This window comes from Cryptomeria japonica, chromosome 6 (assembly GCF_030272615.1).
Source record: "Cryptomeria japonica chromosome 6, Sugi_1.0, whole genome shotgun sequence".
NCBI lineage: Eukaryota > Viridiplantae > Streptophyta > Pinopsida > Cupressales > Cupressaceae > Cryptomeria > Cryptomeria japonica.
In genome coordinates, this window is record NC_081410.1 from 172548971 (window position 1) to 172693149 (window position 144179).

General features: G+C 36.5%; 1 long non-coding RNA gene across 2 annotated transcripts; it reads right to left on the reverse strand.

Moving 5' to 3' along the window:
• Positions 1 to 54646: 54646 nt before the first annotated feature.
• LOC131071804 (uncharacterized) lies at positions 54647 to 100356 on the reverse strand. Of its 2 annotated transcripts, none has more exons than XR_009112596.2 (3): positions 99703 to 100356; positions 93847 to 94007; positions 54647 to 56309 (listed from the first exon to the last, which is right to left on the reverse strand). It is a non-coding gene; the product is annotated as an uncharacterized LOC131071804 (long non-coding RNA). The 2 variants fall into 2 exon arrangements; XR_009112595.2 differs by lacking the exon at positions 54647 to 56309 and having other exon boundaries at positions 92337 to 94007; positions 99703 to 99797; positions 99943 to 100350.
• Between the last annotated feature and the right edge of the window lie 43823 nt (positions 100357 to 144179).

A 144179-nucleotide genomic window follows, 5' to 3' on the forward strand; every position in this document is an offset into this window, starting at 1 on the left:
TTATTATTGTAGTAGTGAAGTTGTGGGTGCCATCCCCACCGCAGTTTTTCTCTCTAACCAAGAGTTTCTGCATGACCAAAATATATGTGTTATGGAGTGAATCATGTATGATTGTTATCTGTTTGTTTTACCTTTATTTTATGTTACTGCACTATTTTGTTTATGCATAACAGTAAGGTTATTATTGAAGAAAAGTTTTGGAGTACAGATTCACCCCTCCCCTCTCAGTACATTAGCTTTCCATATTGGGCCTAACAATTCATATATTAGTTATCTACATTTAGTATAGTTTAGACCTTTTATGATTTATATTCATTAGATCCATACTCACCCACCCTTAGAGTGTCATTCATTAACATATCATCTATCATGGATTCTTGGTTATTTGTTATGATATTATCTTTAGACATATATCAAACATTATAAGGTGTTCTCATATTTATTTATTTCTATACAATTGATACTTGATGACTGTCACCCCCCACTATGAGGCCTAGAGGACTTAAACAATAATAGCAAAGCAAATGCGGTTTTTTTTTTAAAGACTACATTACACATGGAAGAAGATACAGTCAACAAGATAAATAATGATACACCATTAACAATTAGCAAATGGCCCCATAACGATGTAACTCAAGGTTAGACATCATCCAAAAAGACCAACAAGGAACTGCTATACATGATATTGCATCGTTATTTACATAAGTACATGATACAAATAATATTGCTTGAGAATATACATATGAATATCAAATACATCACAATGGATCCATAAAGATACAATCTTTGAGAGTCCCAAGATGGGATGAATACATGAATCTGGTACAAAAGTCTTCAATCTTCTTACGAGCCTTCTTGAACATGATGCAAAATGAGCCAAAACCCAATGGGTGCGAATAGCACTCCACCCAACCATGTGGTACCATAAGGTCCACCACCCATGCTAGGAGGTATCAGCCATACCCACAAGGCGAAAGCAACACATACAAGGGTAACAACATGACTCACAAGAGAATCCACAAAGCTATACTCACAAGAGGATCAACAAGACTTAACGTACATGGGGCTCACAAGTGAAACATCACAAGGGACTCAAAAGTAAAACACCAACCTCCAAAGGCCCAAAGTAATTCATAGAAGGATACAAAACATAAGTAAACCAACCACTTCCAAAATCTCAAAGCAATACATGGAAGGACAAAAAGATGCAAGTTACCACTAGGTAGTGATAGGGAAGAGTTTCATCACTAGGTTGTCATGAGTTACCCTAGTAGGTCTTCACTAGGTCCCGACCCCCATCCTGTGTTATCTTGGTGACCTCTCCCGACCCCCGACCCCATACAATCACTAGTGGACCACTCCAACCTTTCGAAGGGGCGAGATTGGTGGACGCTATTCCAGGCCTTCTCTACTTACCCCAAACCTATACGAGTGTTTGTGGACAAGAGAGACAACAATATTATCTTTATTAATGTGAACTAACTACCCACCCAAGTTCATTAATTAGGTTTTCACTTGATTACATAACTCTTATTGAGTTACCCTAGCGACCACTTCGGGTCCCGAGCCCCAATGAAAGCCACTCCCCTTGACTTGCACCTAGAAATCAAAATAAATCTCAAGGTCTGACACCCAAAACACAAGGTGATAAGGTTCCAACCATAGCAAGGCATAGCCCACTTGCTAGAAAGTGATAACAATCAAGATGGTACAAAGCAACAAGGAACAAAACAGCCCATACAGGACACCAATCTCATTAAATTCAAAGACAAAGAGAAAATGAACAAAAGGAACTCTAGCTCTGTCCTAGCCTCTGGAAGCTAAAAGAATTTAAATAAAATGGCCATGAATTCCACAATAATATACAAGAGTCAAGAACTAACAAGGTCTCATAATTCTGCTTCTGCTATTGTTCTTCTGTCACAACCTCTTGTTGTTGATGTTCTGCAGCCACCTACGGCCCTCTTCCAGCGTTCTATTGTCACCAGTATTGTTGACCTTGCGGGGGCCCTTTTGACAGATCTTAGCATTGCCTGGTATGTGGTTGCTCGCAGGAAAAAGGGGAAATCTTCTCCCATGCCCCATACCCCCCCTCATGGGGGTTTGGGTAGCTCGTCCCCCCCTTGAGTGGGGTTTGTTCCTCGGTTGGCTAGGTTCCTATGTTTGTTCCTTTCCGCCTTTGGGTTGTGGTTCTCTTCCAACATCATCTCTCTTGATGTTGCTTTTTGTTAAGGGTCAGTGCCCTAGTTAACACTGTTTTTTTAATAAAAAACAAGGTCTCATAATGTAAAGCATCAAGAAGTCCAATCTTAACATAATACTAACTAGACCAAATTAATTTTTGTGTGACTCGCTAATTCAATTAACATTAACCTCTAATAACCCAAATTTAAAACATATGACACATTTTATTCCTATTCATTTGCACATTCTAAGCTAACATCTCAATATCCAATCATCTACAATGACATATTGCATTAATGTCATTCTACAATCATGATTTGATCAATTATACTAAAGAAGGGATCCAGAGCTCAAAGATATATATATACCATTACATTAAAGCATAAAAAATTCTGAATTTGAATACATAATCAGTAAACCTTTGATATTACCTTTCATATTAATTATAACCATTCTACAATCATGATTTGATCAATTACACTAAAGAAGGGATCCATAGCTCAAAGATATATATATGTGTGTGTGTGTGTGTGTGTGTGTGTGTGTGTGTGTATTTATATATATGTACATTTATACATTTATATACATATACATATATGTACATATATATATGCATATACATATACATATACATATATGTATATGTATATATATCTCTATATGTATATATGTATATATATCTTTATATGTATATATGTATGTATATGTATGTATGTATGCATATGTATGTATATATGTACATATGTATATATGTATGTATGTATGTATGTATGTATACATATACATATATATACATATACATACATATGCATACATACATGCATATATACATGTATATATATGTACATATATGTACATGTATGTATATGTATATATATGTACATATATACATATATACATATATATATATATACACATGTACATATATGTACATATATACATATATACATACATGTACATATATGTACATACATACATACATATATATATATACACACATATATATGTATATATATATATACACACACACATATATATATTAATTACCTATATTAATAAAAAAGTGAATTCGATTATTTTTTATTGATTGCCAAAAGACCCACGGCTATGGGTGAACCCCATAGTTGTTGGCTTCCCACGGCCGTGGGTGATCCCCAATAGTCATGGGCTACCCATAGTTGTGGGTATGGCTCCCCACAATCGTGGGAAGACCCATGGTTGTGGGTCAACCCACCCACAGTCGTGGGTGGCCTCCCCACACCCAACAAAACCCAAGGAAACAAAAATATAAGGCATAAATAATACGATTCCTATAGAATAAAAGGATATTAAAATATACATTACATTTTTTTTACATATATATGTAGTGTATATATATATATATATTAAAAGGAAACTAAATAAAAAATCAACAGGCAGATTTTTTAGGGAACTTTCTTAGATATGGATAACAGAATCCTTTTTTTTTCATACTTTTCAAATAAATTCGATCTATCCCCAAATATAAAAACCTATTTAAAATTTATTAACAAAACCCTCGATGAAGTATTTTCTTGATAAAAATATTTGATCCGGAACAAATCCAAAATCCAATAATCCCAAACCCCATTATCACACAAATCCAATACATTTTCTAGTTTCAATAAAAGAACAATCAAACTAATTTGATTCAAATTAAGGCATAATTTTAACATGCACAGAAGGAAAAAGATCAGAACCCTACCTTATTCGCTATCAGGAAAAACTGCACAGAGGAGGATGTAGAAGTTTCCCAAGAGATTCACAGCAGGGCACACAAATCTTGAAGCTTCAATGAAATCTATCAAGCTCCTTCGCTACTTTCTTCTTCAACCGATATTTCCCTGAATTTCATCGAAACTCCCAAACCAAGAAAAATATTTGCAGAAAAACTTCTTTCAAAAAATGTAACTCCCATCATGCAAGATTCTTTTTCCTTTATTTATTATTAATTAGCTCATTTTGAAACTCCCACACAAGAAATTTGAATTAAATTAATTAAATATTAATTTGCCTTTTTGAAGCAGTCACCGGTGAGGAGGGACCTCAAAGAGATCAATATGGACCGGTTAGCAAGAGTAAACACAACAGAAACACAAAGATATGGTGGAGGCAATGCATAACAGAATGATTTAATGCATGAAATTCGATTACATCCAACCGGTAACAACCAGGTTACAACATACCAGCTCACAGGCCTAGTAGAATAGGTCACAACCGGGACCTTGAATCTTGTAATATATCTTCTACGCACAATATAGCTACAAGATTATCTCCCTCATCGCATTCTAATGTGTAATTATAGTTATATATATATCGATCCAAAGGATCCAGTCGCCCCAAAAAGGGGTCAAAACCCGAAGAACAAGACCTAACGTGCAAAATAAACAAGGTCCGCCTCCGCCAAGAGATTCCTCCAGAAAATCCAAAGGATGAAATGTAAATCATGGGAAAAGGTTGGCCACACGCCAATGAACATTAGAATCAACACCCAAGGCTCCGCAAGCTTCGGAATGGGTTCCAATAGATCACTAGAATAGGTCTCAGGCAACTGGTAACAAAGGAACAACTAGTAACAAGAAACTGTCATGGAAACTGGTAGCGATATCTTGCCGGAAAATGATCCAAATGCGATGCAGTCTAGAAGCAAGAAAGATGATCAATTCTTCAAGTAGAATCCAACTTCACAGGATCTAGTGGGCCAAAACCGGGACACGTAGAAAGGAAAACTGAAACTGCAAACAGAAAACAAACAGAAAGGAAAATGTTTTTGGTTAATGCAAGATAGTTGTGAACCGGGGATGCTCCTACATCAAACATACGGGGTTATTGAAAAAGTGAGCCTATCACTTTTTCAGGGTCAAAGGGAAACCAAGGTGCTCTACCTTTGCCTAAGAAATCCAAGATGAATCTTCAATTGGTATGTCCTTCCACTTCACAAGATATTCCTTATACTCACTGCTCCGGGTACTATGCCCAATCCTACTGTCCAAAATCTCTTCAATCTGATCCAGTTCCTTCCAGGGTTACTGTTTCTCCAAGTCTACAAAACTATTCTCACTGAATTTTGGTTCATGGTACTCATGAAGATCTGCAATGTTGAATATAGGTGAAATACTTAGACTATCCGGTAACTCCACTTCATATACATTTCCAGAACTGAACTTCCTCAAAATCCTGCAAGGTCCAAACTTCTTCATCTGCAACTTGTTATAAGTTCCAACTGGGAATCTCTTTTTTCTCAAATATACCATCACTTCATCGCCAACTTTGAATTCCTTATGTCTCCTCTTCTCATCTACCTTTTCCTTATACTTGTTGTTCGTGTCTTTCAAATGTTGCTTAACTTAAATATGCAATGTTGCCATGTGATCTGCAAAGTCTTTTGCTTCTGAACTTCTTTGGTCTTCACTGCTAATGTCTCTCAATTTTGATATCCCTCTAGGATACACTCCAGTAACAATCTCAAAAGGTGTTCTTTTTGTACTTCTATTCATTGAATTGTTGTAGGCAAACTCTGCTTGTGCAAGAATCAAATCTCAACTTCCGGTTTTATCTCCCACTAAACATCTCAACAAGTTTCCCAAACTCCGGTTAACAACTAATGTTTGTCCATCAATCTGTAGATGAAAGTAGAACTGAACTTCATATCTATCTTCATCTTCTTCCAAAGTGTTCTCCAAAAATATCCAACAAACTTAGTGTCTCTATCTGAAACTATGCTCTTAGGTAATCCATGCAATCTCACCACTTATTTGAAAAATAGGTTTGCTACATGCAATGCATCTAATGTCTTCTTACAAGGTATGAAATGAGCCATCTTCAAAAATCTATCCACTACCACAAATATAGAATCATTCCCTCTCGGTGTCTTAGGCAATCCAAGTACAAAATCCATGTGTATATCCTCCCAAGCTCTTACCAGCTGTCAAAGGTTTATACAATCCCACATTCTGACTACTGCCTTTTGCAACTTGACAAACTCTACAACTTTGCACATATCTCTTAACATCCTTATAAATATGGGGCCAAAAGTACTGCTCACTCACCAATGCTACTGTTTTGTCAATGCCAAAATGTCCAGCTAAACCTCCACTGTGTTTCTCCTTAATTAGATTTTCTCTCATAGAACTCTTAGGTATGCACAATTGAACTCCTCTGAATAACATCCCATCTTGAATGAAGTAATCCACTCATTTTCTTATGTCTACCATAACCGGTTCTCTACATGCTTTCCAAGGTTCTAAAAAATTTGGGTCATCATCATACAAGGTCTTCAAATCTGCAAATCCTAATACTGTCACTCTCATCTCTGTCAGCAAATTCCTTCTCCTACTCGATGCATCAACAACTTTGTTATATTTCCCACTTCTATGCTTCAACACAAAGGTGTAACTCTGCAAGAATTATACCCATCTCATATATCTCTGATTCAACTTACTCTTACTATTTAAATACTGTAAAGCTTGATGATCTGTATACAACACAAACTCCTTAGGCAACAAGTATTGTCTCCACTTCTTCAAGGCTTGAACTATGGCATCAAACTCTTGATCATACACTGAATATCTCCTTTGAGCATCATTCAATTTCTCACTAAAATAGGCTATTTCTCTTCCTTCTTGACTTGGGACTGCTCCTATTGTTGTTCCACTTGCATCACAATCCACTTGAAATACATTATTGAATTCGGTAAAGCTAACACAGGCTGCTTAGTCACTTTCTTCTTCAACAGTTCAAAATATTTGTTTTCTCTGGTGGTCCACTTGAATTTCATCTGATCTCCTCGCATGGTCTCAGTCATAGGGTTACAAACTGAACTGAAATTTTTGATAAACTTCCGGTAAAAACTAGTCAATCCATGAAATGCTCTTACCTCTCCAATGCTTTCCGATGTAGGCCATTCAACTATTGCTTTCACTTTCTCTGGGTCCATCTTCAAACCATCCTCAGATATCACAAATCCCAAATAGACTAACTCATCCTTCATGAAAGTACACTTCTTGATATTGATCAGCAACTTCTCTTCTCTCAATCTTTGCAAAACTTGTCTTAACTACAACAAATGCTCCTCTTTTGTCTTATTGAAAATCAGAATGTCATCCAAATACACAAAAAAACTTACCCAAGAATTTCTTCAATACCTCATTCATCAGCCTCATGAAAGTACTCGGTGCATTAGTCAATCCAAAAGGCATCACCAACCATTCATCCAGTCTTTCATTTGTCTTAAATGTTGTCTTCCATTCATCACCTTCTCTGATCCTGATCTGATGGTATCCACTCTTCAAATCTATCTTTGTAAATTATTTTGCTCCACTCAAACAGTTCATTATGTCATCCATCCTAGGCAAAGGAAATCGGTATTTCACTATGATCTTGTTTATTGCTCTTGAATCGGTACACATTCTCCACTCTAAATTCTTCTTAGGTGCTAATATTGTTGGTACTGCACAAGGGCTCAGACTCTTCCTAACCAAACCTTTCTTCAACAGCTCCTGCACTTGTCTATTCAGTTCCTCATTTTCTATCGATGTCAACCAGTGTGTAGCTTTGTTAGGCAAACTAGCTTCGGGAACCAAGTCAATGCAATGAATAATACTTCTAACAAGTGGAAATACATCAGGTACATTATTTGAAATGATGTCCCCATATTCTATCAGCAAATCTCTTATTTGTTTTGGGTGTTCTCCTTCCGGTTCCGGTCTCTCAATCTTCTTAGGAATTAAGGAAAAGCACACATTCTCATGTCTTAGTCCATCCAGAAATTTCCTTCCATCTACTAAACAGATTCTAGCATTCGTACAGACTTCATTCTTCAAAGGTTCGTCCAAAGGCAACAAGGTTTGCTTCATCCCATTGGCCACAATAGTGTACATATTCTTCCTCCCATAATGTACTGCCTATCTATCAAACTGCCAAGGTCTACCCAACAAAAGATGACAAATATCCATAGGCATAATATCACACAAGACTTCATCATGATAATTCCCAATTTTCAATTTCACCAAACATTGCTCACTTACTAACAACTTATGTTCATCCTAAATCCATGCTATCTGATAAGACTTAGGGTGTTTCAATCTCTCCAATTTCAATTTATTCACCATCTCTTCTAAAACAAGATTATTTGAACTACCACTATCAATAAAAACTTTACAACACTTACCGGATACCTTACATTTGGTCTTGAACAAAATCTTCCTCTACAAGGGCTCTTCATCTCCTTCGATATGACACAAAACTCTCCTCATCACCAACAGTTCTCCATCTTCCAGCTAATTGTCTAATCGGGTAATTTATGTCTTCTTACACTCGAATGCATGATATCCTTCTACTCCACACTTAAAGATGGTTCCTCTAAATGTCATCTTGTCTTGTCTTCCAAAGTTCTCATTCTGGTAACCATTCAATTCTCTCCTCCTATAGAAATTTCTATCATCCTTTCGGTATGAATTACCTTATTTTCTCACTTCCTTGTCCCTGCTCTTATCTGTATTGGTTCCTCTTCCTCCGGTATATCCTCTTCCTCCTTTAACTCTTCCTCTGGTAAATCTCCACCTCTACCTCTTTGTCTCTACTCATGTATTTTGTTTAAATTCTCTTCTTCCTTTAGGGCATACTGGTAAGCCTCTTCAACACTCCTCTATTTGATCATGCTCAATTCATCTTATATAGACATCCACAGTCCATTCAAATATCTTGCAACTTGTTCAACTTCATCATCATGTCTGGATCTGATATTCAACTTGTAAAATGCTTTAGTGTACTCCTTCACACTAGATTCCTTTTGTCTCAAATTTTACAACTTTCGAAACAGATCCACTTGATAATTCATCAGCACAAACTTTCATTTCAACTTAGCAATCATTTGATCCCATGTCTCAATCTTCTCTTTACCTCTTCTTTGTCTATCAACTTGCAAATGCTCCCACCAAAGAGATGCATCACCTTTCAACCGGGTACAATCATATTTCACCTTCCTCTCTTCTACAGTGTTTTCAAAATCAAAATACTTCTCCATCTCCAAGATCTAATCCATCAATTCATCTGAATCTAACTTCCCATCATATTTTAGTGGGGTAAAATGAGGTTTAGTATTTGACCTACTCAAAACCCTCAAAAACCTTTCTTCATTTGGATCAACCGCCGGTAGGTTTGCTTGTTCTGTTGAGTCTTCTTCTCCTTCATCTTCACTTACATCTTCAATATGTCAGCCTCTTCTCTAGGTTGTCTTTGTGGCTTCTAACTGGGCAACTATTCCTCGCAACATATCCATCACAATAGGGTCTGCATTACCACGCGCTCCACCATTCCTAGCTCCTCTTTGCAACATCATTCATGCTAGTCCTCTGTAGCTGCAGGTCAGATCCACAATCTGCCACCCTTCAACAAAATTTTAGCACACGCAACTTCCAGAATGAAACTTTGCTCTGATACCAATTGAAGCAGTCACCGGTGAGGAGGGACCTCAAAGAGATCAATCTGGACCAGTTAGCAAGAGTAAACACAATGAAAACACAAAGATATGATGGAGGCAATGCAAAACATATTGATTTATTGCATGAAATTTAATTACATCCAACCGGTAACAACCGAGTTACAACATACCGACTCACAGGCCTAGTAGAATAGGTCACAACCGGGACCTTGAATCTTATAATCTATCTTCTACACACAGTCTAGCTACCTGATTCTCTCCCTCGTCACATTTTAATGCGTAATTATATATATATCCAAAGGATCCAGTCGGCCCAAAAAGGGATCAAAACCCGAAGAACAAGACCTAACGTGCAAAATAAACAAGGTTGGCCTCCGCCAAGAGATTCCTCCAGAAAATCCGAAGGCTGAAATATAGATCGCGGGAAAAGGTCAGCCACACACCAAGGAACATCGGAATAAATGCCCAAGGCTCTACAAGCTTGAGAATGGGTTATGGTAGATCACCATAATAGGTCTCAGGCAACCGATAACAAATGAACAACCGGTAACAGGAAACTGTCCTGAAAACTAGTAGCGATATCTTGTCAAAAAATGATCCAAATGCAATGCGGTCTGGAAGCAAGAAAGATGATCAAGTCTTCAAGTAGAATCCAACTCCATAGGATTTGGTGAGCCAAAACTAGGACACACAGAAAGGAAAACTGAAACTGCAAACAGAAAGGAAAATGTTTTTGGTTGACGCAAGATTGTTGTGAGCCAGGGATGCTCCTGCATCACTTTTTGAATTAATTTCCAAAATCATAATAGAATACAAATAATTAATTTCCCCTTAAAATAATTATTGATTATTTATAACTAGATTTTTACCAATAGCACAATTAAATTACAAGACAAATATTTAATGCTTTATTTAAATGATTCCTCCCAAAACATAACTAATTTGAATATGTTTTCCCCCACATTTAAATTAGTAGGACGATGCAACAATTTTTAATTTATAAATTAATTTAATCATCATAAATTCTCAAAACTCAATTAAATAATATGCTAACGCCTATCTAGAAATCAATATTAAATAAACTCATGACCCAAACACTCGAGCAATACGCAGCGAACCAACACAACACAAGGGCTAATAGGGTTACCAATTGACGAGACAGGACGACCAACACAACAAGGTTACCTGACACGGGTCTCGTTCCATGTGAACGATGGTACAACAGGGTCTAACTAATAACTCCATGCTTTTCCGCGTTACCATTAGGTCATAGAGCACACTCAGACCTGAAGATTCAGGGGGACTCAATTCTCGGTACCTGCAGCTGCATCACAAAGAAAAATGCACATATATACATCCAACATGAACATGCACATTGGTGGAGGAGACTCATGAAATTATGTGTCCCTCCAAAGTGGGTGACAAAAGATCATCCCATCGCACCCCATACAGACTCGAACCCATACAAAAAAATGAACACAAGATATATATATATATATATATATATATATATATATATATATAAGTAAATTTTAAATATGAAAAAAATGGAGCACAGAGAGGAGCAGGTTCGAAAGGAAGGGCATGTGCACGAGGAAGGGCAGTTGCGCGAGGAAGGACTGGTGCATGAGGCCAGATGGGTGACCAGTTTCAATCCGGAATACAGATATAAGGGTAAATCCCATGGCGACACAGACAGACCAAAAGATGCAAAATGGAAAGTGTTTGATGTGGATTGGGAGGAGAATGTTATCTCCGAACATGATGAGAATTGGGAAGACATATACCCTCAAGACCGTTACTTCGGATCGAAATCCAAAAGTAATCTCAAAAACCCTAAATAGTGCGTAGTGGATTTATCTAAGGAAGTAGCTGATGATAGATCTATCTTCAAAAACCATGCAATCATTGGGAGAGTTGTTGGCCCTAAATTTCCTAGAAAATCAATCAGATCTTGGGCGGATGAGCATTGGGGTAAGAATGTCATAATTAAATTCTTGCCAAAAAGTTTCTTTGTTGCAGAGGCAGAGGAGAAAGATAGGATACTCTATTCTCAAAACTGGTTCTTGGATAGCCATCCATTATATTTATAGCCTTGGTCTTCAAATTTCGATCCTTCTCAGTTGGTGATATATGATAAACCCTTATGGGTCCGTTTATTTTGTCTCCCCTCAGAATATTGGAGAAACCCTTGTTTAGAGTGTATTGGTAGAACTTTGGGCACTCTTCTAGAAATTGATGAAGCAATCATTGACACAGATCTATACACTTATGCCAGATTAAAAATTGCGGTGGTAAAAGAAATTCCTCCTATTTCCATCATAATAAATGAGGGGAGTTGGGTTCAACAGGTGGAGATTGAAAAAGACATTTCATCATGTTCCAAATGTGGTAGTAGGCGACATCCTGTCGAGAGGTGCGGTATGTTTGTCAAGAAAGCGTTCAAGAAGCCACCCAAAAAATTTGGTTAAGTTTGGAACCAAAAGCCTCCTGCGAATACAGAAAAACTTCTACTGATGGGTCCGAATTCTACCAATACTAATCTGCTACCAAAGGACTTACCCCAAGATAACAGTACTTCATCAGAAGTCCCCATTCTCAACAACATTCCTTATACAGGATTGTTATCCCCTCCCCCTCCGCCCAATCAGGATGCTACCAAGGAGGATAGGCTCTCTACAGAAGGGTCTGAATCCTCTTGGCCAGATGATGAAACAGAAAATTTGGATGATTTGGATACTCTGGATCCCAGATGCATTAGTCAATCTTCTAACACACTCTTGGGTAGAGCCAAAGGTTCTAAGGGACGCAGAAGCTACAAAGGTATCAGAGAACAAAGAGCCCACGAAAAGAGAATTGTTAGTGTTATAGATTATCTTAAAGTATCCAAGGGAGGAAAGACCTCCCTTGGAGAAAGATGAGAATTTCCTCTTGGAATGTCAGGGGCTTAGCTGCCCCTAACAAAAGACGCTTGGTCAAAAGGACCATGACCAAGATTGTGTCTAATATTTTTTTGCTGCAAGAAACTAAGCTAAATCTAGAGAAAGCTCTGGAATTTAAAAAAAATTGCTATTACTGGGATGGTATGTTTCAGGAGGCATGAGGCTCGGCAGGGGGACTTGGGATAATGTGGAACCCGTCACACATCGAGGTATGTATTATTGCTTCCCATGAGTTTTGGATGACGTGTTCTATTAGATGTAAAAAGTCAAATCTGTGCTTCCCAATGTTCAACATCTATGGACCAACCAAAACATAAGACAAGCGTAAGGTGTGGTGTGAGGTGTCAGAACTGGTTCTTAGATTGGATTTTGGGAAAGTTGTCATGGCAGGGGATTTCAATGCAATTCTTTGTGTAGAGGATAAAAGGGGTGGTTTAAGGAAGCCTTCTAAGGTGGTGGAAGATTTTAGGGATTTTGTTACCAATTGTAAAGTGGTTGATATCATCCCCAAGAATGGGTCCTTTACTTGGAATAACAGAAGGAGAGATTTTGTGAATATTGTTGAAAGATTGGACAGGTTCTTTGTAGGGGAATGGTGGTTGTTAAGTCACCATTCCATCTATTCTTCTATCGAACCCCAAAGTGGGTCGGATCATTATCCTATATCACTAAACATAGGGCAAGACACTAAGCAACATAAGAATTATCTCAAATTTCTTAGTATGTGGTGGCTGGACCCGGTACTTCTCAGTCATATTAAAAGCTGGTGGATTGAAAGTAATGTTTTCTCTGGTTCCCCTAGTTTTAAATTCACCAAAAGGTTACAATTTGTCAAAAGGAGATTAAAGGAATGGAACCGAACCTCCTTCAAAAACATCTTTGCAAAAAAAGCTAGGATTGAAGAAGAATTAGAAGCAGTCAACTCATTAGTAATGGCCCGTGGAATGACAAATGTGGAATTCGAAGCTAAAAAATTCCTTAAGAATCAGTATTTTGAGATTCTGCGGAGAGAAGAATTGTAATGGAGGGACAAGGCGAGGGAGGATTGGGTAGATGAGGGTGATATGAACACCAAATTTTTCCATGCCTCTGTAAAGGCATAAAAATGCGCCAACAGAATCTATTCGATCCAAGACATGAATAACTCCTGGGTCCATACTCCTAAAGAAATAGAACAAGTAGCTCTGGATTACTTCATGAGGCTATTGGGAGACGGTAGGGCGGTTGAGTCCACCTCTTTCCCAACTTTAGACGACATTATTCACCTGATTTTATCTGATGAGGATGGAAAGATGTTGATGGCCCCTTTTACCTTAGATGAGGTTAAATCAGCCACCTTTGTGTTACACCCGAACAAGGCGCCTGGTCCAGATGGTTTAAACGTTGAGTTCTTTCAAAGATGTTGGAACTTTAAGGGGGTTGATATATGGAGGGTGGTTGAAGACTTCAGGAAGGGTGGAAAATTTGTCAACGAGATAAATCATACCCTAATATGCCTTATTCCAAAAAAAGTGGAGTGCACTACTATGAAGGATTTTCGACTGATATCTCTATGCAACACACTGTACAAGATCATATCCAAAGCTATGGCAAAGAGACTTAAAGCTTTGCTCCCAAAGCTGATTTCGGAACGTCAAAATGGTTTTACCCCAAGAAGGGAGATAGCCGACAATATTATCCTAGTTTCAGAAGTCATTCACACCATGCATAAAGAAAAGATGGGAGGAATGGCAGTTAAGTTGGACGTGGAAAAAGCATATGACCGAGTGGTATGGAAGTTCCTTCTATGTGTACTTGAAAATTTTGGTTTTTCCCCCCAATGGATCGCTTGCATTAAGTTCTGTATCTCTTCGGTCAACTTCTCTTTGTTGGTTAATGGGAGTGTTTGTGGTTTTTTTCCTGCCACTAACGGCCTGAGACAAGGCGGCCCCCTCTCCCCTTCAATTTTCATCATTATGACAAAAGTTTTAGGAAGATTAATTTAGAAAAAACACTCGCAAGGGATATGGAAAGGCGTCTGTATCCATGAACAACTAAGTGCCATCACACATTCTCAATTTGCAGACGACACGGTGGTTTTTGGGGATGCTTCTATGGTGGAAGCTAGATGCATACTGGAAACTTTGAGCCAATATTTGGAACTTTCGGGCCAAGTAATGAACAGGGATAAGTCACAAGTTTTTTTCTTTAACACCTGCAGACAAATGCAGACAAGAATCTCGGGTATCCTAGGGATCAAAATAGAGGAACTTCCTATGAAATATTTGGGCATTAAAATTGACAAGGGATGTCGTAAAACTCACATGTGGGAGGATGTGAAACAATCTTCTGTGGCCAAATCATCACAATGGAAGAATAGATGGTTATCACAGGCTGGGCATCTCACAATGATCCGATCAGTTATGTCAGCTATTCCAATCTATAGCATGTCATGCTTTAGAATGCCATAGGTGATCGAGAAGAACTTAGATAACATGTTGAGAAAATTTGTGTGGGAAGGGGCTAAAGATGCTAGCAGAATTCCCCTCATCAATTGGGAAACGATGTGTTATAATAAAGAATTGGGGGGGTGGATTAAGGAAAATGGATCTCCAAAACATTGCCCTTGGTGCAAAACTCTCCTGGAAGATGTATCGGGAACCCCAAAAACTCTGGTGCAAAATCTTTCAAAAGAAGTATCTTGACACAGATCATTCAGATAGAATCCTTACAGTGGCAAATGCAGACAGAGGCTCTGCCTCTTGGAATTTTCTATGGGATTGTAGATCTGTGATAACTGACCACATCTCTTGGCATATTGGGTGAGGAAACAGAGCAAAATTCTAGGAGGATTCATGGGAGGGAGAACCAGCGTTAAACGAATTATTTGTGGATCAGGATTGGATCAATGTAATAAAAGACAGGTATGATTCTTATGTTGAGGACTATTTTGACACTGACCCCTCTAATAGTAATATCAGAAATTGGAAACAGGTGGACATTAGATGTCACATACTTTGCGATCAGCTAAGATCCATACTTAACAGAATAAATATTCCTATGTCCAATGAAGATGATAGTATCTTCTGGTGTGGTTCGAAGTCAGGTGAATATTGCGTGAAATTGGGCTATAAGGTCCAAAGGGCAATAGGCCCGTACACTGATTGGCCATCTAAACTATGTTGGCACAATAGACTTCTCCCCAAAGTTGGTGCTTTTCTATGGATTGCTCTTCATAATAGAATCCTCACAGGGGAAAGGCTCAAAATGATAGGTATTCCTGGCCCAAGCATATGTGTCTTATGTATGAATGCGGGAGAGTCTGTTGATCATCTACTTTATACTTGCCCAATGGCAGAGGCCTGTTGGAACTGGTTTTTAGAGAAAATAAACTACACTACCATTAGGAATTTAAAACTGGAGGATTTCCTTGCCTCATGTCCTTCGAATAGATCTTCTATGTGGAGTGACATTTGGACTACAGGCCCGTCAATGATAGCTTGGCATTTATGGAAGGAAAGGAATAGGAGAATTTTTAAAGATAAATGCCTTCCAGTGGACAGACTCATTGGTTGTATCAAAGTGTCCATAGAAGAAACGATCAACAGGAAGTAGAGAAAGTAGATCCAGCACTATAATGAATGGGATAGAAGTATGGAGAAAAATTGGCTCCTGGTCACCCCTACTCAGTTGCCAAAGCTATCGGTCAAGAAAGGTAATAGAAAACATATAAGATGGAAGGCACCCCCCGTGGGATGGCTGAAGTTGAATTTTGATGGTGCATGTCGTGGTAATCTCGGGGTTTCTAGCTTTGGGGTTGTTATTCGTAACAATAAAGTTAAGTTATTATTGGGCAGTTATGGGGCCTTGGGGGTGGCCACCAATAATGAAGCAGAAATTCGGGCCCTCTTGGAAGGCCTTAAACTATGCGTTACCAATAAAATGACCAAGATAGTCATTGAAGGGGACTCCTTAGTTATTATTCAAGGAATTATCAAAAGGGGATTCCAGAGTAGGAACCTAAACAAATGGGTCCCGTGCATATCTCGACTTCTTAATGATATTGACCATTATGAAATTACTCACACATATAAAGAGGGCAATCGGGTGGCGGACTGTGTTGCCAGATTGGGCATTGACATCCCTCATGGTACTGTCACTTTTGATATACACTCAATCTCATAACCAATTTGGGATCTAATCAAAGCAGATCACTCTCAGTAATGTTTCTCTGACGGTTTCAGTTTTGGCGGTAGGATAGGACACTATTGGTATTCGGGGTCTGTTTTAAATCATTGCACCCTAAGGGCAGCGGGAGATACAGCCAAGTGGTCTGAAAACACAGTAGATCTGTAAACAGCTCTAACACTTTCCGATCTCTTGGTCTCTTGATAGATTCTACAATCCTCATTGAGGGGAGTGCGGTCTGGAGGAAGCTTCTAGATTGGGATGTTTACTACTTTTTAAGTGGTCGCTCTTTGTATGCTTCCATATCCGAATTGTCTTTTCTAAGTAGGAACTGTGGAAATATGGCCTTCTTTGGAAGCATCTCGTGTGTTAACTATGAGGAGGACCTAAGGGGGCAGCTGCAGAATTTGTTTTTCACAGTGGATGTAGCCTATGACGCCATGGAGGGATTGATAGGTGTGGCCCTCAATCATCAAAGGCACTGGTGCGACTCAAAGGTCCTTGAAGCCACGCTAATCCCGGTAGTGGATGTACTAGAGTCAAGTGAAATAATGGTTGGGCTTCTCGGCGGTTTTGTTAAACCTTTGTTGGTGGACGCAGTGGTTAACTGTATTCTAAGTTTACCATCTAATCAAAGACTAAGCATCATAAAAGTTTATTTCTAGATGGAAAACTACCTGCCGTCGGACAGCTCGGAAGAGTGATCGTCGAAGGGGGATGGGGAGGAGTCAGACAACGACAGGCACAACCGTGCTATGGAAAAATATCCAGCGAAGATGGAAGAGCGAGAAAAAATGAGAATCTTCAGTGAGAATGCATGGGAGGTGTTTCGCTGCGTAGTTTTGAATGGAAACTTGGAACCCTTCAGGAGAGTTACCCGTTCAGAAGAGTGGTGGTTGTCTGACCAATCGACCAGCAATGTCATCCATGTTGGCGAATGCGCTTCTGTTATTCTACAAGCCCTGCATGGCAATTAGTAGTAGATAGGCTTACAAGGGATGGAATATGCCATTTTTAACTCGGCATTTTATGTAATCTTTTTAAATATAAATATAGGGCGCTATCCCCATATTTGGTAGCACTTACCCAAAATATATATATATAGAAAGTCGATAAGGCAGTCCAAGGTTAGTACTAAATCATATAATCTAGTATCTAAACATCCATAGAGGTAGAATGCATAATTAACATCATATCCTAGAATCATGATAAAAATCATTACATTAGAGAGTATCACCAAGTCATACAAACCATAGAAGAATTCAACCAGAGTCAAGCTAGGTTAAACAGGGTCTGATTGAGGGAGGGGCATTACAATGACAAACATATTTCTTCCATATTGATGATATCTCCTATTCTTTGAATGATTTATTTTTATGCATATCTACCCTATCCTTTTTCATGGATTTTGACACTAGCTTTTTTTCTACATCAAGATATTTTGATATATTTGTGTATATGATTCATGATGACTTGCTTTGTGTAATGCCCTACCATCAACCCATAGGATATTATCTAGGTAAACATTTTAAAAAAAACACAATACTTACACAAAACATAACCCAACGCAACAATGTTGCATTACAAAGTAATTAGAAATCAAGTGTTAAGTAATGCACTATGACACACTCTCACAAGTGCAAGTCATTATTATTGTCTTAAATAAGGTGACTCAAGAAAAATAATTACAACAATAACCACATATACCAACCCTCAATATGAATATAAACCTAAAATATGCCTCTAACAAAAAGATTAGAATCCTAAAAGATCGATATAGCAACATTGAGATTTCCAAGCCCCCCAACACAAGGAATGATAAAGGGTTGAATTTGTGTGAGGGCACACTTCCTAAAGAAATTTTTACATAAATTTTCAATGGAGAATATTATCAATGAGCTAAGAATATAGGAAGAATCACATGAGCAATGGAAACATCTTTCATATGCAATGTTTCCCCAAAAAATTCCTAGAATAACTCACTATCTAACAAACAGAGGGACAAAACCATGTCAAAGGAATACAGTGTAGTAGGACAATGGAAAACATGTAGGACACTAGAACCTAGGAAGGAAACTAACAAACCACTCCAAAGGTATCTTGAAATGATTATAGAGTCCTAATTTTGTAATGGGATTCTAGTTTGACACCAAAGTCCCAAAAATGTGTTATAATCTAGTGGTAAAGTGCTATTTCCACACTATAGCACTAGCCAAAGAGAAAATAGAAGCCTATTTCTTCATCTCCAAACCAAGTATGACACATAAACCCCAGGATAACATCACAACATAAAACAAACTCAAAAATAATGAAACAATAGGGAGACTAGGGTAAACACTAACAACTAATCGTGAATCCACAAGGAAATGAAGGAGACAACTCCCAAGGGTTGGGGAGCCAATAATGTATCTCAAAACATGACTAAATACATGATGTATGAAGATGAAGGTTTCTAAAACCTCTCATTCACACAAATTTCACAAGGAGAACCAAAAACAATACCTCAATGAGGTGGGATTCTCACCCCTAACCACACTTAGAGACACAATGGGAGCAAAAGATTTGATACTATCAAAATTACATCTTTTCTAAGTATTGTATTCATTTTTAAATCAGAATCAAAGTTGTATCTATTTAATTTTATCCAACATCATAATAATTGTCAAAATCATATTATAAAATGATATGCATGTTTGACATGATGGTAAGACATGGAACAAAAATATAAGCATCAATTCTACTTATATATTTGGTTTACAATCCCTCCAATTTGGATGTTCCAAAAGCTTACTATAATAGATACGAATACTCAAATGTCTTACAATATAAATTTTACAAAATAGTAGCCAAAAATCAAATCTTGAAACATGAAGCATTTTCCATCATTAACATGATCTCAAAACTCGTCTATGGTTTCATGCCACCCAATGATGTGATTCCCTTAGGTCCACCCCAGTATGCTAGTAGATTGTCATTAGGACCACAAGTACACACACACCAAACATGGGAGTAAGGCTTTACACATGTCAACCATGGTGCATACAAATGAGTATGAACAACATACAAGAATCACTCAACCAAACACACAAGATGGATATGAAGAGGTATTCACATCAACTACATAATCTAGTGGTAACAAGGATGAGGTATGTAATATCCCAAATCAAATTTTATCAAATCATTATATTTTTCTACTCATTTTCATATTTTTGATGAGCTAAGGTATGCTAAAAGAAAATAGTATGTTTAATATTTATCTTGGTTCTATTTTAATTCAAATTTTAAGATTTTGGGTAAAATAAATATTAAATAATAATTTAAAAAAAAACTAATAAGGAATTGAGATTCTTGTGGGGGTCATTTTATGCCATGGAGCTATTTTAGATTTGAATTTGGAGTAGTTATGATAGGCCATTTTGAGATGTCCTATGTGTTGGCATATGTTGGATTTGGTTAAGTGTTGTCATTGATGTCAACACTCTATCCCCGATGGATATGGTTCTGCTATCCCGGTTAGACTTGGTGTTTATCTTGGTTTTGGCTTCGATTCTGATCTGGTATGATCAGATCCTTGGGTGCGATTTCGGATGCTTATTCATGATGATTATATGCTTGCCATATTCTATTGGTTCATGTTTTGGTGCTTCGGTAACTATCGCTTATGTTTTTGGTTGATATTTCTTGGTACCGATTAGCGATATTTGATGTTTTGATCAGATGATTTTGGTTCGGCTTATGGAATCGGTTTTTATCATGTTGAAGGTGCTTCTTGATCATGTCTTGAGTGTTTGGTGACTTTGCATTGGTTGGTGTGCTGTTATGGTGGTCCTATTTGGATCCGGTTAGACTTTCTGTGTTATTGCACTGAGGGTTTCTATCGGTTGGTGAAACGTGTTGGATTTTGGTCTTAATAGAATTTCCGATGGATATAATTGTTTGGATATTTGAATTAGGTCCATGCTATGTAATGTAAATCATAATATTGGTTTGGTGGTACCGTGTGATGTAATTTTTGTAATTATGAGTTTTTGGGTTTAGGGTTTAGCCGACCATATCATAAGGTTGATGATATGTATTTATAGGTGACTTATTCATGTAATATGTTATATGTGGGATCGATGGTTATGTCTGCATTATCAGAGGAAGGTTTATGTGCAAACAAGTGATAAATCATTCCACATATAGTTTTTGGTGTTGCAGGGTAGACATATGTGCTTAATCGGAATTGTATCAAGTATTAGGAGATGCTACTTTCACAGTTCCCTCTTTCCGGATTGTAGTCTGATGCTTTTGTAATTCAATGGGGCTTCTCTTTTGTGATGAGCAGTGAGCTCTAGGTTGTTGGCCCAATTGCAAGTGCAATCCCCATTGTAATTATTTCACATATAGGTGCAGAAGTATTATCTAATTGTGGGTAGGGTTTCCTACCATGGTTTTTCCCTTTAACGGGTTTTCCACGTCAAAACTATTGGTGTTGTGTGTAGTGTGCTTTCATGTTTTATCTTTCATTGTGTTGGTTTTTTTGTGCTCCGGTTTTAAGGTTTTTATATGCAATAGTTCTAATTTCTGATTGTAAACTGATTCACCCCCCTCTCAGTTTACTCTCGGTATCAAATCTTTCTAACACTATGTACATGCAACACTTGGCTTCAAAACAAGGTGAGAGTTTCTACACAAATTTAATTTATTATTTTCATCCCAAATGAAGGTGTGGATATTCTCAAATACCAAAGATGATGAAGTTTCTATATACTATTTTTGGAGACATTTGTTGGATCTTTTTACCAATTTATCTCTTTTTATCATATTGTATTAATTCTTAATTTCAAAATTATCTTCTATGGATAAAAACTCATGGAGGATTATAGATTATGGATGAAAAACATTAGTATGAAAATAACTCTTCACATGTTCTTCTATAATTGAAATTTTTAAATATATTAATAAAGTAGATATATAATATAACATGTGATTTCTACAAAGTAAATAGGGAACTATGTTATTTTTCCCTTTTATATAATCAATGTCAAATTCATATGCTTGGAGTTTATTAACCCATTTTTTTTGTGCAGAAATAAAGTTTTACTTACCAAGGAATTATTTAAAACTATAGTGATCAAATTTGGTAACAAATTTCTCACATACTACGTATTGTCAAAATTTATCCAAAGCGTGCATGATGGCCAACATTTCTTTGTCATGAATTAGAAGTTTTTTTTCACAATACTTAAGCTTTATACCCTCAAATGATACGAGATGACCTCTTTGAGAAAGAATAGCTCTAACTTTTATTCTTGAAGCATCACACTCTACAACAAATGGAACAGTGAAATTCAGAATTACGAGTAAAGGACTAGAGCTCGTTATCTTCTTCAACTTCTCAAAAGTTGCTTGTGCCTCTTTAGTCCATTCAAATGCTCCTTTCTTGGTCAAATTTGTTAAAAGTGTAGCAATATGTGAAAATACCTTAACAAACCTTTGTAATAGCTACAAAGACCAAAGAAACCTCTTAGCAGAGTCAATTTTTTAGGTAGTGACCAATCGAGAATAACTTGGATCTTTTGTTGGTCTATTTTAAAACCCTTAAAACTTATCACATTCCCTAAATATAAGATCCCAATTAATCCAAACACACATTTAGAAATTTTAGCAAAGAAGATTAGTTGTTCCAAAATTTCCATCATTATGTCTAGATGCTTCAAGTGTTCTACCATGTTTCATTGTAGATAAGAATATCATCAAAGAAAAGAAAAACAAACTTCCTCAAATTCTTACCAAAAATATGGTTCATACTGTTGGCATATGATGAACCAGTATGATAATATGATAATAATATATGTTGTCATTGATGTCAATAAGTACAAGTCAACCAGTATGAAGATTGGAATAAGTTGCTATTGATGATCAAGTTGGAGAACCGGTATGAAGAGATATAGTGAACTGGTGTTAGGGTTTCACTAAGTGTGACTACCGGTTGGTAGTCTCAGCTCTAGGGTTTCTAGTTTGGCAATCTAGCTTGTGTGATGCAACCGGTGATATTCTATGATGAGTTAGCTAAGAAATAAGAATGAGATCGAGATGCCACATCAATTTTGTGCACATGAAGGATTTCCTTGAGGATCTTGCATATGAAGATAGACTACATTTAATGTCTACCTCTGGAATGAACATTCTTCTTAGCGGTATGAGAAGAAAGCGTGATGGGTTACTGATTTCTATGTGTGGTGAAGAATGGACGATGCAGAATGACTTGTGATCAGTTTGAGATTGTTTCATTATATGTAATGTGTTTGGACGGTCAAGATTGAACCACTTGTAATAGTAAACCTAAATACTTAGGGTTTAGGGTTTATGTTACCGACCTAATTGTTGTCTATAAGATCGATAATGTTTGTTATTGTAAGTGTTGGCAAAATTTGTGTGTGTATCCGAGTGACGAGATACTTGCCAGACCAGTGAGTGAAAACTGTAGAGTGTGATTGCAGAGTAGAGGAACTGAAAAGGATCTGCCTTAGCATGTAGTGTTGTTGTCATATCAGAGCTTTATCTGTTGTCTTCTAACCATTTCAACAGTAGGAAAACCCCTTGACCGGGCATCTTTAACAGGCTTATTGTAAAACCTCTAACCAAGTGACTCAAGTTCATTGAGTTCTTTAAATCCTCTAGCAAGGTAACCTTTAACAGGGTTTTAACCTTTAACAAGGTATATAACCATCCCTTAACCGGGTGATCTTTAACAGGATCGGTTCCTAGCAGAACCTTATTGTAAAGTCTTTAACCGGACTAGGCTCCTAATAGAGCAAGCTTCAAAAGAGTTCAAAACAAGCTTGTGGGTATTCATCCCCACCGTGGTTTTTCCCATTTGGGTTTCCACGTAAAAAATCTGTGTGTCATGAGTTGTGCATTTTTCATGTGATGATTAAGTATTCTTTGTTTAAGTGACTATGCATGCAGAGCTAATGGTTATGGTATTACTGATACAACACTTGCACATATGTATGGGTGAAGTAGTTATCAAGTATTGAATGATATTTGAAGCATTCAGTTTTACAGGTTTAAGTTGTCTGAAGTCTTACTGTGTTTAACCAATATTGTCATGGTTAAGTTCAATAATGAAGACAACCGGTTAAGCATTATTTTAATATGATAAGTTGTCGAAGAAGTTTTTGTATGTACTGATTCACTCCCCCCCTCTCTCAGTACCAGTTAGGGTATTTATTGTTCATCATTATTCATCACATACTATAGAGTGGGAAAAGTGAATTACTATGAAGGATAATTATTCCTTTGAGTTCTTAGATGCCTACCCTCCATTCAAATAAATCAAGAGGCAACTATACCCTTCAAGTTTATCTTATTAAGTAGTAAACTGTGGTTTTTAAGTGTGTACAAAGTTTAATTAAATTTGCATTGCTTCAAGAACGAGAAGGTCAGACCATGGAGGTCTCCCAAACAACCTAGGTGATTCTCTATCTAGGACATTTGCATGGGGAATACAGTATAAAGCACAAGCATCTCATATGGACAAAGAACAAGGATTGTCCCAAAAAATAGAAAAAATATTTATACAACATCCTAAGTCCAAAAAATATTGAGATGTGGTTGTATAAAAAGTTTAATAAATTATGATAAACAAAATAAAGATATGTTGAACTGGATTTGATTATGAAATGAAAGAAGAGGACATAAATCACCAAGAACATGAGACGAACTTGGACATAAACCTCTAGGACAACTCCTCAAGCAAGGGAAGCCAAATAGGTTGGAAATGCAACAAAGAAGCAACAATGGTCTCCAAAGCCACAATGAAAATATTTATTTAATGAAATGAAACTCCAAGATATTTTTGTGCAAGAAAATGAATGAAGAAATGAAAAAGAAAATGGTGTGTAGATCAAAAAACCAAGTATGGTGTTAAGAATGCTATTTTTAGTATGAGAATGCAATAATGTCGGGAATCAAGTTGAAGGTTGAATGTTGGAGGCAAAATAGAGGATTAAAAGTGCCAAATAACAAGGTCAAGTGGATTCTTGACAATGTTGTAGGTTGCCAAAGGTATTACACTACTGAAACATGGGAAGTACAACATCTCAATGACTAGTATGACTATTGATTTTTGCGGGATGTTAGCACATCATGCAAACATATTTGTATGACATATTCATCCAATTGAAAATCAAACTAATGGTTGGGAAATTGGGCATGCATGGAAGGCTAGGAATGTTTTGGATTAGGAATAAAGGTGAATGAGCATAACTTTCTTAAATTAAACTAAAAGGGAAGGTGTATGTATGTGAAATTACATACGATGCAATTTACGACATTACACATACATGATTAGAATGTGGCTAGAGCATTTGTAAGTCCAAATGGCATAACTAGGAAATCAAAGTGCCTATAGTGATAATGGAAAACAATCTTCTATATGTATCCTTCTCTCATCGATATTTGATGATACCCTAATCTCGAATCGATTTTTTAAAAAAAATTAGCACCATGCAACTTGTCAATAAACTCTTCTATCCTAGGCATTGGGTATCTATTCTTGATTATTGTCTTATTCAATGCCCTATAATTCATGCATATATGCATACTACCATCCTTATTCTTTACTAGCACTACAAAAGATGCAAAAGGGGTAGAACTTGGTCAAATGTATCCCATATCTAAAAATTCTCTAATATCATTCTCAATATCCTCTTTGAACATCCTACAATGGTAGTATAAAGTGGTCATAATTGCCTTTGACCCTAGTTCCAACACTATGATGTGATGAAACCCTCTATCTAGTGGTAATTTTGGAGGCATATCATTAAAGACCACATTATGATTATCAAAATTTATTTTTCTATTAACATCAATAACAACATTCTTACCCTTGGAAGGTTCCTTAAAAATCACTAAACAAGTAGTAGCCCAAGCAGCTAGCCTCTTCCAAAAAGCATTTACATTCTTCTAGTTGTGACAACTTGAGGAGCTCCATTTGCTGCTTCAAAACTACCTCTTTTCCATCGTATTTGAACTTGAGGTTCATTTATTAGTAATTTATGGGATATTCTCCTAAGGAACGTAGCCACTACACACATAAAAACATGTTATGATCACCCAAAACAATAACATATAAAATTATCATTAACCTTATCATCTGCAAAAATGATGTCTAACTTTTGAATCCTCTTGCTATATGGAAGATTGTAACCATCGGCTATAGTGACATTAAAGCCTTCAAAAATCTTTTATTTTTATCCTCCTTGTCTTTACCAAGCCATCATCTATGACATTGTGGGTAGCACTACTATCAATTAACATAGTGACTCTTTTTCTAGCAAACTTTCTCTAAACTCCAAATGGATGGTATCTATGTCCTCCAAAAAATGAAGTAAGAGTATAACCATTATCTACCTCTTTTTCTTCCTCTTCATGGAGAGGATATTTATTGTCATGTTTTTTTTTTGGAATCATTTGAATATAATTCCTTATCAATGTAACCTCTATATATTATATTTTCTCTTTGCTAAGGCATATATGTATAGGATTCCATGGCTCCTTGCAAGCAAACAAAGTTACTTCGTCCTAATCTCATTCTTGGTCCCAAAATCAATATTCATAAAATCAATTGGAGGTTCTTATTTTGATGTAGGAGAAATCGATGGCTTCTTTTGAAAGCCTCTCCTTTTTTCTTACTCTAAAATCTATACTTGGTAGAGGATTTTTGTTCGCGTACAATACTCTTAAAATCAAAGGACTTCCTGATAATTTCTTGTAGCATAAATGGATTAAATACCTTCACAAGTCCTATGAGATGCTCTAAAAACCCCTTCTATGAAAGCACAATAAAAAAAATTGTAAGACATATTAGCTAAAAATCAGGAACATGTTATTTTCCAATCCCTTTTTGTTTGAGCCAATCCAACTCTCTGAAATTATCTTCAAAGTATTCTCTATCAAATCTTCCAATCAAACTATTGTAAAACTAATCATAAGATCTAATTTAGTTATGGTTTTGAGTAATCAAACCATGATACCACCAATTATGTATGATGCCCATCAAATGAAGTGTGGCAAAATTAATGGCTTCTTCTGTTGGTATTGGTTTGAGAGCTAAATGTGTGTCTAACTTTTGCAGCCAAGATCAAGTCATGCTCTTATCAGTCACATCAAAAAAGGTGAGTGATAATTTTTCAAATAATACAAGTCTTTAAGCTTAGATTGAATTTTTTTCATGATGTGTCGCTACTTTATTCGTCTTCATTTCTATGAAGTCCTTTAATTATAAGATGTCCTAAATTTATGGTTCAAGAGTTTCACACTCAAGATAGGCATTGGAGATTTCTTGTTGGTGTGAAGTTTCTCCTTTCAAAGTATTTTCCATCCTTTGTATAAACTTTGGCTTCAAGGGTCTATTATCAAACAGAGCTCTTGAGTTCTATGTAGACACGTCTTTTTCTTTTCCTTTCCCATTTATGACCTTTTTTTATGTATTAGCTCTTTCATTGGTATTGCTACTGTTGGTATTGCCCTTCAAACATTGAATTGGTTGGTTAATTGAATAACCAAGGTGATATTTTCCTTCAGCCACATCCTTCATTTACTTCGAAAAAAAAAAGTAAATTCCCTCTCTCAATCTTACATTATATCACCTTGTTGCAACTTCTTTAATTCTCTTTTTTGACATCTCAGTTCCCTATCACTTAGAAATAATAATCATTTGAAAAACCTATAGACAGGAAAAAACCACTACTCTGATACCATTTTAATGACCTGGCTAAGATCTACAAAATAAAATTCAGATCAAAAAATGTAGCTCAACAACATCCATAAATTTCATTGAAAACTACAACATTGATTTGCATTACCCAAAAAACCCAAAACATTCATAAATTCAAAAATAATATTTGAAACTATTCATCACATGAAATGAGGCTATTAAGAAAGTGTTAAAAACAAAAACAACAACCAAAAACACAAAAACAAAAATGAAAAAGGAAAAATAAATCTAAAACTAAAATTAACTATCGACTCAAATTGGGTGAATTTTTCATAGAAGAATCTCACAATGCATACCTGATTTTCGCTCAAAATTAATATAGTAGCACTACATATATATTACTAATAAAATATGCTATAAAAAATCATAAAAACTACACAAACACAACAAATATACCTACAACAAAACTAGAATATAATCTGCAAAGATCAAGCCTACAACAATCACTACTCAAACTCTAGCTAAACTACACTTTTTGTCAATGCTTCAATGCACTTTCAAAGTGATAATGACTATAAGACTCGCAATGATTTTTTCCTATTACCCACATAAATCATGGGTTTTCTTGATGGGGTGGATAAATATGACAACTATGTAGTTGTAGATGTGCTAATATTGTACAAAAATAGAGTCTACATTATCCTTGAGTCAAAGACAGGGAAGAATAGTTTGGGAGCATATCATGATGCTCCATTGGTCAAGAAACTAATATTTTTATATTTTAGTTAATTTTTTATGAGCTAAGGTATGTTAAAAGGAAAAAAAATATTTAATATTTATCTTGATTCTATTTTTATTTTAATTCTTAGATTTTATGAAAAATAAATATTGAATATTAATTAAAAAATCTTAAATATTAATTGAGATTCTTATGGGGCCATTTTGAAGTATGGAGCTATTTTAGATTGAAATTTATGGTGGTTATGCTAGGCTATTTTGAGTTGTGCGACAAACAAGCAACACTTGGCTTTCGAACAAGGAAAGAGTTTCTATGGAAATATAAATTTTATTTTCCCTTCCAAATGAATGAGTTGGTTTTCTTGGACACCCAAGATGGTGTTTATATATATTCTTTGGGTCTTCTTTTAAGATTGGATAAACACTTGGTTCTACAATTATGTTTTATGGATGAAAACTCATGGGATAATATAGCTTGTGGTTGAAACCCCATGAGATATAAGGGTCATAGTATGACATGCCGATTATTTTTATGGTAAACAACACTCCAGGAGTGTATTGGGGCATCAAAGGAAAGTGTGATTTAGCTAGATTTTGAGCAGTGATTGTTGTAGGCTTGATCTTTGCATATTATCTTCCAATTTTTGTGTAGGTGTATTTTCTTTGTTGTGTGGAGGTTTTATGATATTTGAGAGCAACTTTTATCCATAATATTATTGTATTGTTACTTTATTAATTTTGAGTTCAAATCAGGTATTGCATTGTGAGACTCTTCTATAAAAAAACACCTGATTTGAATAGATAACTCATTTTGGTTTCAGATTTCTCTTCAATATTTGTTTAGTTTTTTTGGCTTTCTTAATAGCTTAATTTAATATAATAATTTTTTTCAAATATTTTTTTAAGTTATGAAGGTTTTGGGGTTTTCTAGTTTCTTTGTAGTGCAATGTTGTAATTTTCAATTTTTTATTGATGTTGTTGAGCTATATTTCTAGATTTGAATTTTATTTCATAAATATAAGTTGGATCATTACAAGGTCTTAGAGATGACATAAGGAGTAAAATCATAATAGACTAGGGTACGAGCTAAACAAGATTGGATTCACCTCAAGTAGTTAAGGTGAGTGTACTCGGTCAACAAGATCTAGCAATTTCCCAAGCACAATAGGTCCATTGCACTCACGTTGAGTCTTTACAAGCACTCCCAAGTATGGTGTGATATTAACATCTTGCTTAATTTTTATTACCCAATCAATGTTAAATTATCATTTGACTAAGCAACTCGCTACATGTGGAAGAGCACAATAAAAGGTTAATGTAACAAGTGTCAATGGAGGAGGTAAAGCTAGTTGTCTTTGGTTTACGGGTGGACAAATCTCCAGGGCCAGATGGGTTCCCAACTCTCTTTTTTCAAAAGTTTTGGGACATCTTGGCAGAGGATATTTTAGGGGTTGAGGAATCAAGGAAGGGAGGCTTTGTTTTAAAAGACTTCAACAATACTTCCATAGCCTTGATTCCAAAGAAGGCAGAGGTAAATTCCTTTGATGACTTCCACCTAATATCCCTTTGTAACACCATCTATAAAATCATTTCTAAAGTCATGGCAAACAGACTAAAACCAGTTTTGGATTTAGTCATATCAAGCGAGCAAAGTGGATTTGCTCCAGGCAGATCTATCTATGAAGGAATAATCCTTGCCCATGAAGTTGTTCATTCCATTTGGACAGCAAAGACTGAAAAGATGATGATTAAGGTGGATATTAGGAAAGCCTGTGATGAGGTGAATAGGGATTTTCTCATGAAAGTCCTTTGGAGTTTTGGTTTTAGCAAGGAGTGGATAGCATGGGTGAAAAGTTGTATCAGCTCCCCAAGATTTTCAGTCATAATAAATGGGAGCCCCCAAGGTTTTTTCGAATCAAAGAAAGGCATAAGGCAAGGTGATCCTCTCTCTCCGTTTTTGTTCATCATCATGGCAGAAGTGCTTGGGCGTTTTATTGCTAAGAAATAGGATGAAGGGGTTTGGAAAGGTGTTCAAATTGCAGCAGGAGTGAACCCAATAACACATTTGCAATTTGTAGATGACACCTTTCTAGCTGGAGATGCTTCCGCAAGGGAAGCTAGGGTAATGAAAGAGACCCTGGATATATATGAAAAAGCTTCAGGTCAAAAAGTAAATTGGAATAAATCTGAAATATTTTTCTTCAATACTAAACCTTGTAAGCAGAGGGAAGTTTGCAGAATCCTGGGCATGAAAGTGGGCTCTCTCCCAAGTAAATATTTAGGAATCCCTTTCTTTGGAGGAGCAAACAAATCGGATTTGTGGAAGAATCTAATTGATAGATGTATTAATAAAATGGATGGGTGGAAAAGCATATGGCTTTCTTCAGCTGGCAGAATTTTAATGTTGAAGAATGTAGTATCAGCTATTCCTATTTACTCTATGATGTGTTTAAAAATCCCAAAAAAGGTTATTAATTCAATTCAACAAAAGATGAAAAAAATCTTTTGGAATGGGGCAAATGATCAGGAAAAAATCCCATTATTGGCATGGGATAAAATATGTCAGGCTAAGATTAGAGGGGGTGCTGGATTGAGAGACTAGCATAAAATGAACACTGCCTTAGGGGCTAAATTGGTGTGAAACATTTACACTAATCCAAATCAGATGTGGGTTAAAGTGTTAAGAGCAAAATATTTAGATTCTCTAGAAGATCACAGAGTTTTCACAATTCGCAACCCCCCTAAAGGGTCTGCTATTTGGAATTTCATAATGGATTGTTGTAGGGTGGTCACAGACCATCTAACATAGTAGATTGGAAAAGGGACAAATGCTAAGTTTTGGGGGGATTCATGGGCAGGTTTCTCTACAATAAGAGATTTAGGAGACTTCTCAAAGACAAAGGATCATTTGGTGCAACTTTGGGGAGACAAAGTAAAGGACAACTTGAGGTGCATTGAGGGTGAAATAGGAAAGGAATGGGTTTGGAAGGACCTTTTGAGAACAGGCCTATCGGCTCAATTGTAGCAAAGGCTCAGGGATGTTCTGGAGCAGAGGAAGATCTTTCTCACAGGCATAGAGGACAAAGTGATTTGGTGTGGAGCTAGGGATGGGAAATATTCAGTAAAATTGGGCTACCAATTTTTGGAAGGAAGGGAGGAGAACCACTCAACAGTATGGGAGCAAAGAGTGCCTCCCGAAAGCCGGTGCCTTTGCATGGTTAGTTGTCAAAGGTAGAATCCTAACAGGGGAAAGAAGAAAGAGGATTGGTTTTGTGGGCCCAACCAAGTGTGTGATGTGCAATCATTCGGAGGAGTCGGTAGATCATTTGCTCCTGAACTGTGAGGTTGCACAGAGGTGTTGGTCTGATCTTCAAGGGAATTTAAATTGGCAGAGTCCTCTTCAATGCTCCCTAAAAGAGGTTTTTGAAAGTTGGTCGAGGCAACCTAGTAAGTCAACCCTCTCATGTGTCTGGAAAGTTAGCCCCTCAATAGTAATATGGGAGATCTGGAAAGAACGTAATAGAAGAATTTTTCAAGATAAGACTGAGGATGGGAGGAGGTTACTGTTAAGAATCAACAGAGCTATTGAAGAGGTAGTAGGCTCAGTGGCATCCCAAGCTTTCTCACTATCCACTCCCTTCACCTTAATGGATAGGAATATACAAAAAGCTTGGTCGGGAATTAAAATTAGAAATGGATATGTGGCAAACAATAAGGGGCACAGTAAAAAAATACTGGAAGCTCAATGGAAGCCTCCAGAGAAGGGTTGGTTTCAAGTAAATTTTGATGGGGCAGCCCAATTTTCAGAAGCTTAGCAGGAGCAGGTTTTGCAATGTGGGATGACAATGGAGATCTAATCAGATGTGGAGCCAAAAGACTTAGGAAGAGCACAAACAATGAGGCTGAAGTGCAAGTTGCCCTTCTTGCGATTGGATTAGCAAGAAGGGAAGGTGTTTAAAATCTCCACTTTGAAGGTGACTCCCTAATTATAATCCAGGCAATAATGAACGAGGAGATAAAAGTATGGCATCTTCAAGGCTTCATTTCAATAATTATAGAGGAGTTAAAATATTTTGAAATTTTCAAAATTAGTCATATTTGAAGAGAAGGCAATCAGATTGCTGACAGACTATCCAATGGGCTCTGTCATTTGATTTAGAAGGCGAAGTTAAAGTGGAAGACTTCCAAGGGATCACATTGTTGGGAGATGTGACAGTGCAATGAGTGGATGTTAGGTGTGGGATGAGTGATGTCAGGAGGGTGATGTCACCTTTTAGCAATTTTAGCGCGGCTCCCCTTCTGGGAAAGATGATTTGAAATCTCGCACAGGTCTGGAAATGATGACCCGTTAAAATTTGGCAACAAAGATTGGATATGGTGGCTTTTCTGGGATGATCAAATTTTCATGATGTCCTTCTCATTGGAAAAATTTAAATGTTGTCATTAAGATAAGTGAGCAAGTGGGGATTGAAGGCGGGTGTAAGGAAACCCCGAGGTTGTAAGAGGTGCGTTGACATGATTAGCAGGATGACATGTCACACCAACAACCAAGACCTGTGCAAGGTCTATAAAGCTGAGGGTGGTTTTGTTAATTGGGATAGTGTGTGAGGCATAGATATCGAAAAATCTCTAGGAAAATAGGAGGAGATTTTTCAAAAGTTAGGAAGCTCACATCTCAAAATCATGGAGGCAAACTTCACAGTAACCACTAAAAAGCAGCAGAAGGGATTCAAAGGAGTTGTGAGCAGAGATAGAATGTCGGGGCTGCTAAGATTCAAGGATGCAAAGATGATCAACACGGTGATGGAGGTTGTGGGACCTTTTTTCATGGAGAATGTCTCAAGATGGAAGGTTAACCTGGACATCATTTCAATGGTAATAGCTTGGGGTTTGGAAACTGGTGAAAACACAGACACGGTTAAATGGGCAATTACATCCATTTTTGAAGATGCAATGCTCAAAGGGTTGGACTCCATTCTGGAATGGGCAGTGCTTAGGGTTGGCTTTGATTACTCTGAGGGATTTGTAGAAGCTAAGGATGCTAATGAATTCGGCATTGTGTCTTTCGTCTGATGGATAGGGAAAGCTGACAAGGAGGCATATGTTTTGGAAAGGGTGGGAGCTTGGGAGAAGCTTAAGCGGATTATTCTGAAGCACGAGTAGGAAGAAAATGAGCTGACACGAGCATGGATGGAGGCTCATCCTAAAGGCAAGCGCTCAGGGGTGAGGAAACGAAGAGGTTTTACGGCAAAATCCACAAACGGTGCTGGAGAAGCTTCGTTTTAGACTGGGAGGAAGGTTATTGTATAAAATTAAGCCATGGCTAGTGTAAAAAGATAGTAACAGTTGGTCCTTTACTGTTCTTAGTTTAATAGGCGGATTATAGATGTTTCTTTCTTTGCAAATTCTAGTAGGGTTTGGGTGGTTTTTTTTTTTGATGTAGATGTCATGGGAGTGCATCCCACCCTTTGGGAAGTCGTGAGAGCTGGACAATATGGAAGGGGTTTTTTTGTTTAGATATTTTTTGGATGTCAAGGTTATGGTGAATATGGGTTTTGTATGTAAGAAAAAGACTATATTTGGGCATATATGCAGTTTGGAAGCCTGAATTTTGCTAATGTAATCTCTATATATTATAATGCAATAAAAACAATTATTATCGACAAAAAAAAAAAGAAACTCGCTACATGTCATGTCCTTGTACTAGTTTGGATCTTCGTAGTCATTGAGAGCCACCCCAATACTACTCCTTATACCAACATCCTAGGTTCCTCACTACTCTCAACACAATTTTGAGCATATCATGAAAAATAATGCACGAAAATGGCATAAGCTATTAAACATGATTTTAAAATATTTGCATTAAAAATTCATTGAGACATGAATTTCTCCATTTCAATTCATTCAAGTTTGATTCTAAAATTTAAATTTTTCTAATTTATTTTTGACATGAAAACCATAGAATTTCCTCAAAAATCCATTTATGAAAGCTTGATTTTATTTTTTTAAATAAAAGATACCCTTTTGGTTCTAGTGTGTACAAAAACCATCGTATGAAATTAAATTCAAATTTTGAGGATTTTGATAAAAAATTCCATAATAAAGGCACAAAATTGACCCTTCCATTTTTAAAAAAAAGATTAAATTTACTTATTTTCTTTAAATTTGATCTAGAAAGGGAAGCTACAAGCTATCTTAATGGTAAGGATTGTATTCAAACTTAAAAAAAATCAAGAAACAAATAAAACGAAGAGAAATACCTTAATTTCTAATTTCAAACAATTCTTGAGTTCTTCACTTTCAAACAATTTAATAAAGCAAAAAAACTCACACAATGAAATATCTCCTATTCCTTCCTCTCTAAGGTGATTCCCAAGATCGTGTGATCCAAGGCAAGTGACATCCACCATGTTTCCAATTTCAAAAGGAGAGCATTTGAGATCCATTTTTCCTTTCAAAATGCAAGAATGAATTAATAGAGTAAGTTCTTTTATATTTATAGCTCTTTCCAATCCAAATAATGCAACTAATGATAAATTACAAAAGTGTAGGTTACTTCCTTGCTTGCAATTTTAAAATGAAGCTTATTAAATTATTCAATGAAATATTTCCTAATTTATAAAAAGTATTTCAACTTGATAATATGCAATAATCACTTCATCCAAACATTTTTATCAGTGAAAGGGAATTAAATTATTAAAATTATAATAACACAATTATGAGTAACTCACAACTTGAACAAATCCATAAATCACTCCCAATTCAAATTCAAGTTTACGCAGAGTCACAATGACACATCTCATAATTTGTATAATAGGGGAACAATGATGAAAAAATACCAATGTAATATCTCCTAAAAATAACCACCAATAGGGAATCCATTAAGACCTACATATTGTACCTGCACTCAAGGCATAGATTAGGCATACCTACTCTTGATATATAGCAGATGAATCACAAAACGATCACCTAATGGGGTACATTATTGTACAACGTGTAAATTAGAGTATCCAATAATCATGACATCATAAAGAGTGTATTCACAACATTTAAAACTATACACATATCCATGTATATATAAACAAAGATGAATCCAAGGAAATCTAATGTTAAGTCTAATCAAATAATATCACAATAATCTCAAAATATGGACCATAATATAGATGGAAATACTAAATAACATGCAATGAACATGTTGAAACAATATAATAACATATATTGGTCAACAAGTCTAAGTCCAAAATTATGATTGTCCAAGTGCAAAATACTAGAGGCATGTTGGTTAACAGATTAGTCACTTCAGTTTTATACTCTTTTGCCCATGTCAATGACAATCTGACCAATAGTTGAGTCACTTGCAACGGTATTTTCAAATGCTCTCTGCTTATTTTACAAGGTGTAGCTACCTTCGAATAATATGCAATGAATAAAAACACAGGGTATGCTTTTCCCCTGAAAGCAGAAAAGGAAAACTAACACCTACCCATAACTATGAAAGTAGATGCGGAAGATTGATTTTAGAATTAAGTGAATGTAGACAAACAACACAAAGTTTACTTATCCCACACTCACAAATGATATTCAAGGAAAGAAACAACAATAGACCCTTTTTGATAGATGATTTAATCTAAAATCAAAGCTTCAGAATTAAATACATACATAGTTCGATATAACAGAATGACACTGAAAGTAATTACAAAGAAGCACAGTTTGTTGTAATTTAAAAAAACATTAATAAATTCAAAGACTCATAAACATTCTCTTTATTCCTTCAATGTCAAAATGTGAGTTCAAAGACTCAACCCCCTGTACAATAAAATTGTGCAGAAAAACTATGTTGCCTTCTCTTCCTCCCTCAATAATTCTATTAATTACATATTTAAAGACTCTCCAATCAGCGTTTTCGGTTTCTGTAACCGCTTTTTTTTAAAGAATGAAATAGCCCTTTCATATTCCCCTGAAATTGCTGCTCTCAAATGATTTAAAACATCTTCAAATGTTTTAAATTATTGTACATAAATTATAGAGAAATTGAGAATTATTTTTAATTTCTCCTACAGCTACTTTAGAGTAAATTCACTGTGGGTTAACCAAGCATCCTGGGGCCATAAAAGTTTATGAGAGGTTATGATAATTAAAATAAAACATGGATTTTTAACCATTTTTTAACAACTCACAAATTTGAGGTACTTCCTTTGTAAACTGACCTTGCCAACCATATCGCTCTATAGAAAAAATATTGAAATAACATATCATATGAGCTTGTATGGCCATAAAATTAAAACTAGGGGCATTTGAGACCAAAATATTAGGTGGGTTGCTTTCAGATTTAACAAATTTACAACTTTTTTTGGATGCATTTTTTTAACTTGTGAATCAGTGATGTCGAGAAGTCGGTAATTTTCACAAGTTTAGAACCAATGTCAGGAAGTCGACCATTTTCCTAAGTTTAGAACCAATGTCAGCAAGTCGGCCATTTTCCTAATTTTAGAAGTTAAAAATTTGACAAAGGCTAACTATGAACTAGGACTTTAAATTTGGCCAAGTTCAAAAATGGACCAACAAGGCATTACAATCCCCCACTAGGAATAGGCTTACATGTAGAATCTTGCAAAACTATTGGGATGTATAATTCTCAACTATGTTGCATCCTCCCAAGTCACTAAATTCTCATCAAATGGGTCTAACTAGGCCCTTACCTAATCTAGTTGTTGTCCTCGAAGTTCCATGTTTCAATGTTGTAGGATGTGTATGACATCCAAAGAAAGTTTCTTAACTTGCATGACTTGCAAAGCACCCTAATCAAATACATGTGTCACATATAGAATATAATAACAAAGAATGAAAACACACAACACATCATGGATGCATGAAAGACCATGTAGCAAGGCAAGACGATGCGTGATAGGACCATCCTCTCAAGGATCTCAAAATGTCCAACAAAATGTGATGTAATCTCAAACAATTCCCATAATAGATTGGTTTCTTACATGATAACACTTTCAAAAACACAGTCACCCATTGAGAAATGTCCTTCCAATCTCTTCATAATGTCCTACTTCTAATGATCACAAGTTGTCAACAACTTCTCCCTAATCTAAACGATCATCCGCTCCATATCTTAGAGTATCTCATGACCTTAAATAACATGGTCCTCCAATCTGGCCCAACTCAACAAGGTCTAACAAGTTTGATCATAAAATGCTTGAAATAATGTCATGTCAAGAGAAGTTTGGTGCACATCATTATTGGAAAGCTCCATAAGATACAAATGTTCACCCCATATGAACTATTGGTCTATAACATACATGCAAACCTTGTCCTCAAGCACATAGTTCCCTCTCTCTATTTAGCTACTTATCTTAGGATGACCTAGGTGAAACTAAAATTAATTTGGGCACCCAGGGAATACTATAATGATTTCCACAACAAGGATGTGAACATTGAATCATGATAAAAATAATCTTAAATGGTACTCTTGCAAGTGTACAAAATCCTGCATAAACACACATGCCATATATTCTCTAGAGTAATTAAATAGTAGCATTAATTGTAACCATATTTGAACATATCCTAATCCTGATCATAAACGAACCCTAATTCTAACCCTAAGTCTATTTAAAGCTTAATCTTAAGCCTAACCATAACTGAATTATAAAAAATAGTGTAGCCTTAACTAAAAATTGGCCCTAAGTCAAATCAAAGTTAAACTCTAACCCTAACTATAATTAAAGCTTAACCCGAAACCTAATTGAATCTTAACCCCAACCCTAATGGCAACTCTAATTGTTACCATGGATAAATAATTAATTTTTTTAGTTTAAAAAGATGAGGATTTAAAAACAAGCTTCTCTTTTTGCAATGTTATCATATCAAATGGATGTATGATTTTTCATTTCATTTTAGTTTCATCATTGATAGTGTAAATCATGAATAGGAGTCATGAATAGGGAGGATGGTTCAAAATGGAAAACACCTAAAGCGCTATCCATCTTCATAAACTAATAATTATGATGAATTCATATTGTATTGGTACAATAATTCACATAACAAAATTAATTATTTTTTAAATCTATAGAATACATTTCATTAATTATGAGTATTACTAATCAATACTAACAACTTTGAAGTCATGTCTACTAAAGATTAAATTAACACATTATCATAACTACCAAAGCGTGGTCAATTACCCTATTATAAATAACTACCCGACTTTGAAACATAAAATAAACATATAATAACAACTACTAAAACATGTTCAACTACCCTACCACATGCAAGTGTCAACCCCAATCATTTCCTTCCTTGACAGAACTCAATTGAAATGCAACTTCAAAGCTGAAAGGATAATGCTCATTTTTTCATTTAAAATTGTTTTCTAATAAATCTAAATAAACATAAATTCATATATAGACTATTAATGTATGCAAATTATAACATCCAATATATTTCTTGTCCCCTCTACTGAAAATGGATTGTTGTCTCTTACCCCGCCGGTTTCACCGTGTGTTGACACAACTTATGCCTCACCTGCTAGTTGCGGTTATGTGTCTACGATGGTATCTCTTTCCCCGTCGGTAGCTTCACAGGGTTTTGGCACAACTTATGTTGTTGGTTGTGATCATGTGCCTACGATGGGTGTTGTTCCCTCTTCTGACACTCTTTTTTCCAGTCTGGAAAGATTAGTGTTGGGCCCTTCAGATTGGGAAGTTGTAGTAGCTAAAGTTGAAGATGGTTGGATTCCTGTTAAAGGGAAGAATTCAAATTCGTCCAAGCCTTCTTTTGATTTGACTCTTCGTTCCCACAAGGCCAATTGCAAATCTTGAGGGCCCTAGTAGTTGGTTGTTTGGGCTGGTTTTACTGGCCCTTTCTTTGTTTGTGTTGTGTGTTGTCTTTTGGGGCAGTCCCTGTTTCTTTGGTTGTTCTATCTAGTTGGGCTTTCAATGCTTTATCTATTTTATCATTTGTTGTAAAGGGTTTCGAGGCCCCTTCAAAACCTACTTTTCACTTAATCTAAAATATATTTATATCAACCACCCATATATTTATGCTACACAAAAGTTACAACCTACACAATTAAAACAAAACAAAAAAACCAAGATTGATGTCACATTAAATAACAAGATTCATTAGAAATAACAACACTAGAAATTTTTTATGTTGTTTGTATGCGGTTGATAGTTTTTTACTATGTGAAGGGTTAGCACCCTAGTTAACGTTGCTTTACTAATCAAAAACAATAAATTGATTATGCCAGTCATGTGGTGAAGAACTAGAACTTACCTTTTGATGTCTCTATTCCTATCAAGAAAGTGAAGAAGTCTAGAGAGATATTATATGGTGTCCTCCTCCTATAGGTTGGATCAAGATCAACTTTGATGGGGCAACCAAGAGTAATTTGGGGCCAGTTGATAGTGGGAGAGTGTTGAGAGATTTTAATGGCAGGGCTGATTTGAGTGGTGACACTCCCTTTGGGTATCCAAACTAACCACCAAGCTCAAGCTGCGACAACCTATCACAGCTTGAAATTGGCTTTTTTCTCAAGGTTTTAGCAAAATTTGGTTGGAAGGGAACTCTTTAAACATAATAAATTGCCTCCAACATGGTAATACCCCTAGTTGGTTCATTGAATCCTATATCAAGGACTCCTTGGCTATCCTGAATTCCTTAGAGACTTTTTATATCTCTCATATTTATATGGAGGGTAATGGCATTGTTGATGTATTCGCCAATGTGGGGGTCCCTAGTAACTCAACTCACTTTTCATATAATGATGAGTCCTTACCCTTATAACATTAAATGCATCATGAATATTGATGACCATCAAGGTGGCATTAGAAAAATCAACTAAAGTTATGATAGGTTGTGTACACTTCACACGGATTATGCATGTCATTTGGGCTTTTTTCATGGTTTTCATTAATGGGATTGTATTAATCCTCTCATTTTCTTGGTTTTCTCTCAAATAGTTTCTATGGGTGGTGACGGGAGCATAATTGAGCCCCTCTCTTGTGAGAGAATTGAAAGGAAAAGAAGGATTTGCAAGATCTTGAATGGCGAGGGTGTCACCCCTTGGATGACCAAGATTTTTGTGAAAGAGTGGAAAGATCACACTTTGGTGGTTGATGGTAAGTTGTTGGTTGTCACGAAAGGGCTCATAGCTAATAGCACAGATTTATCCAACAATGGTAGGAGGATTTTTAAAGACAAAAAACCCATTGACAAAGCCATGAAATTTTTCATCAATTGTAAGGAAATAAGCAAGCTTGTTAAATTTTCTTCTAGGTGGATATTACAAAACTTCTATTAAATTGATTTGGGCTAAAGTAGTTGAGGTTCCAATGCCTTATTTTACTTTGGATCGTCATTTTACTATTGTCTATGGCATTCACTTTATCTTATTCATTTTCACCACAAACATTATGTGTCCTTTCCTTTTTATCGGCTTGCCTCCCCTTCAATTTGGGCTAAAAGAGCACATACAGAATGCTAAGTTTTTTGTTTTGCATGAGGGTCTTATTTTGTTGATCATGAAACATTTTAAAACCCTTCCTTCCCCTTCTAAGAAACCTACTAGTGGCCGCAAAAAAAATGTGTTGAAATATCATCTGACTTAGAAACAAAGGTTGAGGGTCTGAGGATGATGAGGATTAGAGAGTTTAGGAGGGAGTTGATACCTTTTCCAATTCCCTTCTAAGGATGACCAAGGCAATAGGGTCAAGTCTGCTAAGAAAAGAAATAGAGCCTATATCTCTTGGTCTAATGGGTCACAAATAAAGGAAGAAGAGTCCACAAATAATTTGTTTGTTTTGGCTTAGAAAGGTAAAAATAAGAAACCATGGGTTGATAAGGATATAACTCTCTCTCTCTAAATGGAAGGAGAACATTGATTTGACTACTAATGACAATCATGATATTGCTTTCTCTCTAAATGGAAGGGAGAGGTTGATATGGCTACTAATGATAATCCTAACATTTTACCAGAGAAAGTTAGAGGAGACTTGCGTCTTTCTCTCTAAGACCTCAAAGAGTAGGGAGGATATTTATAATGTGCTTGGCCTTGCAAAGGATAGTGTGGTGGGTCAGTTTCAACTTACCAAAATGTTTCACATGGAGATTAATCAAATTAACATTAAGCTGATATCTTTGCAAAATACGTTAGTTTCCAATAATGAGGGTATTATTGAAAATGGGTTTGGTGTGAATGGATATTTTTAGTTTACCTTAGATGATATGAAGTGAGAGGTGAGTTTGATGAAGAGTGCTTTCAAGAATGGAATTCAAGGAATGAAGAGTGATTTTGAGGGTAGAATTTAGGGCATGGAGGAGAAACTACAAGTAGTGAACCAAAAATTGAAAAGAATTATTAAGCCAGCAAATGCACTATCCAAAATAGTGTTGAAGGCATTCATATACTTTCTAAAAATCTTAAGGAACTTAGAAATGACCAAATTTTGGATGTGGCCAATGCAAGGGAGATGATTTGTTCCATTCAATAGGGTCTGAATGCTAGGACTTGGGGCAAGAAGAAATCCGTTGAGGCTAAGAAGAAGGATTTCCATAAGCTAGTTGACCTTCATAAAATTTATTACCAGTAAGAGATGGAGATTGTTGGTGCGCTAAAGTTGTTGAAGTAGTTCTTGTGGTGTTCATTGTTTTTTTAGTATTGTACACTGGGTGCTTGTCTGAATTTGTTCCAGGTCTGTTGTTGTGTGAACTCCAACCAATTAGAATATCAAGCTGCCAATAATAGTAAAAGACGGGCCAACAATGCAAATGAACGCCTCTTAGATAACCAAAAATGTCAGTTGATGGAAAATGACTGTCACAGTCAAAATCTTTAGCAAATAAAAGCTCAAACTAGAAACTCCCTCGATGCCAATAAAATTAAGTGGAGAAATTCCACAGGACCGGGTAACATAAAATCCGTAATAAACCTTCTACGTCCCTGAAAAGGGCCAGATTTGACTACAGGAAAATAATGTGTTGCAAAGAAATATAATTGATGCTTTGTATGCAAATGAAATGGCACTCACAAAGCAAATGAATTAGCTTGCAAACAAACAATGATCTCAAAAATTGATGAACATTCTCAAATATGGAAGGAGTCGCCAAATGGGGACTCTAATATCATAGAGGAAATATCAATTTCTCAAGACCTACAAACAGCTATAAACCTTCACAATAGTGAATATGATATTTCACCAATAGATGAATGATAATGAGATTGAGATTAAAATGCATTGTACATAAGCCTACTTATATAGGCAAAGGCTAGGATGCGAGCACCAATGAAGTGTGAGGGTGGGTATAACCACCTGCTAACTAATGGCACAAAATACTAAATGCAAGTAACTAATAAAATATAATAAAGTTTACCTAACACCTAAGGAATGATAATTTGCCTTAGTAAACTTGAGTTATAAGTACATATAATCTACTCCAACAATTTTCAATTACAATTTTTCTTCTTTTGGGGCTATTGTTGTGTAGTCTTGTTTATCTTCTAAGAAGCTTACTGTAGAGGGGTTTTGGGTTCCTTCAAAACCTATTTTACCTATAATAAAAACCAACATTAAAAAGATAACCTTAAAGTTCATATTACAGGGACTTCATATTTTGAAAAATTTAAGCATTTCACTTCAAAATACTATAAATATTCTTTCCTCGTATCACCTGCATCTTTAGATTTCTTGTAAGCTAACAATGCATAGCTTTGAGTCCTCCCTCCCTTGAGGCAATTTTAAATTCTACGTATGGTGCTTCGAGTCCCTCTGCCCCTGTCAGTCCTGTTGTAAATCTTGGTGGCTTATCATCTGGCGTGGGAAGTTTGCATGCTTCCTCCCCTCTAGGTGTGGCTACGAATCTTGATTTGTCCCGACCTTGTGCCTCTAGTGAGGCTCTGTCTGCTGGGCAGAGGCGATTGGATTCGAAAGCATGTTTTCAGCAAGGGTTAAAGAGACAGAAGTTTGACATAGGGTTTATTCTCATCTCTAATGCTATCACTATTAAGCTGAAAGCGGAGACGGAAGTGGAAATAGATTACAATGTTTATATTTTTTCTACTCATGGTGTTATCTGTCGATTTAGAGGTTTTTGGCCAAGCCTCCCTCAATTGTATGTCTGGATCTCATAACATTGGGAGCCATTCATATCTATCCTATGTCTAAAGGGTTTTTCATAGCTAAGTTTGAAATTGGTAAGGAAAGAGACATTATTTTATGTGATCATTATTTTAGCTAGGAGGATAAATTCATGTTGATGATTAAACCTTGGCATGAAGATTTTAATCCCTCTTCTGAATCTTTTAACAAGATACGGATTTGGGTTTGGCTGCCTAATCTTCCCCTTCATCTTTGGGCTAATCCTCTTTTGGAGGAAGTGGGTGATGCCCTCGGTGATTTTTTGATGGTGGATGACGAATCTTCTAATAATCTTCACTCTGCTTTTGCTCGTATTCTGGTTGATATGGATGTCTCAAAAGGGTTGCCTGCTGAGATTGTGCTCAAATCTTCTAAGGGTTGTCGGGTTCAATCTTTGGACTATGAGGGTTACCTTTTTCGGTGTAGAAGATGTTTTAAAATAGGTCATGCGGCTGCACAATGCGGATTAGAGAAAAATACTTTTGCGGCTTCGTGGTGGAAAGGGGCTTCTGAAGTGCACTATACGATTGAGAAAAAATCTGAGCAACCTAGGAGTTTTTCTCAAGTGGTTGCTTTGGATTCATAGGGTGTTGCAGCATCTCCTCTGATGAATGTTGACGCGACATCTTTGGATATTTTAAATGGAGGGAATGTTGATGCAAACAAGGTTGTACATGATGTTTCCCCAAAAGTGAGTGGGATTGTCCCCTAGGTTGCTTTGTCTTGTGATAATGTTCCTACTATCAATCTTGGAGAATCTTTTGATGTTGGAAGGAAAGCTTTTGATTCCTTTGATAGGGTGTTTACTCTTTCTTTTGGTTCTCCTTCTCTGCTTGATGGTGGACTTTCGCTGGCTTGGCATGACAAGGTAGTTTAGGTGGAGAAGGGTTGGATTACCCTCTTTTGATATGACTCTTCGTTAAGGGAAAGAATGCTAAGCCTTCAAAACCCTCTTTTGATATGACTCTTCGTTCCCACAAGAGTAGTGCAGAGTATAAATCTTAATGGTTTTTGGTTGGGGGAGCCTTGGCTAGATTTTCTAGTCTTTCTCTAGAGTTTTGGTTCAAGTTGTGGGAGCCTTCTGTTAAAACCCATGTCTTTATTTTAGAGAACTCTTTCCCTAGTTCGCTTGGTCTTTGCCCCATCTGTATTACATTGTACTTGTCTTCTATGGGGTTGTTTTGTTGTAGTGATCAGTTTGGGCTTAATATCTTGTTACGTCTAAACGGATCTTCTTTTATAAAAGGTTTCGGGTACCTTCAAAACCTATTTCTGCTTTAATTCAAAACTATACATAGCTCAACTTGCTTACCATCCCTTCTTCATCATTAACTACCTCTTAGTTACTCAATTTCTTCAAATTTCTACATGTTTTCTCATGAAAGCTTGAGTTCATTGCAAAGTGAATGAAAGTTTGTTTTCTTACACCATTGAATGTAGATTTATGAAAATTTTACAACAAAAAAAGCTAATACATTTCAATACCAAATTGAACTCTAGTTGACAAAATGGAATGTTGTGATTTTTAAAGACCTTTAATTAAAATAGAATAAAAACTTTAATTATAATATAACTTTATAATTCATAATATTATCATTTTATTTTATAATATATATCATTAAGAAAACTATTAATTTATTTTTTAAAAGAAAAAAAAATGTTTTATTTGCTTTTAAAAATTGTCATAAATGTTTTTTTAATATAAATTTAGAAACCTACCTCTACACTAGAAACATAAAGTGGATATACATAAAATCCATTTTTAGGAAAGGTGTCATTGTCCATTAAATGACAATTTATTATTTGATATTTTAAACAAAAATAAATAAATAAAACAATATAACATAGTTTTTTTAATATTGATAAAATAATATGACATAGTTTTTTGTTTTTTTTTGTTTTTTGTAAAGTGGGTAAAAACTTTATTAATAATCAGACACTAGAATTACAAAGAAAACCAGGGCCCCAAGGCCCCAGAAAAGAAACACAAGCCCAACCCAAAATCAGCCAGTTTCATACACATCCATGTCCTCAGCAAGAATCTTCTACAAGTCTTGAAATTAATCTGAGGAAAGATGCTCTCAACCTTCCACTTTCCAATCACTACCGTGTTCCGAGGCCCACTTAGCCAAACAATCTGCTACTCTATTCCACTCACGAGTGATGTGGATGAAAGACACCTACTCCATAGCCAAGCTAATATGAAAAATATGACGAACAATCTCTACCAACTGCTAATGAAACCCACTCACCTTCTACTCTATCAACAAGTTCCCAACAATTTGTGAATTTGATTCACAGATAACCTTCCTTTGACCCAACTCCCAAGCACGGTCCAAGGCATAGAGAATTGTAAAACCCTCCATAAAATTAGTAGAATGTCACCCTTTATGAACCGAAAATAAGAAAACCACCTCCCCCATACGATTCCTACCAACATCACCAACCCCAGCAAGACCTGGGTTACCCCTAGATGAGCCATCAGTATTAATCTTGATAAACTCATCCTGAGGAGGCATCCATCTTCCCATCCTTTGAACCTTCTTCAAAGTACGTCTACCTCTCCTAACACAAGCTGAGGCAAGAGACATCTCTTGCAACCCCAACCTACTCACAATATCTGCCTCATCTCTATTCAGAGGAAAATGCACCTCACATTTAGCTTACACCGTCTCCCGGATCATAACAATGATTTTGTTCCACACTTACTGAACCACCAGTCTGACCTCATGAAAGATCCTCTTGTTCCTCTCGATTCAGATCTGCCACGATATGAAAATTGGCCCAATGTACCAGACAGTCTGGAGGAAGGAGGAGATGATAGGAGGTCTACCCAAACTACTCCAAAACTCTACCAAGGAATCCGCGTGAACACAAGGATGCTTTTACACCCCCCACCAATAGTACCAAATAAGCATAGAGAAGGTGCATCTAAAGAACAAGTGTGAGGAGTCTTCCTCCCCATTACCACACAAGGCACAAATGGAAAGCCCCAAAAATCCTTGCTTGTGAATATTGTCCCGGGTTAGGCATCTATTCAAAGCCTAAGTCCAAGCGAAGCAGTTACACTTTGGCCAAGAAAGATTATTCCACACTTGTTTCCACCAAGGTACCTCTCTTCCCTCAACTCTTCGGTTCAACAGTTCCCGATATCCACTAGCTACAGTAAAGACGCCTTTAGGATTCGGAAACCAAACAAGTCCATCCCTACCCTTGAGAGAATTACAGTGTCTATTTGCCAGAATGTCATGCAACTCCGCACACTCTTCCTCCATCCCAACAACCGGCCACTCATTAGGAGCCTCCCACTGATCCATCTCTAGTCGCCCATACCTATACATAGCCTTGAAGTCACTCACCCTAGACCACCCTACCTCCAAAGACCTCTGGCAAAGATTCCCAAGGTTGGGAAACTGGTCCAGGATGGGGGGTAACCATCCCAAGAGTCGTTCCAAAATAGGACTTCTTCCCCCCTCCTGCAAATCCAAAAGAGACCTTCCTTAATAAGAGAAGCCTCCTTCTTAAGAGTACTCCAAATCATTGAGCCTTTACCCTCCAGCAGAGATCTTGAAATTTCCTCCATCGGGATCCTATGCATATATTTGTAGGCCAAAATCCTAGCTGAGCCACGATCCTGCTCAGCACACCACCTCGAGTACAATTTAACCGCCAGAGCCTCCATAGACTGCCTTAAACCAAGCCCCCTCAACTACTTTGGGCTACACAGCAAATCCCAATTGACAAGACTCCATTTGGAGGAGGAGAGGCTACATGTCCATAAGAATTGCCTAGCCAGAGAGTCCAACCCCTTCAAGAACCACTTAGGAGCCACTTGAAGCATACAACGATAAATCGGAAGATCCTGAACCACCGACTGAATCAGTTGAACCCTCCCAGCAAAGGATAACCATCTATTAGTCCAGTGATCAACCTTCGTGTGAAACTTATCCAAGATACCCTGCCAAGTTTCCCTAGGAGGGTTACCAGGTGAAATAGGAATACCCAAATAAGTCAAGAGAAAAGAGCCAACTTGGAATCTCAAGATAAGAGCAATCCTCCTTTGAATAGAACCAGGAGTGTTCAAAAAGAGGATAGAAGATTTATTCTCATTAATCATCCGGCCCGAAGCTGCAAGATAAATATCCAAAACCTTTCTCAGATTAGTGGCCTCTCTGATCTGAGCAAGTCCCGTCAGGGTCGTGTCATCAACAAACTGCAAGTGAGACTGCGGCTGCAAGTCATTACCCCAACTCCATCCCTGAATAAGTCCTCGACCCACATTATACTTAATCAACCTCCCCAAACCCTCAACCAAAAGAATGAATAGGTAAGGGGATAGGGGGTCCCCCTGGCAAAGACCCCTAGAAGCACCAAATAGCTCAGTGTGATCTCCATTGATTAGCACCGAGAAAGATGTATATGTAACACAACTCATAACTCATTGGATCCATTCATCAGTAAAGTCAAACGCCCTGAGAATCTTCTGGAGGAAGGACCAACGAACTCTATCATAAGCCTTAGCCATATCCAGCTTATTAAACATAGCTTTTTCCTTAGAAATTGCCATAGAGTGAATAGTCTTTGTAGCAATGACCACCCCATCTAGGATTTGGCGCCCTTCCACAAACCCACTCTGCTCCTCCGAGATAACATCCCCCTGACACTTTTTTCAACCTATCCGCTATCAGCTTAGAGATGATCTTGTAAATCACATTGCAGAAAGAGATAGGTCGGAATTGACCTAATCGGTCAGCCCCATCACATTTTGGGATGAGTGCAATGAAAGTCGCATTCAAGGCCCGAAGCATCTGCTTATTCCTCTGGGACTCCTGAACTACTTCCCATAAATCCAGTTTGATAATATGCCATAAATCTTGAAAGAATTCAACCGGGAACCCATCCGGTCCAAGAGCCTTTCCCTTTCTCATGTGAAACACAATCCTCTCTAGTTCTTCCATTAAAATGGGACCCATAAGCTGCTCATTCATCTCCCTAGTAACTGGAGAAGGGATGCAATCAAGAACTTGATTCTCCTCCATCGAATCCCCCTGAGAATCCTCCCTGAAGAGGGATCAGAAATAAAGTAAAGACTCCCTATAAATCTCATGCAGGGATAAAAGTTGCTCCCCTATATCATTAACCAGAACCGGTATGGCATTTCCATGTCTTCTTTCTTTCACTGAGTTGAAGAAGAAGGCAGTGTTCTTATCCCCCTCTTGAAGCCAATCAATACGAGCTCTTTGTTTCCAGTAAATTTCCTCCCTAAGCTCTCATTCCTCAAGAGGCTTGACAGCCCTATCTTCCTCCCTAAGCAAGGCTTCAGAAAAACGATGCTCTCTGATGTCGCTAGTGATGCCATTCAACACTATCTGAGCAGCTTTCTTAGCATCAAAAATATTCCCGAAACCCTGACGGTTCCACTGTTTAAGCTTAAGCTTAACAAATTGTAGCCGCTTGGCAAAAGTGTACATAGCAGTGCCAAAGGCTGGCCTCCCTTTCCTCCACCACTCCGCTACAAGAGTCTGCAAAGAAGGATCCCGAAGCCACATAAGTTGGAATTTGAATGAAGGAGAGCGAGCGACCCGAGCAGAAGAAGAAACCAACTTGATGAGTCAGTGATCAGACCCTCTCCAGTCGAGAATCTCCGAGCTTGTGGACCACTCCCCACCAATCCAAAAACTAGAAACCAGAAAATGATCCAGCCTTTCCACAATCCAATACTCCCCTACTCTCCTATTGTTCCAGGTGAACAAACCATTACCAGGCTTAATGTCAACAAGATGCAACAAAGCTATGTTATCCCGAAAAAGGAAAGACAAAGGTTCTAACCGCATAACACCCCCCTTCTTCTCACTCAACTCAAGGATGGCATTGAAATCGCCCGCCTTAACCCAAGGATGAAAAGGGACCAACTTTCGCATACAAGAGATATGGGACCATAATTTCTGCTTACCCTGAAGATCAGTGGGGGCATAGATGTTAGTAACCAAGATATATTCCCCAATCTCAAGACTAGAGACTACCCCGGATAACGAAGATCTAGAGGCCGCCCACCAAATAGGGCGAATCCTTAGAGGGTTCCAAAGATAGGCCACCCCTCCTGAGGAGCCCACAGCCCCAATACACTAACACTGGCATCTCCTCCAAAGCTTTGGCACCAAATCCATCATACTTTCCACATAAAGTTTTATCTCCTGCAAAAAAAGGATATCAGGAGAATGGCTCCTTATCAACTCCCGAACAACTTTTTGTCTAAGGTCATTGTTCAAGCCCCTCACATTCCATGATAAAACAATCATTTAGGGGGATTGGAAAAGTGAGAATCCAAAGTCTTTACTGACCCTGACTCAACCAAATTCTCCCCCATCAATTTGATCTTCTCCAAGTCCTTTTTTCTGCCAACCTTTAAATTCTTCTATGATGATCCTTTCTTAATGTCTTTCTGGTGGAGACCCAAATGTGAGCCCATCTTGTTACTTTTGGCCCCAGCAGATTCCAGTTTTTGAGCTGAAGCAGAGACCTCCCCCCCAGCCAACTCCACTGCAACACTAGGAATGGTCCCCAACTGAGCCACAACTGGCTTATCCATCTCCATTTCTTGGCTCCCAGCAATTTGCAAAGCCTGGGTCGAGTCCCAATTTACACTATCATTGACCAACCCTGATGCACCCTGATCCAAAGGAGTCAGCCCAAGGTTCACCTCCTGTTGGGTGAGGTCATCCAGGGCTTCAAACCTATTAAAGGTATCCTCCTCTTGTCTCTCTTGTAGGGGCCTCTTTTGTCCCCGATTCCTATTCTTTCTCTTAACTAGGAAAAAACCATCAAAACCCACAACTTCCCTAGTCATGGTGGCTTTTCCTTTATCAGCCCCATCTATGTTACGGGTCGGCTATTGAGATAGGCACACCATCAGTTTGTACCTAGGACACTTGCACTGCAAGTGACCGTACTCATTACACAGTCGACACCGAAAAGGTAAAGTCTCATAATCCAGCTGTTGAACCCAGGAATAAGAACCCGCACACATATCTATAGCATCTGGCAGAGGCTTACCAAGATTAATTTCAACACAGATACGAGCGAAGGTCATAACCCTTCTCCCCAGGGTTTGCGATGAGGCTCCAACTGACCTCCCAAGCATTGAAGCGAGCCTCCATAGCACATCCTCCCGACAACATTCCACCGGAAGATGCGATAAACAGACCCACACTGGGACCCTATTCGGGAGTTCCTCTGAAGGGTTGAACCCTGCATGCCAAGGTTTGATGAACAACCCCACCTAGTTGTAAAAATAGGGCCCTTCTTCAAAAACCCTACTCCAATCCTCCATGCAATTGAAGGTAACCATGAAGTAGTTGTTTGTCACTAGCATAATCTCCATCTCCCCTTCCGGAGCCCAAGACCTCTAAGCCCGGTTCTCCAAAAAATGCAGAGAAACCCTCATCCCCAAAAACTTGTAGTATAACGAATGTTTAGAAAAGTAATCGACATCTTCCGCTCTCATCTCCAGAGGAATACTCAACATTGGTCTCTCACTACACTTCTCCAAACAACCATTAATCTTCGAGATCCGAGAACCTCCGGCACTTCCAGCCCTGAATTTCGAGGCAAAAAGGTTATTATCAAAGGTCTTTACATTTTGGGGTGGAGATTTCAAACCCACCGCAGCCCGGAAATCCATATCATGAGGCGCCTTCGAGGCCTCTCCACCAGATCTAGCCATCGCACCACTCGGAGAGCCCACCTCCTGAAAGGAACTGGCCAAGGACGCCACACCCCCTTGCAACCACTCACCCTCTCCCCACCATGCGGCACGAACCCCCCACTGCCCTTCCCCATGGACAGGTTGCAGCTTCGCAGGAACCCTAAGCCCCTGCCGGGAGCAGTCACCTCTCCACCTTCACTCTCGCAACCCTAAAGCAAACCCCTCCCGCAGCAACACCCCCGACCGCAAGTGTCGCCAGCGCGTCGCCACACCAGCATGCAGGCTCCTCCTACGAGCTAGGGTTGCGATGCCCTAGCCCACGGTCGACTCCCTCCACGCGCAACGCCATCCAAAATTCAATCATAAGGTCCTTTTCGTTAACATAGTTTTTTTAATATTGATAAATATTTATAACTTAACAAATAAAAATTTAATTTAAAATAAATAGATGACAAATTATTTATGTATCGAATGTATACAAGTGTCAATTTAAATTGCATAGAGTTTTTATTAATGGAGATTAATTATGCAAGTGTAATACGCCTCTTGACTTAATAAAAGAATATAATAATTATAGGAATATATTTTTTAAATATTTAAATTAATAAGATAAATAAGATGTTAAAATATAATAAATGAAAAGAAACTAATTAGTATATAAAATAAAATTTTAATTGATAATATAATTTATTAATTATAAATATTGAATTATCTAAAAATGAGTATTGAAGATAAAGTTATTATGTTATTAATTGGGTATTTTTCCTTTTTACTTTTTTATTTAAAATTAATCAATATAAATGATTGTTAATTACGCTGAGAGGCGTATTACACTCACATAATGGATGCACACATATGTGTTAATAAAAACTAAAACCATTTAATTTGACGTGCATATGAGTGTCATGTAATTAAACAAAATAACTAAAATTAAATTAAATAACTTAAACTTAATACAGTCAATTCAATTAAAAAATTAAATTAAATTAAATAACTAAAAATAAAAATAAAAACTATAACATAATAAAATTTAATAATTGTTTAAAAATTAAAAAAAAATTAAATACAATAACTTAAGTTAAATTAAATTAAATAAAGTAAGTTAAATTAAATTAAAAAATTAAACATAATAAAAGAATTGTATAAAAAATTAAAAAAATCAAATAAAACAACTTAAATTAAATTAAATTAATTTAAATTAAATAACTAAAATTAAATTAAATTAAATAGTTTTCTTTAGAAAAAGAAGAAAATAAAGTTTCTTTACACATCACTTAAATTAATAAACTAAATTAAACAATTTAAATAAATTTAAATTAAGTAATTTAAATATAGTAAAATTTAAACTAATTAAAATTTAAATACTATATATCGAGAAAAAAAAAAATTAAATACTATATAAGAAATAAAAAATAAAATAAAACAACTTAAATTAAATTAAATTTTAATTAAATAAAATAACTTAAATTAAATTAAATAGTTTTACCATAGCAAAATTTAAGTTGATTAAATTTTAAGAATTGTATTAGAGTTAAATAATCAAATAAAACAACTTAACTTAAAAAAAATCAATTAAATTAAATAACTAAAGAAAAATTAAATTAGCCATCAACGTGATCTACAATCACCCATCTAATGCAACTCTAATGGGGATCAATTCAACTATAAAAAGAAATGTTGAAAATATACAAAACCAAAATGGAATGCTTGAAGCTAATTTCAAAAGATTTCAACTACAATTTTGACATCAATTAGATAGCTTTACATTGTTAGACATTTGTTATATTTGTCAAGAATGTTATATAGGAATCAAAGTATCTCACACCGCTCAAAATCTTGTATGCACTAGATCTCGACAAGAGAGATATTCATAGATTTTCAGCTTCAAATAATATCTAGATCGCGAGCCACAACCAGAGAAGCTAGCAAATCTCTCAAGTAGAAATGTTGATTGCATGTGTCAGCCCAATACTACAAGTTACACATGCAATTGGTGGTCAATATAGATACAAAGGACAAACAATAAGTTTCCCACATAAATGTTGAACATGTTTCACAAATTTTGCCACATATAATAGATCATTTACCAATCATTATTGTCCAAAGAAGAGATCAACATGATACCAATTATAACTTTACAGTCAATAGGGATCTTGTGTATAAAGCACTTAAATACAAAGTAGAGCATGACAAGTTTTACTCTAATTTTAGAATTGATGAAAATGCTTTCAACAATCTATCAACAAATTGTGATGAAAATATTTTCAGCAAATTGAAGACAATGCACAAACCATTTGATTCTGATGCAAATGAAATCATATTTGTAGGTCCAATGATAGAAACAGATGAAAGTAATATAATTTAGCACACAACATCAATGACTTTTGAAACCTCTCACTATTCACAGAGAGATGGAATTGATCCATGCATGGGTTAATAATTCTAATGCAAATCCAATAGCATTGATTGATTGGCCAAGAATTAGCGCATCTCCTATCAATGAGTATGTCACAAATTACTTGATATGGAATTCCCAACATTGTTTCCTGATGGACAATGTAACAGGTTAGAACCTCGAATGAGGCTAATGCATTTGCATGAATTTGTGAAGCATCTATTGAGGTATAAGGATCATTGTTTTGGCCAACATCCAAAATTCATATAATTTATGATGAATATGATAATGAGACATCGTGCACAGAATTCATCTGCGGTATTTGTGAAAAGAAGTTTTCAAGACATGTCAATCACGATTAATGAGTTGTGTTAGCATATGGAAAACATGCCACACTCTCATCTAGCTGATAGACTAATGCGATTTGGAAACAAACTTAGGGGTACAAGGTAATACTGGACTCAATGTCATGCAAAACTGACATACATGCTTCATCAAATCATCTCTCCTACAATGGTTTTTACATTGAGTGTTGCAGACATGTATTGGCCTGATTTACATGCATTCATCCCAAGAACACCACCAAGTACTCCATGAGAAGTTCAAATTTGTTGAAGACAAAATGTTAATAAACTATCCTCATATTGTTGCACACTACATACATTTAAGACATACAATATTAAGAAAAGAAATTTTAGAAAAAGGAATGAATGTTAAAGAACACTAGACTAGATATGAATGACAACATAAGGGGTCATTGCTTGTGCATGGATTCATTTGGATGTGTAACGCCCCGCCAGGAAACCTCAAAGAGATAAAACTAAAACACTAGATAAGAGTGCAAATAATTTATTTTTAAAAACTTTAATAAGTTTAATGATACATTGAGTTAGCATTAAGTTAGATTACACAACGGAAAACTTTACTTAACACCTAAAGGATTTCCCAACTTGGTTTACTAGGTTTACCACTAACATTACTAAACAATAATTAATCCAATTAAGTTGTTGAAACTTAATAACATAATTACACTTAATCAATGGTTAATTTGTCCAATAGTCTTAATTATAGAAAATATGCTTAAGTTCATTCATTAAGAATCTAACCTTTACATTACATCTAATATTCAAATGAAACATATGCATTACATTAAATTTCCATACATATATTGTTTGCATCATAAAATAATAAATATATTGCATTTTACTAAATCACTAAGTTACAAAATCAGATAATGTTACATTACAATTTACATCTTGCCATGAAAGCATAAATATCAAATTAATAACAACTAACCATGAAAGGTCCAAAATATAGAAAGAATGATCCATAACAAATGGGATCCAAATGGATAAAAAAATGCTCAAATCCAAACGTAACTGAAACACTTGTGAAGCCAACTCCCACAAGAAGGGACGAACACCAGTTTGGTCGCAGCCCCCAATCGAAAGTCACTCTCCCTTGTGACACTTAACCAAAAATCAAACGAACTCCCAAAACCAAGGTATACATAAAATAGTACACGGAGTTCAAAACAATAGAAAACCACTTGGCCAAATCAACCCTCACATAAGATTAACTAACTGACAAATCCTTGACAAGAAACAACCACAGCTATGAAGCCAACCACATGACAATATCTGATACATTCGATAAAGGACTTGTAGTTTTGAAAATAAATGTGAATACTGTAACACGCACCTTCACTTATCTAAATTGACAATAATTTTCCATTTCATTTAAAATATCAGTCGACTAAGGTTCTCTTATTCACCGATAATTCAAATTACATCATATAGTTAAAATCACCATCTCACTACAAATTAAAAACCAAATCTCATTTATATAATTATACATATTTGTTATACATATAAAAATATAAATTACCTTATTTATTTATTAATCTATTATTAATATTTTTCCCAAAATAAACTAATCAATTTCATTTTTTCCAAATTTCTAAACAATATATTTTTTAATCCACTAATTAAAAAAGTGGCATGGTTGTGGGGACCATGTTGTGGTCTCCCCACAGCACAAGGTTGTGGAAGGCCATGACATGGCCTCCACCACCATGGCTCCCTTCCCATGGCTTGGGGAAGCCACGGCTCCCCAACCATGGGTCGTGGGGGCCCACGGCACCCCAAAGACCTCCAAAAATAAATTACATTTTATAATTTATTTTTTTTATAATATGTTTTTCTCAAAAAAGAAATTTCGATTTGGGCAAATTTTGTTAACATAACCCCATACAAGGGTGAAATTCAATCAATTTCAAACTTTCCCCAAATTAAAACACAAATATAGACTAATTTTCTATTTTACAACCAAATGTAAAACTTTACAAAAGAAATCTTTTTCCAAAAACACAGTTAACAGTCATTCACAAAATTCAACTTAAAACTATTTTTTTTCAACAAAGAAGAAATGATTGGGGAAAAAATAAGAAACTAAAGGGGTTTAAATTCCAAATATAAATGCTATCTTTCCCTTTCCAACAAAACTAAAATGAGTTTGCAACCAGATGAATTCAAACACAGATTTTTCTTCAAATCAATAAACTTGGAAAACAGAAGTTTTACAAACACCAACCTTAATAAAATACATTTACTAATTAAATACTTTAAGATTTAATAATTAACTTCACAAAACGCATAACACGCAACTCAAGTAAACCAAATAAACACATGACCCACATACCAAACATAGGGAACTGACGGACGACTGACGATGCTCACTTTAAGCAATGCTAGGGTTAAAATGTAGGGTCTTACAACTATCTCCTCCACTTCCATCGAGTCAATAAGGTACGCTCAAACCTGTGAAGCTAGGTGAAGACGATACCCCGTACCTACACGGTACTTGTACCTGCAATTATTTGCATCAATGAACCACATGCATATATATACAACTGCAATAAACACAACGATGAAGGAGAATCATGGCGTTCCCTATCTCACCGAAGTGAATGAAGGAAAATCATCTTCTCGCACCCCATACACTTACAAACATGAAACATGTATATAACACATCACACACATAAAATAAATGTGTCAGTCCATGTCAGTAATCCAATAAAATAACAGTTAAATATCAATAAGAAAATATTGCATGAACAACATACATTGCAACTCAAATTAAAGCATAACGCATCATAGCATAATGTTTGAGTAAAATATCACAATATAATGTATCCACTAATATCCACTGAAAAAGTCAACTGAAGTCAAACATGAATCTAAAAAGTTTGATCGAGGGAGGGGTACTACAGGATGCATGGAGCACCAAATATGGACAACATTGATTGGTCAAATGATGAGCAAAAGAAAAATTGAGACTTATTTTCATTCCATTGTTCACGCATGGAATCTTCGACAAGATCCACATCAGCAAAATATCTAGACATGTACATAAATATTTTTATATACATCTAATATATTACATAAACTTAATGATATGACTAATACATTCATTTGTATTTTCAATTGTAGGCATTCCAAAATTATCATCAACATCCATGTTTATAAAATACAACACAACTTTCAAAGATAGATATTGAGCATGACTATGAAGAGATACTAAACTCTATAGAACAATACGCGGTTTGCAGGGAGGGTGCATGCCTAAGGAAAAAAGGAGGCAAGATGGTTTGCAGGTAACTATTTAATTAGTCAAAAAAACACATGTTTAAATATATAAAGATTATCTCAATTAATGAAATATATGAGTTCATATTCATTATAGATATAAAACCCCTTGGCCGTTGAATCTAGAAGAATCCAAATTATATGAAGACATAGAGACAGGAGACAAAATTTGAACCAGCAAGAAATGATGAGAGAGTGAATTCACATAATCGTCGCATATTGCAATTATGAGGAGCAAATATAGATTGACAACATGTTATTTCCAAGCATCTTGTAATCAAATATATTGCAAAATATGTTGCAAAAATAGAAAAAATCTAAAAAATATATAGCCAGATGTCAATCTGTCTTTCAAACATGGAAAACCCTAATAATTTAGTTGCATGAGCATATAGAAGGCTTCTCATCAAGATAGTCATAGAAAGAAACATTGGAGCTCAAGAAACATGTCACGTGTTGTTAGAACTTTCATTAATAGAAAGCGGTAGAAGATTTGTTAATCTAAATGTTTCACGTGAGGTGTTTAAACCTATAGTTGTACATATTGAAGAGAATGATGAAAAACAAACAATATTTCTCATTTATGGATATAAATAAGACCTCCTTCTATGGAACATGTCTCATTGATTGATGCAGCAAGATCATGGTTTTATACTCAATGAAAAAGAGACAACAAATGGGAGCCAAGCAAAACTGCATCTATCATCAGAGTTATCCCTATGTTTGTATCTATTCCTCCACATGACTGAAATAAATGGATGGACTTTTGGTTTTCAAATTTATTGTCGTACAAACAATTTTGTGACATAGAAAGAGATATTGGTCATGATCATGACTCTATAATAGCAAAGTGGGAGTCATTCAACTATAATGCTTGGCACATGGAACAAACAATGGCTAAAGAAAATGTTGAAAATACCAATGATTCTAAAATTGAAGACAATGAACCTATTCAAAAAAATACCATAGAGCATGAATGAGAAATCTTATCTATGTTGCATCAAGGTCAAAATATACAAGTTTATGAAATAGATATGTTGGGAAGAAGAGACATTGATAGACATACAGATTGGTCTCGTGAATATCAAGGTGAAGAGTACACAACTCAAGCAATCAATTTCATAAGTAGTAGGAAAGATCATGGATGTCTCACACATCATGATATATTACAATGTATCAACTACACAACCCTCAACAGTAAACAAAGAAAGACAATCAACATAATTATGACCCACTACCATAGAAATCAAAATGGAGAGTCATTATTCATGATAATACGGGGAATAACATGAACAAGAAAGTTGTATTTGATTGGTGCCATTAGTCAAGCCCTTGAAAACGAGGCAATGTCATTTGTTCTCCCTTTCTATTACTTGCACCAATAGGAGTTGCAACATTCAATATAGGAGCCTCTACAATTCATTAAAAATTGAAAATCCTAATAAACTAGAAGGAACAAGACTTACAATCTTTCAAGAAGATATGACACATCTCAAATACATTTTGATTGATGAAATGAGCTTCATTGGTCAAAACATGTTGGAAAACATAGATTATCAACTCTGACAAGCATTCCCACAAAATGCACACATAAGCTTTGCAGGTAGATCTTTTATTATGACTAATCAAGACAACTATTTTATATTATATTTATTATAATTCATATCTATGAAATTTTTATTATTTTATTACATAATTTAGAAATATTTTTTCTCAGCCTTCTTTCAGGTATATATATGATTTTGGTTGGAGATTTGGGTCAATTACCTCCAGTCAATGACAAACCAACATATGACAACAATAGACGAGCAAAGTTATTGTGACAAGAATTAAAAATTGTGGTTACAAAAGATAAAACATTAAGATAAGATGAACAAAACAACCAACAAAGGTTTTGTCAACTTTTAACAAATATTAGAGATGCAAACCCACAAATTGATGATTGAAGATTACTTATGACAAGAACCCCTATTAACATAGATGCTACAACTAATATTGAGTTTGACAATATTGTCCATTTGTTCTCCACAAATGAAAATGCTCATAATCATAACAAAAAATTGTTACATGCATTGAAACATCATATTGCACATAGTCTCGCAACAAAATTAGGAATTGTACATCAAGCAAAAGATTTTTCAAATGATGAATTTGATCTAGAGATATTGATCAGCAAGAATTCAAGGGTGATGTTGACTTCAAATCTTTTGATACAAGCGTGACTTATAAATGGAGCTCTAGGATATGTTTGAAAGATTATCTATAAAACAAAAAGTTCTCCACCTAAACCACCATCATATGTCATGGTTGAATTTGACAATTGTACAAGAATACCATTTAAAGATCATCATCCAAATATAATTCCAATAACACCAATACAAAGGGGCAGGACATTTCAGTTACCATTGAGATTAGCATGGGCATTAACTATACATAAATCTTAGGGATTGACTCTATCAAAAGCTACAATTGATATAGGACCAACAGAAAGAACATTATTGACATTTGTGGCAGTGTCTCGAGTAAAATCTCTAAAAAGCCTCAAAATAATGCTAGCAGTCACATATGAGAGTTATGAAAAAATTAAAATTAGTAGACAACTTGCAAAGCAAAAGGCCGAAGAAAACAAATTAAAGTTTTAGAAGATAATTGATATAAAATATCTTTTTGTTGCTACTATTTTTTTTGTTAACTTTACATCCTTTGGGTTGTCATTTATAGGAACAACAACCTTGTTTTGTTGCATATTAATATAAAAAACGATTGAAATTTTGTTCCTATATCTTTTATTTTATCCATTTTTTACTTTTATTAATGACTTATATTGTGACAAATAATTTGATCAAAGTCATTTTCTTTTTTTTACTATTTATTTAAATTTATCCAAACAAAATGCAATTGAATACTATTTATAGTTTTATATAACTATTTATTAAAACATAATTCAAATTTTGTTTGAAAATATTATATTTTGTGTAATGTCTAAATTGTTTAACACATACGCATAACAAGTATAATATTAGTTTCTCCATAACACCTTATACTTTATCTATGCATGCTTCAAATTTTCAAAATCATAATTGCTTTAAAACTATATATATATATATATATCAAAATGTACAACCATTGATATATTGGTTTTGTTCATTTATGTTTTGCATTAAATTCTACAATTTCTTTCAAATACTAAGTGATCTATTCGACCATTTCACTTCAAACTCACTATGAATATTAAATATTTTCATAATTTGATCTCTCACAGCATATCTTAGATTTTTTTAAATATAGGTATGCTAGTTAATGTTGAGAGGCATTCAACAATGGCAGCAAGGGATGGAGTGTAATGACGTAAATGTGTTAACAAAAACTTTTACCTTTTAGCTTAAATTTGACAACCATTTACATGTCAAAAATTTTTAATATTTATTATAAAAATAATCTTTTCAAAATAAGCACCACATAAAAACAAAGATATGCCCTCATCAAAATTATAAGTTTTAAATAGATGTATAAATATATAAAATAGAAATAAAGATACTAAACAATAATAGGCTACCATTTCATAATTGAAATGTACAAAAAATATTATTTTTAAAATTATTAGTAGAGAATAATTAACTCACTTAAAATAATAGAGAGCAAAGAAGATGGTTTGGATTGCAGACTCCTCCTTTTGTTGGGGTTGGAGTTCAAATGAGTAAAGATAATAGAAAACAATGTAAATATTATCCCCCGAAGGAGGAATGGGTAAAACTTTATTTTGTTGGAGCGTCCAGAGGGAACCCAAGGGCTTCTGGGGCTGGATGTGTAATCCACTCTTCTAATGGTAATGTAATAGCAAGAATGGCCAAATCTTTAGAACAAGATACAAATAATGTGGGAGAATTCAAAGCACTCAATGAAGGGCTCCTCTTATGTAGAGAACTAAATTTTATGAAGGTGGAAATTGAGAGTAATTCTGCATTAGTCAATAATGTTCTTAGATTTGGAAAAACATTGAATTGGAAATTAAACTCAACTTTGGGAAGAGCTCTTGAGCTTTTGAAGCTATTTGAAGAAGTCACTTTTAATCATATATACAAAGAAGCTAATGGCCTAGCAAATGAAATGGCTAATTTAGGAGCAAATGGTGCGGATTTCAAGCGGGTGGATGTAGTTGGCTCAGCTACTTCTTAATAGGCTATGTTACAATTTTAGTCAAATAAATATCAAGTTGTAGTTTTCGAGACTTGGTGTATGAGCTTATTAACTTGAATGTAGATGGTGAAAGAATTGATGTTTCTGAAGCTTATAACTAAGTTGATTATTTATTTTATTCTTGAAGAAATTGTTTGTCAATCATAGACTAGATTTATTGACTTATTTATCCCAAAATTCTTAGACTCCTTCCAGAAGGAATTGTTTTCAAAAAACATTGGCGACAATTTGGAATTCAAATATTCCCAACCGGTTTATGGGTCTGGCTAGTCTTCAAATTGGCTGAGGTGCAAGTCTACTTAGCGTTCTCGAAAATTACTAAACAATCATTTATGGCTCATCCTTGGATGTGGTGGGCCATCATTACCCGAGGCCTTTTATTTTGCAAGTTTGCTACATGGTCCTATTCCCCAAGCAACGACGGTTGTCAGTTGGATCACCTCCCCCTTAACGGATTAAAATGCACAATCACATGCTTCTGGATTGGCGAGAGAGATTTTGGCAAAGTGGATATGATGGAAGTACCTTTTACATTTATTCCATTTTAAGGAAACTTCTTGAACAAGTTGCCTGAAGGAGTTATTTAATAGATTGATATTAGGTCTCTTATACATCTTATGCATTTCAATTCTCTTAGAGCTCTTGACAAGTGTGGACAACAATATTAGGTTGGTTGCTAGCAAGAGACAAATGGCATTCTTTGGGGCCATTACTGAGAAGAGGTTGACGGAAATCACATTTTTTTCTCATGAATTGTTTATCAATGCCCTTTGTGATATTCTAGGGGTTGAGTTTCTATTTGCAGATTACATATTTTGGGTTAATCTTGATATTCCAGCACAGTTCCTTGCCACGATTCTTATGGTGGAAGAGCCGAAAATTAAGGCTCAAATCTTAGGCAAAAGGATTTTCAAAAGAGATTTTCTAGGAGACAAAGAGTGGGTTCTAGAGGAAATTGACCTCAATCACAACATTCCATTTGCCAAAGATTTTGGAGTGCCAATGAAAGATCGAAAACCAACCCCTAGTTTTCCCATTTTAGTAATTATCAATCAGGATTTATGGCAAGTGAGGAAGTCGATAATTAGGATGACTATTGATTTTATGAAGCGCCTAATGGGTTTTAAGAAGATGGCTCATTGGTTGCTCCAATTGGTGATGCAGTGAATGTCCATGAATAGTGGATGAGAAATTATAAAATTTTGATGGGACGCCATGATGAAGGTGACTTCTCCTCCAACAATGATAGTTTGGAGACAAAGTAGATGGCAGCAAAACAGGTCTTGCTCGCCTGTGGATGTTGCGGTGGTCCCTTTATTTTTGTGGGTGTTGATGAAATTTTGGCTGTAATTTTTTATTTAATTTATGTTAATATAGCGAGATTCTCTAGTATAGATGGTAGAATAACTGTAATAGTTTAATCTAGGTTGATGTTTCCCTCTCATATAGTAATGTTAGAATATCTAATCTCTAGTATTATGGGTGATGAGATATGAGCCTCATGACTGTTTTATCTCTGGATTAGTCTATAGGTTGGTATGGTCTGGTCTAGCATGGCGATTTTTGTCTTCGTTGGATTTTCTCTAAAACTTGGGTTTGGACTTGAATCTCAATGGTTGATCTCTCGACTAGTATGACATAGCAAAATTTTTTTTTTAGACAGAACTTTGTAATAGTTTTCATATATTTAATATAAATCATGGCTTCGACCTTTTATTGAACAAAAAAAAAAATTAACTCACTTAAAATATTTATTTTATAAATTTCTATTTTTAGTATTTTTTTTAATAATGATAAGAAGTTTAAAATTTAAATGTAGAGAATCAAGATGTAAATAATTGAATTTTAGAAATTGGAATAAAAAATTGTATTACAGAAAAAATAAACACTATAGAAACAATAAAATTTAAATGTTTTTGTGTGTAATAAATAATACTTAAAGTAAAATGAACTTATATTAAGGTAAATAAAATAAAACAGTTTTGCATTTGTTTAGATAGATGTATTTAAGATATATAGACTAACGGTAGATTAATAAAAAAAAATTATATTATTAAACACTACTCTTAATTTTGATCATTATTTTATAATGATAGTTATTAGTTTTAAATTATATATACACATAATTTTATTTGTTAGATAATTTATTTTTAATTTAATTTTGTTATCAGGAAAAATGGTTCACAATCGAAAATTGCCAACTTATCATATTCACGACAAATATGCCAACGAGTGGCAAGAGTATGATAGAGACCATAGTCGTTAGTGATCTACAAAAGGTAGCAAGCAAAAGCCAAGGTTTCACTTTGACTAACAACAAAAAGATTTGGAATTTGAAAGACATCAAAATCAAAGTTTTAGCCAATGGATTTTTTTATTGAATACCCTACTAAGGAAAGGAAGAAAGAAAAATGGACACTATGGTATAGGAGGAATTGGTTTCTTCATAAAGGACTAGGAGCCTAACTTCAATCAACTAATTAGATTATATAGTTTACCCTCTAAATATAGGGATGCAAAAACCCTAAAATATATTGATCAATTGGGAAATTTGTAAGGGTTGATAGAAACATGGAAGATTGAGACTATGAGATGTATGCTTGGATATGTATTAGAGCTAATCCAAAATCCATGTTACCAAAAGAGGTAGAGATTATATTTGAGGAAGGACTATGAAGGAAAAAAAATTGAGATAGAAGATACCCCTAAAAAATATAAAGAAGTGCTAAGCACAATGCCACTTAGAGATTGATTGCATAAGGAAATTGAAGGATTTTAGAACCAATAATGACCCAGTTAAAAATAAAGAAGAACCAAATATCAAGGAGAATACCATATATGCAGAGTTGGAACTTGGAGATAAAGTTGTTAACACTAGTATGAAGGCTATTGAATCTGGTTGTGTAAATAATTATTCATCTTGAATATTATTACATTATACTTAAGTTTACTTAGGAAATGCATTTCATAGTAGTTTGGGTATGAGACACTTGGGTATTTGTGCCACATTGGGATAGTGTGTGTAGGAGAATTTCCACCTTTTGTGGACTTATCTTGTTGTTACACTCCACATTCAATGGATGATCCACCTCATGTGGAATATTATATTGTTTCTCCTACCTACCCACACCTATTTCCTACCTACCCTTGTTTCTTATTGAGCCACATGTCATGTTTGTGTGCTCACATATCCATATAGCCTTGCATATATAAGCAAGCTCATATTCATTGTATGTAATTGAATGCTTGATGATCCAGTTGATCAGTATTTTCATCTTGATAGAATATAGTTTATTTCTATCATCTATTTTGTTCTCTCTTATTTGTGTTTTCCATTGCTTCTTGATCTTGGCAAAATCTCACATTGTATCAGAGCCATTAGAGTGTCATTGGTTTGTCAATTGAGAGAAATTTGATGCTATTTGGGGTTTGCATTTTCGAGATTTCTATTGCAGGTTATTATTGAAACTTGATGGGTCAAATCTGAGGTCACCATTGGATTGAGGAGGTCCAAGAAAGTCAGTTTTTCCTTTTGTTTCATCCAAATCGGACTTCGGAGGCCAAATCTAGAGGCATTTGAAGTTTGAAGCTGTGACGGAAATTTTCTAGAAATTATAATTTTGCAGGCAATTTTCAAATAGCGATATCTCACTCATCCGGACTCCTTTTCTAAAGCAATTTTTTTTTGTTTTCGAGTAGAATTTCGTGATCTGTACAATGGTGCATGACTTTTTAGGTTTTCGGATACAGGTTTTTCAGAAATCATGAAATCCTAATTTTTACAACTTTGGAGGCTTCATTTGGGCTCATATGGACTCCTTTTCAAGTGCCTTTTTTTTGTAAGTGCATAATTTTTCATCTACTTTCATAATCTACTATCAGTTTTCAGCAATTTTGGGTAGAAATTGTACTTTTATCATATGGTCTTATTTGGCCAATTTGGCATTTGTATTGCGTAGATCTATCTTCTAGATCTTTTGTGTTGTAGTTCTCAGCCTATTGGGACAGTTGTAAAACAAAATCAGAAGTCCACCTTGCCATTTTTTGCAAGTGGCCTATTGTACACGCACTACATATAAAGTGTCAAAATCATCATTTTTGGGGGGGTACTTTGATTGAGTGAATTTGGGGGGTGTCTCTTGTGCTTTTGTGCTCTTGTGTTCCTTCCTTTTTGCTGCTATGGGTTCTTCTAAGTTTCCTCTATTAACTCCTCATAATTATGCTACTTGCAAAATTGATGCATGGAGTAAACTTATGGAAAAATGACTAACTCATTATATTGATGGAACTATTGTTGCTCTCGCTGATCCTAAGGTTGATCCAATTGGTCACTTGGATTGGCTCACTAAAAATATCATGGCAATTGGTACCTTAAGAAAGTATGTATCAAAGGATCTCATTTTTCATATTGAGAAGTGTACTCTAATCAAGGATGTTTGGCAAAAGTTTCAAGACTTGTATGGTCAAATTGATGAGATTAGCGGATATCAGATTGATAGTGATCTCACCATGTTAGATCCCAAGATCTTTGATACTATACAAGATTATGTCACTAAGGCAAATGAGTTGAGGGCACAACTCAAGGATTGTGGCATTGATAAGAAGGATACTCAATTGATCTTCAACTTGATAAGCAAGCTTCCATAAGAATATGCAGCATTTGTTTCTAGTTTCCAAACCCATAAGATGACAATGGGTTCAAGCTACACGATGCCTACATTTGATGCTTTCACTGAAATGTTGATGATGGAACAAACTAAGTTGATAAGCATGGGCATTCTTAAGGCTTCTAAGTCTCAAGCATTAGTGGCAAATCAAGGGAACAAAGGAAATCAAGGAAATGACAACTCAAACAAGAAGAAATGGCAATCAAAGCCTAAGTACAAAGCATCATCCTCTCCACAACAAGGAGATTCATCCTCTTCCAAGAGGGATAACTCACCAAAGAGGAAGAGACCTACTTGTGCCTATTGTAAAAAGTTTGGTCATGAGGAGCGTCATTGCCATTCTAAGAAGATTAATGAGCTCACACATATCCTCAAAAAACATAACATTGATTTGCCTAATGTCTACAAGAAGGATGATTCATCAACTTCCACTTCCTCACATTCAAAAGGAAAAGGGCAAGCATTCATGGCTTCTACAAGTGGGAAGACTCACTCTTTTGGGACAAGAAAAGGAAAAGCCTCATGACTATTTTATCTCTGGATTAGTCTATAGGTTGGTATAGTCTGGTCTAGCATGGCAATTTTGTCTTGGCTGGATTTTCTCTAAAACTTGGGTTTGGACTTGAATCTCAATGGTTGATCTCTCGACTAGTGTGACATAGCCAAATTTTGTTTTCTGACAGAACTTTGTAATAGTTTTCATATATTTAATATAAATCATGGCTTCGACCTTTTATCAAGCAAAAAAAAGAGTTAACTCACTTAAAATATTTATTTTATAAATTCCTATTTTTAGTATTTTTTTTAATAATGATAAGAAGTTTAAAATTTAAATGTAGAAAATCAAGATGTAAATAATTGAATTTTAGAAATTGGAATAAAAAATTGTATTACAAAAAAAATAAACACTATAGAAACAATAAAATTTAAATGTTTTTGTGTGTAATAAATAATACTTAAAGTAAAATAAACTTATATTAAGGAAAATAAAATAAAACAATTTTGCATTTGTTTAGATAGATGTATTTAAGATATATAGACTAACGCTAGATTAATCAAAAAAAATTATATTATTAAACACTATTCTTAATTTTGATCATTATTTTATAATGATAGTTATGTGTCTTAAATTATACATACACATAATTTATTTGTTAGATAATTTATTTTTAATTTAATTTTGTTATGAGGAATAATGGTTCACAATCGAAAATTGCCAACTTATCATATTCATGACAAATATGCCAACGAGTGGCAAGAGTATGATAGAGACCATAGTCATTAGTGATCTACAAAAGGTAGCAAGCAAAAGCCAAGGTTTCACTTTGACTGACAACAAAAAGATATGGAATTTGAAAGACATCAAAATCAAAGTTTTAGCCAATGGATTTTTTTATTGAATACCCTAATAAGGAAAGGAAGAAAGAAAAATGGACACTATGGTATAGGAGGAATTGGTTTCTTCATAAAGGACTAGGCGCCTAACTTCAATCAACTAATTAGATTATATAATTTACCCTCTAAATATAGGGATGCAAAAACCCTAAAATGTATAGATCAATTGGGAAATTTGTAAGGGTTGATAGAAACATGGAAGATTGAGACTATGAGATGTATGCTTGGATATGTATTAGAGCTAATCCAAAATCCATGTTACCAAAAGAGGTAGAGATTATATTTGAGGAAGGAGTATGAAGGAAAAATAAATGAGATAGAAGATACCCCTAAAAAATATAAAGAAGTGTTGAGCACAATGCCACTTAGAGATTGATTGCATAAGGAAATTGAAGGATTTTAGAACCAACAACGACCCAATTAAAAATAAAGAAGAACCAAATATCAAGGAGACTACCATATATGCAGAGTTGGAACATGGAGATAAAGTTGTTAACACTAGTATGAAGGCTATTAAATCTATTGGTGTAAATAATTATTCATCTTGAATATTATTACATTATACTTAAGTTTACTTAGGAAATGCATTTCATAGTAGTTTGGGTATGAGACAATTGGGTATTTGTGCCACATTGGGATAGCGTGTGTAGGAGAATTTCCACCTTTTGTGGACTTATTTTGTTGTTACACTCCACATTCAGTGGGTGATCCACCTCATATGGAATATTATATTGTTTCTCCTACCTACCCACACCTATTTCCTACCTACCCTTGTTTCTTATTGAGCCACATGTCATGTTTGTGTGCTCACATATCCATATAGCTTTGCATATATAAGCAAGCTCATATTCATTGTATGTAATTGAACGCTTGATGATCCAGTTGATCAGTATTTTCATCTTGATAGAATACAGTTTATTTCTATCATCTATTTTGTTCTCTTATATTTGTGTTTTCCATTGCTTCTTGATCTTGGCGAAATCTCACATGGTATCAGAGCCATTAGAGTGTCATTGGTTTGCCAATTGAGAGAAATTTGATACCATTTGGAGTTTGCATTTTGGAGCTTTCTATTGCAGGTTATTATTGAAGCTTGATGGGTCAAATCTGAGGTCACCATTGGATTGAGAAGGTCCAAAAAAGTTAGTTTTTCCTTTTGTTTCATCCAAATCGGACTTCGGAGGCCAAATCTAGAGGCATTTGAAGTTTGAAGCCGTAATGGAAATTTTATAGAAATTATAATTTTGCAGGGAATTTTCAAATAGCGATATCTCACTCATTCGGACTCCTTTTTTCAAGCAATTTTTTTTTGTTTTGGGGTGGAATTTCGTGATCTATAGAATGGTGCATGACTTTTCGGATTTTCGGATACAGGTTTTTCAAAAATCATGAAATCCTAATTTTTACAACTTTGGAGGCTTCATTTGGGGCTCATATGGACTCCTTTTCAAATGTTGTTTTTTTTAAAGTGCATAATTTTTCATCTACTTTCATAATCTGCTATCAGTTTTCAGCAATTTTAGGTAGAAATTGTACTTTCATCATATGGTCTTATTTGGCCAATTTGGCATTTGTATTGCATAGATCTATTTTTCTGATCTTTTGCTTTGTAGTTCTTAGCCTATTGGGGCAGTTGTAAAACAAAATCAGAAGTCCACCTTGCCATTTTTTGCAAGTGGCCTATTGTACATGCACTACATATAAAATGTCAAAATCATCATTTTGGGGGGGGTACTTTGATTGAGTGAATTTGGGGGGTGTCTCTTGTGCTTTTGTGCTCTTGTGTTCCTTCCTTTTTGCTGCTATGGGTTCTTCTAAGTTTCCTCTATTAACTCCTCATAATTATGCTACTTGCAAAATTGATGCATGGAGTAAACTAATGGAAAAATGACTAACTCATTATATTGATGGAACTATTGTTGCTCCCGCTGATCCTAAGGTTGATCCAACTGGTCACTTGGATTGGCTCACTAAAAATATCATGGCAATCGGTACCTTAAGAAAGTATGTATCAAAAGATCTCATTTTTCATATTGAGAAGTGTACTCTAATCAAAGATGCTTGGCAAAAGTTTCAAGACTTGTATGGTCAAATTGATGAGATTAGGGGCTATCAGATTGATAGTGATCTCACCATGTTAGATCCCAAGAACTTTGATACTATACAAGATTATGTCACTAAGGCAAATGAGTTGAGGGCACAACTCAAGGATTGTGGCATTGATAAGAAGGATAAACAAGCTTCCATAAGAATATACAGCATTTGTTTCTAGTTTCCAAACCCATAAGATGACAATGGGTTCAAGCTACACAATGCCTACATTTGATGCTTTCACTGAAATGTTGATGATGGAACAAACTAAGTTGATAAGCATGGGCATTCTTAAGGCTTCTAAGTCTCAAGCATTAGTGGCAAATCAAGGGAACAAAGGAAATCAAGGAAATGACAACTCAAACAAGAAGAAATGGCAATCAAAGCCTAAGGACAAAGCATCATCCTCTCCACAACAAGGAGATTCATCCTCTTCCAAGAGGGATAACTCACCAAAGAGGGAGGGACCTACTTGTGCCTATTGTAAAAAGTTTGGTCATGAGGAGCGTCATTGCCATTCTAAGAAGATTCATGAGCTCACACATATCCTCAAAAAACATAACATTGATTTGCCTAATGTCTACAAGAAGGATGATTCCTCAACTTCCACTTCCTCACATTCAAAAGGAAAAGGGCAAGCATTCATGGCTTCTACAAGTGGGAAGACTCACTCTTTTAGGACAAGAAAAGGAAAAGCTCTTTGTGCTACAACAAGTCGTGATTCAGAGAGATGGCTTCTAGATCCAGGGGCTTCTCATCATATGGCATCTTCGCAGTCTATGTTCTCTACATTTGAGCCTTGCACCATGCCGCAGATTTTGATGGGCAATCATACATACATGGATGTGATTGGGAAAGGATCTATTGGCATTGAGGATAACTCCTTCAATGATGTGTTGTGTGTACCCCACTTGACAAACAATCTCCTTTCCATGTATCAAATCACACATGGTGCAACTAAGAGAGTTGTGGAGTTCACACCTGAGTCAGTTTTCATTAGAGACTTGGAGACTAGAGCTATCATTGCGACTGAGGTGGTTGATCATGCATCTCGATTATACTCCTTTTCAGATTTTGTTGATGATGATGATTTCACATTTGATGATTCTACACATGATGATCACACTTCTTGTGATGGTTCAGATTTTGAGAACTTTGGGCACTTGAACATGGGGATTCTCACATTTGACCCCATTCTTGAGCCTGGTATTTCATCTCCTCATATTGATATCACATCACCTATTGCACCTCATGATGCGGATAGTGCAACAATTTTGCCTTCTTGTGATTCAGTGCAGCAGGATATTCATTGTCTTCCAGCTTTAGATTCATGGGATGATTACTTGACAGACATTGCAGGTTTGTTTGTGGAATCTTACATTGTAGATTTGGGAGACATCATTGGTGACATTCATCTTCTCTTTGATGAAGATGATCCTTCTTCGATTGTTGTGAGGGCACACTCTGACCCTCTTGTTCATTATCTACATGATCATTCTTTTGAGGTTGACATGATTGTCGATACTTATGTACAGCAGTTGGATGAGGTCTCTTTATCTTTTGAGGAGACATGTGAGTCTTTGGGACATGTTCTACATCCATCTCCACTAGATCTTGGAGTGCCTTTTTCAACAATGTGGCACAGTTTACCACCTTTGGAGGGGGTATCTTTCAGCATCGACATGGGGACACTTGAGCAGTTTTCAGAGATTTCATTCATCATGAGTTTTTTTCATACATCTTCCCTTGGGAGGCTTCATGGATACACCTTTGGTTTTGTTTCTTCCTAAGGGGAGGAATGTTGTTCGATGTTCATGGAGCAGTTTCTTCATACATCGAGCTTCTATCATTGGTGCAGATTCCACATTGAGGGGGGCTTCCTAGTATCTCTTCTTCTTCTTCTTCTTCTTCTTCTCTCATATGGGGGGGCAGCGAGGGGGGGTGGGGGACTTTTTCCTCACATGGGGTTTTGTCCTTCACATACTTCTATAAGAGTTCTTTGTATCTAGTTTTCATCTCTCTTTTGGAGGAGGATTTTTTCCCATTGGGTTTTTCTCTCTTTCCCCGCTTTGTGAGAGATTTCATTGCATTGGTTTGCATGCATTTGCATTTGCACATGGGTACCTAACATGGCCTAGTAGTCGGGACCCCATCTTGCATTGCTTAGTTGCATTGTAGACTTAAGTCCATTCCCCTAAGTTGCACTTAAAGGGGGGTGTTGGTGTAAATAATTATTCATCTTGAATATTATTACACTATACTTAAGTTTACTTAGGAAATACATTTCATAGTAGTTTGGGTATGAGACACTTGGGTATTTGTGTCACATTGGGATAGAGTGTAGAAGAATTTCCACCTTTTGTGGACTTATCTTGTTGTTACACTCCACATTCAGTGGGTGATCCACCTCATGTGGAATATTATATTGTTTCTCCTACCTACCCACACCTATTTCCTACCTACCCTTGTTTCTGATTGAGCCACATGTCATGTTTGTGTGCTTGCATATCCATATAGCATTGCCTATATAAGCAAGCTCATATTCATTGTATGTAATTGAACACTTGATGATCCAGTTGATCAGTATTTTCATCTTGATAGAATACAGTTTATTTCTATCATCTATTTTGTTCTCTCTTATTTGTGCTTTCCGTTGCCTTTTGATCTTGGCAAAATCTCACATAATCCACTAATGAAGATAAGAATGGTTGATAGCTTGACTAGTTTCTTGTTTGTCAGAAGAATAGGTTGAAGGATAGCTCAAAGGATGCTTCACCTTCACCTAGTACAAATGTGGAAAAGAATTTGAAATAAGGGTCGGCTCACACCCTAAGATGGATGCTAAAAGTAGAGAAGCCCAATTACAAGAACTGGAGAACCTTACACTTAGGACTCTTAGGAATGATGAAGAATTGGAAGGTCTCTCAACCTTTAATAGGGCTACAAAACTTTTTTGATGCACCTAGAACCTTGTACATAAGGAAAATATTCTTCCAAAGCAATACAGGCTAGAGAATACTCAAAACTCGAATTTAGTGAGAGAGAGAGACAGTGAAACCAAAGATGATGAAGTAATTATTTTGGCTAAAAGGACATTAAACCAATCTCGATCAAAAAAACAAAAAAAAACTAAATTAAGTTACAGAGGTCAAAGAGGTAAGAAGATAAACAAAGTCAAATTAAAAATTGCAACGATTGCCAAAGAACAGATGAAGTTGAGATTGGGGAGGCGAATCGTCCTTCTCAAGGAGCCATAAGGTGCATAATGTGGAATGATAATGGCTTAAATGACTAACAAAAGGAACTTAAGGAAGCACCAAATTGATATAGCCAAAGCTAATATTATCCTTCTTCAGGAAACTAAATTGGCAACAAAGGAAGCAAATGTTTTGAAGTCCAAATGAAAACACTATAATATATTTGTTTCAACTCAAGGAGCATCAAGTCGTTTGCAATTGTTTTGAAACCCAAATAGACTAAAAGTGGAGGAAGTACAATCTAAATAGTTTTAGCATATTGCAAAAATTATGGATACACTAATGTTCTATAATTAATGTTTATGACTCCATTGGAATTATAAAAGAGAGAGAAACTTGGGGTGTAGATTTAAAAAAATTTGTAGTCCCTTGGCAATGCAATGGCTATAATTAGGGGTGACTTCAATGCTACTTTAAATGAATCTAAAAAGAAAGGGGGGTGTCAAGGCTAACACAAACTCAAATTTGTAAAATTTCAAGAATTTGTTGACAATAATCAACTTTAGATGTAGCTCTAAATAATGGTAAATTTGTGTGGGCTAATAGAAGGCTAGGTTTCACTAGTATCACAAAAATGTTGGACAAATTAATGTTGACTACAAATCAGAATAGCTTAATAATAACCTAGATGAAGTATCCATCCTCCCTTTCATTGACTCAAATCACTTTCCCCTACTTCTCCAATTTCCCCTTGATGACGTTAGATTCTACAAGAAACGACAATTGAGCTAGGATCTAATGTTAGTCGTAGATCACATGCAACTGCCTCAACAAATGATTGAAGATCAAAATGGCAAAATGCAAAGAAATCTGAAATCAGAGAAAAATAGAGACAAGACAAAAGAAATTGCATAATACTCTCAACACTATCACCAATCTATCACTCAACTAGTGAAGGTGAGAGGAGAGTGTTGTATACATAGCAAAATAAGGGCATATACATCCAAGAGGTACATTAACTCCTACTTCTCATAAAAGGTGGGAGGTTTTACCTACTTGGTAAATGTCAAAACATGTGGCATAGCCTCCTTAAGTGAATATAGAAAAGGAGTTATGAAAGGTGGCACATAAAGCCAAATGAGGGTGAGAAACCCAACTACCCCATAACCTACTCAGTTAAGGGAAAAATAATGGTTATGGGAGGTGCACAACAAGCCAAAAGAGGGTGTGTAACTCAACTACCCATGTGTGGGAGAGAGTGACACATGTAGCTAACATATTTTATCATGTGTCATTATATTAGCCACTCCTCATAACCTAAGCAAGCTTAAATAATATGTAGAAAATAAATACCCCCTAACATAAGGAAAATAAAAACCAACACTAACACGTGGCACACAAGAAAGATACCCTTGTAAATTTAAAAACATGTAGTTAAGCAATGAGAATATTTATATCAAAATTGTTGATTATGGGCCTCGGCTTTTAATCTCAAAAGGTCATGACTCTTCCAACTTTACAAAATACTAGGGTTCAATTAAGTTACAATTGAAAGGAATCGAACAAAACGCAACTTAAAAACATTTTTAAAGAACTTTTTTGAATCGAGAATGAGATTATGGAGCTTAAAGAGACTGTTATTCAAGAGGGCATCAATGCAATCTTGTTTGAGAAAGAGAAAGAACTTATTGGAAACATTCCGAGATTATATCTAGAGAAGAAAGCTTTTGGCACCAAAAATCCAAAGAGTGTTGATTAAGAATGGGTATAAGTATACAACAAACTGTTATTCAAGAGGGCATCAATGCAATCTTGTTTGAGAAAGAGAAAGAACTTATTGGAAACATTCCGAGATTATATCTAGAGAAGAAAGCTTTTGGCACCAAAAATCCAAAGAGTGTTGATTAAGAAAGGGTATAAGTATACAAAATATTTCCATTAAACCTCTAAGATCAAAGAAGAAAGAATTAAATCACAAAAATTAAAAACAATGAAGCTATCACTATACAAAATTAGAAGGAAATCAATGGGACTATGGTTAATTATTTCAAGGATTTGCTAAATAGTATAGATCCTATCTCAATTATGGATAGAGAAGAAGTACCAGCCAATAACCAAAAACTTATTGGGCCTACATATAATGAAATTCTTATGAGCCCAATTTCAAAAAGTGAGGTTAAAAATGGCACCTTTGAATTGAACCTAAAGAAGGCCCTTGGCCTAGATGGTCTCTTGGCTATTTTTTTTCAAGTGTTCTAGAAAAGTATTTGAAAGGACTTGGTCAGTATCATAGAAGAATTTAGATAAAGAACCATAATGTTGGAAGACTTAAATAACACCATTTTAGCACTAATTCCTAAAAAGAAGTGTAGCAATGATGAATAGCTTTCAACAAATCACATTATGCAAACATTGTTTATTAGATCATCACTAATATAATGGAAAGTAGATTGAAGGTGTTACTTGATATAAATTTTGAGGATAAAAGAGGATTCATATTGAGAAGATCTAATTATAGAAGGGATAATATTGGCCTATGAAGCAATCCACATTGTCAAGAAGGCAAAGGTCAAAAGGATGATCATCAAGTTAGATATGAGAAAAGAATATTATCAAGTAGATTGGTAATTCCCTTTCGATGTTATCAAAATATTTATCTTTTGCAACTAATAGATATAGGGGGTAAAGAGTTGCATTTCAAGCCCTAGATTTTCAATGTCGATTAATGGTAATCCATGTGGCTTTTTCTCCTCTCGTGGTATAAGACAATGTGATATGCAATCGACACAATGACATCAATAATTCATTGATGACACTATTCCATTTGGAGTTGTAAGTAGAACAAAGGCAAGAACTATAAAAAGACTTTGGACAAATATTGTAATGCATCTAGACAAAGGATCAACTGGAAACATTTTTTTTTTTTTAAATCTACTCGAATATATATCTAAAAAAGCAAAAATTAGTTGTCAGCATTTTGGGGTTCAAAACCAATCAACTCCCAAGAAGATTTTTGGGCATCCTACTATTTGCTAGATGCTAGTAGAATAGAACTTTGGGATGCTCTCCTTTCAAACTTCAATACAAAACTAGAATCATGGAAGGGCAGGTGAGTATATTGACTCATAAATTCCTCATGCTAAAAATTGGCATCTCTAAAATCCCAATTTATTCCATGTCATGCCTAAAGCTACAAGGAAAAATTGTGGACTATTAAAGAAAAAGATGAGAAGTTTATTTGGAACAGATTTTTAGATTAGAAGTTCCCACTTATTATATAGGATAAAAAAAAAAATCCCTAGGGATACGAGTGAAGTTGGTGAAGCTAGTCTCTGGTAATGGATGATTTTAAACTCTACTCTATGGGCAAAACTAGTTTGAAATATTTATTATAACACCCATTCAAAATGGATGAAAGAGTTACAATATAAATATCTACACTATGACAGCCCAACATGAATACTCTTTATTAATAATCCCCCTTTGGGCTTTGTTATATGCAATTACTTTATTTCATATAGAATAATTATAACAAACCATCTTTAACATGGGATGTGAGGAATAGATTGTAGGCTCTTTTCTTAGAAGACTTGTGGGATGATCACTAATCATTAAAGGACATTCAAGATTTTACTGAGGCTAAGAGGCTCCTTTCAAGCACTTGGAGTATTAATGTCAGAGACTATTGAAAAAGCTATGTGCGATGGCCTAGCAATGTGAAGGTGGAAATCCTTCTAGGCCTTGGATTTTCCAAAGGCTCAAAAAGATGAGCTAGAAAATGTTCTTTTGGCAGGGAGGTTATTAATCTGAGAGGAGGATTCCATTATATGGTGTGGAACAAAATCTAGAAATTATATTGTAAAGATGCGATATACTTTGGAAGAAGTAGCTATGAAAAATAGAATAGGCCTGTACATATTTGTTGGAACAATCGATGTCTTCCAAAGTTTGGAGCTTTCTCTTGCGCGACTCTACAAAATAAAATTTTAACTAGTGACAAACTTCAAAAGGTTGGCTTTAATAGCCCATTTAAATGTGAACTCTACAAAAAGAATGAAGATACAACTAATCAGAAGTGGTAGAATTTTGTTGGTAAAAGATAACGATGAAGCTTAATTGGCAAAGCTCAGTGCCTCAAGATATAATCTTGATGTTCAATATGTAGCCAGTATTGCATAAAAATGAAATTTTCTCAAGCATATGGGTAATATGTTTTATCTTTGATTATATGAGAGCTAGATGGAAGGAAAGAAATGGAAAAATATTCCAAGAAAAGAAATGGAAAATGAGGCCTTGACCTTGAAAATGAAGAACACTATCACAAAAGTTGTTAACCATTCGATAAGAAATAAAAAACTAAAAGCTAGCACCTTCATGCCATGGGATGGAGAAATTGGAAACAATGGTTTGGACTTGTTCCCCCCATTCATGGGCTCCTTGGGTTCATTTAGTTGACAACATAAGCATTAATGCAAGGTGGATACTACCAAGAAATGGATGTCATAAAGTCAACTTTGATGAAGTATCACAAGGAAATATTAGGCTCTCTAATGTCGACTACATGATCGGAGATCATGATGGTAGAATACTTGACCTAGTGAAAAAGAAGAAAAAAAAAAAAATCCATTAATGAAAAAACAACAAAGCAAATTTTAGGTAGCACTTTTGGGAATTCATTTATGCATGAAATCAATATTTAAAAAGGCTTGCATCAAAGGGGATTCCCTTTTCATAATCAATATTATATGTATATGTTGCAATAGTACTCCGAACTAGAAGCTAAATAAATTCATGATCCAAATATGGGAAATGCTTCGCACTTCAAAGATTTCTCCATCAAACATTTGCTCAATGAAGCCAATGATGTTGTAGATAGATTCACCGGCATAGCAATCAATATGAAAGATAATGATTTATATGTAGACAATATGTTGTGTGGATGTATTCCCCTTTGACCTCACATGCAGTAAACCATGCAAAATTTAATATAAATGATGAAATGAAAATTGAAGATCAATTTTGGACTAGCAAAGTATACAAACAAAGATGCTAATATGACTCCCACTTCACGTACATGGTAAAAATACATTCTTTCCATCATCAATTCTAGAGAAATGCAAACTAGATACCATAATTTATTTAAGGGCAAAGCGAAGGTAAATGTGTTTATTAGGGGTGATCATAAACATGAGGCTTAAGAAGATGTTATGAACCAAATTCTATCTGGTCATTCATGCTATTAAAATGCTTTTGGGAGACTCCATTGTTACATCACATAGATATTGGGTGCATATTAAAATCTCCTGCATGTTCTTGGTGGTGTTACTTTGAAGCTAGGGCAAGAAAGAAGTGTTAAGCAGTGTTAGTAAACAGATTTGTCCCTTCAAAATCTTCTACTAGTGCCCAATGGAGGAGTGACAAAAAGTTCCCAACAGTTGGAGAGATTGTTCTGTGGAACACAATCTTCCTTTGCGTTTGAGAGGGGTAGCTCCCTCGTATGATAGGGGTATTTGTATTTTCACGAATAATTAACCTTGCAAATGAAAACAAATAATAACTACGAATGGATTTGGAGGAAATCTTCACAACAAACATACGATTGCCACTTGGATTCCATCGACTTTTACACTTGTCACTATCAACTCTAAACTATGCATGAGGAGAGAGTGATACAAAACATTTAATTTGCATAATGCTTATATATTTAAGAGATACCAAAGAAATTTGTAACGTTATATGAACATTGTCTTCATGAAACTAGGAAAGTAATTTGTAGGCTTGCTATTGCAATATCAGACGATAATTACATAACATCAAGCAAATGAACACTTAATAATCATGGAAGCACTCCCAATCTACCATGTATTCAAAAATGATGAAATTATTCAATTCAAAATTTCTAGCTGTCCCAAACTCACAAAATCCAAAAAGTCCTTCTATCATCTACCTTTCTAATATTTATAGCCTCTCAAAATAACTACCTCATAACTAACTTGATTTTGAGTTAGCAACTAACTCATTTCTACGCAAATTACAATGAGTTAATAACTAGCATATTTATACGCAGAAAAAGTCAACCTATTAACCTTGACTCTATGCGATAGAAAATCACAACATACACAATGAACCAGAGATAAACTCAAGACTAACCAAGCAACACATAACAAAGGAGAATATACAAATATATGAACATAGAGTTACTTTTTGAAATCTCGAAAAGTGTGCTAGCTAATTATTTGCTTCTGTTGAGCTGGGGTTTTGGCCTTGAATAACTTGTATGCTTTGAGCGCGTCCACCATGAACTTATACCTGGGAATGATCACATTATCCATTTTTAGTTTGCCAGTTGCTTGGTTATCTTGAATATTCACCAAATCCAGATAATATGAAGGCATGTCACAAGCCTCTAAGGCAACTGAAACAACACTGAGTCTCTTCATTCTATTTGCATCTGACACTTGTGCATCTGCTAATTCAGTATTAATTCTATCATGAAACCTGCTTAAGAGCAGTTACTTGTCCATTTGCTGAAATTGCTCTTTTATCGACACATCACCAATGATATTCATTGTATCTTCTTTTATCTTCATCTTTGTTTGTTCACTAGCTATCAAGAGTTTTTGATATTCATCTAAGCATTGCTTGATATTCTCCACTTTCCAACTTATGCTTTTGCACCATGTATGGGATTGATTTTCTTCTTTATGAGAGAAGACTTTCTCAACGATGAGTACATTCATTTCTGCTTTTGCTATCTTTTAGAATTCTTGTAAAGTATCTTGCCAAGATATTTCTTGTTCTTTAGCATTCTTCAATTCTGCTGCAATTTCTTGTTCCTGTGCATCCAACTTAATGTGAATATCCTTGGCCTTCTCAATAAAATCTTGTGCTTCGGACTTCATTTGATTAATCCAATCTTCTAGCATCCTACTATGTTTCTTGCATTTGTGTATATCTTCCTTCACCTTCTTCTCAATAATTCCTCTAGTGTGTGCCAATGTAGAAGTTGAGGTTGACTCCAATTGCGTATCTGAAGAATCCACAATAGATTTGATATAGGTTGAAAGAACTTGAATTTGCTGCTTAAGTTGATCTTTTGTTTCCTTATCTTTATTTGCTTTATCGATAAGAATAGCTGCTGAAATTTGAAAATTATGAACAGCTCCCTCATATGTTTGCAGAAAATGGGAGCACCGTGTTGGCACATGAACCGTTCTGACATAGCATCATGGACACTGTAGAGTATAAGTCATGAAGCATAGACATCTAGCAAACTGTTTGACAAAATGCTCCAAAGAGATGTATTGGCAGGTGTAAACCCGAATTCCACGATTAATGAATGGAAATTTGTTAAAGCATGGTTATAATCAGAGCCACTCTGGTACTCATGAATGCAGTTCGTAATGCATAGACAACGTGCCTTATTTGTTTGACAGAAAACAAGGCAGAATGTGGAGTATTTGACAGTATACCAAGTAACATGCAATAATGGAAAGGCTCAAACACGGCATATGAATTGTTTGACTAAAAGCATTAAGGAAGATGGTCACATTTCATGCAATAATCGCAAGATATACATAAGATCAAACCACAGAGATAGAGGATTTATGTCAGATGTTGTAGATGCAACTGCTCCAATAGCTGTGTATTGCAAATCATGGTAGAAGCATAGGAAATGTTACAGGATACAGAGGTATAGGTGATTCTCGTGATATGCTTGATAAAATGCCTTAAAAGAATGTGGACTTGTATCCTACAAGAATCACAAGCTATTGCGGATAATCAGAGCAGGATTTATGTCACAGGCTATAATTGGGAATGTCTAGATATTGGAAGACTTTCAATATAAAGAGAGTATATAAATTGTTTTGACAGAGTTGCGGATATTCATTAAAATAGAGCTGTGAGGGCATTATTTTTATTTGACATAATGAAATACAAGTTCCATATCCCCGATTATGCTCCCATTCTAAAATGTTCACTTTCAGATATTGGGGATAACAAGTTAGGAAATATAAGTCTTGCAGACTTCTGGAAATCAATGGAAAGGGAAGATAAGACTTTGATAGCTCAGAGGTTATTAGACAGTGGATTACCTCACACAACAGGATATCCCACATCAGTGCAATGTCTGGAATTAGTTCTGGAATGCATGAAAGCATTTAATCCAGATAGAAAAGAAATTAGGACAGCAAAAGGTAACGCAGTCGCCAAACTTGATCTAGTTTCCATTGTTATAACTTTTAGGTTACCTTTCAGAGATCAATTCACGGAGGTAAATAGCAAATATGCAGAAAATTATTTTATCAATAATGAAACCCAGTGTTTGAATAACATACCCAGAAAATAGTTAGCGAAACCAAGGAAAGGAAAAACACAGCTTCCTAAAATAATTCACAGGTCTCTGTTGATGGAAGATATTGCTAATATAGTTATCTTCTTGAATCGGGTCACAGGAAATGAAGACTCAAATAACTTGGAGGGGTGGATGTTCTTGTTCATTAATATCATCTGCGAGGGCATACAATTTATTAATTGGGCCGAAATTGTTAGCAATAATCTTTGCGATCAGTTACTCAAACTGAAGGACAATTATAACTTCTACATGACATCATACCTCTTTTATGCCATTGTTGGGTTGAAGAAATGGTCAGGATTGAATGTTGAGGGCATTTATGATAATTCAACTCAAATCTACAATTATCATCCGCAATTGCAGTTGGAGGAAAGTTATCATCACTTCATGCGGGTTAAAGATGCTTTCACTATGTTGACAGTAAGGGAACTACAGGGTAATATCGGACTCAAAATATCTTTAGAAGCAGCAACATTGATTCAGAAATATGGTAGTTATTTTATACGACTTCCGAAGTTCACATACATTCGGATAGGAGGTTATGATGGTTGCCCTCTCATGTTGATGAGGTTTGTTGAAGATAAGTTGATCCTCATTGAAGTATGCCGACAAATTACACAAGTTAATAAAATTTTCCGGAACAAAAGAAAGGGTATCATTTATTTTCCCATTGGACTTCGTTACTATAGTTGTGAAAGCCATTCAGATGCTCAAAGTATTGAGAGGTCTATAGCAAGGATTCACCTGTATCCTTATGAAATGAGATTTCCCTTTGATAGCAAAGGATATGCTACGAAGGAGTTAGAACTTGGTGCTGGATTTGAACACTTCCCGGATATAGAGGATTTTTGGCAAGACTATGAAGACGATTTTGAAGTGCAGAAAAGGGATTGGATGAGATTTTCTATCAAACAAATAATTGACTTTAGAATTAAGATAAATGTGAATGGCATTGAGGATGATGAATCCGAGTTGGTTGATGGTTTTTACTTCGAAAGGATTCAACTTCTTCCACTTCCACCCATCAATTGGTCAATTGCTGAAATAAGGAGTATTCAAGAAAGATCGGCTTAGGTGGTTTGAAGAACCCTCGAATGGTTAAGAATAAGAGGATTGAGTTTACAACAATTAAACATGCATATAAGGCTAATTCCTCAAAGGATAGAAGTGGAGCGCAAGGAAGTTCTTCCATCCCAGCTAACTCTCAATTGTCAAACCTATTGATAAGTCCACACCGAGATATTTCCAAAGGAGATGATGATGGGGAAGATCTAGAAAAAGAGAAGGATCTTGCAAAGGTATGTGAAGTCAGCTCTGTCATTAAGAAGAAGAGATCAAAGACAAAGGGAAAAACAATAAATCTTGTCCAAGAGCTTGAAGATGAATTAGAAAGTGTTTCACCTCAACATCCTCCCAATGTTGAAAGCCAGTAATTTCCTTCCATCTCACCATCTATCATTATTTCATCACCCCAACAAGATGATTTTGCCATTCATGAGGAAGTTGAAATGAACGATGCTCAAGCTGAAATTTAATCTCCGCTCTTCCCAAATAATTTAACATCTTTAACCTCTGCATATGTGAATAATCAAGAATCATTGCCATCATCTTCATCATTCTCGTTACAACAGAGTTTGCAGAATAAGAAGAGAAATGTTCAGCTGATAGCTCCTAGTTTTGATGCAGTCGCAAATGTACTTCACAGGACAGCAAAATCCAAGAAAACCAAAGTAGCATCTAGATTGGGAATTAATCCATCATCAAAAAACTTATGTGTTGAATTAGCTCAGCCCATTGTTGAAAAAGATATAAGTGAAGCTAATGAGGCTGATTTTAGTATGACACAATTGGATCTAGGTGCTACAACACATGAGGGAGTTGTTCAAAAATTTTAAATTTCAGCAGCTATTCTTATCGATAAAGCAAATAAAGATAAGGAAACAAAGGATCAACTTAGGCAACAAATTCAAGTTCTTTTAGCCTATATCAAATCTATTCTGGATTCTTCATATGCACAATTGGAGTCAACCTTAACTTCTACATTGGCACACACTAGAGGAATTATTAGAAGAAGGTGAAGGAATATATACACAAATGTAGGAAACAGAGTAGGATGCTAGAAGACTGGATTAATCAAATGAAGTCTGAAGCACAAGATTTTATTGAGAAGGCCAAGGATATTCACATTAAGTTGGATGCACAGGAACAAGAAATTGCAACAGAATTGAAGAATGCTAAAGAACAAGAAATATCTTGGCAAGATACTTTACAGGAATTCCAAAAGATAGCAAAAGCAGATATGAATGTACTCATCGCTGAGAAGGTCTTCTCTCATAAAGAAGAAAATCAATCCCATACATGGTGCAAAAGCATAAGTTGGAAAGTGGAGAATATCAAGCAATGCTTAGATGAATATCAAAAACTCTTGATAGCTTGTGAACAAACAAAGATGAAGATAAAAGAAGATACAATGAATATCATTGGTATGTGTCAGTAAAAGAGCAATTTCAGCAAATGGACAAGCAATTGCTCTTAAACAAGTTTCATGACAGAATTAATATTGAATTAGCAGATGCACAAGTGTCAGATGCAAATAGAATGAAGAGACTCAGTGTTGTTTCAGTTGCCTTAGATGCTTGTGACATGCCTTCATATTGTTGGGATTTGGTCAATATTCAAGATAACTAAGCAACCGCCAAACTAAAAATGGATAATGTGATCATTCCCAGGTATAAGTTCATGGTGGATGCACTCAAAGCATACAAGTTATTCAAGGCCAAAACCCTAGCTCAACAAAAGCAAATAATCAGCTAGCACACTTTTCAAGATTTTGAAAAGTAACTCTATGTTCATATCTTTGTGTATTCTCCTTTTTATGTGTTGCCCGGTTAGTCTTGAGTTTATCTCTAGTTCATTGTGTATGTTGTGATTTTCTATCGCATAGAGTCAAGGTTAATAGATTGACTTTTTCTGCACATAAATATGCTAGTTATTAACTCATTGTAATTTGCACAAAAATAAGTTAGTTGCTAACTCGGAATCAAGTTAGTTATGAGGTAGTTATTTTGAGAGGCTATAAATATTAGAAAGGTAGATGATAAAAGGACTTTTTGGATTTTGTGAGTTTGGGACAGCTAGAAATTTTGAATTGTATAAATTCATCATTTTTTAATACATGGCAAATTGGGAGTGCTTCCATGATTGTGAAGTGTTCATTTGCTTGATGTTATGTAATTATCGTCTGATATTACAATAGCAAGCCTACAAATTACTTTCCCAATTTCATGAAGACAATTATCATATAACATTACAAATTTCTTTGGTATCTCTTAAATATATAAGCATTATGCAAATTAAATGTTTTGTATCACTCTCTCCCCATGCGTAGTCTAAAGTTGATAGTGACAAGTTTAAAATTCGATGGAATCCAATTGGCAATTGTATGTTTGTTGTGAAGATTTCCTCCAAATCCATTCGTAGTTATTATTTGTTTTCATTTGCAAGGTTAATTATTCATGAAAATACAAATACCCCTATCATACGAAGGAGTTGCTCCTCTCAAACGCAAAGGAAGATCGTTTTCCACAGAACGATCTCTCCAACTGTTGGGAACATTTTGTCACTCCTCCATTGGGCACATAGTAGAAGATTTTGAAGTGACAAATCTGTTTACTAACAAGCAGCTAATGGAGACACTAGTAAAGTTTCAATGGAGATGTGCCCTGAATAAATGGTGACCTCAGTGCACTTCCATTAAGGTAGTGCAGTCTTCAATGAGGACTCAGAAGATCTCGATGACTCTAAAGCAATCTATCTCATTTGAATAGATACACGTCCGCTATGGACAAATACATATTCCATATGGACAGATGATCACTTGAGTATATAGTTGATGAAAACGCAATAATTCAATAAGTGGACCCAAAAATGGATTAAATTTTTGGGTACGACTTGAAGGTTGTTACATCATTATTCTACTTCCCACATATATAAGAAGTTGTGGAGATCTCAATGAGTCTAAATCCTAACCAAAGCAATCTATCTCATTTGAATAGATATATGTCCAATATGGACAAATACATATTCCGTATGGATAGATGATCACCTAAGTATATAGTTGATGAACACAGCAATAATTTAATAAGTGGACCAAAGAATGGATGAAATTTTTGGGTACAACTTGAAGGTTGTTCCATCATTATTCTACTTCCCACATATATAAGAAGCTTTGGAGATCTCAATGAGTATAAATCCTAACCAAAGCAATCTATCTCATTTGAATAGATATACATCTGATATGGACAAATACATATTCCATATGGATAGATGGCCACCCAAGTATACAACTAATGTACACGGCAATAATTTAAAAAGTGGACCAAAGAATGGATGAAATTTTTGGGTACGACTTGAAGTTTTTTGCATAATTATTCTACTTCCCACGTATATAATAAGTTGTGGAGATCTCAATGAGTCTAAATCCTAACCAAAGCAATCTATCTCATTTGAATAAATATATGTCCAATATGGACAAATACATATTCTGTCATGCCCCACTAGAGAACCTGGTAGGACAAGAACAAAAGTTCCAAAATATGCTATATTTTTTTTTATATAACAATTATTTATGATCTGTAGTGATTCAAATATAAAAATACATCTATAATTAAATGTCATATCTCAACGAACAACTATTTTTCAACTGTCAAGTATCAACCCAACAAACAAGATTTTCATTCTTATGATTGTCCTAGTTTTGATAGTTTTGATTCTGTTATTCATAACTTTCATTACAAACAATATTTTTCAAATCACTTCAGTGAAAACGTAGAAATCTAGGTGTACTAAAACATATCCAAAATGTAGAGAAATCCAATGGTTCCTTTGAAAATTAAGTTCCCCGTACTGAGACTAATTTTTTGCCAATAAAAAAACTCAAAAAAAAAAATCATTGTTTGTGTCACTAGGGCATCAAATATCTTCCTCAAACTAAAACCAAATGATTCTAAAATAAATAGATATGAAAGATAACTCCAAATATTATAATAACCCAAAATATTTCATCTTTTAATGGTTTAAAATGAATGTATGAACAAAGTATTTTACACAACTCTATCAAAGAGGGTTTTAAATAGTTTTAAGAAAATTTATTTAAACTTTTATTATAATCTTTGGTTGAGGCTAGAAATTATTTCAAATTTAATATATATCATTATACTATTTTCTCAAATATATTTCAGTCTTCACTCAAACCATTTATCAAGATAAATATCTATTAAACAACAAGGAAATATGGTTCAATTTCATGAGTTTTTGAATTGTTCTTTGGGTTGTTTTTCCTTCCTAAGGGTTTGGGTGATTTCTATAGTAGGTACCTCTATTTTAAAGACCTCTAATTCATGTTTATGAGGTGTTCATGATTAAAAAATAAAAAATAAAAATGTTTTATATGTGTTATGCATTAGCCACCTCCTTCTCATGCTTGATTGTGGCTTAGAGATAAGGGTCAGACTCATCCTTATGGTTTGGAGGACATGGGAGAGTACTTGAACTTATATGTTGATTGTGTGAGATGAATTTTTTTTTTATTTGATGAATGTTTGAGTAAGGTAACTAGATGCCCTAGGTGGGTGGCTCACTATAGGTTGTCAGGACCCAAAGTGGTTGCTAGGAGATCCTATGAGTGGGTTTAATTCAAGTGATAACCTTTTTAAAATGAACTTGGGTTGGGTTGGGCTATAACACACTAATACAAGATAAATGATTATTTTAATCCATATAGGCCTGTTGAAGTACCGCGACCATTATTACAAGTTGGGTGGATCCTTTTGAGAGGAGACCGTGATACATGGTAGGCAAGGTGGATCTCGACATTAAGGCTATATGATGACACCCACCTAGTAAGTGTTCTAGTTCTCTCTCTTTTGTGATGTTATTTGATGCTGTTATGTGATATGTAGTTCTTGTTTATTGTTTTGGGGAATCATGTCTCATGTCCTTAGTATTGCCCTAGTACTTGGGTGGACCTTGGTTTTATCTCCTAGCACGGGGGAGTGGACCTTTGTGGTTCCACGTGGTTGGGTAGTAAATATTTTTCGAGGTGTGTTTGCGATCTCTTTTGATGCTGCTTATTGATCCTTGGTTGAAAATGTTGAAGACCTTGCTTTTGAACTAGTACATTCAAATATTGTAAAGATTATTTGTAAGCCATGAATGGCTTTATAATAAACATGTAATTTTATGAAAAGCATTGTAAAAAGGAAGGGACTTTATAGGAACTATGATAAGGGATGATTACTTTGTATTTGAAACAATGTTTTTAAAAGTTATGTTACCCTTCCTATCCTATCTCTTTATGATCTTATCAACCATTATTAGTCTTAATTGCATTCCCTTATCATAGTTACATATGTTGTTATCAAATGACAAGTATTAATTGCATGGATGTTGTAAATAATAATCAAGGGGAAAATGATGCAAATGATAGTTATTCATTCTATAGTGGAAATGGGATTATGGGAAATAAGATTGTTATGTACTTTTACTTTGGTCTCAAATGAAATCATAAAAGCTTTGTAGCGTATCAAATGGATAGTAAAGTTAATGTGTTGTGAAATATTATATCATGCTCAAAATTAAGAAGATCATTGTATGTTTATTTTACGCACATTATGTTATGTGTTAAGTTGTTATATCTTTCAATTATGTTGATGAACATTAAAGGGAACTTGTAAGGGCATTAAGTATGTTTACTTTTTAGAAGTGGTAGATGTATGTTATATAAAAAAAAAAATTGTAACATATTTTGGAACTTTTGTTCTTGTCCTACCTTGTTCCCTAGCGAGGCATGTTTTAAGAAAATTTATTTTAAACCATTAAAAGATGAAATATTTTGGATTATTATAATATTTGGAGTTATCTTTCATATCCATTTATTTTAGAATCATTTGGTTTTAGTTTGAGGAAGATATTTGATGCCTTAGTGACAAACAATGAATTTTTTTTTAGTTTTTTTATTGATAGAAAATTAGTCTCGGTACGGGGAACTTAACTTTCAAACGAATCATTGGATTTCCCTACATTTTGGATATGTTTTAATACACCTAGATTTCTACGTTTTCACTGAAGCGACTTGAAAAATATTATTTGTAATGAAAGTCATGAATAACAAAATCAGAAGTATCAAAACTGAGACAATCATAAGAATGGAAATCTTGTTTGTTGGGTTGATACTTGACACTTGAAGAATAGTTGTTGGTTGAGATATGGCATTTAATTATAGATGTATTTTTATATTTGAATCACTACAGATCATAAATAATTTTTATATAAAAAAAATATAAATATAAATAAATACAAGAGTCATTACTCCCCAACATGACACTCATTTTCTCCAAATTGAATTTCCCAACCAAAGCATATCCCTTACACAAACAAGTCATAGGTTCAAAACTCATTGACTAAGATAACATTATTTTAAACCTCGATCTTTTTATTTTATCCTTTTTTTATATTTATAGAATTAATAAAAACAAATCTTATATCTCACACACACACACACACACACACACACACAATATATATATATATATATATATATAACTTTTGTTTCATCTTTTTAATGAAACATAACATAAGCCACTTAAATCATTTAATGTGTAGGTATCCTATCAAAGAAATAATCAAACATTATATAAAAATCATTACGAACAACATAAATCAAAACCAATCAAAATACTCAAACCAATACCCATCATAAACATGACACTGTCCAACCCTCAAGATAGGGTGATCTTCCTAAATAGGAGACTTGCGTCCAATAGGTTTACTTGTGGGAACCTTGGTGTTATCTCTGCAACAACAACATTCAAGGATTTAGAGGCACGCTCAGACATGTGTAACCAGGTGGAGTCGATGCTTAGTACCTACAATCCTGCATCACCGAAACGATAGAAATATATATCTATATACAAATGACAAACAAGGGAGGGGGAGAGTGGCATCGTGTGGGTCTCCGTAGAGCATGTCACAACCCTCCTTTATCACTTTTTGATTTGATACAATTCTATTATATTTTTTTGGTTGAGCTATTGAAAATAATTGAATGAATATTATAAAAGAATAAATAATGGACCCACATACACACTTGGAGAATATAATTTAAATAGGCATTATTTATTTATTCTTTTTCTCATTCCCAATTATGGCACATGTTGCAGGAGAAATTAGAAGCTTCTAGAGGAATCTTCAATACCTTGCATGTAACTCCCCCACTAGGATATCAATCAATTTTGCATGAGTCCAATATTGGAAAAGAATCTCGTTCTTAATTAATTTCTCTAGATAGTGGAATTAAGGGATTTTTCCTATATATTGTATGCAAGTATTCAAAAGAGGGAGTTGGATATTCTTTGAAAAAAGTTTTCTCAAATAGTTTGTTTTTAGTAGTCATATTTTTCATTTTTGGAGAATAGTTAAGTTTGCTTTGAAGAATTTTTCCAAGCTTGCAAGGAAAGATCAAGGAAGGCTAGGCTTGAAGATTTGGAGAGGATTCAACATCAAAAGGCTTCTCCAGGTTCCCTCTCTTTTTGCATTTGATATTTCTTTATGTAAATTTTTATATTTTCAAAGGAAATATCTCCTCCTAAATTCTTTAGTTGAATATAGCTTTCTGAAAGAAATCATTTCTTAAATTGTTTGATAGAAAAGAAATCTATTTTTCATTAAAGAAATGCATTGATAAAAATTTCTTTCTTTTTAAAAATACAAATGCAGATTTCTCTTTCATTTGTTAATCTATTATTTAATCTATTTAAAAGGAAGAAATCAGATTCTATTTTTTCTGTGTTTTTTTTAAATCTAGAGAAGATCTTGAATCAAAAAAAAAGAGGAAAATAAATCATGTTTTTTTTTCAACGTCTCTATTCTTTTTGAAAAACTTAAATTCTTTTATCTTTGTAAACAATCCTTTTCTTTCTATGCTTATAATCATTGTATTAAGAAATATCGCTATGTGATATATTATTAATTTATACAAAAAATGGTAATAAATAAATAAACAAGTATTTTCCAAAGTCTTTTCGCAGAAGTAATTTCGGGCAACGTGCAGGGGGAGGCAACGTAAATGTGTTACGGCAGTGGCCGCAGGGGGAGTGGAGGGGCCCACAATGTCCCCTCATCCCTGCGGCAGGTCCGCAAGGGTGATGGGACCCGTGCCCTTCAAACCAAATGTCTAAGCTAATTGCTATTTTTGGGACCAGTGACTCTATAAGCGATTATTCTCATGGTAGAAATAAAACATTGCTTAACCTTGCATGTAACCTACCATTATTTACATTTGTTGATGACAAAGTTACATTTTCTTCATCTTCATGCAAGTTACACGTTTAATTATTAATATGCGAGTTTCATAATTGTCATTATTATGCAAGTTATATTTCAAGTTTTGAATATTAAATAATTTAGTTATGGTTTTTATTCCACATGGTTCATCAAGTAGTTATTTCAATTAGTTAAGCTTTGCAATGTCTAATTATGCACGTTCAATTTATAATTGTTTTCAAGCATGATGTTTTTCATAGCTTCTTACTTAGTTAAGGAAACTAAATAAAGGAAGTCAGAAAACCAAAACCTAGCGGCATTCGGTATTTACGATGCCTCTAGGTCACGCTTACGGGTAATGCCATCGTGTTGAACTACTGCACTTAACTTCTAATAAAGCTGCATCAACAACGTTTGTGGCATCATCCCTATAAATCGTCAGGGAGTAATAAAGGACACTTAGAAGTTAAAATCCAAGGGGTGGATAATCGCCCTTGGATTGATAATCTAATAAGATAATCCTTAAATGATTTTACATCCGCTGAGTTAAACCATAGTAAACCCCCTTTAGGGTTGATTGAGTGAAATGCTTTTATGAAATTGATTTAATCTTGAAGAGATGTTGGCGATTGACAATTGGGTCAAGGGTGACACTTATGATAGGTATTAGGATATAGTTGTTTTAGGCCACAAGCAATAGGCCACCTTGAACCTTTGCTTAAAGTGCTACAACCGTGGGTAGCAACCGCAGAGAAACTATTTGGAACATTGACCCTAGAAAGGGTTGCATACCCACTAATCAGTTTACATCAAACCATAGAGTAGAAAATAGAACTACATACTTTACGCCTTGATCCTGTGCCGAAACGGGTATGTAGGTAGTCTAGGGACGGAGTTGCCCCTAGTACTCAGGTGTTCGTGGGTGGGGTCTAGGTTTTGGTAAGAAGAAGGATTGAGAAGAATCCTAAATTGAAGAATAAGTATAATGAAAAAGAAAAAGTAATTCAATGCATACTCGGAAGGAATCCCATATGGATTCGCTTGACTTCCCGAGGCTTTAAGACAAATTCCGAGGCGGAATTCAAGCTTGTATTATATTATTTTGATTTCTCCTAAGGACGGCGACCTCGGTGCACTCCTATTAGAAGAGTGTAGTACTTAGTGAGTGACTCAGGACCCGAATGGTCTCGATGAGTCTAAGTCTCTGGCCATAGCACCTCCTATCCCAATTGGATAGATGCCTATCCCGTATTGGATAGATGAAACCTTCTACTCTGTATGGACAGATGTCTAACCCGTATGGTTAGATGCTCATCCCGGATGGATGAATGCCTAATCCTAATGGATGGATGCCTAGAGTATGCGATTGAATCAAAAACAAATTATTAACTTAAACAAAACAAAAAGTGGTCAAATTTTGTTGGGTTAAGTAAGGTGGGTTATTACAGAGTAACTACGACTACCTCCCCTCATCTTACAAATATCTCATATAATAATCTATTCCAAGCATGATTGGGTTAGCATTGTTATCTCGAGATAATAAACATATAACATAACAGCCATATGAAAAGATTATCATAATGAAATCATGTACATAAACCAATGAAAACCCTAACTCACTAATGCATCAAATAACATACTGAACCATAAAGATGCAAATATAACTAAATATGTCTCATCATCTACTCTAAAAAGGAAATATAGAGTCCACTATCACCAAATATAACAAATAATGTCCATGCCAAGAAAAGTCGCTAGGGTGGGTATTACATATTCCATATGGATAGATGATCACCTGAGAATATAACTAATGAACACAGCAATAATTTAATAAGTGGACCAAAAAATGGATGAAATTTGTGCGTACGACTTGAAGGTTGTTACATCATTATTCTACTTCCCACATATATAAGAAGTTGTGGAGATCTCAATGAGCCTAAATCCTAACCAAAGCAATCTATCGCATTTGAATATATATACGTCTAGCATGGACAAATACATATTGCATATGTTTAGAAGATCACCTAAGTATATAGCTGATGAACACAGCTATAATTTTAATAAGTGGACCAAAAAATGGATGAAATTTTTCGGTACAGCTTGAAGGTTTTACATCATTATTCTAATTACCACATAGCAATCTATCTCATTTGAATAGATATACGTCCGGTATGGACAAGTAAATATTCCATATGGATAGATGATCACCTAAGTATATAGCTGATGAACATAGCAATAGTTTAATAAGTGGACCAAAAATGGATGAAATTTTTGGGTACGACTTGAAGGTTGTTACATCATTATTCTACTTCCCACGTATATAAGAAGTTGTGGTTATGAACTACGATGCATAAAGTTATGATCAAAATTAACATGACTATCAAAATCAACTAAGTGCTTCTGTTTCTGTTATTTCAAATTTTGAAATTCTCATCATAATATCTAACATAATGATAGATTAAGTTCAACTAAGTGCTTCTGTTTCTGTTATTTCAAATTTTGAAATTCTCATTACATTATCTAACATAATGCTAGATTAAGTTAATTAAAATTAATTTATTTTTGTACATACACAAACAGAATTGGTGCCAAATCGAACAAAAATAAATCTTAAAAGTGAGAAATTAAATGAACGAGGGTATACAGGAGAACTTGGCAAGATCTTGGGATGCCCTCAAGCCCAAATATTTGTTGATACCGAATGATGGTTCCAAGAGAACAGTTTTGATGTCTTAGATGGAGCCCATGCTAAAGGATGCTTCTCTTAGATGATATGATTTTTCCACAATCCATAAATTATTGGATGGAATTTTTTTTTAGTAAAAACTGTGTTTATTTCAAAAGCAAAAATAAACACAGTTTTCTACCCAAAAATTTAATGTGATGCTTCTCTTGCTTTAGATTTCAACGCCATCATAACCATGGCAAGGAACACTACTGCAACGGACCTTTGTATCCACCCCTTCTTTACTCCCTCGACACCGGACGGGAAGCACACACTAATTCATGGCAAGTATTTAAGACATTAACAACACTAGCTATGATGCTATCAACCCTCACAAAAGATGATAGGCATCAAAGACGAAAATATTGGTAAATCTTTCAGCCATATTTATATTCTCATCTCTTTGGTCTCGGGTTAGAATCTCTCATTCTTATTGGAGAAAAATAATAAAAATAAAAATTGAAAACTAGAAATGGGCTTAAAAAAAATCTTTTCAAATTAAAGATGCCAAAGGGCATCTGGATTCCTGCCACTGACACTCTGGAAAATGATAGGCCTAGGACTTTTACCACTGCCCATTCTTCATTTTAACTCAAAGTGCTAGACATTCTCTCTATCCCTAAAGCATAAACCCCACGTGCTATAAATCTTGGTATAAATACCTAGATATATAGTCTGTTTGAACTTCACATGCTCAAGTATACAAATATGCAGATCTATTTAGTTTGTGATGAATATATATCAAGTTCATTATACTATGTGTACATACACATGTTACTATCTGAAATCAAGTAAGAAACTATACCTACCAGCTGATTGGAGAGAAGAATCTGAGGATATTTTTGGATGGCTTCAAGCCAAAAAACTAATCTTTCTAGGAGAATGAAGATTTCCCAGACCAAGTTTGGTGCATGTCTTCTATTGTTTCCATGTTTATTGATTCAAAAGCGATGAAGCTTTTAATTTGCACCTGCATTATTATACAATCCGAGAAACATATCAAACACTTTAAAACAGCAGGATCATAGCTCAGCAAAATATATGCCTAATTGACATTGTAAGCCATGTATATAAGATTTAAAAGGCGGTTGTTCTTGTATGATTCTTACACAACTTGTAACATGTTTTATATCAAGTTCCCTAAAGTCAAGAAATAATAAAACAGGGATTTTGAACCTAAAGCGTAATCTCTGGTAAAGGAAAATATTATTGCTTTGAATTCTGATTCAATGATTGAAGAAAATAGGGAATCATTATCCTCCTTGGCAAGAAGAAAATGGTATGCAGTGGCCAAATTCTCCAATTCTTATCTGCCATCAAAACCTGTTTCAGTAAACGAGTGTTGAAGCTTCATTTTTGCAGCCATTTTGATATCCTAAGGCTCCTTGACTGCGAACCCATTAGAAAGATTCAACATGTGAATTGAATTGATGCGATTTCTATCTATTATTGAGTGATGAAAGAACTTAAAGTTGCTATCATCTCTTTATCTAAATAGCTGTAGCCTTCTGATTCTAACTATTTCTTCTTTAAATTCTGATAAAAGGCCGATGAGGAACTGCTATTTCAGTGATGAAATGAGTGTTACGGATTTAAACATATAACCTTTCTAAATGAGTTAGATTTAGTTGCCCCCGCTTGAAAAAAATTGCCAAAAACTGTTTTATTTCAGACCTTCAGTGCCTGTTCAAAGAATTTCAACTTACCCACAAAATTATACATAGCAAACCCAGAAATCTTTGGGAAATTCCACCCATCGATCTTAATTTTTCAATGAGATTGGGTTTCTTGGCTCATATTATTTCAACTTTGAACGAACATTATTTTTTCTTAATGGGATAGGAAAAAGTAAGTTGACTGGAAATGAATGTCAAAAACATGCCAAAAGAAATTTCAACAAAGAAAGCTTCCTTATCCGACTGCATCAAAGAAACTTGCTTTGAATAAAATCTCCATTGATAATAGAGTTCTCATGTACAGAATCATGAAAGGAACTGGGAAAATACCTATTAGAAACTTTTCCACCTTTTAGTTTTGGAAATAAATTGGTGATCAAATTCAAATCTCCTCCAAAATTTGCATGCTACGGGTGAACGGTTGAAGCAACCTTGAAAGCCCGTAACTAAAGCTCATTTCTAAACTTTCCTGCAAATATTGTTTATGAGGATTACAACTTAAGAATTCAGCAGCAGCACCCTGGGAGTATGTACTAGATATAGTGTCACCATATTCAAGTTTTAAGTGGGTTCTAATGTATCATAAGTATAACCCCTTCAGACCTATTGATGGGATCACTAACAAGAAAAGTTTCAATAACCCAAACTCTTATATTCATTTTAGAAATCTCTTCTTGCGTCATTCTTGTTTCTTGCAGTCAAGGTTTCACGATTTTCTTTAAACCATAAATTAAGTAATGCATCGCTAACAATCTTATGCGCAAAAAGTTGCTCCATTGAGATCTTTTGTGTTGATGATTGGCAGGTGTAAATCGATTTGAAATTTCAGGTGCACCTGCATTTTACTATTTACCAGTATTACAGTCATAACATCTTATTTCCTGATCTCATTTCAGAACATTGCAAGGGAATGTTTCAAGTTAGCTTGTTTTTGTCTGTTTTGTTTGATTATTCAAGAACTATGGAGACTAATCACTAGTTGAATAGATCAGGGATTTTGACTTAAATTTCAGAATTTCTATGCAATGAGCTCTGATTTCCGAACAGTTCGGAAATGAGAACTCTACTGTTTTGTTGGACAGTTTGGCTTTATAAGAAATGCACCTATATACACATCAGAAGAGCGGTCAATGGAATCCACTCTCAGCGTATTATGAATGAATCTAAGAAAGGAAAATAATTGTAGTAGAAGAATCTATCATGTACTTCAAGTGAGATTGATGACACAGGACTATATAAGATGTGATCAATTTTTCCTGTCTTTAATACACTACAATAGAGCAGTTAGTACAGGTACACGATGACACCTTAACTGTTGATTCTCAAAAGAAATCATTAAGGGAAATTTTATGTTTGTGATTGATTTATTGCAAGCTGATTAGGTAATTCCAAATTTTCTGCACTGGAAAATTTGACTATTAATGTTAGAGGAAAGGCATCATTAACATGATGGAATACCAAAGTTTGAAATGAGCTTGGGAGCTGGAAAGGGCAAGACGACGACAGCAACAAAGGGAGCTCTATAACCGTACCTGGCACTTCCTCTTCTTGCAATGGGGATGGGGGATCTGAAGATGGCGAAGGTAGCTCAGCGAATGATGACAGAAACACTGCTTATAGCATTTCTGGTCCCTTCATAGGTGACTGCAGCTTCTCAGCAGGTGATGTTGCAATTCGGGCATGTGGAGATGGAGACTGCGGATGAGGCAATGGAGTTTGTGCTTCTCCCAAATGGCATGGGCACCTCCTACGATGACTGTTCCCCCTGTGGTTCCTTAGAGGAAGTCGCTGCTTATAGTGTTAGAGGCTGGAGCATTTCTAATGGCATTGAGGACATTTGGGGCCATGAGTGAGTCGAGGAGGAGGACAAGCTTCTCCTTGATATTTCCTGGAGGCTCATTTGGCCAAAAAGGGGTATAGGGTCGATGAGTTGGAGGCTTCTACTGCTGTGTGCTGCAACAATGAAGAGGACTTTGAAGGCGTTTCCCTCTTGTCTCTCTGGCAGGAGGCAAAACAGAGGGTCCTGCAGAAGCATTCTGATCCTGGTCTAGTAGATAAATTTGAGCCTGGGGTAAGCGACCTTGGTCTCACTCTTAGGAGTATTTTTGCTCCCACCTCTGCAGTGCATTGTGATGTTTCCCCTATTGCCCCTGCTAGGACTCCTAGGGTTTCTGGGGTTGGTGTTTCTTCCGACCAAGATGACAATGCTTTGTGGGGTAAGGGTGACCTTTGTTTGCCAAATGTTTCGTCTTGTGATGAGGCTTCTAAGAAAGGCTGGTGTGGAGGATTTCCTTGGTATTTCCTCTCCCATTGTTCGTTGTGTGTCCAGTGCTCCTGCTGTGTTGGTGCCTCAGTCTTCCACCTCTTGTTTGGAGACTTCCTTTGCTGCCAGTGGAGGAAGGGTTGGATCTGGCTATCTCCAAGTCTGCCTTTCCGGAGTAGGCCGAGGTGGAAAGGATGGATATCGCTATCCCTGATTTGCTTACGAACAATACTGCTGCTTGGTTTAGCAACTCACTCTGTTGGGAGATTCTGCGGGAATCATCCCAACATTGATGTTGTCAGAAGATGGATGTGTCGGAGGTGGAACCTAAGAGGTAAGGTTGAAGTTGCTGCTATGCTTAACAATTTTTCTTATTCTCTTTGTCAAATCCAGATGACTGCTCTAGGACCCTTTTAGATGGCCCTTGGTTTATGGGGCAGAATGGGCTTTTCCTTAAACATCGGGCTCCTGGTTTTATTCCTGAGTGATGATACTAATAAGTTCCTTGTGTGGGTTCAACTACCTGAGCTTCCTTTGGAATTCTGGGATGAGAAAGATTTTAAACTCATTGCAAACACTTTTGGACAGAATGTTAATGCTGATTCAGTCACAAAATTTAAGAAGCGTTTGATATTTGCTTATTTTTGTGTGCTTATGGAGAAAAACAAGGAGCTCCCTTCTCAGGTTACTCTTTCCTCAAAGTATGGAGTTTAAGTGCAGCTGATTGTTTTTGAAGACTCCTCTATTGTTTGTCATTGCTGTTGTAAAGTGGGTCACTCTACTGCTAGTTGCCCCAAGAATGAGATATGGCAGCCTGTTTGGAGAAAAAAGGCTCATGTTGTCGACGATTGTTGCAACAACAAGGCTGCTCAAAAGGTTGACAGTAGATGGCAAGCCCCTATTGACTTTGATGAGATGGACACTTCTTCTTTGGTTTCAAGATGGGATTGTTCTCCTCCTTGGGTCAAGAAAAGAAGCTTAGAACTGGTTAACTCATGCACTATGAAACAAAAAACTTTAGAAAAAATTTGGCTTTAAACCACCCTGATTTTGGGTTGGGTGTTTGTCAGTTTCGGTGACTTTTGCTGTTTGCTACCTGTTTCTCTGGTTGTCTCTTAATGTTCTGTAGTTCTTATTGCTCCATCTTTATGTACAAGGGTCTGGGCCCTTTCTATTAATCAGAGCATCATGGAATACCTGCTAAAAGGCCGCTACAACATGCTGTAGAAAACCTAAAATTTCATAGCTTGATTGAGACATGAAGAGTGTTTAAAGTTGTTACCTTAATCTTCGGCAATCTCAACTCTGTGTACCTCATATGCCACACACTTAGAATACCACATCTCAAGCATTAACTTCTTATCCAGGTCATTCATTCAATTCATTACAAAACCAGTTTCAGTAAGCGTTCTCCATTGTATGGTTATCTACATGAACCTTTCACTAATTGTGTATATTCTGAAGTCCATCGTATGCAGGACTTTTCCTATATATTAGAATCCGTCAGTTTTTTGTCCATTGGCCACGAAAATTAATATAGTACCTTCTAACAAAGAAGAAGGGAATATAGGTTTAAATCAAACGGTGTTCAATCTTAAAATTATGAAAGAATGTGAACTCAATAGGGTATAGAGAAAAATTCAGAGCCCTAGACCCAAATTTTGCTGATGCCAAATGAAGATCTTGCTTAACAAAACAATTCTGGAATGTATCTTAGATTGAGCCCATGTTAAAAGATGCTCCTCCTTTTGATTCTATAGCAGTGAGGACCACTTCTAAGAAGACATCTGCAATATACCTCTTTACTCAATCAATCCAATGTTAAGTACTCTACACTCTTAAGGCATAATGCAATAATTCACAGCAAGTAATTTAAGACATTAATAAAGTTAGCTGCGATGCTATCCACCCTTAATAGCTCATCTACTCTTACAACAGATGATAGGGGTCAAATAAAACATATTCGTAGATCTTCACACTGTTTCAGACATATTCTTAGTCTTACATCTTCGATCTCAATTTGAATCACTCAAAGCTACCATATTCTAATTTCTACACATATAGAGAAGCATCAAACACTTAAATTAAAAAAAGAAACCGATCTCAGAAAAACCTTTGAACATGTTAAAGGCTTCTGGGATTCCTCCAATCACAGTTCTAGAAAATGTGTGGACAAAGATTTATTCCACTAACCATCATTCATTCTAAGCCAGACTGCTAGATATTCTAAGCATAAACCCGCACACACTGTAAATCATGATATATATGTATGTCTGAATATACCCAGATGTAGAGAGTTTGTTTATAAGCCCCTGTATGCATATATCCAGATTTATTTTATCTGTGCATGCATCCATACCCAATTGTATGTATTCTATCCATATCATGTGTGTATGATATATGTATACAATAAATAAACAACGCCAAACACATAGTAATCATTTATCTAAACAAAGAAAGAGTCATGTTTCTTAAATTTAAAATAATCTATTGGGTGAATATCTACAAATAAATATGAAAAACCTACAACGCATTAAATCCTACAAAAATTTAAATTATTATACAATCACTATACTACATAGTCATAGAAAAATAGGAAAACATACATCTGCTTCGCCCCTGCCTCCATTCTTCCATGCATATACATATATTGGAAAACACATATGTGGACAGAGACTATAAGCATCTGAATAATACAGAGAGGTATATAGACATAGACTACTCACAATTGGATATGTGCACATGTGCGTGTACATCTGGACATATTCAAACGTGTGTACATCTACGGACTACATAATTATAAATCGGTTTGGCTCAAACCCTAATTAAATCAAGAAACCAGACATGATATTCATATATTTAAACAGAGTTCGTTCATCTTAAAATTATCTTTCAGGTGAAGATCTTCAAATGGGCATTAAAAATCAAACAGAATTCAATAATATAAGGAAAGAAAGTGAACCCACCACGTTGTAGAGAAGAATTTAACAAGATCTTGGGATGTCCCAAGGCCCAAAACATTTCTAACATTCATTGAATATTGCTCCTCTGCTAAGAACAGGTATTCGCTCCTTCCTTGGATTCAGTTCACCCTCGACAAGAAAATCCTTTAGTCTTAACATAACAAAAACTGAGTTCAGAAAAATCTTTGCCTAAATTAAAAATAGCTTCTGAGGTTTCAATCTTTCATAGTTCTAGCAAATAATTGATCTAGGGTTAATCTGCTCATCTCTTATTTTAACTCAACTTGCTAGAAATCCTCCCAATTCATGAAGCATAAATCCCCACATTGTAAATATCTATAAAGACGCTTGTGTACATACACAGATCCGGTCAATATACTAAATGTAAATATTCAAATTTATGTATTATGTAGGTACTCAATGTAAATATTCAAATTTGTGTAGAATGTAAGCTGATATTAATCTAATGGGGAAAAATGCATACCCACGTCTTTTATCTTGTCTCCCCACTTTCACAAAATTGTATTTTATGTCTTTATTATTAGTACTTGTCGCTAGGCAATACTATTGTAATGAGTTTTTTATTTTTCCAGTTAACTAGTTATTAAAAAAATTAATTTGAACCAATTGCACAGTTTCTTTATTCACTTTAACAAACGACAATTCATTTCAAGAGTCTTTACTCCAGTTAATTTTTCGTTTCATTTTAATTTTTAAAGTAGATTTAAATCTAAAACTATTTCAATTATTTAACTTTATTTTGTGAAATTAAAAATTTATTAAGATTTCTTTAATTTATATTATTGTTTCTAGTAAAATTTTAATTATTATAAAATAATTATGTTTTTTTCTTTTATCTTAATTATTATAATTTTTAAAATATAATCATTATTAAAATTAAATCATAGTTATTATTAAAATTATACTAAAAACAAGGCAAGTACTAGCCACTATGTGGCACTTGTTTGAGATGGTTCAAAGCTTGCAAAAACCTATGCAAGCCGATTCAAACGATCACGTCTCTTGATTTTTCACCTTGCTTGTTGTACAGGCAAATATATCATTTTTATCTTTCATCATTCCTTATTGTTTTTTTTTTGGTAAATGCATCATTTTTATCTTGCATCATTCCTTGCTTCTTCTTTTTTTCGTATTGTCGTCCCATCAATTTTATTTTCGTATGCAGGCTATTTTCTATCATCTCGTCCAATAATAATAAATTTCCCCATGTTGAAAGTAATTGTGACTAGTAAATTAACAATACAACCATTTAGTGAAAAGGCCACGTCACAAAATGGTAAAGCCATGGCATGTGGACATTTCATGATGTGGCACGGCAGGACCACGGGAAGAGGAATGAGGTGGCGGTGGGACCACGGGAAGAGGAACGGGGTGGCGGCGGTTAGAAGACAACGAACCACATTCTAGCAAGAAGTCATGGTTGGCAGTATGCCTTTAAATAGACTTTCCAACAGGGTCCTTGAATGGCAAGGTTTTGAAAAGAGCAATAATATTTTTTGGAATCCCCAAATGGGCTAAAGAAAAGCCACGACTAAAAGAGGAGGGATAAATATGCTATGTGTGGTCCTCTTGCATGAATCCCAACTAACTTAGGGGATTCAAAAGTTTTTATACCGCTGTGGGTCGTCATTTTTTCCATTTTTTTATTTGAAAGGAAAGTCTTGGTGGAATCTTTAGACGATCCTCTACAATTTTTTCCAGAATCTTTCGTAAAGTCTACAAAAACATGAGGTAAGTCTAGAAAAATAGTGTTTAATAGCTATTGTCACAAAAGTTTGCACCCTTGTTGAACACTCGTGCTCAACAACCTTGTGAAACATGGAAACAACCTCCAAGTGTCGAACCTTACATAGTGTGAGGTTGAATCTCCGGAGAAGGTCGACTTCCTTATCAATCCAAATGCATATGTTGAACCAACCCAACATAGATAAGACCTAATCTAGTGATCTAAGGGGGGGAAATGAGAAGGAATGCTTCAAATGGAAATAAGGTGATGCACCTAGATTGAGGATTATCCTCCCTGGCCATAACTACACAAAACATCAAGAAATCTAGTCAAAGTATGCACAAATTATATCTAGATTAACTCCCTAAGTGTAAGTGAAGGTTGGAATTATGTAGGATGAAGAAAGGAATTAAATCAATTCACATATGACATCCACAGAGGCATAAACTCAATCACATAAACTAAGAAAACAAAAGAGAATGCATTCTGATGAGGAGGTAAAAGGGATTGCACAGATTATAAGAACTGAAAGAAGGCAAGATAGCTAATTTTATTAATGCAAAGGCAAGACAATTTTTTACAGTTGCAGAAAAACATCAGTTTCTGTAAAAGAAAAAAGGAAGAAGATTCGTACAATATGTTACAATTTTGCCTTTATAGGTCAAGCATAACTCAAATGATACACTCAGTTCAAAAACCCTAACCAGCTAGGGTTAGGTTACAAAAAAAAGAAAGATCATATCAGAATAGATTTGATGGTTGTGTGCCCTAAATATATCTTCTCCTATTGAGAAGAAGCAAAAATCCTTACAAAATGGGAGAATCCCTGCGGATAAATATCTGGAAGGTGCCTACAAGGGTAAAAAGTCTTCATACTGCAATAAATGACCATGGTGGCATCTAGAATCAACTTGCAGAGTCATGTCTGGAGTAATGGCGGAGGTCCTGAGAGTGGTTGAGTTGAGATTGATCAGATTTAGATAGTGGATCCGTGAAATTATGTAATAAGATGCAAATTATTTGAGTCAATTAGATTGTAGAAAAACATTTTTTTAGAAACTTTAAAATCATGCATCTTAACTTTTTAAAAATAAAAATAAATATATCAAAAAAAAACATTCATAATTCTAATTGATGGAAAAGCAATTAAATAATAATGGAACTAACAAAAATTGATTGCAACCGATTGCAATAGTACTAGCCTAACAGCAAGTACTAATAACTAAATTATATTACTTGACATATTCCTTAAACCTTATTTTTAACAAAGAGAATTATTTGATTTCTTTATAAAGTAAAAATGGAAAATTTATTAGAAAACAAATAATAAGATGTGTGTGTGTGTGTGTGTGCACGCTAGAGTTATCATGTTGTGGCTAATAATTATTTATTTAATTATTAGTCTATTATACTCTACACTTAAGCTAAACTTAGGCATCTTATAATTCTTTAGGGTTTTCTCATTTAGGGTTTCTAGTGTCCTTTTATAAGGATTCTCTCTTTGTAATTTGTAATCGTATTGCATTATTCTTGCACAATCAATATGACTCATCTTTTCTGGATCATTGAATTCTGACCTCCATAGCTTTGTTTTTGCTTCTCTCCTTCTGTGACAAGTTTGCATGTAGGTAATCCTTGGGAGTTGTAGAGTTGATTTTTCCTCAACATCTATATGGTATCAAAGCTCAGATTTGTTGTTGCATGTTCTTGGTTTTTGAAGTTTTTTGGAGCTTTGAGGGTTTCAGATTTAAGAGGATTTTTATTGGATCTGGGAGTAGTTTTTTTCGTTGGGTATTTTGGGCTCGAACAGACCACACGGTTGTGCTCAAAGCGCCCAAAAACCCCTATTTTCATATATAATTTGTCCAATTTGGACAAAGTTGACTTTTGGGGCAATTTTTTTTTTTTGTTTAGGGTCGTACTGTCCACTTCTGCACATGAATCAAGATGAAAAATTAAAAAATAAAAAAATAATTAAAAAAGGAAATATTGTTGTAGGCAGTTTAACGGCGTGCCCAAGCCGACATGGTTCCCTAACCGCCACGGTTACCGTAGCCACCGCAATGCCTGTTGTCGTCTGTGGTTTACTAGTTGTCGCGACCATCAGTAGGTTCAGCGGTCTGTTAACCATTGTGGCCAGTGGTAACCACCACCGATGACCGCTAGCGGTTTAGTCATTGACCATAGTTTTCCACCACCGTCGCCGCCGCTGCCCATGCACCTTGATCCGTTGCCTGCACGCCACCTCCATTGGCAACTCTGCCCAATCACCACTCAAGCCCCTCTTGCAAGCCTTTTGGATAGGAGATGGTTTTTTCACCATAACTTGGGCAAACAAAGTCATTTTTTGGAAAATTTTATATTATCGGAAAGCTCTCTTCGAGCTCTTTTCAGATCTGGAGGTTTGATCTTATGTTTTTGATGCTTTGATGTTTGTTTTTTCATCAAAGCCAAAAGTTCTTTTCTGCACTCCGGGAGGCATATCTTGAGCATCCGGACTCCGTTTTTGGCACACGAGATATCGTTGGAAAAATGGTTTTATGCACTTTCTAATGGTATGGGTCCTCTTTCCAACTTCTTCTCCGAGTATATTTTATTCAATATTTTGCATTCATGCACTCTAGTGAATATCTTGGAAGTTTTAGCTCCTGGGATCCTTTTCTTTGTGTGGGATAACTCCTCTTTGGCTATTATTTTTGTATTTCCAACCTTTTTTCTTCTTTGAGCATTGTATACATCATTTCGTAAGCATTTTTCTTTTTGCAACGCACTGAGATAAAGTACCACTATACTTTGCATGTTTGGGATCTTGCACATCTTGTGTCTTATTGTACTTGCACTCCATTATAAAGTGCCATGGGGTTTGATGTTTGCCTTTGTTTCCCATCTACCTTTGTCATGTGAGTGTTCCTTCTATGACATTAGCCTCATGATGTGTGTCAAGTGAGTGTTCCCTCCATGACACTAGCCTTTATATGTGTTTATATTTTCTACTGCACTCTTGATGTTCCTGGTTCTTCATCATGCAGTTTTTCTTGGCATTTAGTTTCAATGTACTTATCACCTCTCCCTTGTCATCATTATGGGGGGTTTCTCTTATTGGTTGTTGGTTCTAATGCTTCCTTGGTTCATTGGAGTGAGCTATGTATTTAGTATTTGTTCCTGTGTACTAAGCGGATGCAATGGCTGGTTACCTATGCATTTCAGCGAGATGGATCATTTACCATATGGACACTCTTTCATTCTTATTTTTGGAGGCAACCTTCCACCTTCGATTGATCAGCTCTTCACACTTTGGTGTTTTTTATCATTTGTATCTTCGAGTTCAGTCGTTTGCCTTTGTTTGCCATCTGATTCGAGTAGTGTTATTTGAGAGCACTCATGCAGGTTACAGTCTTCTCTACCCGATCATCTTCTATTTCAATGGAGGTTCTTCATATCGATAGTTATTCTTCGACAGTGTTTGCAGTTTCATGCTTCAGTGGTGTTCTTCATGTTCATCCTTTGTTCCTTTTTTCTGGGGCATTCTCTTGTTTGGAGGCTTCTTCAGTCTTTCACTTGTATTTCTCTCTTTAGGAGAGGAGTTTTTCCCATGAGGTTTTCTCCTTTTCTCCATTTGTGAGATTGGGTACCTCATCAAGCCTAGTTGTCGGGACCCATTTTTACTTTCATGCATTTTTTAGTCCTTAGTTATTTTTAGCTACTCCTTAAGTTCATCTTAAGGGGGTGTTAGAGTTATCATGTTGTGGCTAATCATTATTTGGCTAATAATTATTTGTTTAATTATTATTCTATTATACTCTACGCTTAAGCTAAACTCGGGCATCTTATAATCTTTAGGGTTTTCTCCTTTAGGGTTTCTAGTATCCTTTTATAAGGATTCTCTCTTTATAATTTGTAATCGTATTGCATTATTCTTGCACAATAATCATGACTCCTATTTTCTAGATCATTGAATTATGGCTTCCATAGCTTTGTTTTTTCTTCTCTCCTTCTGTGACAGGTTTGCATGCAAGTGATCCTTGGGAGCTATAGAGTTGTTTTTCTTCAACATATATATATATATATATATATATATAATACCTTCGTTTATTTTAATGTTTATAATAAGACCATGTAACATCATCAATATATATCTATTTAAGCTTGTTAATGGGTGTGGCTGGGTTCAATCCAGTTCTTCCGCTCAGCCTAAGGTGATGTGGGAAAAACCTTCAGAGGGGTGGGTAAAGGTTAACTTTGACGGTGCCTCAAAAGGTAGCCCAGGATCGTCAAGAGCGAGCTTTATTGTAAGAGATTGGAAAGGAGAGGTGTTGTTTGTGGGGGCAAAAAAACTTGACCCAAGGACTAACAATGTTGCAGAAGTTTCTGCGGCTTTGACGGTAGTGTGTTTTTGTAGGAAGATTGGGATGAAAAAATTACATCTCGAAGGGGATTTTTTGGTGATTATTCAAGCTATTATGAAGGGGTCGATAGAGGTGTGACATTTACAAAATTTAATTCGTAGAGGAATTAAATAAATTTAAAGATTGCAAGGTTAGTCATGTTAAGCGGGTGGGAAATATTGAAGCGGATATTTTATCAAAGTGGGCTTTAATATTTAGTGATATTGGTGAACTTAAAGTAGAAGACATGTGGCATTTAAACTTGGAGGAATAAATTGTGGATAATTCGATGTTGTTAGAGATTTAAGCGGTGATGGTATTCTCGAGTACTCGATGAGTACGACTGAGGCATGTGGGAGGTTTTGGATGGCGACAAATATTAATATCGAATAGGGAATTAAAGGGGAAGTGAATGTCGAGGTGAAGGTGTTTTATTGTCATCTACCTCATTCTGTTTGAAGTGAAAACAGAGCAGGAAACGAAAGAGTGGGGTTGCAGAAGTTGTGTCTGAGTGCCATGGTGATGAAGCGAAGAGATGACGAAGGAATTTTTAATGTAGTGGAGAATCATGAAAGTAAATTTTACGCTTAAATCACAAAAGCAATTGTGCCCCTTTCATGGGGAATTAAATGCAAGAAGGGTGTAGAGTTTCTTTATATTTTGGGATGAACATTTAGTACCCTGTATTTACCTAATTGTGGGTGGAGTATTTGAAGGGATCAAGCATCGGTATAAAACAAGAATGGATGTGTGTTCCCTAGTAATGGCGTGGGGATTGGAGAGTGGAGATGACACAGGGACGGTGAGAAGAATTATGGAGGCATTGGTACTGTTAGAGTATCTGGGAGAATTGGATTCATTGCTAGAATGGGCAGTCCTGGGAATGGGATTTGATATTCGGGAAGGAGTACAAAATGATGGTGAAGGATTAAAAGAGGTCATAATTCCCTTTTCGAGATGGGTTCTTAGACACTGTAAATATTACATCGGTTTAGAGACTCGACGAGGCTAGGAAGCATTGAAGTTGTTGGTCCAAATTAAAGAATTGAACGAGATAATTGAAAGAACGAAGGCAGAGGTAGAGGAAGTTGGAAGGTGAGTCCTACATCCACTGAAGGAGAAGATAGGCTCTGGGTCGGGTGGCGAGGCAAGTACTTCTCAGAGGTGATGAAATTGTAGGAAATGTTTTCCTTTTTTATTTTCAGTTGTTCTCAGTTGTTGCAGTGTTAAATCCACTTTTTCATTTTACAGTTGTTTATGGACTATGTGGTGTTATGTTTGCTTTTATTGTATTTTTGTATAGTTAGCAACTTTTTGATAGATTGGGTGGGTCTAATAATGGAAAGTCTGTAGTTGTTGTTTTTGTTTTCGTATAAGGGGTTAGCTGGGTGAATGTCATGAAGGCAATTTTGTTGGGATGTTTAAGGGTTTTTTTATTGGAAGACACATGTACATCTTTTTGTTTATAGCAATAAAAACAATATTATTATCGAGCGCGCGCACACACACATATAATATTAAAAACACTTTTTCAATCAAGCAATAAAATTATATAAATAGCAACATTATCATAATAAATAAAATATATATTATAAAAGAGTGTTTATCTAAATTAAAAATAATGTTTTCATTTAAACTCTTATAAATAGGAAAATACAATATCACAATTTTAAAAAATATGATCCATCAAATCAAAACCATTTATTTAACCTAAATTTGTCTATGTAGAAACTTTTTTTTTTTTGGGTGGAAGGAATCAAAATAGGCTCCCATCAAACATGCCCATATAATTTTTGTGGTACACTTTATAAACAGAAAATGTAGAATTCACCATCTAGTGCAGGAGTCATCCTAAACTAGTATAATTAGATTTTCGTGGGATTATCTTCTATTTATTTTATTTATTAAATATTCAATTTTATTTGGGTTATGATAAAGATTGATGCTTACATTCTAAGGTTGAAAAGAAATGGAATTAGTACATTATATCAAAAGAAAATTAAAAAAATAAAAATAGGTTAATAAAGTAAATGCAATTAATTAAACATAATTAGTAATTAATTATATTTAGAGAAATAGTAATTTGATAAGTGTATTTATTATTTTAAGAAAAGTAGATAAGAGGATAAATATATTTTGTTTGATGATTAAAGAAGAATGAGTATCAAATTGATGAGATTTTGTGATTAAATTGAGTGCATTCAATAAATATTTGTTTATATCAATGTAGTGTTTCATTGTCTACACTAAATATGTAGCTTGTCAAAGAACAAGTTCGCGGATTTTGGATGAAGCCTGAATCTTCTCTGCAACTTTGCTTCACAGATGGATAGATGTTTACTCTATTTTTCTTGAATATACATGGATAGATGTTTACTCTATTTTTGTAGGTGGATAAAAGGCTAGGAGAATGAGGCCAACTTCACACAAAATTGTGTCATTTGTCACTATATTCATGTATTGAAATATTCCCTCAAAATAGATAAAAAGATAAATGGGAAATAGCATGGCTATGGGAATTTCACCATTATAAGTATTTATTTAATTGACAATTCTCCTTAGTTAAGACATTAAGGATATTTTTTCCCTTGGTAAATTTTTACTTTGAATCTATAGTAGACATTAGATATATAAGTTGGCTTGATTAATTTACTAAAGCTAAGTAATTGAGATAGTAAATAAACATGTGTTTAAATGAAAATAAGAAAGGATTGGGGCTTATCTTGACATTAGCAAAATGTAGAAATTGATTGACGTGGTATTGTAACAAAGACCTAGAAGTGAGAATTAAAGCTTAATGAAAGGCTAAGATGGTTAATTTTTTAGCAATTGAGAGTCTAGTATTCAATCATAGTAGTGATTTGATTTAGTTTCATCCAAAATAGTGTGATTTTATCCTAGGTAGAATTAGATCTTTGACACTTACAAAATGTTTTCACCTAATGTTACTTAAGGTAAGAAAACACTTGGCGGTGTTAAGGAGCAACAAAGATCTTGCTATGCAATTATTAAAGTTCATGAATTCCTTATGCCTTAGTAAAGACGTGAGACTTCAAGGCAATAATAATAAAAAATAATAGGTTGTAATGAACATGGATGTGAGGTGACATTAAATGTCATTGAATTTTTTATTAAATATTTTTAAAATCCTAATAAAGTTCAACGAGTGACTATGTTTGAACATGTACTTTAGAGTGTGTCTTGACATTGGATATTGATTGTAGACTATGGGTGGTTAATTACTATTAATGATTGATGTTGATAGATGAGGATTGTTGATTAATTTCTACAAGAGGAGAAAAGCATTTCTTCTTCCAATATGTTATTCGCGTAGTATTGTAAAGTTTAACCCTATACAATTTTACACTACTTTTTGTGCCCTTTCCTTTGTGTATTTTATCTTAGCTCTTATCCAAGCCTATTTTTGGCCTTTGTACTACAAAATTGATTTCATATGTTTGCATGGTGATTTTAACCTATGTCCTGGATTGAGTGCACCCTATCCACAACTTATTCACACTATTTTGGGTGGACAAGGGTGCTTGGGGCACCCTTTTCCTAGACAAGGGCACTTGGGGTGTCCTTATGTTACAAGTGTGGTTGTCGTTGCACCAAAAGATCGACTTGTTAATGCCTGATACAACCACTAGACTTATAAAATCTATAGGAGATGGTCAAGCCATGTCACAAACCTGAGTGTTGTGTTGCACAACACAAGGAGACCAAGGGCACACACCTTGCAACAACCCCCCCCTAGTGCAAGTGAGTGGTTTGAACCTATGACCAAGCTCTGATAGCACTTGTTGGCAACAACAATGAAGGAAAACTAAGAGGGGGGGTGAATCAATTTTCATCGGATCTAAAAAATTAAGCACAACTTCAAATATAATCAACTATAGCAAGAAAAAAGATAAGCACAATAACAACAACACACATAACACCAATATTTTGACATGGAAACCTGGTTAAGGGAAAAACCATGGTGGGAACCTACCCACAATAAGATGATACTCTGCAGTAGTATGTGAAAATATTACAATGGGGAATGCACATGCATTCAAGCACTGCCTAGAGCTCACTTCTCAAAATATAATAACCCGGAAGGCTACAACCCTCATGTAATTTTCACTACCTTACAAGAACATTCGGACAACAATCCAATTTACATGAACTAAAAGAATAGCATCTCCAAATGCCCAATGATAATTCTAGTTAAGCACATTTGTCTGCCCTGCAACACTCTCTGCTCGACACTTCACAATGAAAGATAAATTTTCTTGTTCGCCCATACACCACTCTCTGATAATCTAGACACAACATCAATCACCAAATTACATGAATATGACACCTATTTATACAAATCATCAACCTTGACTACAAGGTCGGCTCAACCCTTAGGACCTCCTTACAAAATTACATCACATGATACATAGATCAACCACTAGACCAATACAATGTCATTTCCAACATTGCATGGACCCAAATCAAATCCTCAAGCACGCAACACCACCAAAAATCTCGCCAAGATCATCTACAACACGCTACACCACGAAAAATATTGCATAACACGAAGAACGTTACTAGACCCATAAGATCCTCAATAAAGCGCACAATGATTATGCGGACTAGCAAAACAAATAGGACATGATTAGGAAACACTAGCAAGCATGTTAGAAGGTCATCTGCAATAGCTACACCAACACCACTTAATCAAATCTTTATCGATCAACACGTTGATACTCAAGAACACTTCAACAACAACAACTAGGAATAGAAAGATAGCTTGTGGAGCACCAAATCAAGAACCATCTGAATTGAAGACACACATGAACATCCCAAACACTCTCCCAAATCCACAACTCAAGATATAATCATTCTGGAGCACAATGGATCAAATATTAGCACACTGCAACACTGAAAGACCAATCTTCATACCAGAATCCATAACTCAATCAAATCACCACATACCATCATGAAACCAACACTGAATCAAGTATCTCTAGCATATCAAATAGGTAAACCAACCAAATCAACTCTCTCCAATCACCGGAACACCAAAACACAGGAATATGTTGACATTAATGACAACAACGTATCCTAGCAGCAGTAATATCCAACAATCTTTGCCTTTGGCATTGACGGAAACATATGAATGTTACTACTTATCAAATTGCCATTAGTTTTATGTCAAAGTTATACTATATACTCTAGTCGGTTATCTATTACCAAAATATTCAGTCGGTATGTACAGTCTAGTCGGTTACAGAAGAAAGCAGTCATAAAACGCAGTATACACCGAGCTGTCTACCGAGTATCTTTACATGTTTACCGAGCAACAAAGATGACACACCGAGTTTATTTACACCAAGTGAAACGTGTTACCAGATTCATTGAACTTGGACATGCACATGAAAACATGTTACAAGATCGAGGCACATCTAATTGTTATCACATTGGAAATTGCACTTAAAGATTGTGTATGATTTTGAGGTTATCTAACCAATGAAATATTTTGCATGGTTATTCATTCAATAAATCATGTTTGTAAGATCGAAGCAATGAATTGGATCACCGTCATAAGAGATCTATCTATACAGCATGAGTTAAGAGTTAAAGGTGAGTGCATGAGTGTAAGAAGACTATTATAGAGACACAAAGGTCATCGAGAAGGTTTTTAGAGAACAGTCGAAGAACGAAGTAAATAGAAGGGTTTACCGAGTTACTATATGGGTTATTGAGGTATGCTATAAGCAAGGTAATCTATTCTGAGCACATAGAATCTGATATAACATTCCAGATGTAAAGTTGCAGATATTTGTAATGATTTTATTGTAATATTGTGAAGTTGAAAGAGAAACCTTTAACAGGGTAAAAGACTCTAATCAAGTCTATAAATTGTAAAGCCTCTAACCAAGTGCAACATTTAGGTGAAGTGTTGTAAAATCCTTTAGCAAGGTAGATCTAACAGATCTTGTTACTCCTAATAGGGTAAGCTATCAGAAATAGCTAAACATGTAGCTCTAATCGAGCACTCTTTATTATTGGAGTAGTGAAGTTGTGGGTGCCATCCCCACCAAAGTTTTTCTCTCTGACCAAGAGTTTCTGCATAACCAAAATATATGTGTTATGGAGTGAATCATGTATGATTGTTATCTATTAGTTTTAGTTTTATATTATGTTACTGCACTATTTGGTTTATGCATAATAGTAAAGATATTGTTGAAGAAATGTTTTGAAGTACTGATTCACCCCTCCCCTCTCAGTACATTAGCTTTCCATATTGGGCCTAACAATGAATGTGAAAAACAATTAATGCAAAGAAAGAAACCAACACCAACAATATCCCTCTGAGATCATGCACACAAAGCTTCCAAGATAAAGTTATTTTTCACATTTTTCTCTCCCCCTTTGACAACAATGTCAAAGACTCATACAAATCATTATTCTCTCCCCTTTTACCAAATAATCTCTCCCCCAAACACAAACCACTAAACCACACACTGACTACTCTAACTAAGTAGCAACACTTCTCATCAATCCAGATAAGAAGATAAGACTATGAAGTCCACCGGATCGATGCATCTTAATGCATCTAGTTCTCATCAGGAGGGGCAGAGACCCCTAACTTTCTCTTAGATATACAAATGTATCTGCAAGCAAAGGCTTATTAAATATATTTGCAATCTAATCCTTTGTAGATGCATATTCCAATTTCACTTCTTGCTCATTGACTTTCTCCCTCAAAAAATGATACTTAATTGATATAAGCTTTGTTTTAGAATGTAGTACCGAATTCTTGGAAATATTAATAGCACTTGAATTATCACAATATATAACAGTAAACTCATCATAAACAACTTTAATGTCCTTCAACATCTGTTGTTGTTTGGTAATTAAGCATTAAGGTAAATTGTGTTAGTGTTGGTAGTTAACCCGTCGGTTGTCGGAAATTGGAACCGGGTAACTGACCAGACTCATTTATATTGTATCTATTTCTAGTCTTTGGACATGCTATGGTAGTCGAACATATTGCTATCATTGTATGTACTGGCTTATCATGAATCAATAGAACACTTGTGAGTTCCATATATTCTGTATACTTTTGTCATTTATGCAATGTCTTAACCTGACACCCTACGGGGAAAACATTTGGTGTCGTTGCCTAAGTAAAAAACCTGGGAGCAACAGGAAAAGGACGTACTACATGGCACACAGATAATGGGACAACCATTACCAAAAGGAACGAGTGACCCTGACAAAGAACCGACGAATTGTTCGAGGGAGAAAAGACACTCACGAAGGATTTCTCCTGCATCCTACAGGCAGAAATCGAAACACACGTACGGAGGGAAGCCACTGCCGAAGATGTCCTAGAAGATGATGTGTGGAGTTCACTCGGAGTAAGCCCCCATGTGAATCGTTCGATGAGCCAATTGCCTAACCTTTTGACACAAGGATTTTTGGCTCTCTAGAACCAAAGGGAAGACATCTTCCGAGAGAACCAACGACAACAAATTCTATGAGAATTTAGGGAGCGCAATACATGAACTCTGACAGTCAGCAAGAATAAATAAGAACACCCCCATTGTAATGATTATGTCAGTGACATACATTATGTACGAGGGATGAAGTAATAAAAGTATTTTTTGTTTGGTTGTGTACATGGTATGTGCTTGTTATGTACGAAAGTGATTTATGCCCAATATACTAAATAAAGACAAAAATAAAAACATACAAAGTGACGAATGAGAAGTGGCAAAAAGAGCGTTGAGTCTCGGACAATAGATAGAATGAAGGCATAGCCTAAGGCAGCTTGTCGACAGACGACCGACCCAGGGGTTGCTCGAACAGAACCCAGGAGGTGTCACGGAGGTTGCGGAGGCAAAGATAGACATAGAGAATTGCACTCTCTACATTGTTGTAGGGTTGCCTAAAGGGAACCTAGAAGAAGTCATGAAGGGTGTCGAAGGAGAACTCTACAGTTTGCCAGAATACCACCATAGGATAAGAAGTCGCGAAGAGTTGTTGGAACAAACAAGACAAAATATAAACCTAATCAACGCTACCAGAGACCTACTAAAGAACTTGTTTATTTCAGAGGACAACCAGAGGGAGACAACCAACCAAAGGGAGACAGTCGAAGGTGACGGCACGACTGAAGGTGCTGAGGGAACACAAGGGTATCATATGGGAGGCAATTTGTTTGGTTCGGGGTCACCAACCTTCTTCGAAGGACCCACGAGTGGAGGGTCAGGTGCAGGAGGCAAAGGCAAAGGATCACCAGGTACAAGCACACAAGGCATCAGAGGAGCAAGACCCAGCAGTGGGATGGCAAGTAAACAGAAATTGCCAAAGTTCACAGGGGATGACAAGGAAGACTTCGTATGACACTGTCGTGCATGTGAAACTATTTGGTCCACCAATGGAGTGACGGACCTGGATGAGTGGGTACAATAGTTCCCAGCCACGTTACACGAAGTTGCCATAGATTGGTACTCTGATGTTGACAAGCAAAAAGTGGCCACATGGGCCAATCTACAGAAGGAATTCAAGGAGGAGTTTCGGTTGCTCCGTGACGACAATGAAATCGTAGCTGAGATATACAGTACCGAACAAGGTCCCAAACAGATAGTACGGGCATACAGCCAGAGGCTGAAAGAACTACTGGGTAAAATAGAAAGCCAACCCACAGATGGGTTGAAGAAATGATGGTTCATTGAAGGGTTGAAATCCTCCCTACGAAAGAAGATGAAAATTGTACCCCCGACGTCATATGATGATGCCTATAATAGGGCGATGGACCTCAAGAGCGAACAAAAAATGTCAAAGAAGAATAAAAGTAATAAATACTCATCCAACAATGATGAAGACTCTAACAAGGAAAGTAGTAGCGGTGGCGTATCGAGCAAAAAGGTGCAAGCGCTCCAAAAGGACATGGAACTAATGTTGAAAGAATTCAAAGCCATGAAGGGGAGTACAAGTAAGACTAAAGAAAACGATGTGTGGTGTACGGACTATAGGAGTGACGGACACACCAAGGGGTCCTTCCCCAAGAAGGCTTTCTGCGACATTTGTCAAATTGTCAGACATTTGACAAAGGAATGTCCCTACAATATGAAAACCAGGAGCCAACAAGTTCTCTTCACGCAAGAGCAGCCAGCCGCCAGAACTTCACAAACCACCAACAATAATGCATCATCTAGCGGATACTGGAACAACCGGCAAAGGGGGAAGACTAATAATAACAATAATAATAGGGTCGGATCCAATATGATGCGAAGGGATGACCAATGATCCAGTGTCGAGCTTGCAATAAATGGGGCCACTTTGCCATGGAATGAACCTCAAAAGAAACTCCACAAAAACTATGCAAATGGTGTGGGCTTGGAGACCATGATGATGGAACTTGCCCAAAGTCAGGAGTGAACCTGCTCAATATTGACAGGATGGAGGAATGGGTATTGGCAATCACAAGGTCACAGGCAAAGAAGGCCACATACCCAGACCCCCGCATGGAGAAGCAGCGGGCGCTGGAGGTGAAGACTGAAGTGGCGAAGGTGGCACAAGGGAACACTCAAGAAGCAACAAGTACTTCCCGCTCTGGGGCTGAGGAAAATATCATGAATCAAATGTTGCAGATTGAAGTACCTGTGAAGATGAAGGAGCTCCTAGAAACTGATGAATACTAAGAGGGTGGGGTGAATTAGTATGTCAAAAATCTTTGCACTAAAACACTTACACAGTCTAAAGATAAACTGGTAAAGCAGTCTAACAATCAAACCGGTTATCACACATACAAACCAAAATACAAATAAAACATTCACCCACAAAAGCAATACAACCACAACACAAGATATTTGATGTGGAAACCCAACTGGGAAAAACCATGGTGAGATGGAACTCACAAGTCACTATCTGTAGAATAGAAACCAGACCGGTTAAGGTCTTACAATGTTCTTCAGCAGAACAGATCCTGTTAGGAATCTCAATCTTTGTTAGGAGATAAGTCCAATTAAAGACTACCTTGTTAGAGGATTTTAGATTCACATGTGTGAACCGCCTTGTTAGATGATTTTACAAAGGCTTTGAGGCCTACCCGGTTAAGGGCTACTGACTTGTTAAAGATGTGAGTAATCAACAAGTGTTTGATCTATCTACTAGCACAAATTGCTTGGTTAGATCCAGTATTGCTCACAACTAATGCATTCCAGCATTAATTCAGTCTCCTCTATCTCTCTCTCAGTTACAACTCGATCTTCTCTGATAAGATCGCTCTCCACTTCCACCTTAAACCCTAGCTCAACATAAACCCTATTCGTAACTTCTTCAATAACTTGAAAAACCCTAGACATGATGTCCTTTTAAAGGAATTTGATTTTATGTCGGTCCAATAGGATTACATTACAATTTCCTTGGTTCAGTGAATCTAGACATACTCAGTAACATGACACAAGAATCACTGTCAATGTGTCGGCACCATCAAACAATCGGTGGATTGGTAACTCATCACAAAATGTCGATTGGTAACTCATCACAGAGTATTACCGGTTTATACAAAATACCGATTTAACAAGAATGAAGACTGGTAAGAATGTGTTGTGTCACTTTGCTTCCTTGTACCGCTTGTGATCTGTGAACCGCTTGGGGTCGACATGCCACTTCAGACCAAGAAACACATTCTGCAAAATCACTACTAGTCTAAAGACAAGAATACAACATACCAGTTGGAACAAATTCCGGTTGAGCATGAGCTCATACATATAAAGGGGATCTCAATACAAGTGTGTGTCTATCAATGACAATCACAACATAAACATCAAAAATGCCAACAATCTCCCCCTTTGGCATTCATGGCAACACTTAGGAAAATAAAATTTTGACATCTAAGTGTTTTACAACAAGAACTTGCCATTAACAAAATTGCTCCCCTTAAGCATATACACTATCCCTTAATCAACAGAGTGTATAGAAATTTTGCATTCAGAGCATAATCATCAAAGCATATAGCATATATCACAGCATATATCAAAATTTGAAAACAGATACTTCTCCCTCTGATATACTTCTCCCCCTGATATATCAAAATTTCAAAATTTTAAAACCATAGACTTCTCCCCCTTTGCCAACAATGACAAAGTACCGCTGAAAAAAAAAACTGTTTCCATGTATATATAAGAAAAGTTTATGACAATAATGAATAATACTTGTCAAAAACCACTTTGTAGTGCTGCAAAAATTGTTTCATGGAAAGAGACCAGGACTCAAGTAGGGAGGTCGCCACTTCCTTCTCTGTCTGCATTTGTGATACCTGTTCCTCCATGGCATCTATTGTGCTCAGTTCTTGAGTGACTATCAGGGCATCCAAGTTCAGATAGCATTTCTGGAGAATTTGCAGTTGTGGAAGTAATACCAGTTGAAGCTCTTGCAAATCCCTGGACCTTGTGCTGATCTCTTGCTCTATCTTGGCTGACTGGATCTGGAACCGGTGAACGGTTTGCCCATATGCTGCAAAGGAGTCGTAAGGAGTTTTGAATGTGCTCAAGTAGGACTATAAGTCTGTTTGAAGCTATTGCTTCTTGGCTAGCACATCATCACAGAACAGATGAGGTTGATAGATTTTGCTGAGCACCAAGTTTCCCTCATCCAAGGCACTCCTTATGATCTTTTGATCCTTTAGCAGATCAGTCCTAAGCTCATTCAGTTTCTTCACCAGAGCAACATTAAGAGCCTTTTGGCTCTTTCTTTACATTAGCCTCAGTTGCTTCTTCTAGGCTCTACACCTGATCATCCACTACAGTACACAGAAGTTTGAGTTGTGCTAGTGATGAATCAGTGTCAGGAAGATTAGTACCGGGGATTAAATCGGTAAGTGTGTCTACAGCTACCTGAATGATGTCTTGTTCCTTTTTCCTGCGAATGACCTCAAGGCGCTCTTGAGCAACCTTGATGCTCTGCATAAGCTCCAACTCACTTGCAGATTGGAGATCGATAGGACTAGAAAGATCAACTGGTGAGGGTTGACTTTCGGTTGCCTTCGGAGTCTCCAACTGAGAGCTTTTGGCCGCTTCTTGTTCCTTGGCATCTTCAGCTTTCTTCTTTTTTGCTTCTCTTCTCTTCTCTTCTTCCTTGTCTTCTTCTGCCTTTTTCTTCTCCTCTGCTCTCCTCTTCTGCTCTTCCTTTTCTTCTTCTCTCTTCTTCTTCTCTTCCTCTTCCTTTTTCTTCTCTTCCTCTTCCTTCTTCTTCTTCTCCTCTTCTTTCTTCTTCTTTTCTTCCTCTTCCTTCTTTCTCTTTTCTTCCTTGTCCTCCTCTTCTTTATTCTTCCTTTCTTCTTCTTGCTTCTTCTTCTCTTCATCTTTTCTTTTCTCCTCTTCCTCTTTTCTCTTCTCTTCCTCTTTTTCCTGTTTCTCATCTTCATCCTTCTTCTTTTTCTCTTCTTCCTTGTCTTTTGTCGCTTGTTGTGTGTCCACAGCTTGTTCACCACCCTGATCGGCCTGCTACCCCTATTCAGTTCCCTTAGAAGGTATGTCCTGAGTGACATCTTCTATATCCAGGGCATTGACATCTATGGTGTCGATTGGTTCCTCCACCAGGTTTCCTTCCTCATCAAAAACTTCATCCTGTTGGGAAATAACCGGTTCCTTTTCCACTTGGAGGTTGGCCATTCGAGCTTTGTGAGAGCTGATAGCATGGGCCATGTGTTGATGTGTATCCTTTTCTACATCATCAACTCTCCCTTCCAACAACCAGAGTCTTCTTCTCCTTATGAAGAAGAGACCTTTATTTTGATCTAATACATCAAATAATTCTGAATTTGAGAGTTCGGGGAAGTAATGTGCAAAACCTTTCTCCCTAATCTATTGTTCCTTTTCAATGGCAATGCGCCATTTGTTATCCAATGCTTTAAACAATGAATCCGGTGTCTGAGATTTAATCTCTAATGGTGACTAGTCATTTTTGCATAAATAAAGAATGATTTCCTATAGTACTTCATCTTTTTCTTCACTATTGAATTCATCATAAAAATCAATTAAATCATGAAGTAACTTTCTCCTAATATTCTTTACTATTCTTTGACAATGTGTCAAAGGTTTGTAAGAGGAGATATCTATATTTACCAGTGTGGATGTTGCCGGTTCATTCTTTTCCACCTTCTTGGTCTGTCTAGCCTTCTTTGGTTGTTCATCAAACTCAGTTTCTTCGGAGTCTGGTTCATTTGCCTTAGTCTTCCTCTTTCTTTCGAAGACTTTTTCCGGTGTTACCTCTGGTTTCTTCTTTGCCAGTGACCACTTGGTCACTCTTGGAGTCGCAATGGTAGCCGGTGCGGATGCTGCAGGCACTGCCTTAGCTTTCTTAGCTGCCGATTCTTTTCCCTTCTTTACCGATGGTTCTTCAACCGGTGCGATCCTCTCCAAGTAGGTTCCGGTTTGCTTCGCCTTTGGATCAAGAGGTGAGGCAATAAGGGTTGAAGCATACCCTTACAGCATGTCAAACATGACCTCATAGCCCATAGGCTCCACTTCCTCCATTCTAGGCTCAACAACCTCCATTAGATATTTGTCCACCTGAATAGTGAAACAGATGTCATCTTCATACTTCTTCACTATGTCACCTAAGATTCGTACCCTCTGACTCATCTTTCTTCCGAACTCATCAAAGTATTTGTTTAGTACCTCAAGGTAGTCGATTCCAATGGCTTGCACACTTTCCTTTATCTGCTTGGTTACCGGTTGGTCAGGGGACCACTGGACATCTCCTACACCTGAAAAGTAGCCTTGGAAATAGAAAAACAACCCTACCAGTAGTTGTCCAAACTTAAATTTCAGTGAATTGTGCTTTTTGATTGTCTTAAGGTTTGACAGGAGTTGCCTCTGCATGTCGGTGCATAAGTCAAATGATTTATCCTCTATAATCATCTGGTAAGCAGCATTTACCACTGCAATAGATATAGAATTAATCCTGCTGGCTGAGAATGTTCTGTAGCCTATCACCATGCAGGCGTATTTTACCAGTTCATCCTTGATAGGATTAACTGTCATACCTCGTGAATCACTTGTCGAACTGGTGAGCTTGGTCATTTCCATTTTGCTTACCGTTCTCAGGGCTGACACTTCCCCTGTGTTGCAAAAATCGGTGACTTCATGAATTGCCTTAGGCGTGATATCATGCATTCTCTCCAGGTACATCTTGTCACTATGGACTCTACTCAAGATTGTCCTGATGTGATCCTCTGTGAAGTCTTCCAAAAAATATATCGCATTATGGAGTTTCTTCTTCTCTAAGATACTAAACTCTGGTTTGATCCTTTTGTCCTTTCCGCAAAATAGACCTAATTGAGTATGAATGGCTAAGGACCCTAGGTCTTCTATCTTGCAATCAGTATAGTCTGAAATTCTTTGACTATGACTCTAGCTGGAACTTGTGACAAAGCATTATATTTGCCCTTCCTTTGAATAAAACTTTCTGACTCAATAGATGTGCTTGAACTGGTATGAGATGCAGAAGCCATTGAAGAGTATTTCAAGAACACAAAAAATACCTTTCTAACGTGAAATTAGGGCTTCCTGATTCTGCTTTACTTCGCTCTCTGTCGAATGCCAAATCACCGCTTTGAGTTCTCCACTACCACTTGCAAACTATATTTGAATCTCTTTCAAAGCTCTCCAATTTCTTGAAATCTAAGCTCAAAACGCCTTTTCTTCGCTCTGCACTTGAAAACTTTTCTTCGCTCGAAAACAGATAGTGAGAAATGATTTGAAAAATGCATTTATACATGTCTCTCACCTACCATCATTAATGCTCCTATATTAGGGCGTAAACCCTAATTTGCCTTTTTACCGTTTCCGATCTTCTACCAAGCGACAGGTGTAGCATATCGGTTAAGGTCTTTTACCAGTGTTAACCGGGGGTTCAAAAGCATTTTGCCATTTGCTCCCCCTAAGCCTTTGAGGCTTAGTTTGTTGGTTCTGATATTTCCACACTAGGTGCAGAAACCGGTTCCCCCTCCAATAATATTGGTTTCTTCTTCCATGTTTTCTTCATGTCTCTTTGAACTTTTTCAACATCTATTTCTCCTTCCTGAGTGACTGGTATATCATCAGATATATTTTTTCTGATTCTACAGAATCTTGCAATGTGACCTGGTTTGTTGCAGTGATAGCAAACAAGTCCAGGTGCTCTCCAAGGTCCATTGTACATGTTTCCATTCTTCCTTCTGCATGTTGCAGCAGTGTGACTATGACCATGACAGATCATACAACTTTCTCTCCATCCGTTTGCCGCTTGATGACCACCACTTCTTGACTGATGATTGAAGACATTAAACTGGTTGTGGTTCCGGTTCATAAAAGATTCAGGACCAGTTCCTTGGGTCCTCTGAGGATATCTTCTAGTGTTATCCATTACAGACCTGCATTCAAATGCTCTATGCCCAAACTTGTTGCGTGCATAACAATGACCATTGAACTTATTGGATCTAGGTACATTGTTGATAAAATAAGGAAAATTATTGTAGGCTTTGCTCCTACATACATTGGCAGTGTGTCCTTCTTTAAGACAGTTAAAGCAAACAGGTTTGAATTTTTGCTTACCTTTTCCTTTGAGTGTCTGTTTCTTCTTTGATGCTTCAGCATTTGTTCCTAAGGATTCTCCTTCCTCATGTCTAGAAAAACTAAGACCATTGGTATTTTTTGCCGGTCTAGATGACTCAAGCTTTTTCTCTAGCTTGACTGTACTTTTGCCAAACTTAGCAAGTATTTCCTTTGACTCAAAGAGTTCTTTGGAAATAGCAGTGTTTGTCTCCATAAGACTTGCATTTTCAGAGATGACAACGTTCAGTTCTCCTTGCATGTCTTCTTTTTCCATTCTACTCTCATGGAGGTGAGTAGTTAGTGCACTAATCTCATGTTTCAACTTGGAGATCTCATGATCTCTGTCTTTTACCAGATCTTCAGCTTTTCTTCGGTTCTCAAGCTCTTGGCTAAACCGAATAGTCAGTCCTTCCAACTCCTTTCTCAAATTGGAGTTTGAATCATTCAGCTTATTCACTTCAGCAATCATAGTTTCCATGTTAGCTTCATCTTCAGAACTACTTTTAGATAGTTCTATCAACCTCTCTGCATGTTCTCTTCTTTTTGCTTGAGATGCCTTGTATTTGACCATAAGATCATCATAGGCTTTCTCAGACTTAGTGAGCCGTTGAGTAAGTTTCCTCAAGGTGTATTCCCCCATATCTCTTTCCAAGTGGTTAAACTTATAGAAAGGTTGGCTCTGATACCAATTGATGAATACCAAGAGGGGGGGGGGTGAATTATAATGTCAAAAATCTTTGCACTAAAACACTTACATAGTTTAAAGATAAACCGGTAAAGCAGTCTGACAATCAAACCGGTTATCACACATACAAACCAAAATACGAATAAAACATTCACCCACAAAAGAAATACAACCATAACACAAGATATTTGATGTGGAAACCCAACTAGGAAAAACCATGGTGAGATGGAACTCACAAGTCACTAATTGCAGAATAGAAACCAGACTAGTTAAGGTCTTACAATGTTCTTCAGCAGAACAGATCCTGTTAGGAATCTCAATCTCTGTTAGGAGATAAGTCTGATTAAAGACTACCTTGTTAGAGGATTTTAGATTCACATGTGTGAACCACCTTGTTAGAGGATTTTACAAAGGTTTTGAGGCCTACCCAGTTAAGGGCTACTGACTTGTTAAAGATGTGAGTAATCAACAAGTGTTTGATCTATCTACTAGCACAAATTGCTTGGTTAGATCCAGTATTGTTCACAGCTAATGCATTCCAGCATTACTTCAATCTCCTTTATCTCTCTCTTAGTTACAACTCGATCTTCTCTGATAAGATCGTTCTCCACTTCCACCTTAAACCCTAGCTCAACAAAAACCCTATTCGTAACTTCTTCAACAACTTGAAAAACCCTAGACATGATGTCCTTTTAAAGGAATTTGATTTCATGTCGGTCCAATAGGATTACATTACAATTTCCTAGGTTTAGTGAATCTAGACATACTCAGTAACACGACACAAGAATCACCGTCAATGTGTCGGCACTGTCAAACAATCGGTGGATTGGTAACTCATCACAAAATGCTGGTTGGTAACTCATCATAGATTATTACCGGTTTATACAAAACACCAGTTTGACAAAAATGAAGACTGGTAAGAATTTGTTGTGCCACTTTGCTTCCTTGTACCGCTTGTGATCTGCGAACCGCTTGGGGTCAACATGCCGCTTCAGATCGGGAAACACATTCTGCAAAATCACTACTAGTCTAAAGACTAGAATACAACATACTGGTTGGAACAAATACCGGTTGAGCATGAGCTCATACATAATAAGGGGATCTCAATACAAGTGTGTGTCCATCAATGACAATCACAATATAAACATAAAAAATTCCAACAGAAACAAAGTCACAATTACATATGACACTCCTACGTATGGTGCAAGTAGCCCCACATAGTTGGGTGACCCGGAATACGGATGTTCCTGGCGGAACACCAACAGACCCATTGGTGATGACACTATACAATGGTCGGCACCCGACGGTGGTAGAAATGGGAATACTTTGCACCATTTTGACTAACACCATTGTCGACGGTGGGTTAGGAGTGATTGTGCTTCCCGAAGAAACCTGGAAGAAGCTTGGCAAGCTGACACTATGGCCGTCAACCTTCAACTTACTGGGAGCTGATCAACATGGTATCAAACCTCTTGGAATGCTCATGGCGCAACAAGTGACCATCGGGACACAACCATTTGTCCTCGACTTTGTGGTGATTCTGTTCGCCAAGAAAGGATATGACGCCATCCTTGGCAAAGGGTGGTTGGTGGTGGCCAAAGCGAATCACAACTGGAAGCATAACACGTTGTCCATGGAGAAAGTCAGGTGAAAATTTATTATCGACCTGAAAACATAACTCATGAGTGAAGAACTTGCATCAGAATTGGATTCAAACGGTGAGGGCGGAGTTGATGAAGGAAAGTGCGGAACTGAATGAGGAAGGCATCCTGGGAATCCAAGGATGTTCGGAAGATGATATTGATTCCCTTAATGGGCTCTTCGACTAGAAAATTGAAGACTACGCGCTGTTGTATGGGTGCAACATGTTGGAGGTTGACAAGGAGCCAAACAAAAATGAATTTTCGCCAACGTACGGGGAATACACGGAAAGAGATGCTCCTGTCAACGACACACCAGCACATAGGTTTGACATGACGAAACCAATCTGGTATGAAGAGTTCGTAAAACCTACAAACCTCGGCACAGAAGCAGAGCCAAGGAACATCTTAGTTGGCGACTACTAGAATCCAGTTCTAAAAGCTGCTGCGTTTAAAATATTCATGGAATACAAGGATGTATTCGCCTGAACGTACTGTTAGGGTTTCAAGAAGATCCAAAGCAAATATGAACTAACAATTATATGTAGATTTAAATACAAAAGATAAAGAAATAAAACAGGACACAGATAACACAGAGATTTAACGTGGTTCACCCAGAATGGGTTACGTCCACCATACACAGTCGTCCAATCTTTCTTATTATCCAGCAAAAATAGTACATCAACCTTACAATGCCTTAAGTATCCTAGCCGCTTATAACATGTGTTTTTAGGGCAACAAACAAAGTCAACCTTTTTAGGGTTTTATTACAATGTCAGTTTTCATCAATGAAAAACGGCAAAAAAAAAATTTCTCGAGGGCTCCCGCCCCCAAACCCCCACTTTTCTTGGGGGTTGCCGCCCTCGAACCCCTGCCCGAGGCTCGACCCAACCCGGCCCCGGACCTCGACGAGGATATGTGCTAAGTGTATAATACTTTGCTGATTAGTCACCACATTTTAACAATCTCCCACTTGGAGACTGATTAGGCTCCACACTGAACAATCTCCCATTTGGAGACTGATACTACACGACACCACTGTACATGCAACATCCGCTGGATAAAACACTAGGACTCAACTAGTATAAATTCCACTATTATCAATCAAGAAGACCAACAAAAACTGATGAAGAAATCAGCTTCTCCTATGGAACTGCCTTCGTGAACATATCGACAGGATTCTCACTTGTGTGAATCTTCTCAAGCTGTAACTGACCCTCCTCCAAAACAATCCGGATGAAGTGGTACCTGAGCTAAATGTGCTTTGTCCTTGAATGAAAAGAAGAGTTCTTCGTAAGATGAATGGCACTCTAGCTATCAGTATACAATGGGCTATCCTCTTGTGTTTGACCCAATTCCTCCAGAAAACATTGCAACCAAATCATCTCCTTGTTGGCTTCTGTAGTAGCAACATACTCAGCTTCAGTGGTTGAAAGTGCAACAACCTTTTGCAGCCTAGAAATCCAACTAACTGTAGTTCCCCCTATAGTAAAAACATACCCTGTAGTACTCCTCCGTGAATCAATATCACCCGTTAGATCAGAGTCAACAAATCCACTTAGAGCAGCATTAGATCCTTTGAAACATAATGCCTTCGTAGTAGTTCCTTTCAAATATCGAAGAATCCATTTCACAGCATTCCAATGTTCCATACCCGGATTACTCATAAACCTACTCACAACTCCCACTGCATGTGCAATATCTGGCCTTATGCATACCATTGCATACATCAGACTACCAACAACTGATGAATACAGGATGTTAGACTTTTTATTAACCTCTTCCTGTGCCTTTGGGCACATCTCCTTAGTCAATTTGAAATGACTAGCCAAAGGTGTACTAACTGCTTTTGCATCCTGCATGTTAAATCTTTTCAACACCTTCTTTATATACTCACTTTGGGACAAATTCAAGGTTCTATTTTTCCTATCCCGTGTAATCCTCATACCGAGAATTTGCTTAGCTGCACCCAAATCTTTCATAGCAAATGACCTGGCTAATTTCTGTTTAAGATCATTTATATGTTGCATGTTAGACCCAGCAACAAGCATGTCATCAACATAAAGCAATAGGATAATATAACTACCATTATCAAATCTCTTAAAATATACACAATGATTAGAATGACATCTATGATAACCGTGTTCAGCCATGAAACTATCAAATTTTAAATACCATTGTCGGGGTGCTTGCTTTAGGCCATACAGACTTTTCTTCAACCTGCACACCAAGTTCTCCTTATCTTTGACCTCATATCCCTGTGGTTGCAACATGTAAATTTCCTCCTCCAAATCTCCATGGAGAAAAGTTGTTTTGACATCTAATTATTCAAGATGTAAATCATCTGCAGCCACAAGACTAAGTACAGTTCTAATTGAAGTCATTTTTACAACTGGAGAAAATATTTTATCATAATCTATACCCTTTTTCTGTGCAAAACCTTTTACCACAAGTTTGGCCTTATATCTTTTCTAACCTCCTTCCTCCTCCTTTAGCCAATAAACCCATTTGTTAGGCAAGGCTCTTTTTTCTGCAGGTAAAGGGACTAAGTTGCAAGTCTTATTTTTCATCAAAGAGTCCATCTCCTCTTTCATGTCTAGCTCCTACTGTTGTTTGGCATCTACCTACATTGCTTCTTCATATTCTTCTAGTTCACCAGAATCCGTTAATAAAATAGAATACAAAGAAGGAGAAAATCTTCAGGGGGTCTACTTGTCCTTGTAGAATGTCTAACACTTACAGGAGTTTGTGGGACAATCTGTTGTTGCTGAGCATTAGGTACCTGTGGCATTTCATTTTCAAGAATCTCATCCAACACCACATATTCTTGTTTGTCCTATTCATGCTTCTTTTCCTGCATCCGTTCTATATACATAACCTTCTCATTGAATATAACATCTCTACTTCTAATTATTTTCTTATTTTCAAAATCCCATAACCGATAGCCATATTCATCTATCCCATATCCAATGAAGGTACATTTCTGAAATTTAGCATCAAGCTTGGTTCTGTTTTCTTTATCAACATGGACAAAAGCTTCGCAACCAAAAGTTTTTAGAAAAGAATAATTTACCTTTTTACCAGTCCATGCCTCCTTTGGAATACCACCATCCAAAGGGGTTGAAGGTCCTTTATTTATCAAATAGACAACAGTATGTACAACATCTGCCCAAAATGTAAGGGCAATCCAACATGCAATCTCATGCTCCTCGCGCGTTCCATGATAGTCCTATTCATTCTCTCTGACACACCATTTTCCTGTGGAGTTCCTAGAACTGTCTTCTGCTTTCGAATCTCATTTAAGGAGCAGTAATCTTCAAATGCTTTGCTGCAATACTCACCTCCATTATCCGATTTGAGACACTTCAACTTTTTTCCTGTCTCATTCTCAACCAAAGCTTTCCATTTCTTAAAAGTTTCAAAAACATCTGATTTTTGTTTTAGGAAATATACCCATGTTTTTTTGGTTGAGTCATCAATAAAAATAACATAATAACAAGAGCCACCAAGAGATGATACCTGAGTCGGTCCCCATACATTTGAATGTACAAGCTCTAACTTCTCACTCTTCTTCTCTTTCCCAACCTTGAGAAATCTGACTCTTTTCTGTTTACCATAAACATAGTTTTCACAAAACTCTAAATCAATCTTCTTTAGTCCTGGCAATAGATTTTTGCAGTGAAGGGTTTTCATCCCTTTCTCACTCATGTGCCCAAGCCTATGGTGCCACATTATCGAATATGTTCTTGCAACATTTATTGTTGTTGTCCTTGCAGTAGCTTTATCTGTAGCAGCTAAGGTAGAGTAAATGTTACCAGTACACAGATATAATGTGCCTACCTTCGCACCTTTAGCTACTACTAATGATCCTTTAGTGACCTTCCACATACTGTCTGAGAAGGTAACTATGCAACCTTCACTACCTAGTTGCCCTACAGAAATTAAATTTCTTCTTAAATTAGGAACATGTCTTACCTCCTGCAAAAACCAGTCATTACCATTCTGCAACTTGATCTTTATCTTTCCTTTTCCAACAATTTGACAAGGCTCATCATCACCCAAATATACCTGTCCAAAATCACCTTGAACATAATCTAGAAAATATTTTCTATGGGGTGTAGCATGAAATGAAGCCCCAAAATCTATTACCCAAGAATCATTAACATTATCCAAACATAAGATTAAAGCATCTTGTAAAGTATTACTTGCAATATTAGCTTCCTTATTGTCATTTTCATTTTTGTCTCCTTCTTTGTTTTTCCGAGACCAACAGTCTTTCTTTTGATGACCAAGCTTTTCGCAGTACCAGCAATCTTTCTTTCCTCTAGATTGAGAGCATCCTTTCTTTGACTTCCCTCGTGACTTCTCATTCCCAGGGCCTTTTCCTCTTTCCCTTGATCTTCCTCTGTTCTCCACATTCAAAACACTACCTGATGATGTTGGAGTCTCACCTATGCTTTTCCTTCGCATTTCCTCGCTTAGGATAACACCAACAATATCATCAAATACCAAAGTATTTTTACTAGAAACAGAGTTACTTACAACCATAACCAAGCTATTTCAGCTTTCTGGCAAAGAACATAAAATCAAGAGAGCCCTAACCTCTTCTGCAAAGGTAATTTTTACCGAAGACAATTGACTGGTAATTGTATTAAATTCATTTAAGTGCTTCGCTACAGATCCTCCCTCACTCATTTTCAAATCAAACAAATGCTTCATAAGAAATACCATATTCGAAGCCAAGGGTTTCTCATACAACTTAGCCAATGTTACCATCAAATCTACAACCGTTTTTGCTTCTATTATATTGAATGCTATAGATGGTGCAAGGCACAATCGAATGGATCCCAGTGCCTTTCTATCTAAAATGTCCCACTCTTCATCTGACATTGTGGTCGCTTTCTTTGCCTTTCCTTCCAATGGCCGCCACAAATCCTTTTGATACAAGTAATCCTCCATCTGCATTTTCCATAACTGATAATTTTGACTGTTAAACTTTTCGACCTTGAATTTGGAATCCTCCATTGCTCCCACTCAAATATGAAAGTCCTGCCAATTTATAGAAAACCTTGCTCTGATACCAATTGTTAGGGTTTCAAGCAGATCCAAAGCAAATATGAACTAACAATTATATGTAGATTTAAATACAAAAGATAAAGAAATAAAACAGGACACAGATAACACATAGATTTAACATGGTTCACCCAGAATGGGTTACGTCCACTATACATAGTCGTCCAATCTTTCTTATTATCTAGCAAAAATAGTACATCAACCTTACAATGCCTTAAGCATCCCAGCCGCTTATAACATGCATTTTTAAGGCAACAAACAAAGTCGGCCTTTTTAGGGTTTTATTACAATGTCGGTTTTCATCAACGAAAAATGGCAAAAAAAAGTTTTTCTCAGGGGCTCCCGCCCCCGAACCCTTGCCCAGGGCCCAACCCGACCCCGGACCCCGGCGAGGATACATGTTGAGTGTACAGTACTTTGTTGATCAGTCACCACATTTTAACACATACAAGGACCTCAAAGGGATGTCGCCAGAACTGTGCGTACACCAAATTTCACCTGGGGCAGTACCTGTACGAAAGAGGCCGCACAAAATGAATAAAAACTATATTGCGAGAGTGAATGATGAAATCGAGCGTATGCTTGAAGCCGAGATTATTTTCAAAGTGCAGACCAGCGAGTGGGTATCGCCCATAGTGATATCCCTTAAAAGGGAGGAAAACCAGATCCGTATCTGTGTGGATTTTAGATGCCTTAACGCGGTCACCATAAAGGACCCGTTTCCAATACCATTTACAGATAGCATCTTGGAGGAAGTGGTCGATCCTGAAATTTATTCATTTATGGATGGATTTTCTAGGTATAACCAGATATCTATTGTCAAAGAGGACAACTTAAAAATGACCTTCATAGTGGAAGATGGTGTGTACGCATATAACCGAATGTCATTCGGGTTATGCAACGTGCTAGCTACATTCCAATGGATAATCCTTCACATATTTGACAAGATGCTAGTAGGGAACTTCAGAGCATTCCTTGACAACTGGTCCATCTATAGTAACCAAGATGCACATCTGGCCGCACTTGGTGAATGCATGGAGAGATGCAGGCGAGCCCGCCTAGCACTCAATCCCCAAAAATACAGATTCATGGTGTCTCAAGGGAAGCTATTAGGACACATAGTGTGTAAGGCTGGACTCAAGATTGACCCGGACAAGATTCAAGTGATAGTGGAAATGGAGGCACCGACAGATGTCATGAGAGTCAAATCCTTCCTAGTACACATAGGGTATTCTAAGCGGTTTATCAAAAAATTTGCTCAAGTATCCTGCCCTCTGGACAAGTTGATGAGGAGAGGTAAACGGTATGCATGGGGGACGGCTCAGGAAGAGGACTTCCAAGAACTGAAGTCACGATTGGTAGGTGCGCCAATCCTGACATATTTGAATTGGGACAAAGAGTTCCATGTACATGTCGACGAATCAAATTTTGCGATAAGGGCCACATTGGCATAGGTTGGCGATCACAGGCTAGATCACCCGGTATACTTCGCGAGAAAACTCCTATCAAAAGAAGAAAAAAAACTATAGTACGATAGAGAGGGAAGCACTGGGGATGGTGTACTCTGTCCAGAAGTTTACACATTACTTACTGGCCACGTCATTCACATTCTATGTGGACCACCAGGCATTAATGTACTTAGTGAATAAGCCAATCATTCAGGCATAAATTAGTCGATGGTTGTTGTTGCTGCAGGAGTTTACATTTAACATTATTGTACGACCTGGGAAAAGCCATGTGATAGCCGACCAACTATCTAGAATCAAGTCAGGGGAACCAGCGAAAGGAGTAAATGAAGACTTCTCGGACGCCTACTTATTTCGCATTGTCGTCCTTCCTACCTGGTACACAAGCATCGGGGAATATCTGTCAACATCACTATTCCCTAGAGAGATGCCATCAAGGGAGTGAAGGAAACTCGTACTAAGGAGTAGGACGTTTCAACTCATTAATGGCCTTTTGTATAAAATGGGACCTGACCAGGTCCTACGATGATGTGTCCTGGAGGAAGAAATTCAAGGTGTTTTACGGGAAGCACATGAAGGCCCGACAGGAGGGCACATGGGGCCTAACACCATGGACAGGAAAGTTCTATTGGCAGGGCTATGGTGGCTGACACTACACAATGACGCTCGTGAGTGGGTGACAAGTTGTTACACGTGCCAACAAGCAGGGAGGTCGCTGAAGAGGGATTTTATGCCCCTCAACCCATCCAATGCCCAGGAATTGTTTGAATGATGGGGGCTCGATTTTATCAGACCTTTGAAGGCAAGTCAAGCCCAATGGTGCAGATACATTGTGGTGGCCACAAAATACTTGACCAAGTGGGTCGAGGCACGGGCTCTGCGAGACAATTCGACCATCAGTATGGCAAGGTTTATGTACGAGCAAATCATTACATGATACAGAATTCCAATCCAATTGATGAGTGACCGAGGAGGAAATTTTGTCAATCACATAATCTAGTTTCTCATGATGGAGTTCAAGATATTCCACTCCTTATCAAGCCCCTACTATCCTCGGGCGAATGGGCAAGCCGAGGCGACAAACAAAATAATCATCTCTGTGATTTACAAGTCTTGCGGAGTGGAGAAGGAAGATTGGGAGGAACGCTTACCGTCGGTATTATAAGCATACCGAATGATGTACCATAGGATAGACCCCCTTCCTGTTAATGTTCGCACAGGAGGCGGTGGTGCCAGTGGAATTCATGGTGCCGAGTCTTCGGATCGCCATTGACAACAGACTAGGCAACATGGACAGTCTTTGAGAGTAGTTGTATGCCTTGAACAAATTAGATGAGCGATGAATGATGGCTCAGTGGGCAACAAAGATGACACAACAAGGTAGAAAACGTTGCACAACAAACACCTACGACCAATGCAATTTACTCCCGGATAACTTGTGCTAAAGTTTAATGGACGCAATCAAATAAAGCCTGATAAGTTCAAGGTAAAGTGACTGGGTCCATTTAAGGTTCGTGAAGTCAGCGTGAACAGAGCCATTAAAAAGTGGATGCTCGACACTAAGGAAATAACTGAGGTAGTCAATGGCTCAAAATTGAAGGTGTACCGGGAACGATGGGAACGCCCAGACCGTGAAAATTGAAAAGCAAAAAAAAAAAAATTGACTTCTCCAATGCCTTTGCCCAACTCAAAAGTGTATTGTAGCTCAAAAATAAAATGGGGGTCTGGAGGCAGTGCCCCCAGCGGGGTTGAGGGGCAGCGTCCCTCGCGGGGTCCGAGGGCAGTGCCCTAGGTGTCGAGGGGCAGCGCCTCCATCGCCAACACCAATTTACCATCTTCAGAACCACACGAAAGTCCCTGGCGCACATCATTTTTGTGATATTTATTTTACAAGCAATCATTGCCAGATTGACAAAAAATCATTGTCAGACCGACATAAATCACTACCAGATCAATGGAAATCATTGCCAGATTGATAGGAAGCATTGCCAAGTATGAAATGTTACACATTAGTACAGACACAGACATATTAGTACGGACAAAGACATATTCGTACGACATTTTAGTATGTGGTAATTTCATACAGACCTGTACTGACAAAAGCGTCAAACGAACTACACAAATTCGTATGGCCACAAACCTAGGAATTTTTCATATGGAACAATTTTGTACAGCTCCGTATGGACACAACTCTAGAAAAGAGGAAAGACATACAATCCCGTACGGTCATTGGTGTATGAAAAAGACCGTACGATTCATTGGTACAGGAAAAAAAGGGAATCGTACGAAGGCAAATTAATCCATGGCAAAGAGAAAAGTCCGCAGGGTTTTGAATTGATGATGTTTTGATCTACAGGCCCATATTCCATACACCATTGCATTAGGGAAAGAGGTCAAAAATTGCCACGTCGTACACGCTACGACAACCATACCACCATAACAGAATTGACTATACACGTACCCCAGGAAACAAAATTTAGTTGATGGAGCAGGCAACTAGAAAGTTGAAGAAATTAGATTGGTGAAGGAGGCTACAGGAAACTCAGAGAGGACAACACGAAAAGGATTCTATGGGTGATCAGTAGGATGCGAGCCGGGGGAAGGTCGTGGTGCAGGTTGCATGCATGCACAAAGTAACGTCGGACATAGTGACGTTTGAGGGACTAGCTAGTAGTACGTGTAGATAATGGTGGGAAACAACCCTAACCCCAGACGACATTGAGATCAAAGTAGCCCTTGCCAAAGCACGCGTCCATGATGCAGTACAAATGTCAATCTTTTCTATTAAGGAATTTGAACCATGCTTGCGCACTATGATCAAAACCTATGATCCAAAGTTGTGTACGTCATCATTTAAGTTTCAGCATACATATATCATAGTTTCTTTCAATCCGGATGATTTTGAGAGGTTTTTGGCATTCCGGATAAAGGGAGAAAGATTGACAAAAATACAACAAAGATGACCCAAGAACGAAAAATGCAACTGTTAAAATAAATGTGCTTGGATGACTTGATGACAGCCGACTGGGCAAGGATTCTCACACCACAGGGCAGAGTGTTAAAGAAAACATTACTAAAACTTGGCATCTGGCAGTGCTTGCTCGATTTGATGCAAAGTTGATTAACTGGCATAAGTAGGGCATCGGATGCAGTGATACCTATGATTGCACTGATGTAGGGCCTGAAGAAAGGTACGGTATATGATTGGGCGAGTTTGTTGTTAGATATAGCCCACGATTTCTTGATGCTGAAGCACAAAGTTTTTTATATGTCATACCATGCCATCAGGTTGTTTTTGGACTCCGTATGAGTACAATTACCAGCCAATCTAAGAGGGTGGCAACCACGAGACTACATTGATTCCTTGCAGCCAACTATTTTTTATTGGATGAAGTTGGAAGCACTCATGGCTAGTGGAGAGGATCAGACCAACAAGAAGAGAAGAAGGCAGGTACTAGTGGTGGTGTCGGCCAGTGACATCGACTCAGGACAAGTAGAGAGTAGTGTAGATGAGAGTGTGGAGTCCGAGGAGACATCAAGGTGTTATGGAGGGGACACTACTTTCTAACTCTCAGAGCTGGCCGAAGTAGAGGTGGCAACAAGGACCCCTGGTGCAGAAGAGGGTGACTGCACTGTGTCTTTTGGCCAGGTACCACGTGGAACCCGTGAGTTGCCAACAAGGGATGTGGCATGACCTCCAGGAGAGGGGGTTCGAGCAGGGCAGTTGTTATTCACACCAGCATTCTTGCATGTGGATGGGGAATTGACACCACTTTCCTTGTTTGGGGTGACGACGGGAGTCCTTCCTGGGGTGGCCATTCCAGCATTCGGGCAGAGGCATCCTTGTCCAATAATGTAGACACCTGCAGTGACCACCACTCCTTGTATTCTAGTTCACTCACTGGTCGCAGAACAAGAAATAGGGATGGAATGCATGGGGCAGGTAAAGGACGGTGGGGAAGCAGTGGAAGACATAGACACATGGTTAGATCGGTATGCCACCACACCCATAGTTCTAGTAGGGCCACCACCTGCTATACCTCGCCATCCTACACAGGCTGAGGTAGTTGATTTGGGGGAGCATCCTATGCAGGTAGAGGTAGTTGAGTTGGTGGAGCATCCTGCAAAGCTGGTTTTTCCCACTAGTGGCAAGGAGGAGATACCTTCACGGATGGACCTTTAGGACAGAGGTGTAGGGAGGACCCAGCCTACTATCATAGCACAATTTCTGGTCGAGATGGAGGGGGTAGTTTAGTGGTTGGTAGCCTCCATAGTTAAGGAATCCATTGTTCAGCTAGCCTTGGAGAGCCTATGTGAGTTTGCTACTACGGGGGTAGGAGAGGCATTCCAGAGGTGCTTGGAGGCACGGGGATGGTCAACCATAGACCTACCTGAGATGAGAGCAGAGTGGCAGCTTCAGGAGGTGGCTAAAGACAGTCAAGTGCAGACTTTGGTGAGACAGATTTAGCAGGCTCTGCAAGATGGCTATTACCGACTCTGGGAGGCTTAGATCCAAGCAGATAGAGTTGTGGAGTTGGCCGCTCGCATCCCATCATTGGAGACGAAGTTGGCCCAAAAACAAGCCCAAGCCAACTGTGTGGAGGAGGTTTTGGACATGGTGCAGAGAGAATTGAGCTCTGTGAGAGTAGCACTGGCAGCTGAGTCAAAGATGAGGACCATAGCAGAGACCCGCGTTACCAACCTTGCGGCAGAGTTGGAGGTGAAGCAAAAGGAGCTCATGGAGGTTGTATTTAGGGTGAAGCGGTCACGGGAGCACCAGTTGGTGGCCGAGTGGGACCTTGCTTATTGAACTGATTAGGTGATGCGGTTGCAGACGTAGTTAGCTTCAACATCAATGACCCCTTCTTCTTCAGGGACACCCTCTTGCCCTCCCCAGTGATTGGTTATTTTGGGTTTCAGTTTTGCTTGTACATCATTCCCATTTTGGGTGTTTGTCATCCGGAGATGACATTTCTTTTTTGGGGGGATTATGTTGTCGGGTAATTAAGCATTAAGGTAAATTGTGTTAGTGTCAACAGTTAACCTATCGGTTGTTAGCAATTGGCATCGGGTAATTGACCATACTCCTTTATATTGTATTTGTTTCCAATCTTTGGACATGCTATGGTAGTCGAACATATTGGTATCATTGTATGTACTAGCTTACCATGAATCAATAGAACACTTGTGAGTTCCATATATTTTGTGTACTTATGTCATTTATGCAATGTCTTAACCTGACACCCTACAACGAAAACATCTACTTCATCCAAACAACTTGAGTACAAATGCTAGCAACAACAATGTATTCAACTTCTGTAGTAGATAGAGAAATTGCATCTTGTTTCTTACTCATCTAAGAGACCAACTTCTTTCCCAAAAATAATGCACCATTGGAGGTACTCTTCTGATCATCACCATCACCTGCCCAATCAACATCTGTGTAAGCATATAACATAAAATCATCATTCGTCAGATACCACAAACCATAATCAACTTTCCCCTTCAAGTATTTGAAAATCCTCTTCACAATAGTAACATAACTTTCATTAGGATCGGCTTGAAATCTTGCACAAAGACAAACATTATGTATAATGGTCTAGTATGAGTCAAATATAGAAATCCACTAACCATAGATCTATACAAGGTCTGATTAACTTTTGAAGCTTCATCATGCTTAGACAACTTGCATCTAGTCACCATAGGAGTTCCAACGGGTTTGTAGTTATCTAACCCAAACTTCTTCAACAATTCCTTCACATACTTAGATTGAGAAATGAAAATGCCTTTATCAATATGTGTAAGTTGAAATCCTAAGAATAATTTCACCTCATCTATCATAAACATCTCAAACTCTTTTTGCATATCATCAACAAGCTTCATACTCAAATCATCATCTCCTCCAAAAATAATGTCATCAACAAAAACTTCAACAAGCAAAATGTTATCATTATAAATCTTAAAGCATAAATTACTATCAGAGGTACCTTTACAGAATCCCAACTTCATCAAAGATATGTCCAATCTAGCATACCATTCTCTAGGGTCTTTTTTAAGTCCATACAATACTTTCTTCAATCTGCACACCATGTTTCCTTCATCTAATAATGAAAACCCATCTAGTTACTCAATGAAGACTTCCTATTCCAAATCACCATTCAAAAAGGTTGCCTTGACATACATTTGATATACCTTGAAATTCTTATAAGCAGCATATGCAAGAATTTATCTATCAACTTCAATTCTAGCTACCGAAGAAAAAGTCTCCTTATAATCAATTCCTTCCTTCTGTGAGTATCCTTCACATACCAATCTTGCTTTGTTTCTACCCACTTCACTGGATTCATTCAGTTTATTTCTTAATATTTATTTTGTACCAATCACATTCTTGTCTTTAGGTCTCGAAACAAGTTCCCATGTATTGTTCTTCTCAATCTGATTCAAATCTTCTTCCATAGCTTTTATCCAATTTTCGTCTTTACAAGCTTCAACAACATCTTTAGGTTCAATCTTGGAAATCAAACATATCTCTTTAGTAGAAACCCTTCTCCTAGTCATCACACATTTATTTTTATCACCAATAATCTAATTCTCTGAATGATTTAATCTCACATATTCTGGAGTCTTCTAATTATTCTGATTCTCTGGTTCTTGAACTTCTTCATCGGCAGTAGCAATATCTGGATTAACGATCTCTACTGGATCATTCTGATTTAGGTTCTTAGTCTGTACTTGCTTTGAAATAATATCCTAATCATCAAGTTCATATATGCATACTCTGATATGCTTTCCATGACATTCATCAACCTTCACATTTGTGCTTTCCACTATCTTTTTCAACCTCTCATTGTAACATCGGTAGGCCTTGCTCTTAGTAGAATAACCCAAGAAGATTCCTTCATCACATCTTGCATCAAACTTTCCTATATCCTCGTCTCTTTTGATATAACATTTGCTTCAAAAAATTTTAAAATATATAACTGTAGGAACATGACCAAACCAGAACTCATAAGGAGTCTCACCAGAATCACCTTTTATATGCACCTGGTTGAATGTGTATACAACAGTGCTAACAAATTTTCTCCAAAAGTTCTTTAGAACATTCCCTTCAATCAACATAATCCTAGCAGCATCCAAAATAGTTTTGTTTTTTCTTTCAACAACTACATTTTGTTGAGGGGTTTTATGAGCAGGATTATTGTCTACTAATTTCATGCTTTTCATAAAATGAATCAAACTCATTGGATGTAAATTCTCCTCCTCTATCAGATCTTAGACATTTCAACTTCAATATTGTCTCTATCTCCACCTTAGCTTTGAATATCTTGAATTTCTCTAGTGCTTCTGATTTCTCCCTTAGAAAAGTAACCCACATCATTCTAAAATAGTCATTAGTTAGCAACATGGAATATTTGTCACCCTGCACACTTCTCACTCTTGTAGGACCACGTAAATCAATATGCACGAGATCTAATAATCCATTAGATGTATACTACTTACTCTTAAATGAAATTCTTGTTTTTTTTCTCAACTGACATTCTTTACATACTAGATTATAAGGTTTCACAATCTTAGGAAAATCTCCAACAGCTTGAGTAGAACTTATCCTTATCATGCAATGAAATTAACATGATAGATCCTTTGTTGGCATTATGTGAACTGGTATGAGGATATAATGACATTGTATGTTGTCATTGATGTCAATATGCTGAAGAGGTGAGAACTGGCATATGGGAGAACCGGTAGAACACTGTGAAACGACATTTGTGCCAAAGTGAAGCGGTGTGTTTGTTCATGATGAACCGACATATAGTTATGAGAATCGGCACATGGAAGTGTTGTATGCCTACCAGTTGGTAGTCTCAACTTTAGGGTTTCCGGTTTAAGTGCTTCAAGCCTGTGTGGCTCAACCGGTGACTTTGTGTGATGAGTTAGCATGGTAACAAAGAATAGATCGTGTTGCCATGTAAGCCTTGTGCAAGTGAAGGATCTTGCATGAAGGAGATTGTTCCTATCTACCTCGGGAATGTGAGAAGTTTGTAAAATGGTGATAATGTGTGATGGGTTATCAGCCGCCATAAAATTGATGGCAGCCGCCATAAAATCAATGGAAATGGACGATGGAGAATGTCTTGAGATTGGATCAAGAACTGCTGCATTTAATGCAGTGTACTCAATGGTCAGGATTGAACCGTTTGAATTCCTTAACCTAACAGGTTTAGGGTTTAGGGTTTATGCTACCGACCTATCTATTTTCCTATAAGTTTGATGTTGTGTCTCTTTCTGAGGTTGTTGGCAAAAGTTGTGTGTGTGTATCTAAGAGAAGGGATACGTGATTCTTGCCAGACCAAAAGGAGAGAAGTGATACCTGCAGAGTGTAAGTGTAGAAGGTGAAGAGGAGCTTGAGCGGATCTGCATTGGCATTGAATGTTGTTACCAGATCATTGTAATACCTATTGATCTCTAACCACCTCAACGGTTGGAAAATCGCTTAACAGGGTAGCCTTAATCAACTTGTTGTAAATCCTTTAACAGGGTAATTCAAAGCTATTGCGTTCGAAATCCTTTAGCTATTGAGTTCTTGAAATCCTCTAACAAGGTAACCTTTAACAAGGTTTAACGCTTAACTGGGTATTCTAACCATCCCTTAACCGGGTGAGCCCTAACAGGATCGGTTCCTAGCAGAACCTATTGTAATGTCTCTAACCGGACAAGGCTCCTAACAGAGCGGACTTCTAAAGAGTTCAAAAATAGCTTGTGGGTATTCATCCCTACCATGGTTTTTCCCAGTTGGCTTTCAATGTGAAAAATATGTGTGTCATGTGTGATGCTTTACTATTGTCTGTCAAGCATATGATGGTTCTGTGTTTTATGCCTATCAATAAAACATGTTGAACTAGCTGCTATTATGATCTGATGATAGATTACCCATTTATGCATAAGGGTGAAATGGTAGTGTAGTTTTGAGTTGAGTGAAAAGCTAAGTGAGTAACCGGTTAAAGCTTGTCTCAGTCATTCTTAGTTTTATCGGTTGCACTCCATTTCAAACCGGTGTCACTGTTTGCCAGTCATTTGAAGTGTCTGCTGTCAAACCGGTTTAGGACTGTATTTTTGTCTATATTGATTCACCCCCCCTCTCAGTACTAGGTTAGTACTATCCGTTCATCATTGAGTTATCAATTGGTATCAGAACGTCCTCCAAGTCCTCTATACTATAAGCTTAACCACTCGAGGTAAAGATCTCAGTCTAATGATGAAGAGGGAAGGTCCAAAGTTTAACAAAGAAAATTTTAGTATATGGAAAGATAGAATGAAGATATACATCAGAAGCATGGGTGCTCAACACTAGAGCTATGTTGAGAATGCCTATGTTGCTCCTACCAGTACTCTCACCGATGACCAAAAGAGAGAGATGCAAGAGAATGGGCAAGTCATGGAAGCCCTAATTAGTAGTTTATCTGACATTCAGTTTATTGATGTTCAGGATAAGATAAATCCCAAAGAGGTATGGGATACTCTTGAAAATATCTATGGCGGTGATGAGCATGTAAAATAGGCTAAGGAAGAAAGCCTTAGAGGGAAGTTTGAAGATATGCAGATGGTTGAAGGTGAGACCATTCAACAGTATGGAATAAGAATCAAAACCGTTGTTGGAGATATCAAGAGTGCAGGTGGTAAAATAGAAGATTCCACTGTGGTAAGCAAAGTCTTGAGATCCCTATTGCCGGTCTATGCAATAAGGGTTGTTGTTATTCAAGAGCTAAGATCAATAGACAAGACTAAGGTATCCTTAGACTCCATCATTGCAAAGTTGATAGCCTATGAGCTAAATAGTTTCAATGGCAGTGTTCAAAAGACTAAATCAGCTTTTAAAGCTTCTGTAGTACCATCTAGAAAAGGAAAAGAAGCTAGCACTAGTGGTGAACCAAGATAGGGCAGAGAAATGGATGATGAGGAGATTCTGATGGCATTTGAAGCTCTCCTTTAAAGGAAACTTCCTAAAGGAACCGGCAAATACAAAGGTAAGCTACCTTTGAAATGCTTTTCTTGTAACCAGATAGGACATATTGCTGCAAACTGTCCTAATGGCGACAACAAGGACAAACCAAAAAGGTTCAAGAAATTCAAAGGAGGAAACTGGAGAAACTGTTTTGTGGCAGTTGATGAAGGTGTCATAGATGAAGAATCAGAGGATGAAGAAAATGAAGATATTGTGTTTGTTGCTGTCAAGGAAGATGTGTCAGACAAGAAGGCTCTTGTCTCCCGGTTTGATAATTCCAATGAGTGGATCATTGATAGTGGTTGTTCTCATGATATGACTGGTGATTGGAGCAAGTTTCTATCCTTGGAGGAGTATGATGGTGGTGTGGTTCGCTTTGGCAATGATCCACCATGCATGGTCAAAGGCAGAGGGTCCATCTCTTTGAATGGAAAGAGTAGTGCTGACAATGTGTATTGGGTTGATGGTCTTAGACACAACCTTCTAAGTGTTGCCCAGATAAATGACAGTGGCCTCACTCTGGAATTCAAGAATGGAGTTTGCAGAATCAAAGGAAAGAATGGTGAATTGGTGGCCATCGGCATGCAGACCAAAGGTAACCTATTTCAACTGAATGCAAATATAAGTACATGTCTTGTGGCTAAATTTGATTATAGCTGGATATGGAATAGGAGACTCTACTAGGTAAACTTTGATAACATTGTGAAGGCTAGTAAGATCAAGGCAGTTAGAGGGTTTCCGGTGCTAAGCAAACTGGATAATACCTTGTGCAGAAAGTGTCAATTGGGGAAAATTTCTTCCTCAACCTTTAAAGGTAAATCTTTCATTGCTGACAACTTGCTTGATCTTGTGCATACTGATTTGTGTGGTCCTATGAAAACTAGAAGTGTGCAGGGTGATAGGTACTTCATGATTCTCCCTGATGACTGCTTAAAAATGACGTGGGTCACATTCTTGAAAGACAAGTCTGAAGCCTTTGTATAGTTTAAAGCTTTCAGAGCATTAGTGGAGAAGGAAAGCAGTAAAAGGATCAAGTGCTTGAGAATTGATCAAGGAGGGGAATTCACTTCCGGTGAATTAAACAAGTACTGTGAAGAACATGGCATCAAGAGGCAATTGTCTACCCCCCGGACTCCATAGCAGAATGGCCTAGCAAAGAGGAATAACTGGATTGTGGTTGAAGCAGCTAAAACCATGTTGATTCAAGGAAAGGTAGCTCACACCTTTTGGAGAGAAGCGATGAGTACTGCAGTCTACACAATAAACCAAGTACTCATCAAGAAAGGTAAGGATAAAACTCCTTATGAGTATTGGACTGATAAGACACCTATGGTTAGCTACTTTAGAGTGTTTGGTAGCAAATGTTACATCAAGAGGAGTGAACACCAGAGCAAACTTGATGTGAAATGTGATGAGAGAATATTCCTAGGATATTCCACCAAGAGCAAAGCTCTCAAGTGTTTCAACAATAGGACTCAGAGAATTATGGAAAGCATCAATGTAAGAGTTGATGGAACCTCTGAGAAAACTAAGGAAACGGACAATGAGAAAGTGGTAAACGAACCCGTTGCAACCTTCTAGGAACCGATTGATAGCCAACTGAGTACCAGTAATAGTGTTCCTACACTGACAAATGTAGATGTTGATACTAATGGAGATGAGGATGAAGAAGAAAAGCAAGAGGAATCTATCAAGACCATTCCTCGGTATGTCAAGTTGAATCATGATCCTAAGCAGATCATAGGAGATAAGGATGCAATAATCCTTACAAGAAGAAAGGTCAGAGAAAACTCATGTATGATCTTTGAATTTGAGCCTAATTCATTCAAAGAGGCACATAAGGATGAAGACTGGATCAAGGCAATGGAAGAGGAACTTGACCAGATAGAGAAAAATGGTACATGGTCTTTGGTACCCAAACCGAAGCACAAAAATGTCATTGGTACTAAATGGGTTTTCAGAAATAAGCTAAATGAGGATGGCATAGTGATTAGGAACAAAGCTAGATTAGTGTGCAAAGGATATGCTCAAGAAGAAGGAGAAGACTATGGAGAAACCTTTGCTCCTATAGCCAGATTGGAAGGAGACCGTATGCTTCTTGCATATGCAACTTTTAAAGGTTTCAAAGTATATCAAATGGATGTAAAATCTACATTCCTAAATGGTATACTTGAAGAGGAGGTGTATATTGAGCAACTAGATGGGTTTGCCCTATCTGAAGACAGTGACATGGTATGTAGGCTACATAAAGCCTTATATGGACTAAAGCAGGCACCTAGAGCATGGTACAAACGTCTGCATTCCCATCTTATGAAGATTGGATTTGAGAGAACAAGTGAAGATAGTAATATCTACTTGAAGTCTGAAGGAGATCAGATCCTAATCTGTGAGGTATTTGTTGATGACATTATCTTTGGTGGAGATGACAAGATGAGTCATGAGTTTGCAGATGAGATGAAGAAAGAGTTTGAAATGTCACTCGTAGGGGAGATTAAATTCTTCATTGGACTACAGATCCAACAGATGAAGGATGGAATCTTTATCACTCAGTCCAAGTATGTCAAAGAGGTGTTGAAGACCTTTGGCATGGAAGATAGCAAACCAGTTGGTACTCCGATGGTGACCGGTTGTAAACTATCTAAAGAAGATGACTTAGAATTGGTTGATGAGAAGGAATATCGATCAATGATTGGTAAGTTGCATTATGTAGTGCATAGTAGACTAGATATTGCACATGCAATTGACATTACTGCAAGATTCCAGAAAAGCCCAAGAGAATCTCACTTGGTTGCAATCAAGCGAATTCTTAGGTATCTGAAGGGAATTGTTGACTATGGATTGTGGTATCCTTATAGCAAGGATTTCAACTTGAAAGTATACATAGATGTTGATTGGGTAGGAAATATAGATGACCAGAAAAGCACAACCGGTGGTGCATTCTTTCTCGATGGTAGACTGGTCTCATGGATGAGTAAGAAGCAGAGTTGTATCTCTTAGTCTACAAAGGAAGCATAGAATGTTGTAGCTTTCATGAACTGGACTCAGACAATCTAGATGAAGCATGTATTAAATGGCTTCAAAGTTCCTGTATCTAAACCGGTAAGTATATTTTGTGATAACACAAGTGCTATTAATATCTCAAAGAATCTGGTTTTACACTCTAGAACCAAGCATTTTGAACTTAAGTATCATTTCCTGAGGGAAAAGGTTCAGAACAAAGAGATTGCACTGGAACATGTTTCCAGTCAAGAGCAATTAGCAGATATATTCACCAAGCCTCTCCCAAAGGCTACATTTATATACTTAAGAGGTGAATTAGGGGTGTTTCCCCTTCAGGAGGTGAACTAAAGATATATGCTCCACATCAGTCAAGTATTACATAGTCAAATTTTTCTTCAGGATTGATGTGTTGAAGGATGCTACTCCTCAGGGGGAGCAACATAATGGAATAGGGAAGCTTGTGGCTCCACTTTGGCATTGTTGTCAAAGGGGGAGAAGATGTGAAGTGGAGAAGATATCTACAGAAAATGGAGAGAAGATGTGAAGCAGAGAAGATATCTTTGTTTATTGCCATCAATGCCAAAGGGGGAGATTGTTGGCATTATGTGAACTGGTATCAAGACACAATGACATTGTATGTTGTCATTGATGTCAATA